Raw genomic sequence first — 144179 nt, 5'->3', positions numbered from 1 at the left:
GTGTATCGATCCCCCCTGGGGCACACTCTCGTTGAGTGGGGTATATACATATTTAGGTTAAAATGAGAAGCTCTGCAAGATCTATCAATTTGCGTTGTTTTTAGATTTATTTATTTTTCAACCAAGAAAAAGATAAACTGATTTGAAGGTTTTCGAATCTAGTGATCAGAACTTTGAGCTGCACGTATGGGCAGGTGATAAGAGTGTGACAAAAATCCTCGTAATGGCTGCTAGAGATACCTCAATCCTTCAAAACTCAGGTTTTTTTTGTTTTTTTATTTGAAAAATATTAAAAAGACATGGAAAGGGTGGGGGGAGGTGGGGTCAAGGATTTCTCCATTAAGTTTGGCCTTGAGTTTGTTTTTGTTTTTTTCCATGAACCAAACTTTGGGTGGCTAATTGGATGGAAAGTAGTGGGCGATAAGCGTTGTACCATTGGAAAGGGAATGAAAAATGTAGTCGATTAACCCTAACTTGTTTTTTTTCCTTTGTTTCGATTTTTAAGGTCTCACTTAAAGTAGTTGATTAAGCTCGTCAGCATGCACTGCAAGTGCATCACAAAAAATGGCATTACATAATTTTTGAATGGCTCCATATTGGGTTCAACAATCCATGACCATGTGACTAATCAGCTCGTTCTGATATAACTGGCGGAGGCTGACATGGATGAGCGGTGTTAAGTTTTAATAGGACATTAAATGTGTTGCATAATCTGCCCTTTACCGGATTTTGTCACTGGTTGTGACAACAATGCGGTCATTCTTGTGCTTTCCACCCTTGCTGCCCCAACCTCCTTTTATTTGTAGTTCCATTGTACTTGGATCCAGTTCCCCCCCCCCCCTTTTTATTTGAGCCTCTTCATCCACAGCTTGAAGTATTGTGTGAGCTTGCACGCAGCTATCTTTCAACCATCCTGCCTTGCTGCTCGTGTTTTCCTGCTTTCTGTGCTTCTCGCCCTTCCACAATCCTCAACTTCTTATTCAACGTAATTGAAATGCGACAGGACTTTTCCTTCTTCACCCCCGCCCCCCCCCAACCCTCCCTCCACCCTTTCTTTCTTTCTAACGTTATCCCAGAATGTATTGCCTTAGCAGGGAGCTGTCATAATAGTCCTTATCGTGAACTTGTCTCAGGGTTGGCCTGAAAAAATGCATGTGTGGCTCCGACAGCAAGAACTTTCAACAGTATTTGGCTGCATTTTCTACCAGATCTACACCAAAGGCTAATCCAGTTGTGGTGCAGCCTAAGCAAGAACTTTCAACACTATTCAACTGCATTTTATACCAAATCTTCACCAGAGGCTAATCCAGTTGTGGCGTAGGCTAAGCAAGAACTTTCAGCACGAATCAACTGCATTTTATATCAGATCTATACCAGAGGCTAATCCAGATGTGGCGCAGGCTAAGCAATAACTTTTAGCACGAATCGACTGCATTTTGTTCCTTGAAGGTTCACATTAACATCGTGTTATTAACTTCACGTTATCCCAATCTTTTTCCAGCACAGTCCATCCTCTACTTTCGCATCAAACGCCTTTTCTTGTTTACGAATCCAATATCATCATGTCCACCTTTTCACGTGCCGCAGATACTGCTCAGCAAGTGTCTGCAGCTACACTGCTATCCACTTCACTGCTCTCCACTTGATTCTGTTGAGGAATTGTTAAGTGCTTCTAATTCGATGCCAGTTCTTTCACTGCCTGTTTAGTCTAGTAGGAAGAGGGGGGTATCATGCACCCCCATAAATATACTTCTAATCAGTGTTTCTAGATTGGAAAAACTGTGTAGAAAATGATGAACTATGTTAAAAAGTTGTCAAAATGTCCCACGTATCATTTTTATGCAAATTGGTGCCGCCATTATCGAAAAATCTAGTTTCACTATATCTCAGGCAATATTGCAGATAACTGAACAAATAAGGTGTCTAGATCCATGTTTTGAAGGTCAAAGATCATAATAAAACTATTCTTAAAGTGATCACATGTGTCTGTGTCATGCTAGTATGCAAATTAGTGCCACCATTACAAAATAATCACATTTTTACCAATTAAGAGACTCCAATATTGCAGATAACTGAACAAATAACGTGTCTAGACAGATGTTGTGTTTTTAACCTGTGTTTATTTATTTTGTGGTACAAGGGTCAAACATCATAATCGAACTCTTCTCTTTCCCATTCCAGATAAACAGTCAGGTAAATGCTTCTCCACTATGAATCACTCATCATTGTTTTCAATGAAATCGTCAGAGTCCAACTCGTCCTCCCCTTCCTCGTCCTCCCCTTCCTCGTCCTCCTCCTCTTCCTGTTCATGCTCTCCAGTGTCCAGGAGATCAACTAGCGAGGTTGGTAGGGCAGGACCATACTGGTTTCAACACTCCTTCATCAGTCCTCATCCATCCTTGCCCCTCATCTTAGGGTTTTGGCTTTTCCAGAATAGCTTCATCAGCTCGCTTGTACAAGGCGACACGGTGGTTCACACGTTGGACGTGCGGCTTCAGAGCAGAGTGGCATGGAGGAAGTCGAGCCAGGTCGACCTTAGACTTGGAAGTGAGTTTTTTGTCTTCCCCAACCATTTTGCGTAGCAACTTGGCACAGACGACGTCCACTGAAGACTCACGACTCTGTCCATACATCACACAGGTGAATTGCTCCAACTGCCTCAGCACCTCAGGCTTGAGAGTCCAGTAGTCACCGAGTTGACTAAACGCCTTGTGAAACCTGGGGTTCTTCTCCAGCTTTTTCAAGGGCCCCACCTCCCCCTTCCCTTTGAAGGACCACATGACTGGCAAATTCATCTGACCAATGCCAGATGATGGGTAGAGCTTTCAAACGGACACCCAGATCAAATGTATTCAGGACCCACCTATGACCCACCTCAGCAGTGGCTATCTCAGAACGCTTCAGGAGCTCACGAACAACTGTGTTGTCAGTGATCGGTTGCTGGATGGGCGTGAAGTAGTCCACTGTTGATTTTCTGGGTGGAGGAGCACCAGTTGCAGAGGTGAAGCCCCCTAGTCCAGGCACGGGCTGCTTGCCGCTGCTTCCGATATACCTGCTGAAGAGCCAGATGTAGTACTCTTGCCTCTTAGTGGCATAGACTACATCATTCTCTGCAGGCGGTGTGAATGATGAGCCATCAGGAAACTTTGGGCCAATGCGAGTGAAGTGCAAGGGTGGGAGAGCTTCTGGTGTGTCGACTTTCAGGCTACGCTGTTGCGACTTGTCAATGATAGGCAGCATTCGGACCTTGTTGCTCTCGAACCCAGGCTTGACTTCCTGCACCATGATTCCCCCAGCACTGTTGACAATGTTGCTGCCGTGCACATTGGTATTGGTTTTGTTCAAGTTGTCCCACTCACAGTGGAATACGAGGTTGCCCTCTCCTGTCACAATTTGGGGTGTCCGATAGGTTAAGACTTCGTCCAGGACCTTGACCAGGGCAGTTTCCAACTCTAAGCCAAAATCGTAGCTCTCAGAGTGGCCAAGCCTGTGTAATATCATGGTGAGCTGCCTGCTTCGGAACGAGTGCCTGACAGTCACACAGAGTAGAATGTGTTTTGGTAACTTCCATTTTCCCTCTGACACTGCACGGCACAGGTCTTGCCCAATGGAGAATACCAGACGCTTCATCTTTTCAGTCTCCATGTCTTCCTTGCCAGCCATAACCGTGCTGAGGAACTGGACAAGGTCTGGGAGTCGGAGATTTTCAGGAGTGAGCTCCATGTCGTCAGCTGTTGGCGGCCAGGGTTGGTCTTTGGACTCTTTGAAAGCCTGTGTAATATTCTGACGCAGTAGGAGAGCAACGTTTTGGTACTTGTCTGTGCTTCCGAGAGTGTAAACTCGTGCAAGAGCATTGTAAATGGTGATATTTGAACTGTACACAAGCCAGAAAGAAATGGCATCAGCTTTGTCATGATCAACCTTCATGAAGTGGATATGCTCCTTGATTGGGTCATTCTGTAGGCGTTTCAGTTGTTTCTCGGAGCGATAATTTGAGTTTTCGTACCCATTCGATTTAAGTTCTTCGATATAGAGCAAGCGCAAGGAAGATAGCTGTAGGACCTCATTTTGTTGGACGACCTGAGTTTGAATGTGTTTCAGTACCGAGACGAATACATTTTCATGGGCGGCTGACATGCAAGCCTGCTTGATATATTTTGCTCCTTCGGCTCTGCAAGTCCAGCGCTCATAGTAACTGAATGCTGTGCGGAAAGATTTAAAACATGACGGATGGTGTTTGGCCTCACAAGCAAAGAGGTCTTTGCTTTTCACCTGTCTATGAAGTCGAACTAGACCCATTTTCTCAGCCCGTGATTCAATTTGCTCCCATGCATTTTCTTTGTTCTTATAAGATGTGAAGTATACAGGTCTCTCAGTTTTGCGATGACCATCTTTGATCTCCACTTTGTCACAGAAAATGCACTCTGGTGGGAAGATGGGTCCTGCAGAACCCCCTGATTTACGAGGGGAGTGATGCCGCTGTGAGGTTGATGGTTCTGGTTCTGTACCATCTCCCAGAAGCTGAAGGTTGCCAGTAAAGCGCTGATAACAGTTGCGGTGATACCCAACACTTTCCAGGTCATCGGGGAGAGTTGTAGGGATCTGGTCACACACTGATTGCATACGATATGGGGACTCATGTGATTGGTGGAGACGTCAATTTCGGATCTTCTGAAGCTGTTGTAGTTTTTCTGTAGCAGTTCCTTTGATTTTAGTGAGGGGTGTAAAATGACCATGATCAGACATGGTTGGCACATGAAGGATGCATGCAGGTGGAGAGCATTTGTGGGCTGCACGATCGACACTCCGTTTTCTTTTGGGCATGCCGACTTAATGTCTACTTCTACCACCACTGTTAGAGAAATGAATGAGAAATCACCATTAATGTTAAAGGTGCCCTGTTATGAAATCTGGACTTCTCAATCTGATAACAGATGTTCTGAATGCAACCATCATGTTCTACAGTAGCCTAATGTTTGATGCTAACAAATGTTTTTGGGATACAAGCAGTGATAACAACAATTAAGCTGGAACCCTACGTAGATTTTAAGAGGCTAGCTTTAGCTAACATGGTGCTAGCTAGCTCAGCTCTGATGCTGCCTGTTTCTGGTTCCATGCAGAAACTGACGTCCACATGTGTGTGTAGCTAATGTTTGGCACTAACAAATGTTTTAGTGATACCAGCAATGATAACAACAATTAAGCAAGAAACCTCCATATATTTTAAGAGGCTAGCTATATCTAACATGGTGCTAGCTAGCTCAGCTGTGATGCTGCTTGTTTCTGATTCCATGCAGAAACTGACATCCACATGTGTGTGTGTGTGTGTGCGTGTGTGTGTGTGTGTGTGTGTGTGTGTGTGTGTGCGTGTGTGTGTGTGTGTGTGTGTGTGTGTGTGTGTGTGTAGCTGAGTTAACTTCTTACTTTGTTGGTTTGGAGGTTGAATATCCAGCAACATCAGTTGGCATCGACGAAGATGCAGAACTATTAACGGAGGTATTGAATACATTTACGAAAATAGGAAATGGCAGTAATGGCAGGACTAATTTGCATAATAGCATACCAGAGATAAATGTGGCCACTTCAGGAATAGTTTTATTATGATCTTTGACCCTCAAAGCATGGGTCTAGACACCTTAATTATTCAGTTATCTGCAATACTGGAGTCTCTTAATTGGTAAAAATGTGATTATTTTGTAATGGCAGCACTAATTTGCATACTAGCATGACACAGACACATGTGATCACTTTAAGAATAGTTTTATGATCTTTGACCCTCAAAACATGGGTCTAGACACCTTATTTGTTCAGTTATCTGCAATATTGCCTGAGATATACTAAAACTAGATTTTTCGATAATGGCGACACTAATTTGCATAAAAATAATGTGGGACATTTTGACAACTTTTTAACACAGTTCATCATTTTCTACACTTTTTCCAATCTTGTAACTGATTAGAAGTATATTTCCGGGGGGTGCATGATACCCCCCTCTTCCTACTAGACTAGTTTTCTTCTGCCATCAACTTCGACTTACACTGCATGGCCAAAAGTATGCGAACACCCCTTATAATTAGTGGATTTGGCTATTTCAGCCACACCCATTGCTGACAGGTATACATAATCAAGCACACAGCCATGCAATCTCCATAGACAAACATTGGCAGGAGAATGAGATGTACTGAAAATATCGGTGACATTCAACGTGACACCGTCATAGGATGCCATTGGAACCAAGTTAGTTCGTCAAATTTATGTCCTGCTGGAGCTGCCCCGGTCAACTGTAAGTGCTGTTATTGTGAAGTGGAAACGTCTCGGAGCAAGAACAGCTCAGCCACGAAGTGGTGGGCCACACAAGCTCACAGAACGGGACCGTCGAGTGCTGAAGTGCCTAGCACGTAAAAATAGTCTGTCCACAGTTGCAACACTCACGACCGAGTTCCAAACTGCCTCTGGAAGCAGCGTCAGCACAACTGTTCATCAGGAGTTTCATGAAATGGGTTTCCATGGCTGAGCAGCCGCACACAAGCCTAAGATCACCTTGTGCAATGCCAAGCGTCAGCTGGAGTGGTGTAAAGCTCGCCGCCATTGGACTCTGGAGCAGTGGAAACGCGTTCTCTGGAGTGATGAATTGTGCTTCACCATCTGCGTTTGGTGGTTGCCAGGAGAATGCTACTTGCCCGAATGCATAGTGAAAAGAGGAATAATGGTCTGGGGCTCTTTTTCGTGGTTCAGACTCGGCCCCTTAGTTCCAGTGAAGCAAAATCTTAACGCGACAGCATACAATGACATTTTAGATGATTGTGTGCTCCAACTTTGTTTGGGGAAGGCCCTTTTCTGTTTCAGCGTGCCCCTGTGCACAAAGTGAAGTCCATACAGAAATGGTTTGTCGAGATCGGTGTGGAAGAACTTGACTGGCCTGCACAGAGCCTTGACCTCCACCCCATCGAACACCTTTGGGATGAATTGGAACGCCGACTGCGAGCCAGGCCTGATCGCCCAACATCAGTGCCCAACCTCACTAATGCTCTTGTGACTGAATGGAAGCAAATCCCCGCAGCAGTGTTCCAACATCTATTGGAAAGCCTTCCCAGAAGAGTGAAGGCTGTTATAGCAGCCAAGGGGGGACTAACTTAATATTAATGCCCATGATTTTGGAAGGAGATGTTTGACGAGCACATACGGGTGTGATGTTCGGGTGTCCACATACTTTTGGCCATGTAGTGTATGTCTAGAAATTGTCAAGTTAATTAAACTTGCTATCCTGTAAATATTAAAATTATTTTAAAAGCTTTTGCAGGGATGGGATGGATCCCACCATTACATTGTATTGACTCTGGTTCTGAGGGATCTGGTTTAGCAATAATCAGCCCTCTCAACAGCAAATTTATTCCACTAGCTTTGTGCGTCGTGTAACAGTTGTTCATACAAAGCAGTGTACATTCAACCAACCTGGCAGGTGTGTGTACTTATGATTCCTGTAAATCGATCAAAATTGCTCCACACTTGCCAATAGCTTCAAATAAAAACGAGAACGCCACTCAGTAGAGCACATACTCCCGCCGTGGGTTAAGTTGGAATAGTACGATTTCACAAAAGTTTGAGGGAGTAGTTCAGTGACAACATAAGACAAGACAAGACAACACAAGACAGACACTGCACGGATATATATTTAGAATATTGTAAGCCAGGAAAACGTTCGTTTCATTCCTTAGGGATACAATATGTAAAACTGGCCCAAACGTGAAAACAAAACTGGTTCATTTTAAGTCGTACAAGCTAATGCGACCACTCATTCTTCTGGGAAGAATCCCGTGCATATGCTGGTCACACTTATAAGTCAACCTAAGTGTTTATAGCCGGCGAAGCCGGTGTTGTCAATAAACGAGTACGTATTATGTTGAAAACCTGATTATGCCTTGGCTCGAGAATTCCGAACGCAGTGGACGCAGCCATGTTGCGGATGCGATAGTATGCATAACAAATTAAAAACGTTCATTAGGAGTTTCTTTCACCCGTCATCGTTTGATTCACAATCTTATGCACCTCCAATGTATTAATAAAATAATTTAAGACCAACATCGGCCCGCACGGGCCTGGTAATCTTCAACAAAACGCGTCACCAAACACCGGACCCAATGAGAGTCGAGCATTTGCAAAAATATTTCTAAAATGAAATCACTCAATGGCGACCGCCATCGACCGGATGCGGAAGTTTGCATAAAACAATTGCGAAAAAGTTAAATAGGAGTTTGTTTCACCCGTCGTTCTTTGATTCACAATCTAATGAAACCTCTAATTAGTAATTAAAATACGTTAAGACCAACCTCATTATCTTCAACGAAAATCGTCATCAAACACCAGAACCAATGAGATTCGAGCATTTGAAAAAATATTATTACGCGTTTCGGAGGGTGAAAACGGCGTCAAATATTCTAACATTGAGGAAGAATTATTTTTTAGAAATATCGCGGCCATATGGGATAGTTTTTCATGGCCAGAAATATGGTATAAGTGGTTTACATATTTAGTTTAGAAATACGGATAGTTTTTCAAGGCCGGAAATATCCGAAGTTGAGACGGAATTCACCGAATTAATCACTGCAAGCTAACGTCTTCTGGTGGAGGAAGCTGCCGTGCCCGGAGAGTCAGAGAACCAGCCCTGGCGCCTGACAGCGACTGAAGTTAGAAGACGACACACATACGGTACTGTGAAAACGTATGTTAAGCCCAGTTAAAATTTCTTAAAATAGGCCCGTAGCTAGCACATCGTATAGTTACTTCCTTAAGCTTCTTGTGACATTTATTGTATGCAGGTATTGCCATTGGGGAGGACTGTCTGCTCTTCTCTTTTACCAAGTCTTACCAGGTACGGTACCTACTACACCTACCTACTACCAACTACCTACTACCAACTACCTACCTACCTACTACCAACTACCTGACCTACTGATGCCATAGTGATGGGTAAAATAGTGGCAAGCGGCTTTGGCTTTGCCGGCTCATTGCGGCTTTGGCTTCGCCGGCTCATTGCGGCTTTGCAGTCGGTACTAGTAAGTTCATCAAATACTGACACAGCGATTGACATTCGCTGAGGTAAATGTTAATATCTCTTCTGAGGTAAAAAAAAAACAAACAAAAAAAAAGCAGTTTTAAAGCATTATACGTATCAAACGATACATTTTATGAAACGGTGAAACCTAATACACACTTTGGTGGTTTTAAAATGACAGAATATGTTTTTATTAGAAAAAAAAGAACCTTGAAGGCGACGTTGCTAACAAAATACACCGCTCTAACGCATAACCACGAGTTTAAACGACATTTACAACAAATATGAAAACTATTTTCATATCACAATGTTAAATATAGAATATATAGAAGATAATGTAAAAAAAAAAAAAATGAGCCCTATCTTCCAATGGTAAAAAAAATTCCTGGATCCGGAATAATATCCTGAGCTTCACCAAAAACTAATCAATTCTTCCTTATCCCAAGTGCAATCATCCCACCAACTTTCATCCAAATCCGTTCAGAACTTTTCCAGATATCGTGTTCACAAACACACGAACACACACACACACACGCACACACGGACACGAGCGAATGCATTATTCCCTGGCGGGAGTAACTAGAACGGCATTCCTCGACGTCACGATTTTGACTGATATGTCTCTGCCTACATTGTCACATCATTATGCATTATTGTACCAAGTTTTATTTAAATCCTTTCAGCTGTTCTCAAGTATCACTTTTTTTTTTTTAACCTGGCATAATTTCTGACCATTGGCATCAAAATCAAATAAGTTAATCTTTTCATCATCATACAAACTTGTTAAACTTTAATCCCTTTAGTCGTTCTTAAGTTATCGTGGTAATGGAAACCTATCACGGACAAACAACCTGAAAAAACAATGCCTCTGACGGCTTTGGTGGAGGCATAAAAATCCGTGTCGGGATACACCGTATAAATTTAATGTAATTAATCTCACCATCCCTCCAATATTTACACCATTTTGCATCATCAGACAAAAATACGCAATTTGGTGTCTGTCTATGATTTTTTTTGATTGTTTTTTAACCGTTTTTTCGCTCATTACTAATTGCAACCAAACTTGATAGAAGACCTATGGTTCGCACGATGGAGGTTTTAGCAATTCATTGTAGCAAAAAACAACCACCCTGAGGGGGTTTTCCTCACCAAGGGGTTACAGACATACTGACAGAAAACCAAATGTTTTGCCCCTCTTTGCACTGGGTGCGTGGGGTAAAGGCAGGGATGCCGGAGAGGTAGAAGGGCAATGGGGGCAGAATTTATTTCAATGCAATAAATGAAAAATCACTTATGGAGCCACACTTGGCAAAACAGAACAATGTAGAATGGCACTCAGAGCATTATTTTGACCTAAAAAATAATTTGTGGTAGAATTCAGTGACCTGATATGCAAATCGTCTTCAAAGTTTAAGTTAATCGGATGAAAATTGGCAATTTTAGAATTTTGGCCTATGTTGACCTTTTGGCCTATGTTGACCTCAATTATAATTGGTGGTTGAATTCAGTAAGCTGATATGACAATCTTATTCAAATTTCAAGTCAATCGGATGAAAATTGAGGATTTTAGAAATTCGAAAAAAGTGGTCGACCTTTGGCCTTTGACCTTTTGGCCGATGTTGCCCTCCATTATAATTGATGGTTGAATTCAATAAGCTGATAAGACAATCTATTTTCAAATTTCAAGTCTATCAGATGAAAATTGAAGATTTTAGCAATTAGAAAAAAATTGATTGACCTTTGGGCTGTGTTGACCTTTTGGCCTACGCTAATCTCAAAATAGTTGGTTGAATTCAGTTAGCTGATGTGTAAATCCTCTTCAAATTTCAAGTCAATTGGATGAAAATTGAGGATTTTAGAAATTCAAAAAAAATAGGTTGACCTTTCATCTATGTTGACCTTTTGGCCGATGCTGATCTCAAAAATAGTTGGTGGTTGAATTAAGTTTGCTGATATGTAAATCCTATTCGAATTTCAATTCAATCGTACATTTTTCAAAATCCAATCTCACCCCTCCCCACCAAATCTTTCCCATCACCCCTTCCCTCCAAAACCTCCCCATCACCCCTTCCCTCAAAAACTTCCCCATCACCCCTCCCCTTCAAAACTTCCCCATCACCCCTCCCCTCCAAATCCACCCCCTTGCCCCTCCCCTCCAAATCTTCCCCATCACCCCTTCCATCCAAAACTTCCCCATCACCCCTTCCCTCAAAAACTTCCCCATCACCCCTCCCCTTCAAAACTTCCCCATCACCCCTTCCCTCCAAAACCTCCCCATCACCCCTTCCCTCCAAAACTTCCCCATCACCCCTCCCCTTCAAAACTTCCCCATCACCCCTCCCCTCCAAATCCACCCCCTTGCCCCTCCCCTCCAAATCTTCCCCATCACCCATCCCTTTCAAATCTTCCCCCTTGCCCCTCCCCTCCAAATCTCCCCCATCACCCCTTCCCTCCAAAACTTCCCCATCAGCCCCCCTCCAAAACTTCCTCATCACCCCTCCCCTCTAAATCTACCCCCTTGCCTCTACCCTCCAAATCATCCCCATCACCCATCTCTTTCAAATCTTCCACCTTGCCCCTCCCCTCCAAATCTTCCCCATCACCCATCCCTTTCAGATCTCCCCCCTTGCCCCTTCCCTCCTAAACTCCCCCCACCCCCTTCCCCTCTGAGACTCTCCCGCCCTCCTCCCCTCCTAGACTCCCCTCTCACCCCACCTCCTCAAAGCGTCCTCCCCGCTTCTTCCCCCTTCCAACTTTCACCTTCATCTCCCTCAACCTTCTGCCTCACTATTCCCCCTCCTCAAATAACACCTCACTGCGCCTCAACCAATCACCATCAAACCTTTTGTCCACCGCATTCTTCCCTTTCTCCAAGCTATTCTGAAATCTCTGACACACCTTCAACAGCTCTCCCTACCTCTTCCTCCTCTTTCACATCTTACCCTACCGCTCCCCCCCCCCCCCCTGTTCTGTATCCGATGCTCCCCCTTCCTCTTCTTTAACAGTATGGACCTCAAACATCCGGGGCCTCCGCTCAAACTTGACTGATCTCTCCATACAGGTTGCTTCTGACAAACCAGATGTGATCTGCTTAACACAAACTTTCCTCCTTCTTGATGTCTCTGATTCCTTGGTATCTCTCCCAGGTTACTCCCTCCTCCGGTATGATAGACCTGAGCCTCGTCCTGGAGGGGGGGTTGCTATCTTTATAAAAAAAACTCTCTTCCTCACTCGCCCTGCACTGCCCTCTCTCCACCTCACCCCCAGGAATACCTTTGGCTACGGCTTCCCCTTCGCTCCCACCTTTTGTTCAAATGAGTGTTGTACCGTCCACCAAACAGTGATGACTCCATCTACATCTCGCTGTCTGATAATATGGACCAACTTCTATCTACCCATCCCAACTCTCTCTTCCTCATATGTAGTTGTTACAGATCGCGGTTTAGATGTTATGATGACCGAGCGGTGGTGTATTTAACCGCGACCTAACAGGATCCCTGACTCACCCGATTCACCCAGAACTTTGGCCGTATCGCACCACAGCTGCCCAATCTGGGAAAAGACTGAAACGACGAAATGCAAGAGGAAAAGGAATAAAACGAATAGACGGACAGAAGAGTAATTTGATTTATTATTTACACAAGCAAAAAGGAGCAATCAAGGTTTATTTACAACACATAAGACGCAGGTGACACAGGGAAAATACTAGCTTACCTACAGACTTAATTAAATACCCAGGGACAGAACAAACAAAACAAACTCACGTATACAAGAAGGGTGGAAAGGCAGGAGGTGGATGGCTGGAGGGAGAGGAAAGGTCCAAGGGGGTCCTGCAGCTCAACCGGCGCGTTTAGCAGCCGCCGTTCCTTTTCGGCCCTGCTCCAAACCGCCGTTCAGGCCCCCTTTGGCTGTTGGGTGTTCTTGCTGCTGCGGCCTCCGTCCGCTGCATTCCCAGGACTTGTCTGACTCGTTGGTCCAAACCCTCAACTCTTTCTTGGTCCCTCACTCTTTACCACCGACTCCTCACCGCAACCAACGCAACCATTTGACCACCACCTCTACTGACTGACTCTTCACGACTTTCTCTTGACGACCAACTCCCTCTGGCAACCGACTCAGACCAACTCACTAGTCACTTCCGTTTGCGCCTTTTATAGCGCCTCCAGCGATTACGCCGCCGGCGTTTTGGACATGCCCATCGGGGTGCTCACCTCGGCCCTGGTTGGTCGCGCGACCCTCGGGCTCCGCCCTGGATGACGACGGGTGGGCACGCCCCTCCTCCCCTCTGACGAGGTGGAGACACGCCTTTCTTCTCCGACTCAAGCACATGGTCAATGGCGGTTATTGGAGGGGAGGTGATTGGGAATCGAGGGCTCAGCAATGACGAGAGGGGATGTAATATGGAAATGGAGGTTTTGGGGATGGGAAGGAAAGGGGATCTATTCTCTTTCACTGGTGCAATGGAGTACTTCAATTAATGGGAGACACAGCCTTACCCTAAAACACAGAATAAGAGATAACTACCAACAGGGGTATTCTATTACTTGGCTGATGTGTATGCTCGTGGACTAATTATGGGATGCCCTTTCACCTTTACACAGCTCCGGAGGTAGGGGGGCGCAGAATAACCAATAATAATAATAGTACAGCACACAATCAAAAAAATATACAGTCCTCATCTCCGCAACACTGCACCCTCCTCCTCTTAGGCACGTCCCGGGCCTACAACTTTTACTTTTAGTGTGACACGTAGGTGTAGTTCCCTCTACTTTTAACCTGACCCTGAGTGCGACAGTTTTAAAACATAAATAAATGTGTCCCGCTGCTCCATTGCACCCTGCCTAACAGACTTACGCCCACAGTTAACCGAATCGCGAAATGGTCTTCATCTATACACTGACGGTGGGGAGCATTATTTACAATGACTCTGCTTTTATTTACAAAACTAACCCAGGACCTGTAATTGTTCTTTCTGGGGGGGAGACAGTCTGATCTGCATCGACGCACCATTAAAGCACCCAAAAACGCACCAATACACACCCAAGCACCAATCGGTGCAGTCACCATAGTTCATCAGTGTTCCATAAAAATAAAATCAACAACCCCTAACCCTGCAGGTGATCTCTTGCTCTTCGGCTCCCTCTGCTGGTTATTATTATTTTCCTGGTGTTGTCATCTTCCCTTGCTGGCGGCCTATTTGCAATAAAAGAATGCACCTAACGTGTCCGTTTTTATTTTATTTATGGCCCACAGGGGCCGACTACGTGTGGTTCACCTGTGGGGCATCGGTGCCCTGTGGCCAAGGTCCGCCAGCAAGATTTTGGGCCCTCATGGCCGGTTCCAGCAGAGGGGCCATGCCCAAACCCATGGGGTCCATAAGTGGTGCTCGGCCACAGACATGTGGTCCATAATGTGGTGCATCGATGCAGACAGCTGGTTCTGGGAATTTCGGGCGCACAATGGCCGACCCACGCACGCTCCCCTCGGCACCCAGTGGCGCACAGGTCATGTGGGAGACAAAAGGGGAAAGACAATTGAGCGAGGGGTAAGGTCACAAGGGTACACATCAATAAGGCAATGCAAGGCGAAATGCGTACGGAGGGCGAAGTGAGAAAGCTCGTCCCTACCGTACGTCACCCCCCTGTCACCTACCCTACCCTTGCCCTTACCCCATATGTACAAAAATCTACACATTTACAAATTCGTCACTACTGTCACGTCTTCCCCATATTTCCCCTATACCAAATTCGTCTCCACAATCCCTCTACTTCAAAATTTGCCATCACCAAATTCATCATCAATCCTCATAAGGAGGCAGAGATGGAACATCAAAGCACAATGTCACACCCACATCATGATGCGTCTCACAATCCAAACATTTGCACAGTAAAAAATAATTAAACATGGCATGGTGCGGAGTACCTGTCACCTCAGGTGAGTGGATGCAGATGGTGCGAGGAGACTTCATCCTAACTACTTTCTAAATGACAATAACACACTTTACACTACCCGGGGTCTCTCCCTGCAAATCCATTGGCCAACTTACACTATGGGTTCTAAAAACCAATTCCCATTGACCAAACTGTGCTGCTTCTCAATTTGGGGTCTCACTCCCCCGATTCATCTCCCGGTGCCTCGCACAATTTCTGGGCTGCGACGTGTAGCTCTCCCAGCAGGTCTACCCACCTGCACACCTCCACCACTGCAGTTGCCACCCGAGCTTACCTAGCTCCTCACCCTAACCTAACTAACTGGGGCAGGCCCTCTCCTGGCTCTGTCACCCCCTGGTGCCCTCTGGCACTGGGCTACCCGGGTCCGTCCTCCGGATCCTCGGGCCCCATCCACAACTACCGGCTCCCAGAGCCCACCTGCGGCCTCACCTGGCCGACATCCTCACAGTGGTGGAGTGCCCAAACCAACTACACACACTAACAGGCTACACGCCCAGCCATTTCCACAACACTAATGCACCCATCCAAATACCATTCTTTCACCTCGCACCACAGATGCCAATATCCAACCACAATTTACCTGTACCCTCTACCTAACACTTACACTACCCGCCCCGGGTATCCGTGATGGGGGTCCACTCTTCCCCCATTCACACCTTCGCACCATCCACTCCACTCCACAATTTCCACCATACTCACTCCACGACCATCCATTCCAATACTCCATACCATTTATTCCATACAGCCACATACACCTGTTGTTGCACACCTGTGCAATCACCTGGTGCCACCTGCACCCTCCTCCTCTTCCTGGACCAGTTGGTCAACACAACACACATCACCATCACTCACTCATACACTGCTCCACACACCTGTTCAGTTGCACACCTGTGCAATCACACCTGTTCAATCCTCAAACACACGGCATCATCTCATCTAACTACTCCCCTCTGAAACTTGCGCTTCCCAGTCGTCCCTTTAAACTATTGCGCTCCCTCGTCATTATCATCCATACTAAACTACCTGCGTCCCCACTACAGGTATCAGTCACTATCTAACCTTACCGTCACCTAATGTCATCTTCGCTAGATCCCTAACAATATAACCTAACCCACCCGGGCTAGTTTCCACTGCCATACACCCCATAATCTATTGCGCATTTGCCCCACTTGTGAGGGATGGTGGATTTGCCATCCCACCACATCGGGGGTCTCTCACTATAAATTTTGCTCGTCCAAATTCCAACCAATTCAAAAATTTTCCATTTACTGCCAATTCTACCCACTATTATAAATTTCGTATCAAATCACGATCACTATCACTATCACCATCATCATCACAGTCCACTATATCCTAGCCTCGGTGCGTCGTGACATCATTAAACTCGGTTCATAAAGCCGAGCAATGAATTCGGGTGGTTTGGTTGCCTGCAGGTTGAATCCGTCCGGCTTTCGGTTCAAGGGAGGTGGTTTGGTTGGGCCGAGATTCCACGCACCGTCTCGGCACGGCACCTTGCGGTCCCGGGCCCGATGGCTCAATCTCCCCTGGTCGGAACCCCGTCCCCACGAGGGGGCACCGTTCCGCTTCCTCCCACTCGCCCTTGAACCGGACTGGTCGCCTGGCCCGACAAGGCCCGGACTCGACCGTGCGGGGCGGGGCCAAGCCCGAATCGGCAACGACGCTTCGAAGAGAAGCGACGCAGCTTCGATCCGCGCCGGGCCCTGCATCCAACAAAGGGCTCCTCGCACCGAGTGCTCGCATCGGCTATCCGTCGCTCTAACCACTAACCCGGTTACCGTCGATGCTTTACTTGCGTGCTTACAATCATACGCTACCCCTTTCACCCTCACAAAACCTGGCGTTCCAACGCCATCCGTACATTCCACCAACGCTCTCCCTGTTACACACCACACCTCTCGCGCACACTCTTGCGCACACTTTGGTCCACACCTCTCCTCTGTTACGTCCTCCGTAACACTCACCCTGGGCATGCACTCTTGCATCCACCCACTAACGCGCTCACATGGGCTCTCCCACACTCGCGCCATGACCAACTCAGGTGTGCTTCCTCGCACACGTTCCACCACCACCTTACTCTCCGTGTCACACTCCGTACACCCCGACGTGCATTCTCGCTCGCACTCGGTTTCACACTCGCGCTCCGATGTGCCCTCTCGCACCTGCGCCATCACCAACTCACTATTCGTGTCACACTCCGTATACCCCGACGTGCATTCTCGCTCGCACTCGGTTTCACACTCGCGCTCCGATGTGCCCTCTCGCACCTGCGCCATCACCAACTCACTATTCGTGTCACACTCCGTACACCCCGACGTGCATTCTCGCTCGCACTCGGTTTCACTCCCACACTTTATAACACACCCACTCGCCGACGCACACTTTTTCGTTACTTCCTCCGTAACACTCACCACACCGCGCTTCCATGTACCCCCTCGCACATGCGCTATGACCGACTCACTCCTGACGGCACACTCGCTCCTCGGCGTGCACTTTTTCCTCACACACCCCATGGTCGGACATTCTCGCACACCTCTTTTTTCGCACACCTGACCTGTCGCACACTTCACCAATGGCCTCTCACGAACACCCGGATCCAAACCAATCCCCAAGCCGACTGAAGCTTTCCTCACATCATATACATTGCCACTCACCTCCGTACCTCGTCTCCGCACCTCCTTTGCCACCTGCAAACTCTTTATTTGGTTAGTGAGCATCACATCATGAGTTGAGCACCGACCTTGTACCAATTCCATTACCTCCTCCTGGATTTCTCTCTTAGTTTCTGTCCGTCTCTTCTTAATTTCACTCACCTCTTCTTCCACTTCCTCTAATTTTTGTTTAACCTCTTTTATTTCTCGGTGCGTCTCCTCAAGTTCGTCCTCTAAGGCTACCGTGACCGTCTCTATGTGCATCCTCACCTCCCAGTCCTTTGTCTCCATTATCTCTGTCACCTCGTCCACCCTCATTGTCAGTTCCTCACGTACCATCTGACATTGCCTCTGTGTCGCTATCAAGTCATTTTTAATTTCTTTTTGTGTCGCCTTTAACCCTCCGAGTACTGCAGTGTTCCTTTGAACCTGCTCCACTAACTTCGTTTGTCCCTCTGTCAGCTGTTCCACCTCCTCCGTCAGATCTTCTATTCCCCCTTGTAACTTTGCTGTATTATTTCTCACCTCTTTCTCCATACGCTTCTCACCTCGCTTTACCTCCTCGCGTAGCCCCGAAACCTCCTCACATACCCCTCGTCGTATTTCCTCCATCTCTTTTGTAGATGCCACCCTCATCTGTCCCAATTCATCCCTCTGAGCATCCAGTTTGGTTTCTACCCCGATTTTCACCTCCTCTGTCTGCTCTCCCATTTGTTTGATTTCCCTGGCAGATTGTTCCCCTATTTCCCGCAATTTGTCCTCCATCCTATTTTCTAACCCCATTAACCCATTTTTCACCCCCTCTAACTGATTCTCCTGGGCAGCCATTCTGTTTTCCACCCCCGTTAACCCATTATTTACCTCTTTTATCCCGTTGTCTAACCCCTCAAAATTATTGTCTAACTTCCCAAATTTCTTGTCTAACTCCCCGATTTGATTTCCTAGTCGCTCCCCCATTCTGTTTTCCATTCCCTCCATTTCCCTGGCTCTTTTTTCGTTGTCGCACTTCGACTGTGCCATGTATTCGCTAAACCGTGCCATGAACTGCTGCATGTTAAAGCCCGCTGATACAGCAGGCTCGACTACCGCGCGCTCGTGCGAGGCGCCTCTTTGTGCGCCTGAAACCTCGTGCGCGAGAGCGCCATTTTGTGCGTCTGATACACCCTCAACCACCTCATTGCTCTCCTCCTCCCTTTCCTCCACATACATTTCCCCGAGGTCCTGGGTCGATTCTACCCCGTCTATCTCTCCCACCGGCATCCCGTCGCCTTGACCAGCCATGGCGCGATTTCAAAATTCGGGTTTTGTAAAACAAAACAAATTTCGGCCGCTCCAAATTTTGACCAAATTTTTTCCTAGATGTTTTAAAAATTTGGTTTGGGCCCCGAATCTCACTCCCAGACACCAATTGTTACAGATCGCGGTTTAGATGTTATGATGACCGAGCGGTGGTGTGTTTAACCGCGACCTAACAGGATCCCTGACTCACCCGATTCACCCAGAACTTTGGCCGTATCGCACCACAGCTGCCCAATCTGGGAAAAGACTGCAACGACGAAATGCAAGAGGAAAAGGAATAAAACGAATAGACGGACAGAAGAGTAATTTGATTTATTATTTACACAAGCAAAAAGGAGCAATCAAGGTTTATTTACAACACATAAGACGCAGGTGACACAGGGAAAATACTAGCTTACCTACAGACTTAATTAAATACCCAGGGACAGAACAAACAAAACAAACTCACGTATACAAGAAGGGTGGAAAGGCAGGAGGTGGATGGCTGGAGGGAGAGGAAAGGTCCAAGGGGGTCCTGCAGCTCAACCGGCGCGTTTAGCAGCCGCCGTTCCTTTTCGGCCCTGCTCCAAACCGCCGTTCAGGCCCCCTTTGGCTGTTGGGTGTTCTTGCTGCTGCGGCCTCCATCCGCTGCGTTCCCAGGACTTGTCTGACTCGTTGGTCCAAACCCTCAACTCTTTCTTGGTCCCTCACTCTTTACCACCGACTCCTCACCGCAACCAACGCAACCACTTGACCACCACCTCTACTGACTGACTCTTCACGACTCTCTCTTGACGACCAACTCCCTCTGGCAACCGACTCAGACCAACTCACTAGTCACTTCCGTTTGCGCCTTTTATAGCGCCTCCAGCGATTACGGCGCCGGCGTTTTGGACACACCCATCGGGGTGCTCACCTCGGCCCTGGTTGGTCGCGCGACCCTCGGGCTCCGCCCTGGATGACGACGGGTGGGCACGCCCCTCCTCCCCTCTGACGAGGTGGAGACACGCCTTTCTTCTCCGACTCAAGCACATGGTCAATGGCGGTTATTGGAGGGGAGGTGATTGGGAATCGAGGGCTCAGCAATGACGAGAGGGGATGTAATATGGAAATGGAGGTTTTGGGGATGGGAAGGAAAGGGGATCTATTCTCTTTCACTGGTGCAATGGAGTACTTCAATTAATGGGAGACACAGCCTTACCCTAAAACACAGAATAAGAGATAACTACCAACAGGGGTATTCTATTACTTGGCTGATGTGTATGCTCGTGGACTAATTATGGGATCCCCTTTCACCTTTACACAGCTCCGGAGGTAGGGGGGCGCAGAATAACCAATAATAATAATAGTACAGCACACAATCAAAAAAATATACAGTCCTCATCTCCGCAACATATTGATTTTAATTGTCACCATGCTAGTTGGCTGGGTGTGGGTACCTCTCTCACCAGCCATGGCTCTTCAGCAAAGGACTTCTGCGACTCACTGGGACTGACACAATCTGTCAATTTCCCGACCCGGATCTCAGTCAACGGAGCACCTTCTCTTCTGGACTTGGTTATGACTAACTTCCCTGAAAATGTCTGCTGCTCTTCTTCTGCTCCAATCGGTTCATCTGATCATGTGCTTGTTAAAGTGGACATCTCTCTGACCATTCTCAGAGAGCCTCCTCAGCGTCGACGAGTCTGGCATTTCAATCAGGCCAACTGGCACGGTCTTCAAGCAGCCATCAATCATCTGGACTGGTCTCCCATCTCTACCGCCTCTGACGTCAACTCATCCTGGGAATTCTTCCAAAGTAAATTGCTCTCTCTCATGCACAGATTTATCCCATCTCGTCTTCAGTTGTCATACCCTTCCTCCTGTCCATGGTACACGGAATCTTGTGGTGAGGCTATTTCACAGAAACAACTTGCTTTCGTCTCCTGGAAAGCAAATCCAACGGAAGGAAATCTCATTTCCTTTCACAAAGCCCGAAACAAGTGTGTGTCCACCCTCAGGAGAGCCAGGAAACAATATCTCTCGGTTCTCAGGACAGAACTCTCTTATCTGTCTCCCTCTTCCAAATCCTGGTGGCGTCTGGTCAAATATGTTTCTGGTGTTTGTTCCCCCTCCATCCCCTCCCTCACCTCAAATGGCCACACGGCTGACTCCGCACGTGAAAAAGCTGAATGCCTCAACTCTGTGTTTGCCTCTAAATCTTGTGTCCCAAACCCATCCCTCTCTGTACCCACCATACCCAGTCGTACCCAGCTGCTCCTGGACTCTGTGTCCTTTCCTCCTGACAAGGTGGAAAAGTTTCTGTCAACCCTCGACTGTGATTCTACAACTGGACCTGACGGCATCAGCCCACGGGTCCTAAAATCCTGTTCTTCCGCTCTTTCACTCCCTCTCTCTGTTATCTTCACCCTCTCTTTTGCTCAAGGTCATCTGTCATCTGCTTGGAAATCTGCCAACATCACCGCTTTGCACAAAAAAGGTGCAAAAACAGATCCCAGCAACTACAGTCCAATCAGCCTTCTCCCAATTATCAGCAAAGTCATGGAATCCATCATTGTTTCAGATAAGAAATCTTTCCTCTTCTCCAATGGCTTGATCTCTGATCATCAATTTGGTTTCAGACCTGCTCACTCTACTCTGGACATGCTGCTTCTGGTTTCTCAACAATGGATGGAGGTCCTCAATGCCAAACAGGAAATTAGAGCTGTCTCCCTTGACATATCACGTGAGTAGTGTAATAATGTTGCTTCTGGGACACCTCCGTTTAACATGGGAAATCCCTATCTAATGTCATTTACCCCCTTGTCTTTTTCAAAAATCATAAACACCTCTATTTCTCCCACCCTCATCTTTATGAACCTTTTGTCTGTAGTACCTATCCTTAATGTTGTTCATTAGACCACTCAAACACTACAAATATTTGTTTTCTCTTATAGACCTATCATCCTTCTTCTACATATCATCTGGCAGATTAATCTTTGACCCATTCACTTCCATATTAATTCTTTCCCTCCCTCATTGACCCTAAACACCTATATTTCTCTCACCCTGTTCTTTACGAACCTTCTAACCTTTTGACATGTTATCCTTATTCATTAGACCACTTAAACAATGGTCCTTCTGTGTGAACCTGTGATCCTTCTGACCTTATGGACCTTTTAACCTTTTACTCTTAATATCATCTGGTGAATATAACCCACTCAAATATCGACCCGACAAATATTTGTTTATGCGTGGGAAATAATTTAATTCTCCTACAACTCTCCTCACCATCTAATACATTAACAAAAAATATGTTTGAGTTTGGTTTTTTATTAAGATATTTTAACTGAGCTAAGATAAAATGGTAAACCTCCCTCAATGTTCTTGTTTGAGCGCCTCCAGTGCCACACACTTTTTGGTAGGCTCTGCCCACTTTTTGTTAAGCTCCGTCCACTTTTTGGTAAGCCACGCCCACTTTTTGTTAAGCCACGCCCACCTTTCTACTAAGCCCCACCCATTTTGTTAGGCCACGCCCATTTTTTTCTAAGCCCCGCACACTTTTGCTAAGCTCCGCCCACTTTTGCTAAGTCCCACCCACTTTATAAACTCTTCAGCATTGTATCATTTCCAGGTAATACATTACATCATTTTCAGGGAATTTCCATCACATCTTTTCCAATTAAGACACGCCCAGGTTTGCCCAGGGAATTTTCACAGGAAATGACACACACCCAGCCCTTCTTATAAAAGGCACCGACCACACAGGCTTTTTCAAACACGCTTTCTGCTTCACTTGAGAATGGACTACTATGCCGAAATGGAATGGGATAACTTTGCTATTCCTTGGAGTCCTACTACCTGTGTAGAACTCAACCTTCAGATTGATGAACTGGACTCGAACCTCTTATCAATGGAGGTAAGTTTGTTTATTTATTTATTTATTTATTTTTTTTTTTTTTTAGATGAGACTCATGTAAGAGTTAACAAAGTTTATTTTAATATTCATAGAGCTTGATTTATACAAATAAAAATATTGTATTAAATTAATACATTGTTATTTTCTTTCACAGGAAATTGTATCTGAGATACGAAATGAAAATTCTGCTTTTAACACAACTTGGGATGAAGTTATTTTTTTGTTTGAAAACATTTTGAACAACCAAGACCCCCAGAACGAGTTCTACCTTGATGACCCAGCCAAAGAGTTATACCTTGGAGATCCACAAAATCCTGAAAAAGAATTTTACCATGATGATACTTGTTGTGAGTTATCAAAACAAAACCCACTGAACAAGTTCTACCTTGATGAGCCAGAATACAAGTCATACATTGGAGACCCACAAATTTCTGAAAATTGGGAAAGGGGAGTTCTCCCTGATGGTCCGCAGTTATACTATGTGAGACACATCATAGAAACCCTAAAAAATTGGGAAAGGGGAGTTCTCCCTGATGGTCCGCAGTTATACTATGTGAGACACATCATAGAAACCCTAAAAAATTGGGCAAGGAGAGTTCTCCCTGATGGTCCGCAGTTATACTATGTGAGACACATCATAGAAACCCTAAAAAATTGGGCAAGGAGAGTTCTCCCTGATGGTCCGCAGTTATACTATGTGAGACACATCATAGAAACCCTAAAAAATTGGGAAAGGGGAGTTCTCCCTGATGGTCCGCAGTTATACTATGTGAGACACATCATAGAAACCCTAAAAAATTGGGAAAGGGAAGTTTTCCCTGATGGTCCGCAGTTATACTATGTGAGACTTATCACGGAAACCCCCAATATTTCTGAAAATTGTGGTTCTACCTTGGGGACTTGGAAAGATGGTTATATTTTTGGAGACTCGGAATGGGGGTTTTGTTTTGATGACTCGGAATGTGATACCTATCTTGGAGGCTCAACAGGAATGTGGTTATACCTTGGGAACTTGGAAAGTTGGTTTTATTTTGGAGACTCTACCTGTGGGGTCCATCTTGGAGACTCTTTGGATTCTAAAGCAATGAACAATGTTCTTTGTTTAATGACGCTTGATTTAAGCAATATCAAGAAAGTTCGAGGAAGAAAATGCTGGAAAATTCTTTCTTCCCATTTCTACTTCTTCAAACTTGAAAGCCTTGAAAGACAGAATTGGAAGAAGAGGAAAAAAAAAAAATGAAATACATATTTTAAAAAAAGAATTAAAAAAAGATTATGTTAGGGTTTGGGTGGGATTTTGAATGTGAGGGTTAGGGTTGGGGTTGGGTTAGGGATGGGATTGGGTTAGGGTTGGGATTTTGAATGTGAGGGTTAGGGATGGGTTGGGTTAGGGATGGGGTTGGGTTAGGGATGGGGTTGGGTTAGGGATGGGGTTGGGTTAGGGATGGGGTTGGGTTAGGGTTGGGATTTTGAATGTGAGGGTTAGGGTTGGGGTTGGGTTAGGGATGGGGTTGGGTTAGGGATGGGGTTGGGTTAGGGATGGGGTTGGGTTAGGGATGGGGTTAGGTTAGGGATGGGGTTGGGTTAGGGTTGGGATTTTGAATGTGAGGGTTAGGGTTAGGGTTGGGGTTGGGTTAGGGATGGGGTTGGGTTAGGGATGGGGTTGGGTTAGGGATGGGGTTGGGTTAGGGATGGGGTTGGGTTAGGGATGGGGTTGGGTTAGGGATGGGTTGGGTTAGGGATGGGGTTGGGTTAGGGATGGGTTTGGGTTAGGGATGGGGTTGGGTTAGGGTTGGGGTTGGGTTAGGGTTTGTATATTATTATGACTCACTCACACATACACACACACACAAAAGTTAAGCCCCAACTAAAAAGTTGTGGGATTCTGTGTTTGGGGTTCACAGATTTAAAAACGTATCCTCATTATACACACACAAAAGTTAAGCCCCAACTAAAAAGTTGTGGGATTCTGTGTTTGGGGTTCACAGATTTAAAAACGTATCCCCATTATACACACACAAAAGTTAAGCCCCAACTAAAAAGTTGTGGGATTCTGTGTTTGGGGTTCACAGATTTAAAAACGTATCCCCATTATACACACACAAAAGTTAAGCCCCAACTAAAAAGTTGTGGGATTCTGTGTTTGGGGTTCACAGATTTAAAAACGTATCCCCATTATACACACACAAAAGTTAAGCCCCAACTAAAAAGTTGTGGGATTCTGTGTTTGGGGTTCACAGATATAAAAACGTATCCCCATTACATTTTATTTATTTATTTATTATTTTCAAGGGTATTATCTGCTTACTTGTGTTTTTTGTAATTCTTGCGAGTAAAATGAACCCAAGATTTCTTCTTCATTTAAATCATATAATTTGTAGGTCCAAGGGACTGCATCCATTACATCAATGATTTTAAATAATTCACGAGTCCATTTTTGTGTATAACCTTTCTCAAAATGGCTTTTCCATTTGTATATCCTTACCATATCACCAACTTTGAACTTGGGCTTTCTCAAATTAATCTCCTTTTCATATTCTAATTTTGTAAATGTTTCTGATGGTTTTGATTGTGTTGATGAATGAACTGTATTGTTGTAATCATCTACAATATCCTGAATTAAATACACCCATTTTTGAGAACCGAGTTCTGTGAATTTTTTATATAATTTCTCTTTCAAAGTACGATTAAAACGCTCAATAACAACTGCCTTTCCTTCATTAAAGGTGCTGTATAATTTAATACCCTTCCCCTTAAGAAATTTCATGAATATTTTGTTATAGAACTCTGTTCCCTCATCAGTCCATAACTTCTTTGGTTTCCTTTTATCCCGATCAAATATTCGCTTAAAGGCTAACATTAAAGTATCACCCCTTTTATTTTTTAAAGGGACAACCCAGGCAAATCTACTCCTCAAATCAATAACGGTTAAAGCATACCTGTATCCCCTGTCATTATTCAATTCAATTAAATCAGCGGACCATATGTGGTCGGTGTATTTAGAATAAACCTTCCTTCTTTTAAACTTTGTGATTATAGGTTTGTGTAATTCTTCAGCCAAAAGCTCCTCAGTCTTGATGACATCATTAGAGCCTAATAGTTTTTTGAGGAATAACCAAGACCAAGTTTCAATTTAGCATTTATCAAATTTCTCACAATAAACCTATCAACTTTCTCTCTCAACGTTGGATTTTGTATCAAAGACAAATTATACAACATTTCGCTGTCGGCTTTATGTTTTTCAGTCAACGTAGTGGTTTTCCCATAAGCAATATCATGCTTCATACACACTTCGTCAACCCTATTTGTAGGTTTAGACCAAGGTTTAGGATTGTCAGCCTCATCTAATCTTTTATCCAAGTTTGTTCCTGGACCACAGAAAGAATACCCTGGAAGGTGTAATTCCCCTGGAATTCCAGTTGTTGTAAATTTACTTCCTGACAGAAACTTTTGTATGTCTCCTCCTCTTTTAGGTGAGATGAATTGGCACTTTTTAGAGCCACACACTTGACATATTCCTTTTTGATAAACTCTATTATTTTTAGCTTTAACATAAGAGATATTTTTAGATTTAGTTTTCTTTTTACATTTGAGACAATAACTCATATTTATTTATCAGAAAAATTCCGACAGAGTATCAAAACCTTTTTGGTTTTCAACATATACATTTCAATCTTTATTTTTAAAACATAAAGAATCCTAAGGAATGCCTTCACTCTCTCCTCCATTTATTTACAAATAAAAACTAACTAAAGTCAATGACACCAACATCATCAATCACATAATCTTTTCCTTCTTCTTCTTCTTCACCACTTTCTCGTTTAAATCTCCTCCCTGAAATTGAAGACATTGACGTTGTTATTTTTGAAACCATTATCTTCATAAGAGTTGTTAATTCTTTAATTTCCTCTTCGGTGCGTTGAGATTGATTTATTTGCTGTAATACACTCAATCTTTTATGAATCTCACTGATTTCCATCTTTTTATATTTTTCCTCCCTCTCTCTTTGCTCCCTTTCCTCCCTCTCCTCCTTCTCCTTTTTCTCCCTCTCCTCCTCCTTTTTCTCCCTTTCCTCCTTCTCCTTTTTCTCTCTTTCCTCCTTCTCTCTTTTCTCTCTTTCCTCCTTCTCTTCTTCAACTCCTTCCTCATCCCTTGCTACCCTTGAGTTTGAACCCCAAAGAATATTATACATATACTCATCTGGATTTTGTGATATTCTTGTATCTATAATTATTTTTCTCATAATAGGATACCAATAAGATTTGTTGACGATTTCTAAAAGAGTTTTATATTTCATAACTTTGAGAAGTTCATTTTTATTTAATATTTTAAACAAGTCTCTATTTGTGGGTTTAACAATATCAGTATAAGGCCAGTTTTTAATGACAAAATTCCCATGTATATGCTCCAAATCATAAGGTATGTAATACCGAGCACCCTTTTCTTGTAGGTATCCTTGAATACAAAAATTATAATTCTCTTGTAGTCTTCTTCCTGCCATTTATGTATCAGAAATATATGTGAGATTAATATTATGACAGGTAATACCACCCCATCTTCCCACTACCAAATCGGTTTGTATTCCTCGGCTTTCTATCCTTATCTCATTACCTTCCTTCTTTGTCATGCGAACCATCGCTATACTATCATATATTTTTCTTTTCTTAAAATCACGTATTTGTTGTTTACTAATTGTACTTCCACATAAATCCTTATCTTCACCAAGTGGATAATATTCTTCTTTACGAGACTGATTTAAATCATGTAGGTCTTCTATGTTTATTGAAAAAGACCAATTATACCCTAAATCAGGCATATCATACCCCCATTTATTAATTCGCATATTAACTAAATGTCCTTCTTTATAAAATTCAATTGTAAGCAGGTAGTTAAATTCAATGAGGAAAGGTGTATGGTCAGTATAACCAGGTGTTGTGGTTGTAAATTTTACTTGTTTAACAAAACGTGCTGTTTTCTTTAAAAAATATATATTGTGATAAATCACTTAATCTAATTAAGTCATTCGCATCTGTAGGGTTTGGATAATTGATTAATTTATAAGTATTCTTCATATTAATATTTTTACTTACACTATATTTTTGTCGTTCAGCCTGTGCCTTTGTATAATAATTTGATAAATCAATATCCTGAGAGGATTTTCCAAAGATAGAACCATCTTTTCCAACATAAGTCATTTATATTAGATTAAAAATGATATCATAAAAATTTTCATTATTGTTGAGTTGAAATAATACATATAAACATAATTGACCACAACATTTAGAATTAATTTCTTGAACTTGAAATGTTTGATAAACACCATTCTGTAAGAATTGTATTACTTCAACAGGTGGTGGCATACCATAACTATCAAAATAATATTTATCCTGACTATTATGAATACAAACCCAATGAGAACCATTCTGTGTGTCTAAATTCATAATAATATTCTTTGTATTCTTATTTATATGTATTAATTCATCTCTCATACAAATAACCACATTATCAATTTTTAGTGTTTTACAATACTTAGCTAGTTCTATATTTGACGTTGTATTCTTTCCAAATTGTTTAAACCATTTATCCATTTATTTATGAGAAAGATACAATCCATTACCCCGTTTAGTTAGTTTAACACCCGCTTGAGCGATAGAGGAAAGCATATCTCCAACCAACAATCTAGCTTTATCAGGTAGACTTTCAAGTTTTTGAGCAAAATCTACAATTACACCACTTCCACTAATTTGTTTCTCCAACTCCTTGTTATGTCTTTCCAATTCTTTTTGAGCTTTTAGTTGTGCCTTCCTTTCGTTAGCAGTTTTTACCACTGCTGAAATACCACCAGTCAATGCTCCCGCCGCACTTAAACCAGCAAATAAAGGAATTAGAAACGGGAGAAATCCTCCTCTTGACTCGTCTATTGAATATTTCTTTAACATAGGTTTCGTCATTTTAATTTTAAGTGATCCAACATCATTTAGTGTTTTTACTTGTGTGTGTGTGAGTAAAACATCAATTCTTACAGCTCCTTTTCTTTGAATTGTATTAACATTAATAATACAAGGCTTTTGATTTTGAATACAAGATGTTAATTTATTAAGATTGATTTGATTAACATATACCCCAACCATTTATTTATGAGAAAAAACCTATGTGATATTAATCATCACACCATTATCTGTATTAATCTGTAATTCTGTTTCCTCCAAAAGCAAACAATATGCATTAACCTCTTCACTCTCCCCTCTTTCAATGTATAGAGAAGTATCCACTCGATTAGACTTTATAGTTTCCTTTTGAGAACTCAGGTCAATTGCGTAGATTGTATAAAGTTTTTGAAATGCAACCATATCCAAAATAGGATCATTATTACCATTACTTTCACACACCTTTTGGTAGGACTTGTAGGCTTCCGCATAATCATTTTTTTCCCAATCAATTTCCAATCTATCTCGCGGATAAAATGTGCCATCAAGAGAAACCCGAAGTTGTTTCACCTTAGCATTATCACTCAGCGCATTGTTCTTATTAGTACCGTCCTCTCCATCTGGTTTTTTAAAAATGAGCCAGAGGTATCGTGGCTTTCCTTGAAGAACACCCAAATTCCAAGTGTAGGTAGTGTGTTCCAGTTTAACGTGTTGACATCTTCTTTTAAGGTATGATACATTTAGCGGTTTCTTTGAGTTAAGTCTTCTATTTAACATCTCTTCCGTTTTAAGATTAGGAGTATATTCACTGATATACCAACACAAATCATTAATAACAAATTTATTATTTTCTCCAAAAGCATTTTCATCCCCAAAAAGCAATCTATTTACATTATCATTCCTTTGTAGTTGAAATCTAATTTTAAGCCCATACAAAACTTTATCATAATCACAAAATCCAAATATACCTTTCAGAGGTACTGCTATGGTAAAACTATTCTCAGCTTTTGCGTCATCATTATACATTGACTTCCTTTGACTATAACCAGGGTCTGCGTTTGTACCCGTTGACATATCAGGAATAAAACCTTCAACAGCTCCCTTACCCATTCTATCACTAAACGAATATAGTGTAAATTTCATCATTTCAGATGTAGCAGAGACATAATCAACCGCTTCAACCTCTTGTGTTCCAATATACAGGCGGACACTGTCAAACATTTTCCAGAAGAAATCATTTACGAGTGTAGCATTAGTATTATTCGCAGCCTTAGTGAATTTAAATTTACACAGCAAGAAACTATCAGCTATATTCAAGTAAGTTTGTTGATTATTTATTTCAAAACTTTTTGTTCCGTTTGAATTCCAGTCTGTTCCTGTTATAGCATTTACCTTAAAATAGTCTTCCTTTTTAGTGGAGTTTGAAATGATAATCGTATCATCCAAATCATAGATACTATCAATCGCTTCCATACTTGTATTTATATAGCATTAAAATTGTTGAAACCCTGACCCAAGTATTTTAATGATTTTTTGTCGTTCTTGTGAAGATAGTTGAGTTTTACCTTTTTTTATTTCTTTGATTGCTTGTAATTTATGAGACTCCTTTTGAGCATCTTTTATACTCTTTATAGCACCCGCAACGGAGCCCACGGCAGAAGCAGTTGAACCAATTAGGTCTTTATGTTTAAGGATGGTTGAACCAATACCCATTAGAGTATCAATTATCCCATCTCCTTTATTTCGAAATTGATGACCTACACCTCGTTGTCTCTTAGGTTTATAGTATCCTCTACCCACATACCTTGTATAGTCTGGTGAAAGGAACATGCCCTCCCCTGTAATTATTTTATATTTTCCCAACTCGTGTTTTCTCACAATAACCATTATTTATTTATTGAAAAACTTCACGTAGGTGAATTCTGATGGATATAATTTCATCATTAAAGGATATCATACGATTATCTTGGTCGGTTATCCTAAAATTTACTCTGTATATGGTTTTTCCTGACACAGGTAAATAGACAAGATTTTTTGGTTCCATATTAAATTTATAACCAATCGGGGTTGAGTATGCACTGAATGAAAATATTGTATTTGTTCTTATTCCATCGTTATAAGCACCATCAATCAAATCACAATGAATTAATACTGAATTTATACCGGAGGATATTTGGATAACATTATCACTGTAAAACGTCCCGTTATTTTCAATCTTTTTTGAAGAGAAGCCCAATAGCTCTCTAAACGAATTTTCAATCGTGAAATCAACTTTATAATTATTTTTAAGTTTAATAGTTGATTTTGAAGTGTGTTTTTGAATATCTATTACAATATTTTTTGGTTCATCACCTTTTTCTTTCATAAGGCGAGAGACTTCTGAAGATATTTGAGAAATCTCGTAAGCTCCAGGTGAAACGGTTATAGTTTTATATCCACTTCCTGGATTATAACTAAACTTGTTGTTTTTCTCTGTGATATTAAAAAGGGTATTGTAAGTTTCCATTGACAACAAAGATGCCTCATATGAGGTAAGGGGGTCAAGTTGTAGTGGGTAAGGGAATGAAGTTGTGTAATCGCTCGTTGTGAAATTAAAACTAAGAATTGTGCTTCTCATCTTATTTAATATCTAATAAAACATCTTTGTATTGACATTTATTAATTATTTTCATATTCATCAACTGATCTAAAATGGCTGAGGATTCATTAAAACAATTGTTGTTTCCAGCCTTCTTACTACCTAACAACAATAATAGCCTATTAACTAATTGTGATGGGTCATTTGGAAGAAAACTAACACCTGAACCAAGTTTACTTAAAGCATCAATAATATGTTTCTCCTTCTCATTCTTCTTACTTTTACCAGCAACAGAAACTCCATAATCAAGTGCATTTAACAACTCAATATATACCCTATCTTCCTCTCTTTCCATATCAAGTGGTTCCTCAAAATATTTTGAACCGCTGAATCCGGGGTTTGTTAGAAGAAACATTAATCTTGGAGTTAATTTAACATTTGGTTGAGTAGAACTCAAGAACATCAATTCATCATTAAATATCAATACCTTTTCTTTCACAAGATGAAACACTGCTGGTTCTTCTGTTGGAATGAGACCTGCTCTGGTTTTTGAACCCGCCGAATATTCATTGTTTTGAAGAGCTTCCACAACATAATTAGGGGGTTGATTTACCTCCTCAAGTTTCCGAAATAATCCCTCGTCATCATATTCTAATTCACCAAGTTCTTGTTTTGTTATCTGACTAAAATCTTTGAGCATTTGAAGTTTTTTCGGAGTAAATTCTACCGTGGGAACTGTAGGTGAGTGTTGAGTTTTCAAAAGTGGTTTAAAGAATTTCTCTTGTTTTCTTTCAAAGGCTTCTTCACCAGTTAGTTTCTGTCTCCGTTTCTTCTTTATCTCTTCCTGTTGTTTTACAACTTTTGAAACCAACTCTTGATGTTCTTTAAACTTTCTTTCTCTTTCTTCGGTATTCATTTTCTGTATTTATTTATTGAAAAATATCATTTAATGAATTGTAAAGGTCAATGTGAAAATTTTCCTTTTCTTCATCATTATAGTAAATGTGTTGAAATAAATATTTTTCTTTAAATATTTCATCAAATTCTTTATTGGTATTAATACGAGTTGTTATTTCTTCTTCACTAATACTTGTATCTCTGCTTTTCATACGTTTGCGTTGAGTCTCCTCATCGATATCAAAACCGAATGATAAAATCTTAACTCCATCACCACACAATTGTTTAATAATTTGTCTCATTCCTTCAGGATTATTTTATAAAATCCCAAGACCATTAGATTTTACTTTATTTAACTCACTCTTACAATGTGAATATTTTGTAGAACCAAGAGAGACCTCCTCAAATATTTGACCTTCGTTCCTCAATCGCATATGTTCCTCCATTGAAATGTAGTAATAATCTTTCCCTTCTACTTCTCCTGGTCGCTTTGCTCTGGTTGTAGTACTCACAAAACGAATCATAGGGTGTTTTTTAAAAAAACTTACAATCTTTTCATTTTTACTATTCAAGAGTTTAGATTTATGAAAGTTCTTTCCAGAAGCAGATTTACCCACAAGGTTAATAATAATTGTTGTCATTTATATATGTAATTATGTTTAAAATAAAAATACATCCTTTAATATCTCATCTTGTTTCACAACAATATATTTATATTTTCCAATCGTGTGTTTCATATAATTTTCAAATTCTTTTTTACTACATAACGTAGAGCAATTATCTCTCCAAAAATTATTTACATCTATTGAATTTAACTTAAATAAAATAAAAGTATTAGCATTGTTTCTTATTGAGCGTCGAGGGAGTTGAAAATATAACTGACTAAGATAAATACAATTACAAGAAGAATGTCTCCCTCTTGTATAGTAGCTATCCATTACTGTTTGGTTTCTCTCATTAACACAATCATCAAAGATGACGAGGTTCTTTTTTGATTTATCTAAATCTTGAGGTGAAGGTATATCATCCGTATTATCACTGAGAATACAAGTTATGGGTTTTGGTTTAGGTTTCTGTGTATCACAAAATAGTTGTATTATATCCTCAATATTATAATCATTTAGTTTGTTTTGAAGTTTAAATAAACCGATAATGTCTTCCTTTTTAAGACCTGCATTAAAACCCTGTGAGAGTAGTTGATACTCGGGTTGAAAACTTGACTTCGTAAAAATTATTAAATTATCATAATCTAAAAAGTTGGGGGTAAGGAGCATCTTTAAAAGCAAACAGGTTTTTCCACATCCGCTTGAACCAACTATTAGACATCTCAATGAATTTGGAATGTTTTTATGGTTATTAAATTTTATTTTATTTTCCCAAACGGGTAAAAAATCATTCATTTATATATTTGGAAAACAAGTCATCCAACTTTTTTTGAGCTATTTTAGAAACTCTATATTTTATCCTGAGTTTGGGTTTAATTTCAAAATAATTCATTATTTTATTTATGTAGTATCTTGTATTAACATTTCCATTAAAATTATTTTGAATAATAAATATCATTAAACCCTTATACATTTTCTCAATACAAAGAGTCTCTTTCCTTGTAAGAAATGGTGTATTATCACCATAATGCTTAACATTCATCTCTCTTATTAATCTTGTAAAGTAATTCATTTTTGGTTCTAATTTAAAAGAGTTATATGTTATTTTATATTTCTTATTATCATTAATTAGAATATAATCACAGAATAAACATTGTTTATATGAATCCTCATCATTAAGCCCCACTCTATCACAAGCCGGACAATTCTCTAATTTATCATATGGAGAGTCTGGAAATTCTAAATATCCTTCAGAACTTATCATATTTATGTGGTAAATTTTTACTTAAACTAAATGTAAGTTTATTCATTAATAAATACAATGTTTCAAAGCACAAAAGACAAATTTCAATCAATCTCTACTTCGGTGAAAGATATAGAAAAATATGTCAAAGATGTTAAATTGAACAAAGATAAATATGGAAATTTTTGGGTAAAACCAGTTATGGAAAATAACATGAGCCCCTCTATTTAATTTAAAGGAAGAGCTCTAACTATACCTGGAAAGACATCCATTAAAGTAAATCTAACAAAAGTTTCTCCTCTACTCCTGGCAATTTATTCAAAGCTTGAAAAAGTGATTGACCACGATACTTTGAAAAAGAATGATAAGACCATCAACAATACTCGTGGAGAAATTTGTATTTACTTTAATAATCCAAAGGGTGTAGATCTAAGTAAAATGAATGATGTTAATATTTCTGGTGAAATGTCATTTCGTTCTATGATAGTTAGAGATTATTTAAAGATAACTTTTGATATTAAAAATGTAGAGATTGAATCCGTTTATGAAAGAAAGTATATTGGTATAGATGGAAAGGTTTTTTCTGCTAATTAAATATGAGTCAATACAACAGTGAAGATTTTACTATTTCATTGAACTCGGACAATAGTGATGATAGTATTTCATTGAACTTGGACGATGGTGATGATAGTATTTCATTGAACACAGATGATAGTTATGATACTAATAGTTTGTGCTCAAATGATAGTTATGAGAGTAGCTTTATTGATGACTCTGAGTATGATTCTGAGTATTCATGTGATAGTTATGACTTAGATGATTCTGAGTGAAAAAGTGTTTTAGTTTAAGCACAGCGATATATATAAAACGGAGCTGTAAAGCCCAAAAGTGTTTTATTTTAAGCACAGTGATATATATAAAACACCACGTTTTCTCACGCTATAAATATGGTTTATTGTGATACTTGCGAGAAGGAAGTAAAATATTATAAACAACATATTCTCACCGCAAAACATACATACAACATTTTTAACAAACTTTCCCCTCTTCCACCTGAAACAAAACACTGTTCTACATGTAATAACAATATCCTCAAGAAAGGCTTCAAAATACATCTTAAAACAAATCTACATTTATCAAATTTTATCACAACTAAAAACTCTGATGGAGCATTCAAAGGACATATTAAAATAAGAGTCTTTAACTTCAAACCTCCTGAACCAGAGTCTATAGTTGATGCTGTAGAAATAGTTAAACCTGCTGTTCAAACGTTGATTGAAAAAACACTAAAGGAAATGAAACCACTTAAATTTTATATGGGAGTAAAATTAGAAATGACAAAGGATGAAGGAGTTATAGATGCACCATACATGAGAACTGAGCCACACTTTATATCTTCATATCAAGATTTTAAAACATCAGGAGTCTATGATGAACTTATTAAACAAGAGCAAGATGTGGATAATTCAATCGTAGGAAGTGGATTCAATATAGGAAAAATTATTTACATAGACATTCATATTCTTAAATCAGATCCTCTAAAAGCCTCTTCTTACATTGATTTACCCAGTGTTATCAAAAATAGAAAAGCAGTTATCAATATCAAAAATAAAGACAATAAATGTTTTCTCTGGTCTATTTTAGCACACTTATATCCTCCACATTTTCATGATGAAAGAGTATCTCATTATAAAAAATATGAGAATACATTAAATACGAAAGATCTAAAGTTTCCGATAACTTTAAATGATATTCCTAAATTTGAAAAGATGAATAATTTATCAGTTAATGTTTATGGTCTAACAGAAACAAACAACATTCAGGTTTTAAAGCTTTCTGACAATTGTAAACAAACTCATATTAATCTTCTATATTTTAATTCAGACGAAAATTCACATTATACATACATCAAAGATATTGCTAAATTAATAAAACCACAAGTCTGTAAGAGAACAAATAAAATATATATTTGTTTGTGTTGTCTTAACTTCTTCAATTCACAAGAAAGATTAGATAAACATTCAAATTATTGTGGCGAACATAAATCAACGGTAATCAATATGCCTAAAGAAGGCTCAAAGATCACATTCAAAGATGAAAATAAAAAGATCAAACATCCATTTGTTATATATGCTGATTTTGAAAGTATTTTAGAAAAAAATGATACTGCTTCTCCAGATCCAAAAGAATCATACACAAATAAATATCAAAAACATACTCCTTGTGGTTTTTGTTATTATATCAAATCATCCGTTGGTGATAAATATAACAAGTTAGAGATGTATAGAGGCTCAAATACCCCAGAGGAGTTTGTGAAACGACTAGAAAAAGACTGTGTTCGATTAACCAAGATAATGAGAGAAACCAATAAACCAATGTCCTTAACAAGTAAAGAAAAAAGGGAATTTATAAAAAACAATGTCTGTCATATTTGTGAGGAGAAAATTGGTAAAGGTCTAAAGGTTAGAGACCATTGTCATCTCACTGGTAAATATAGAGGTCCGGCTCATCAAAGTTGTAATATTAATTATCAACTCCCCTCTTTCATTCCTGTCTTTCTTCATAACAACGCTCATTATGATACACATCTATTTATCAAGGAACTCTCAAAGACTTCTGGAAGTATCTCAGCAATTCCAAACACGGATCAGAAATACATTTCATTCACAAAAACAATTCACACATCTCCTATTACTCATATCAGATTTCTTGATACATTTAAATTCATGGCAAGTCCATTGGCTAACTTGGTTCAAAATCTAAAAGAGTTTCCATGTCTTTCAGAGTATTTTTTAGATAAAGATTTTCTAACACAAAAGGGAATTTACCCCTATGACTATATGGACTCATTTGAGAGATTCAATGAAACACAACTTCCTTCAAAAGAAAATTTCTATAACAAATTAAACAACAGTAATATATCTGATAAAGATTATGTACACGCACAAAATGTTTGGGAAAAATATAACATCAAGAATCTTGGCGAGTATCACGATTTGTATCTCAAAACTGATGTGCTTTTATTGGCCGATGTATTTGAAGCCTTTAGATCTGTTTGTCGCACTGGATATGGATTGGATCCTGCTCACTACTACACAGCACCTGGATTGGCCTGGAGTGCAATGTTAAAAATGACAAAACAAGATTTGGATTTGATAACCGATGTTGATATGCTTTTGATGATTGAAAAGGCAAAAAGAGGTGGAATTTCACAAGTCTGCTCGAGTAGATACGCAAAAGCAAATAACAAATATCTTCCAAATTATGATCCAACGAAAGAGAGTTCTTACTTGATGTACTATGACGCGAACAACCTGTATGGCTGGGCAATGTCTCAGGCTCTTCCTTATGGAAAACTTAGATGGGTAAAGGAAAAAGACTACAAAAACGTTTTACAAGATGTATGTATCTCTACACAAAAAGAATTGGATGAAGAAAAAGTTGGTTATTATTTTGAAATTGATTTAAAATATCCAGAGGAACTCCATAACCTACACAAAGATCTCCCATTTGCTTGTGAGAAAGAAAGTCCAAAGAAAGAATGGTTGAGTGATTATCAACGATCGTTTGATATAGGTGAATCAACAGAAAAATTACTTACTACATTATATAACAAGAAAAATTATGTTCTACACCAAAGAAATTTGCGACAATATTTATCAAAAGGTCTAAGAGTAGAGAAGATCCATAGGGTTCTAAAGTTCAATCAAAGTCATTGGTTAAAGGCGTACATTGATTTTAATACACAAAGAAGAACAGAGTCAAAAACAGATTTTGAGAAAGACTTTTATAAATTGATGAATAATGCGGTCTTTGGTAAGACTATGGAGAATGTGAGGAAAAGACAAAATATCAGACTATCAACATCTTGGGAACAAGCATCAAAATTAATTAATAGACCGAGTTTTACTCGAGCTGAGGTCTTTACTGAGAACTTTTGTGCGATCCATTTGATTAAAGAGAGTATTGAAATGAACAAACCTATTTATATTGGAACAACAATTCTTGATTTATCAAAGTCATTAATGTATGATTACTTTTATAATAACTTGAGGAAGAAATATCAAAATGATGTTAATCTACTTTATATGGATACAGATAGTTTTATTTTGAAAATTAATACCAACGATGTTTATTCAGACATGAAAAGAGACATTAATATCTATGACACGAGTAATTACAGTCCAGAGAGTGAGTTGTTCTCTTCTAAAAATAAAAAGGTGATTGGAAAGTTCAAGGATGAATTAGGAGGAAATGTTATGAGTGAATTTGTGGGATTGAGGTCAAAGGCTTATGCTTATAAATACATTGTGAATAACGTTGAAAAGACTGATAAGAAGTTAAAAGGTGTAAAGAAAAATGTTATTAAAGAAACAATAAACTTTAAGGATTATTATAACTGTTTAACAACAAAGAAAGAAGAGTTTAGAAAGATTAATGGAATAAGAAGTTATAAACATCAATTATATTCAGAAGAGATAAATAAGAAAGCATTGGGGGCTTTTGATGATAAGAGGTTTATTTTAGAAAATGGAATTGATAGTCTCCCTTATGGTTATATAAGTATATAAGTGATAAGATATATATAAGTGATAAGATATATAAGTGATAAGATATATATATATATAAGTGATAAGTTAAAAAGGGGGGGTTGGGGATTTTAACGGGCTACCGCCGCCTTTTTTACTATTATATAAATGATAGAACCAAGTATCAACCAGACTAAAGAGTGGAGGTGTAATCAACCTTGGTATATAAATGGAAAACATAATGAATGTGAAAAATATCAAATAGGTATAATTGAAAAGGCAACTGGTAAAAAAGTTCACAAAACAAATAAGAGAATTAATTTAAATACCGGTGAATTGGGTAAAAAAGATGGAAATATTTTTGAGTGGTCGGAAAACTTTGATGGTTGTCAGGAAAATATATACTTTAATTTAAAAATGGTATGTGGCACTGGAGGCGCTCAAACAAGAACATTGAGGGAGGTTTACCATTTTATCTTAGCTCAGTTAAAATATCTTAATAAAAAACCAAACTCAAACATATTTTTTGTTAATGTATTAGACGGTGAGGAGAGTTGTAGGAGAATTAAATTATTTCCCACGCATAAACAAATATTTGTCGGGTCGATATTTGAGTGGGTTATATTCACCAGATGATATTAAGAGTAAAAGGTTAAAAGGTCCATAAGGTCAGAAGGATCACAGGTTCACACAGAAGGACCATTGTTTAAGTGGTCTAATGAATAAGGATAACATGTCAAAAGGTTAGAAGGTTCGTAAAGAACAGGGTGAGAGAAATATAGGTGTTTAGGGTCAATGAGGGAGGGAAAGAATTAATATGGAAGTGAATGGGTCAAAGATTAATCTGCCAGATGATATGTAGAAGAAGGATGATAGGTCTATAAGAGAAAACAAATATTTGTAGTGTTTGAGTGGTCTAATGAACAACATTAAGGATAGGTACTACAGACAAAAGGTTCATAAAGATGAGGGTGGGAGAAATAGAGGTGTTTATGATTTTTGAAAAAGACAAGGGGGTAAATGACATTAGATAGGGATTTCCCATGTTAAACGGAGGTGTCCCAGAAGCAACATTATTACACTACTCACGTGCCTTCGATACGGTCTGGCACCCCGCTCTGCTCACCAAACTCTCCTCTTATGGTATCCATGGAAATCTCCACGCATGGCTGGCAGACCTCCTCTCTAATCGTAGTCAACGTGTGGCCCTGAATGGGTTTCTCTCAACTCCTCTTCCTGTGCAGGCTGGAGTTTCCCAAGGCAGTGTTCTGGGCCCTGTGCTTTTTCTGGTCTTCATCAATGATCTCTCTGACTCTCTTGAAAATCCTTTGCACTTTGCTGATGACTCTACTCTCTGTCGCTCCATTCTTCATCCCTCAGATCGGCAGTCTGCAGCCTCCTCACTCTCTGCAGACCTGGACAAAATCACAGACTGGGCAAACAAGTGGAACATGTCTTTCAATCCTGACAAATCTCACACTCTTACGATGTATCTCCGAAAAGACCGACTGGACAACCCTCCCATCCACTTTCTGAATAATCCTCTCCAAGAAGTTCTGTCACTCAAGCTTTTGGGTCTCACTATCTGCCATGATCTTTCCTGGGAAAACCACATTTCAAATCTGGCCTCCAAAGCCAGTCGCCGACTGGGCATCCTCCGTCGTTGGAAGTCCTTCCTTGGCACACCTGAGCTCCTCACCACATACAAGGCTTTCATCTGCAGCTCAATGGAATACTGCTCTCCTCTCTGGGCTGGTGCTCCTGCCTCACACCTAGCTCGCCTTCACGCTGTTGAAACCAAAGCATTCAGAATCATTGGAATCTCCCGCGATAAAGCTAACTCCAAGGGCCTCTCACTCACTCACCGCAGGCAGGTTGGTGGTCTTTCCATCTTCTACCGACTCCTCTCTGGCCTTGCCCCCCCAGCTCTCTCTGGGCTCTGTCCCGCAAATATTCCTACAGGTCGCACAAGATCTGCCTGCAACTCTCTTATGGTTAAACTGCCAAAATCAAGACTCTCTGCTCACCTTCACTCCTTCATTCCTCTTTTCTCCCGCCTCTGGAACAAACTCCCTCACTCTCTTCAATCCCACTCCACCCTCCAAGTCTTTAAAACAGCTGTTCACCACCATCTCTTATCTTCCCCCATCCAAAACCTTTATCTTTTCTACCCCCGCTAATTTCACCCCAATTCCACTTTTTTGAAATACCAACTTCTGTCCAGGAAGTCCTTGGTGTCCTTGTGTTTTATACTTCTCCCTCCCTCCCCCCCCCCCCCTTCCCATTCCTCCTCCCCCCGTGCCCTCTCCCTTCCACACATCTCCCTGCTCTCGGATGTTGTGTTTGTGTGCTTCCCCTTCTCTCCCCATCTTGTCTTCCGCTCCCTCTTTTTGGGTATTTTATTTGTCTGGTTGATTTGTTTGTGAAGTAAATGTTAGCTCTTTCATGAGCCTCGATTCAGTATACAAAAAAAAAAAAAAAAAACTGTAAACTCCCTTGTGAAACACATTCCCTGCCCTTGGAGCAGGCCTGGCTTGTATAAGATAAGGGCCTGGGAATGTCACAATAGCTTACTCTCACATTTTAGCCTCAACCTCAGCACTTCCACAGGAAAGGATCTCGACGGGGGCTGTCAAAGCCCATCATTGCCCTTTCCTAAAGTGCACCTCTTTAGCGGAGACTTTCTATTTTTCTGGCTATATAAAGGATTGTGTTTCAGAGTATTTTCAGTGTGGCTCGGACTTGCACTGCTTTACGTGATAAGGCTCTGCATTTCGGTCATGCTCCACAATTGTGTTTGATTGATTCTTATTAAACTACTGTTGCTTCAACTAGCCTCTTCTTTCCTATAAAGTGAATACCGACAATTACACCAAAGAAGCCACCAAGGAATGGTTTTGGGAGAGATTAGCAAACTCCATCAAATGCTAGCAGTAGATGTACTAAATGTGCACAGAAGCTTGAAAATCCGAAGTCATATTTATTCAACCGACTATGTTGTCATGGATTTTTCCAGCTGTGACTTGGATTTTATAGTCGTCATTGTCGTTGTCATGATTGTTGGATTATTTTATTTCACTTGTTCCTGTTCATGTCATCTAACACATCTAATGATCTAAAAATATATATTATTTGCAGAATAGCCATTTAATTATCCTGCTTTTGTAAAAATAATAATAATAATAATTAAACAACTGCTTGAAAAAGTTGTATTTGCTATTCTTAAATTTTTTGAGAAAATGAAGTTTAAGATTTTGATCGATTGTAAGTCCCGATGGTTCAGCATTTTCTTTTTTATTAACGAACTGCTTTATAACTTGTACAAGCATAGAAATAGTGACCTGAAAGTAAAATAGATTTATGACATTTTGCAACATACACACATAATAGATGAGCATGCTTTTATAAGTAACTAGCAGAAGTACCCGGCATTGCCGGGCGGGTGAGGGAAGGGGGAGGGGGAGGGGGAAGGGGAGGGTAGGGGAACGGGGGGGGGAGGGAAACGAGCCCCTTGGCAAAGCGAGCGATTTTTTTTTTCATAGCGTCATAGCGTTCATACCGTCACAGCGTCATAGCATCATAGCGTTCATAGCGTTTCATAGCGTCATAGCGATTTTTTTTTTCATAGCGTCATAGCGGTCATAGCGTCATAGCGTTCAGAGTGTCATAGCGATTTTTTTTTTCATAGCGTTCATAGCGTCATATCGTTCATAGCGTTCATAGCGTCATAGCGTCATCACATGATCGCTCTGAGGGAATCAGCACCCACCTGCTCTGATTCCGTTGATTCCGTGCGCTGAAATGCGCTGAGGTAAATATGAACAAAAAATATGGATCGTCAAATATTTTGAGTTCGGCCATGTTCGTCCCAGGCTCAATGGCCATGTCTATGCCAAATATCAAGCACGTAAGCCTCTCCGTTTAGGAGTCTATCGGTAACATTACACACACACACACACACACACACACACACACACACACACACACACACACACACACACACACACACACACAAACTGTGTTTTATATATATAGACTAGCAGAAGTACCCGGTGTGGTGAAAATGTACCAAAGTTGAACCCAGGTGAGATGCTCACTTAAACCGCTGAGCGGCGTCTATAAGACCTCGGACGTCCACGACTTGAGGCCACTCCTGCGACATTATACAATGACATGTAGAATTGAATGATACATACCCACTTATATTCTAGGCTTGCTTGCATCGACTGATATATTCAATCTTTCTCATATGATGCCTAGATCCTGACATATATATATTGCATGATGTATTTTACAGGATGATGCAAAGATCTGATTGAGATTAAACCTACATATGGGACAAGTTGTGGACTTGGTTGTTTTCACAACACTTAATCTCAATCAATGATCTGCGGATATGGCGGGACATGAGTCTGGCGATGGCCGGATGAACGCAGATTCCAGACGAGCGTTTCCCGACATTCTCCACGCTCCTGCGAGGCCCACCTCAGAGAAGAATGACCAGCGGAGGACCCGTCGAGCTAGCTCCAGCCACGGAGCTCCGACTACTCCGCTGCCGGTCTGCCTCGAAGGGACTGGATGCGTTGGGACCTCGCAAGCATTTTGCGGAACCGCGTCATCAAAGCGCGAACTGCTCTCCTGAGGCCCGAACGCCGGAGCAGGCGTGACGGACTCTGGCAAGACGCCTGGAGAACGATGCTACTGGGCAACGTCCTGTGGCCGAAACCCCGTCGGAACGACGGACCCGCTTGGAGCCGAAGGTACGAGTCTAGCCTCGGTTGCTCGAAACGCTAACGGCTCCGTCCGAGAGAATCATCCTAGATTTACGTGCCTCGGCCCGAGATGAGATTCCCACGCGAGTGTTCACGACTCCCATGTCTGCCATGCCTCACACGGCCGGCCTACCCGACCAATTGATTTGCGTGCCTCGGCCCGAGATGAGATTCCCACGCGAGTGTTCACGACTCCCATGTCTGCCATGCCTCACACAGCCGGCCTACCCGACCAATCGCTGCTCGGTGGAATCACCTCCTACGCGAAGCCGCACGCTGCGCCCATCACAAGCACCACTCTGTGAGGCCGGCGATTCCGATCGCTGCTCGTCGGAATCACCTCCTACGCGCGAATCGCACACTGCACCCATCACGGGCACAACCCGACCAATCGCTGCTCGGTGGAATCACCTCCTATGCACGAATCGCGCGCTGCCCCCATCGCGGGCACAACCCGACCAATCGCTGCTCGGTGGAATCACCTCCTACGCGCGAATCGCGCACTGCGCCCATCGCGGGCACTACTCTGTGGGGCCGGCGATTCTGATGACGGCTCGTCGGAATCACCTCCTACACGCGAATCGTATGCGAATCCCCTCGCAGGCCATACCCTGCGAGGCCGGCGGCCCCGATTGCTGCTGGTCGGAATCCCACCTACGCGTGGCTACTCAACGAGGCCGGCGAACTTCGCTGCCCGGAATCGCCTCAATGCATGAAGCTCGCTTGGCAAGAGGCTCGCTTGATTGCTGCTGGTCGGAATCCCACCTACGCGTGGCTACTCAACGAGGCCGGCGAACTCCGCTGCCCGGAATCGCCTCAATGCATGAAGCTCGCTTGGCAAGAGGCTCGCTTGGCACCATTCGAGGACTCGCCGCAGCACGGATGAGTTTCTAAGGACATCGAGCGGGACCTTCATAGACTTTCACAGCACTCGGGCATTAATAGATGATCATATACTATATGTATTCTATATGACTAACGATGTCTAAAACTCCGGACAAAACACGGCCCGAAAGCTATCAAACGAGACGTTACTTCAGGACGTGATATGTGTTACACGGTCCGAAGGCTATCAAATGAGACACTACTTCAGGACGTGATATGTATAACACGGTCTGAAGGCTATCAAACGAGACGCTACTTCAGGATGTGATATGTATAACACGGTCCGAAGGATATCAAACGAGACGCTACTTCAGGACGTGATATGTAGAACACGGTCCGAAGGCTATCAAACGAGACGCTACTTCAGGACGTGATATGTATTCAATCCTTTGGCCCGAAAGCTATCAAACGAGACGCTACTTCAGGACGTGCAGTTTATCGCTGCCAAGCGTGCTCGCCCACTCGACTCGGCGTGCTCGCCCACTCGACTCGGCGTGCTCACCCACTCGACTTGGCGTGCTCACCCACTCGACTCGGCGTGCCGCACTGGTTCAATGGGCTGAGCTCGACTTTCGGTTTTCCCTCGAACGCAGTGCGCCCTAGATAATACAATTCACTCGTCGGCCGGGTTCGTATTCCGTACACCAATCTCGAGCCCGCTTGAATGCTGGTGCCCAATGGACGCGAGACTATAGATTTCGGTGTGCTACTTTACTCCGTCTGGGGATACCGCTCAGCTGGAACTCGCCGTCAAACCCGCCCGCACGCGCCCGAACCAATTGATGACGTCATCGACTAATCACGCGTTTGCCCTACAGCGCCATTAACTGCTTCCCGCGCTTGCGACATCAGAGTACGTCTACCTGAGTTCGTCTACCTGGGTACCTCTACAGATAGCAGAAATACTCAACCTGACCGCCCCTGCCCAAAAGTGCATGTCATAACGTGGCGGCCTTCGAGGGCGACTAGCCAACATCGAGGACTTATGCCGTTAATCGATAAGGCATGGGGAATTTGGGAGTACACGGTGACCCCATGAGATGGTAACATTGAGCGTTGCGCCCGACTCCCTTGTCTCCTGAGCAAGCCACGCGGGCACCGTCCTGCCTGTTCGCCCTTGACTCTGGGCTTGTTGCTTCTAGGACAGGGCTCTTGGCTCGCCTCCATGACACATTTCGAGACTGCGAGACGCCTCGCCTGGCCGCTGCCTGTTTGCGTTTCCCTCTGACCCAGACTGTGAAGGTCGCTCGACTTCGGTACGCGGCGTGCGGCTGCTATCTCAAAACTAGAAAAACGGGGGGGGGGGGGGGTGGATGAGTGGGGGGTGAGATGATGGACATTCCATCCGGGACGTTCTCTCGCTTTGAGTCCATGGATGGACAATCCATCCGGGACATTCTCTCGGTTTGTCAATAGGACGGGCCATGGATGATGGACAATCCATCCGGGACGTTCTCTCGCTTTGAGTCCATGGATGGACAATCCATCCAGGACATTCTCTCGGTTTGTCAATGGGACAATCCATCCATCCGGGACATCCTCTTGGTATGTCAATAGGACGGGCCATGGATGGACAATCCATCCGGGACGTTCTCTCGGTAGCCAGTATAGCCGATCTTCTCCGATCCTCCGAGCGCTGTACTGCAGGACGGGATTGCCATATGCATTGCGGAGGTTCTGCGCGCTTCGCTGGGGAGGCGCATTTCGGTCGTTTTGTGCGTCGTCAGTTTCGGTCGTTTTGTGCGTCGTCGTAATCTGCCATGCCGGTCGTTCGGGCAGCCTTCGGAGGGCGCTCGTGGCAAACGTATATTTGCCGGAGCTTGTAATTCGTACACGCTGCCGTCAGAGGGCGCTCGGGTCTCGTGAGAAGGATCGCTGCCAACGGTAGTTTCACGTGCCGAAGCAAGAGTTTGTAATTCGTATGAGCTGCCGTCAGAGGGCGCTCGAGTCTCGTGATTTCAAAAAAGGCCGCTGCCGGAATCGACTAACTCTCGTTATGGCTCTCATCGATTCTCTCACTCGGCAATTCCATGACATGGATCTAACATGGATCGACCATGTACCCTTGGGAGCCTAGGCAGGTACAGACTTACTGTAATGGACTTACTGTAATGGCCTCCTGTCATGTAATCTTACTTACTGTTACAGCTTACTGTAAAGAGGCTTACTGATTTACACATCTTCCACATCGACACATCTTCCTGTAATGTGTTGCATTGCGACGAATGGACATTCGCTCTTCGACAAGGTACAACTTATCCTATCTAGCTACTGTGCCGACGACCCCACTGTAAGACTAGACTACTGTGACCCAGGCTATGAGTGCGCCTAGGGAACATCTGCCGTCCCTCCCGTTGCCTGATACACCCCTGCCTGAAGCAGTGAATGCACTGAGGTGCCCCTCCGACACCTGCCTCCAGCGGCTACTCCGAAGCAGGGGACTCCGGGCTTGGGGATGTCGTACCCGGTAGTTCCTGAACCTGTGCTGGCAGGGTAATTCGCCACCTTGACCGCTACGGATGGACCGACTGACCTGTAATAATAATAATGGATTTATTTTATATAGCGCTTTCCAAGAAGCCCTAAAGACGCTTTGACAGAGTGCGAAACATGAAACAATTGCACAAAGACAAGAATCAATAGGGAAATATTTCTTTGACACCCCAATAATGATATAATGACTTCCTCAATCCATTAATGCTGACGCGCGCTCGCTTCCTGCCTAGCGGCAGTATAGTTCTAACGGCGGGGAGAATGTGGTGAAAATGTACCAAAGTTGAACCCAGGTGAGATGCTCACTTAAACCACTGAGCGGCGTCTATAAGACCTCGGACGTCCGCGACTCGAGGCCACTCCTGCGACATTATACAATGACATGTAGAATTGAATGGTACATACCCACATATATTCTAGGCTTGCTTGCATTGACTGATATATTCAATCTTTCTCATATGATGCCTAGATCCTGACATATATATTGCATGATGTATTTTACAGGATGATGCAAAGACCTGATTGAAATTAAACCTACATATGGGACAAGTTGTGGACTTGGTTGATTTTCACAACACCCGGCATTGCCGGGCGGGGGAGGGGAGGGGGAGCGGGAAGGGGAGGGGAACGGGGAGGGGGGGAGCAAGCCCCTTGGCAAAGCGAGCTATTTTTTTTTTCATAGGGTCATAGCGTTCATAGCGTCATAGCGTTCATAGCGTCATAGCGATTTTTTTTTTCATAGCGTCATAGCGTTCATAGCGTCATAGCGTTCATAGCGTCATCGCGTTTCATAGCGTTTCATAGCGTCATAGCGATTTTTTTTTTCATAGCGTCATATCGTTCATAGCGTTCATAGCGTCATAGCGTTCATAGCGTTTCATAGCGTCATAGCGATTTTTTTTTTCATAGCGTCATAGCGTCATAGCGTTCATAGCGTCATAGCGTTCATAGCGTCATATCGTTCATAGCGTTCATAGCGTCATCACGTGATCGCTCTGAGCGAATCAGCGCCCACCTGCTCTGATTCCGTTGATTCCGTGCGCTGAAATGCGCTCAGGTAAATATGAATAAAAAATATGGATTGTCAAATATTTGGAGTTCGGCCATGTTCGTCCCAGGCTCAATGGCGATGTCTATGCCAAATATCAAGCACGTAAGCCTCTCCGTTTAGGAGTCTATCAGTAACATTACACACACACACACACACACACACACACACACAAACTGTGTTTTATATATATAGATGAACGATTCCGAAAAGGGAAATAAAGGACATTCTTACCGAAAGTTCATATGGTGAGTGCTGTATAACAGATATGTCAAAATGAAAACTGAAATAAGTAGGGAGTTCGTAGAACACCTCACTGTGCACAGTTTTGAGGGAAAAGGACATGGGTGGGTCTGCTATCGGCAAATTTGATTGGTCGAGATTACGTGAAATGTTGTCATATTTTGTCCAAGTATTGCTAAACGGAAGAATGAATGAATAAATGATCGTTTTAAGGCCATTTCCCCCGCTTGAGCCGGGGTTAGCCTTGCGGGCCCCATGACAATCATGGTTCCCTGTTTTGAGGCAATGTTTTTATGGCCGTATGCTCCTTCCTGACGCCAACCCTTGGTCGCCTCTTAGGATGCGCAGGGATACGGTGTACCTATTCTAAACCGGGGTACACACCATGATCATTCATCCCAGCAAGCTGGTACTCAATTTGCCGAACTCGGAAGGATGACAGGCTGAGCCAACCCCCTTGGTGTTAATTCAGCGATCGACTGGGATTACGAACCCAGGATCGTAGGACCCCAAGCCAGCACACTAACCGCTAAGCCAACACCAGGCTAAACGGAAAGTTATTGAAAATGCCAAAAATGCGATTTGTGTTCTACAATGTTCAATTATATGATTTAATTGAAATAAAATCGATATTTTAAAAGCCACCGACAAAACAATTGAGAAGTTTACCGCCGTTGAATACACCACCTTATTTAACACGTTACATTCGTTATTCTTGCCTGTTGTCCTTTAGGACGTCGCTAAAAACAGTAAGTTTCATCTTTGGAATGATTTTCAAGCTTGTGTGACAGGCAGAGTAAAAAATATTATCGCACTCATCTCTGCGCATGTGCGATCGGGACAGTTTCAGAGCCAAAGTATGGTAAAACTGCAGGTTTGCATTCCCATCCATGTTCCGATTCGTGCGCAAAATACAACATTCAAATGAAATAAAGTTGTTCCTCGTTTGTAGACAGGACAGATCGATAGACAATGTGAACCAATTGCTTAACCCTGATTTTAACTTCGCACAAGTGGGGTAATAAAAATGAAATTGCATTCCTATTAAGAGTGAGTGTTAAGACTGATCTTTTGAATTACAGAGCAGTCAATGTTCTCATCATCTTGTGTTGGTAATGGTATAATTAATCTATACTCGCAACGGTACCCGCCCTATGGGCGGGGCTTCAATTGGGGGCGGGGCTTCAATTGAGAGGCCCAAATGAAAAGGCAAAATATCAGAAATGTAAGGCTTTTTTTATTTTAAACGATTTATATAAACATCCGTCAAATCATACCACACGCAAATCATCAAAATCTAAACAGTATTTGTAGAATTTCAATAAAAGTCACATCACTGTTCATATCGGTAAATATTATTCCATGGTGTTTGGAAAAACTGGAAAAACGGAAAAATTGGAAATTGGAAAAAATTGGAAAATCAATAAAGCCTGTTTTACTCCAGGTGGTCCCAGGGTTACCCACCCAAAATTTCGTTGCGATCGGTTCAGCCGTTTTTGCGGTACCTGGGAATGGACAGACAGACAGACATTTTGTGAATGATAGTAAGATGCTGATTTAATGTAAATTTGACGTTAGGGTTCAAATTAATTTTGGCCCACAAAACGTCTTTCCTTTAAGTATCTATGAAAAGAAAACTTTTCAATGTACATTTCACGAAAAAAATTAATAAACGCCAAGCTTGAGAATTGTACTGCGCACCACCATGGTCTAGGTATCCAGCTCACCTACATATAAAGAACGGGAATGTCACCTCACCTGAACAATTTTTGCTCCAGGTGACCTAAAAATAGACGGCTCCATCAGTAAATGTTTTGATTAAAAAAATTATTTTCCCGTGTTATGGAATTTTGGCCCACTGTGGAAAATGTGACGCGATCACTGCTTTGCGTGAGTTTGACATTCAAAGCGAACGGCCATGGGAATCAAACGCACGTCAACAAAATCAAAACTTACAAAAAAACATTCTATATACTTAACTCTGTCACAGTTTAAAATGTAATAAAAATAATTGCGTTGGTAATTAAAAATGTGACGTTTATGAGAATGAACCTATCGTTGAGGAGAACGTGAGGAAACGTTATCCAATCAGAATCCGCCGTATGTTTGACGTCAGAATCCGAAGAACGTCCAATCAGCAGTCGTTTTATTGAAATTGGGGTTGTTGGTGTTTTTTGCGCTTGCCTTTGTGTATGTAGGATTCGGGCCTTTTCATTTATTTATTTCATTTAAATCTCGTCTCTTTTGCTTTTATCGTGAGTATGTTGGAAAGTTATGATTTGGTAACGTGTGTTTACTTGGATTTATTGTTGGAACAGTGCATGTTGAGCACTGTATAGTGTATATTACAATACTGTACATTGAGAGAATTTACTTCAGGATAAACGGACACCCCTCATTGGCTTGTGGGGACGGTGACTCTGACTGTGACACCTTGCCCTGACTAAAAACATCACCTGACAAAGGGTGAATGAGTTCCCTTCAGGAGCCAGCAGACATCCAGTAGTCAGTACGGAAATGGTGTCTCCGAAAACAAAACACCCAATGGTGGTAGGAAAGCTTATTTTGCCCGTTTTCGTGTGAAGAGGTTTCCTTCTTTCAGGATGAGGTGAAGGTTTTGCCGGTTTTCCTCTTCTTCTCTGTAGCCCTTCACCTTTTGTGGATGTCAGTCTTGTTTAGGGCGAATTTGACGAAAATAAATGAAAGGTTGTGTGTGTTCTATCAGAACATTAATCATTATGTCGTCGTGTCCAGGTTAGCAGAGAGTAATGTAGCTGCAGTGTCCGCCGAACAGACTAATTCGGAGCTGCTGCGCCACACGATGTGGAGTGATGTGCAAAAAGGAGCAGAGGGTTTTCCAGAACATTGGAGACGTCGTTTATCGTGAAGATGAACATGATTGGGTCCAAGATACTGGCTTTGGGAGAGGGGACGACGAGGTTCCATTGATGGCAACACGTTTACTATTTGGGTGAAGCGACATGTTTACTGTTTGGGTGGAGGGACCTTTACTATTTGGGTGAAGGGACATGTTTACTGTTTGGGTGGAGGGACCTATACTATTTGGGTGGAGGGACATGTTTACTGTTTGGGTGGAGGACGTGTTGACTGTTTGGGCGGAGGGACGTGTTTCCTGTTTGGGCGGAGGGACATGTTTACTGTTTGGGTGAAGGGACCTTTACTATTTGGGCGGAGGGACATGTTTACTATTTGGGTAGAGGGACGTGTTTATTGTTTGGGTGGAGGGACGTGTTGACTGTTTGGGTGGAGGGACCTTTACTATTTGGGTGGAGGGACGTGTTGACTGTTTGGGCGGAGGGACATGTTTACTGTTTGGGTGGAGGGACCTTTACTATTTGGGTGGAGGGACATGTTTACTGTTTGGGTGAAGGGACATGTTTACTGTTTGGGTGGAGGGACAGGTTTACTGTTTGGGTGGAGGGACATGTTTACTGTTTGGGTGGAGGGATATGTTTACTGTTTGGGTGGAGGGATATGTTTACTATTTGGGTGGAGGGTCATGTTTATTTCGGTGAAGGGACATGTTTACTGTTTGGGTGGAGGGACATGTTTACTGTTTGGGTGAAGGGACATGTTTACTATTTGGGTGGAGGGACATGTTTACTATTTGGGCGGAGGGACATGTTTACTGTTTGGGCGGAGGGACATGTTTACTATTTGGGTGGAGGGACGTGTTTATTGTTTGGGTGGGGGGACGAGTTGACTGTTTGGGCGGAGGGACGAGTTGACTGTTTGGGCAGAGGGATGAGTTGACTGTTTGGGCGGAGGGACGAGTTGACTGTTTGGGCGGAGGGACGAGTTGACTGTTTGGGCGGAGGGACGAGTTGACTGTTTGGGCGGAGGGACGAGTTGACTGTTTGGGCGGAGGGACGAGTTGACTGTTTGGGCGGAGGGACGAGTTGACTGTTTGGGCGGAGGGACGAGTTGACTGTTTGGGCGGAGGGACGAGTTGACTGTTTGGGCGGAGGGACGAGTTGACTGTTTGGGCGGAGGGACGTGTTGACTGTTTGGGCGGAGGGACGTGTTGACTGTTTGGGCGGAGGGACGAGTTGACTGTTTGGGCGGAGGGACGCGTTGACTGTTTGGGCGGAGGGACGAGTTGACTGTTTGGGCAGAGGGACGAGTTGACTGTTTGGGCGGAGGGACCTTTATTATTTGGGTGGAGGGACGTGTTGACTGTTTGGGCGGAGGGACCTTTATTATTTGGGCGGAGGGACGTGTTGACTGTTTGGGCGGAGAACGTCAAAAATCCTGTAGTGTGTAAAAATTATACAAAGAGTTACTGATTACATTATGGGGTCAAGAGGTTAAAGGTCAGAGGTCTTATTAGGTAAAAACTGTTAATGCGCTAGCTTGTGAACCAGTAATGGTATTTTGACCAAGCTTGGTACAAGCATATATTATGATGCAAAGATGAACTGATTAGATTTTGCCATCAATAGGTCAAAGGTCATGTGAGGTAAAAATGTGATGCTTCAGAAGTGCTTAAGGGATTTTTAACCAAACTTGGTAGAAGTATTATCAATCATGTATCAGGTAAAAAAAAAAAACACATGGATACTGCTAGGACTTCCAGGAAAGAAGTCGGTATTTCAAAAAAGTGGATCTGGGGTGAATTAACGGGGGTAGCAAAGATCAAGGTTTTGGATGGGGGAAGATAAGAGATGGTGGTGAACAGCTGTTTTAAAGACCTGGAGGGAGGAGTGGGATTGAAGGGAGTGGGGGAGTTTGTTCCAGAGGCGGGAGAAAAGAGGAATGAAAGAGTGAAGGTGAGCAGAGAGCCGAGATTTCGGCAGTTTAACCATCAGAGGGTTGCTGGCAGATCTTGTGCGACCTGTAGGAATATTTGGGGGAAAGAGCACAGAGAGAGCTGGGGGAGCAAGGCCGGAGAGGAGTCGGTAGAAGACAGAAAGACCACCAACCTGCCTGCGGTGAGTGAGTGAGAGGCCCTCGGAGTTAGCTTCATCGCGGGAGATTCCAATGATTCTGAACGCTTTGGCCTCAACAGCGTGAAGCCGAGCTAGGTGTGAGGCAGGAGCACCGGCCCAGAGGGGAGAACAGTATTCCATTGAGCTGCGGATGAAAGCCTTGCATGTGGTAAGGAGCTCAGGTGTGCCAAGGAAGGACTTCGCACGACGGAGGATGCCCAGTCGGCGACTGGCTTTGGAGGCCAGCTTGGAAATGTGGTTTTCCCAGGAAAGATCATGGTTCATATTGTTGCGAATATGGCATTTGGCCTCCATATCCGCTTGTAAATATTCCCCTATTTCCCCAATACTCCCCAACTATCCCCAATCCCCCATTCCCTAGTCCCATTGCCTGTAAATAACACTCTGTAGAACCGACCTTCCCCTTTTTCCCCCATTAAATGTCGTGCCCAGGTCCACCGCATCTCACGTAGACAACTTTCGGACATCTTGCTAGTTATTCTTAGTCTATGTCAGTTAAGGACTCGTTTCCATTAATTCTGACTCTTCGTTGCACCAGAATGTGATTATATGGCACCAGTAGTGAGTTTAGGACCTCCCCTTACCTCCTCCCATCTTCCCCATGAAACAACAACTACAACAACAACAACAACAGAGGGGCGTGGCGCGGCGTGCGGGGAGTGTGCGTCCTCACTCCGGCTCGGTTAGCCGCCATTACCCATGTGCGCCGACGGGGTTACCAAGAAGGGGCTGCCTGTCGGCCCCTCGTCAAGGGCGGAGCCGGTAACCCCCCCCCGCACGCACCCAATGAGAAGCAACGGGCCGATTCCATCTGGGGTGGAGCTAACGAGCCGAGGGCGTGTCACTCCCCGCCAGATATACGCAGCGACTTACCGGACGTGACGTCAGATGCGCCCCCAGCTTGAGAAGACAATCACCACATCCGAGCGCTGCGACCTCCCCGCATCTCTAGACCGGACCGGGTCGATCCTGCCCTGAGCCCAGGTGCACCTGGAGCCATCGATTCTGCCTTTCCTTGCCATCAATCCCCGTGTGAGTCAGTTTTGTCCTGTTTATCTGTCGTCTGTCAGGGAATAAGATAAGTGTGTCTAAGTGCCTGTCTTTCTATGCTGTCCCTCTCATTCCTGTAATCTAACCTTCCGCCCTAATATAACCTCCTCCGGAGGTCTTGAGAACTGAACCCTTGGTGTCGTCTCATTTTAACCCAGCCGTTGTGTCCTTTTCCTCAATTGATTTAGCGTAGCGCGACTCGGCAACGTTCGAGTATAATCGGGTAACTTGTGCGGACACGGCGGCCATTCCGCTCGGCCCACCCTAACATCAAAGTCGTGTCCGTAACAATTGGTGTCTGGGAGTGGGATTCGAGGCCCGACCAAATTTTAAAAAAAAAACGAATAGAGGAAAAAAAAAATTTGGTCAAAATTTGGAGCGGCCGAAATTTGTTTTGTTGTATAAAAACCCGAATTTTGAAAGTCGCGCTATGGCGGATCAAGACAGCTGGGGTCCGGTAGGGGAGAGTGAGGCAGGGTCGGTCCAGGACCAAAATGAGGGACAGGAGGAGAGCGAAGCAGCGAGGGTAGCAGACGCACAAAATAGCGTCGTTGTGCCCGACATTGCGGGAGCGCAAAATGGCGCCTCGCTGGTCACCGCGCCCGCGACCGTGGCAGCGCCCCCGGTGGATTTGAACTTGTTTTTAATACAAATGAAGGCCCTTATGGCCCAGAATAGTGAGCAAATGAGGGCTGATAGTAAGCGATTGGAGGGCCAAATAGGGGTAATAAGGGACGAAGCGAGGGCTCAGAGTGAGCAAATGGGGGTAATGGGAAACCAAATGGGGGTAATGGGAAACCAAATGGGGGTAATGAGGGACGAAGCGAGGGGTACCGGTGAGGGGTTAGACAATAATTTTAAGGGATTAGACGAGAAATTTGGGAAATTAGACAATAGATTAGGGGAAATACAGGAGGGGTTAATGGGGGTAGAAAACAGAATGGCCGCTCAAGAGAATCAAATGGAAGGGATGCAAAAAGGGTTAGAGGGGTTAGAAAACACCATGGAAGGCAAATTGAGGGACATGAGGGACCAAGCGTAAAGGGAAGTTAACCAAATGGGGCAGCAGATAGAGGGGGTCAGAATGGGGGTAGAAACCAAACTGGATGCTCACAGGGAGGAAATGGAGCAGATGAGGGTGGCATCTGGGCAGGAGATGCAAGTGATGGGAGAGCAGATCAGAAGAGGAGTGAGTGAGGAGGTCGGAGGAGTGCGCGAGGAGGTGAGGCACTGTAAGGAGCGCATGGAGAAGGAGGTGAGAAAGGGGACTGTAAAATTGCAAGGTGGTATAGAGGAGTTGACGCTGGGAGTAGAACAACTGACAGTGGGACAAAAGGAGTTGGGGGAACAGGTAAAGAAGAACACAGCGGTAATAGAGGGGTTAAAATCGACACAGAAGGAGATGAAAAAGGACGTAGGGGTAATTAAAAAAGAGTGTCAGACGGTACATGAGGACTTGACGAAAAAAATGAACAAAGTGGTAGAGGTGATGGAGGTTAAAGAGCGGGAGGTGCGGGAGCACATAGAAAAAAATAAAGTGGAGTTAGAGGAAGAACTTAAAGGGGCGCACGAGGAGATGAAGGAGGTGAAGCAGAAATTAGAAGAAGTGGAAGAGGGGGTGAGCGAAATTAAAAAGCGACGGAGAGAGGATAAGAAAGAGATAAAGGAGGAAGTAAAAGAATTGGTCCAAAGTCTGTGTTCGAATCGTGATGATGTGCTCATTAACCGGATGAGGGATTCGCAGGTGATGGAGGAGAAGCTAAACGAAAGAGGACCCGGTGTAAGTGGTGACCAATATGGTCGTGCGTATGATGCGCCAGGTGATTTAATAAGCTTGGGGGTCGAGATAGACCCGGATGTTCGTGAGAGGCCAAGAGTGAGGTGTATGGTTGGTCCGGAGGGTATGGAACGAGAGGTGCGAGGTGTGGGTGAGCAAGGTTGTGGTGGTATGGAATGGGTAGCGGGTTGCGGAGGTGTGACCCATGCATCGACACCAACAGGGGTAGTTGTTGGAGGGACCGGGGAGGCACGAGAGCCCCTTGGGGGTAATGTACTGTGGGGGCCCGGCCGGTTTGGCCCCGCTCTGACCCCGCAAGGGGCGACGCACGGGGTCCGGCAGGCAGGCAACGACTCGCATACGAGGTGGTCCCACAAGGTCCCACTCGCGCCGTATGACGGCAAGAGTGATCTACGCGCGTACCTGGCGCAGTTCGACTGTGTGTGTAAGGGCAACGGTTGGGGTGAGGACGAAGGTGGAGTACACCTGGTGGCCGCATTGCGCGGCGCGGCGGCGGAGGTGCTGACGGCATTACCAGCAGGTGCTCTCACCCTGCCAGCCCTCCGCGACGCCCTAATTAATCGATTCGGCATAGAACAGCAGAGCGAGCTTGTTAAAGCTCAGCTCGCGCTGCGAAAGCGCAAGCCCCAGGAAGCCATCGGGGAACTTGCCCACGACATTCGCCGCGCAGTGGGGATCGCACATGCTAGCATGGCAGCGGATTCCCGGGAAAGCCTGGCGCTGGACCATTTTATCCAGGCCCTCCCGGATATTGAGCTCCGGCAACAGCTCGCCATGTGGCGCCCGCAGACTCTGAGCCAGGCGGCTGACGCTGCGGCCCGTTGGGAAGCAGCGAGGCCCCTGGCCCGGGGGGGCGAGCGTCTCGCAATGGCGGTCCGCCAGGTGGGACCCCCGATGGAGGGCGGACCCCTTAGGGGGCCCGCCCCCGACGTGGGTCCTGACCTGGCGGGCATGGTCCGGAGGCTGGTGGACCAGCGCCTGGCGGGACCTGGACCATGGCAGGCGGCCCCGGAGGTGGCCCGCGGTGGACCACAAGCGGGTAATCCAATTCGGACCTACAGGGGGGGAAATTTGGAATTCCGGAGGCAAGCACCTTATCAGGTGAGGTGCTATACCTGCAACCGTCTGGGTCACCTGGCGCGGCACTGTCGAGCCGCGCGCCGGGATGATCCCCGGCAGTTGAGGTCCTCAACTCCGCCCAGGGGGGAGCGGGTTAGCCAACCCCAGACACCCCCCCGCCAGACCCTGGGAAACTAGAAGGTGTCGGGCACGTAGGGCGGTGTTCGGCAGCAGAGGATGGAGGAGAGCCCTCATTGACGCGACAGGTCATTTATTGTGGCCAAATTGGAACCGGTAGCCTGACAATTAGATGCAAAATTGCCGGCGTGGGGGTAGACGCCGTAGTGGACACAGGAGCTAGCGCCACGATCATCAGCCCTGTGGTCCTTGATTCGAGCGCAGGTGGCTGGGATAAGATCCAGCGCCTGCAAAATTATAGTTTGCAGCTTGCTACCGGGGTAACGGCCCCGATCATAGGGCGTGGTTCTGTGACCCTCAAGTTAGGGTCGGTAAGGAGGGAGATAGATGTTTGGGTGGCGGAGGTGTGCGACCCATGTTTAATAGGGTTGGACCTGTTGACTGCCAGCGGCTGTAAAATCGACTTGTGCCGGGGGATCCTGCAGGTGGGAGTAGAAGAGCTGCCGTTAGGGGGAGTGAGCACAGCCGAGAGGGCGGAGCTGGAGGCTTCCGAGGCCGTGACCATCCCCCCAAGGGCCGAGGCGATAGTACCGGCCCGGTGGGCAGCTCGCCCAACGTGGCAGGAGTCCTGCGGCCTGGTCGAACCGGTGGCAGCGCAGTCCATACCGGGTTTAATCGTGGGCCGCACCCTTGTAAAAACGGACGGACCGGTAGTGGCCGTCCGAGTAATAAATATGAGTACGGAACCACGCACTATAGTAAGGGGCACGAGGGTAGCTGGCTGCACCCCAGTTGAGGAAGTCGCGACAGTGAGGGGCGAGAACGTCCAGCCGAGCCGACCCCGGGGGGAGCCTTCAATAACAAGTAGGAATTGGCCCGATCCCATTTGCGAGATGGTAAATCGTAGTAGCGTAGAGTTGGGAGGTACCCAGAGGGAGGCCTTGCACAAACTGGTTGGGTCCCATTTGGACCTCTTCTCCCTGTCCACCGAGGATATTGGACGTACGGGCCTGGTGAAACATCAGATCCACACCGGTGAGGCCCGGCCTATTCGTCAGGCCGCCCGACGGCTCCCTTGGAGCAAGAGGGCGGAAGCTGACGAGCAGGTTGAAAAAATGCTCGACGCAGGCGTGATCGAGCCCTCGGGAAGTCCTTGGATGTCACCTGTTGTGCTGGTCAAAAAGAAGGATGGGACCACGCGGTTCTGCGTGGACTATCGCCAGCTAAACAACGTGACACTCAAGGACTCATATCCCCTGCCAAGGATTGATGACACCCTCGATGCCGTTGCGGGCTCAAATTGGTTCACAACTTTGGACCTCAAGAGTGGGTATTGGCAGGTGGAGATGGATAGGGCAGGGAAGGAGAAAACGGCATTTTCCACAGGTAAGGGGCTGTATCAGTTTACTGTGATGCCGTTTGGTTTGTGTAACGCCCCCGCCACCTTTGAAAGATTGATGGAGCATGTACTAGGCGGCATGCCATGGCAATCATGCCTGGTGTACCTGGATGACGTCCTGGTACATGCCCAAACGTTCCCCCAGGCAGTAGCTAATTTGGACCAGGTGTTCGGGTGCCTCAGGCAGGCAGGGTTGAAGCTGAACCCGAGTAAGTGCACTTTGTTTGCAAGAGAGGTGGCCTATCTAGGTCACGTGATCGGCTGCGAGGGGGTAAAAACGGACCCAGACAAAATTAAAGCGGTAGAGGAGTGGCCCGCACCACGTACCATCAAAGAGGTGCGGGGATTTTTGGGACTCTGCTCCTACTACCGGCGCTTTGTGGCGAAATTTGCGGAGTTGGCCCGTCCCCTCCACCGGCTTACGGAGAAGGGGACGCAATTTAATTGGACACGGGAGTGCCACGAGGCCTTCCAAAAATTGAAGGGGTGTCTAACATCCGCACCCCTTCTAGCTTACCCCACTAGTGACGGGACATTTACCCTGGACACGGATGCGAGCCAGGAAGGATTGGGCGCAGTTTTGTCTCAGACACAGGAGGGCGTGGAGAGAGTGATTGGTTATTATAGTCGGGCCTTAAGTAGGCCCGAGAGAAATTATTGCGTCACTCGCAAAGAGTTATTGGCTATGCTGGCTGCCATGAACCATTTCCACCCGTACTTGTACGGGCGGAAATTTTTGGTTAGAACTGACCATTCCTCCTAGCAATGGCTCCTTCGGTTCAAGGAACCGGAGGGCCAAATTGCAAGGTGGTTGGAAAAGTTGCAGCAGTACGATTTTGATGTGGCCCATAGGGCCGGGAAGGCCCATGGTAATGCGGACGCACTCTCTCGGCGTCCTTGTCTGGGGGAAAACTGTAAATTTTGTGCGAGACACGAGGAGAGGGAACAATTGGGCGATTCGGACCCGACCCTCGTTGTCCGGGCAACCCGGGTGAGAGGGCCAATTTTGCCACTAACCGCAGATGAGGAATTCGGAACTTTGGCATGGAGCACGGCCCAGCAGGAGGATCCTGTCCTGGGGCCAGTGTTCAATTGGGTCAAATTGTGGCACAGACCAAAGGGGGAAGAGGTCACCCCCCTCGGAGCACAAACAAAGGCATATTGGGCTCAGTGGCAGACCCTGGAATTGAAAGGCAACATCTTGTATCGCAAGTGGGTGGAGGTTCCCTCTGATAGAACTTCCTGGCTGGTGATAGTCCCTGACAAATTCAAGAACGTCATATTGCAACAGGTGCATGGTACCCGCTCCGGCGGCCATTTGGGCAGGACAAAGACAATATCGCGGGTACGCCGGAGGTTTTATTGGGTGAATATGGGGCGCGACATACAGGACTGGTGTCGGAGATGCGACGCCTGTACTGCCAAAAAGGGACCAGCACAGAGGATGAGGGCCCCCCTTCAATTACACCAGGTGGGGGCCCCCCTAGAGCGGGTGGCCATGGATATCTTAGGCCCACTACCCCGCACCCGCCTAGGTAATAAGTACATCCTCGTTGTGATGGACTACTTCACCAAGTGGCCGGAGGCCTACGCCCTCCCCAACCAAGAAGCAGGGGTGGTAGCGCAGGCCTTCGTGGAAGGATTTGTGTGCCGGAATGGGATTCCACAGGAGTTGCACACCGACCAGGGACGAAATTTTGAGAGCAAATTGCTAAAAGATGTGTGCAGTCTCCTGTCAATTCGGAAGACAAGAACCACGCCCTTGCGGCCACAATCTGACGGGATGGTGGAACGGTTCAACAGAACATTGATACAACAACTGGCACTGTTCACCGCCACCCGTCAGGATGACTGGGACGAACATCTCCCTTATTTGCTCATGGCCTACCGAACCAGCCAGCACGGGGCCACCGCATGCAGTCCAGCGTTGCTTATGTATGGGCGGGAGTTACGGGCTCCCGCCGACTTGCTATGCGGTCCCGTGCCAGACACAGTGGTTAACCCGCCGAGGGAGGGGTACGCACGTCACCTAGAGGAAGGCATGGAGCTAGTCCATGCCTTCGCCCGCCGCCAACTCCATCTGGCGGGGGAAAAGATGAAGCGCAGGTACGACGACCGGAGCCAGGGGAGTCAATACGCTCCGGGGATGAAGATTTGGTTCTTTAATCCCCGGAGGCGGAAGGGAAGGTGCCCAAAGCTCACCTCCCCCTGGCAAGGCCCAGGAGTCGTCCTGTCGCAAATCTGTGACGTGGTCATTAAGATCAAAATGGGGCCACGAGCCCTCCCTCGGATCGTCCACGCCGACCGAATAAGGCCTTACACCGGCGAGCAGGCGCCCCTGTGGATTGCCTCGGCTTTAGATGCCGAGGCGGGACCCAGTACCTCTGAATAAGGGGGGCTTATTAGTGCCAGAGGACTGGGGAATTGAGGAGCGATAGGCCCGGTGGGTAAGGGTGGCATCCCTGCCACCCTTCCCAAGTGGGGCAAAGGAGCAATAGCTTATGGGGTGTATGGCAGTGAAAACTAGCCCGGGTGGGTTAGGATATGGTGTGTAGGGATCTAGCGAAGATGACAGTAGGTAACGTTAAGTTTAGTTAGTGACTGATACCTGTAGTGGGGACGCAGGTAGATTAGTATGGATGATAATGACGAGGGAGCGCAATAGTTTAAAGGGACGACTGGGAAGCGCAAGTTTCAGAGGGGAGTAGTTAGATGAGATGATGCTGTGTGAGAATTGAACAGGTGTGATTGCACAGGTGTGCAACTGGACAGGTGTGTGGAGCAGTGTGAGAGTAGTGAGTGTGTGGATCAGCGCGAATGCGCTTGGGGAGAGAAGGGTGCAGGCGGCACCAAGAATGAGAGCACAGGTGTGCAAGTACAGGTGTGTGGAGAGAGTTGGAGTAAGTGGTACGGAGTGGTGTGCATGGTGCGAAGGTGTGAATGGGGGAAGAGTGGACCCCCCTCACGGATACCCGGGGCGGGTAGTGTAAGTGTTAGGTAGAGGGTATAGGTAAATTGTGGTTGGATATTGGCATCTGTGGTGCGGGTGACAGAATGGTGTTGTGAATGGATGCATTAGTGTTGTGGAAATGGCTGGGCGTGTAGCCTGTTAGTGTGTGTAGTTGGTTGGGCACTCCACCACTGTGAGGATGTCGGCCAGGTGAGGCCGCAGGTGGGCTCTGGGAGCCGGTAGTTGTGAGTGGGTGCCTGAGGATCCCGGGTGTGGATCGGGTAGCACAGTGCCAGAGAGGGCACCGAGTGGGGAGAGCACCAGAGGGCCTTCCCCAGGTAGTTAGGTTAGGGTAAGGAGCAGGTAAGCTCGGAGGCAACTGCAGTGGTGGAGGTGTGCAGGTGGGTAGACCCGCTGGGAGAGGTACACGCCACAGCCCAGAAATTGTGCGAGGGCACCGGGAGATGAATCGGGGGAGTGAGACCCCAAATTGAAAAGCACCACAGTTTGGCCAATGGGAATTGGTTTTTAGAACCCATAGTGTAAGAGGGCCAATGGTTTGGCCGGAGAAAGACCCCGGGTAGTGTAAAGTTGTTAAAGTCATTTAGGAAATAGTTAGGATTGATGAACCTGTCGCACCATACGCAGCCACTTACCTGTGGTGATGATGATGACTCCACACCTGTGTTTTCTTTGTTCTGTGTGCAGGAACTGAGAATTGCTGTGTGGATTGGTGAGACGCATCACGACGTGGATGAGACATTGGGGTGATTCCATCTCTCCCTCCTTAGGAGGGACTGATGACGAATTGGTGATGGCAAATTTTGATGTTGAGTTGGAGATGGCAAATTTTGATGAAAGTTGAAAATGGCAAATTTGATTGGTTAGGAGGGAGAGAAGACGAATTTGGTATATGGGAGGAACGGGGAAGACAGTAGGGATGTTTGTTGATTTGTAAAGTAGATGTTTATGGGTAGTGTTGTGTTTTGTGGATACAGTAAGGGGTAAGGGAGGGGCCATGTAGGTTACCTGGTGGGGGGGGGGGGCGTACGGTAGGAACGTACCTGTCTCACCTGGTTCCCATGTGCCCCCAGTGTGCATTACCTTACATTGCATGCACTTTTGCGCCCTTACCACCTTACTCACTTGTCTTCTTCTTTTGTCTCCCACCTCCGAGGATCTGGCTTTGGGGTAGAGAGAGAGGAGAGAGAGGTGCTGGCTACGCAGTTGTGGGCCTGCACTTTCGCTGCTTGCTGCCTGGATCGATACACCATATGGACCGCAATGTTGGTGGCCACCCACAATGGACCGCAGTTCTTTTGCGGCCAAGCACCACCCGTGGATGGACCTATGGGTCAACGTGGCACCTATGCCATACAAGGTGAACCACTAACAGTTGGCCCCCTGACGGCCACAATAAAGAAATGGACGCGGTTGGCGCCTTTCTTTATTTTTCTAAGGAAGTAAGAAGGCCAAGTGCACCACACGAAGGCAAGACCAGCGGCAGAACATCGGCCGGCTGCGACACCACACAATGATCACTAAACATTTTATTGGTGCACCGGATGGTGCTGACTGTGTTATGGGGTGGTGCTTTTCGTGCTGGGAAAGGGTGCTCTGCACGTTATTAAAGGCCGTAGGCCACAGAGCACTCGTGGGTTGGTGTATCGATGCTGGCATGCGTGCTCTCTCTATGCATAACATCTGCATGTGTCCCTCCAAAAACAGGTCCTGGATCGTAGTGTAAATATCAGCGTAGTCTTGTAAATAATGCTCCCTACCGGCTGTATGTTTAGTTTGCGAATTCTTTCCGGATTCGGTTATCCTGTGGGTGTGTTTCTGTGAGGAGAAGGGTGCAACGTCGCAGGGGGACATATTTACTCATTTGTGAATATCTGTAAAACTGTCACACTCAGGGTAGAGTTAATAGTAGAGGGAACTACATCTGCGTGCCACACTAAAGTAGGTAAAAATTTATCGGGTCGGGACGCCCCGAGGGTAGAGAAGGGTGCAATGTTGCGAATATGGCATTTGGCCTCCATATCCGCTTGTAAATATTCCCCTATTTCCCCAATACTCCCCAACTATCCCCAATCCCCCATTCCCTAGTCCCATTGCCTGTAAATAACACTCTGTAGAACCGACCTTCCCCTTTTTCCCCCATTAAATGTCGTGCCCAGGTCCACCGCATCTCACGTAGACAACTTTCGGACATCTTGCTAGTTATTCTTAGTCTATGTCAGTTAAGGACTCGTTTCCATTAATTCTGACTCTTCGTTGCACCAGAATGTGATTATATGGCACCAGTAGTGAGTTTAGGACCTCCCCTTACCTCCTCCCATCTTCCCCATGAAACAACAACTACAACTACAACTACAACAACAACAACAACAACAGAGGGGCGTGGCGCGGCGTGCGGGGAGTGTGCGTCCTCACTCCGGCTCGGTTAGCCGCCATTACCCATGTGCGCCGACGGGGTTACCAAGAAGGGGCTGCCTGTCGGCCCCTTGTCAAGGGTGGAGCCGGTAACCCCCCCCGCACGCACCCAATGAGAAGCAACGGGCCGATTCCATCTGGGGCGGAGCTAACGAGCCGAGGGCGTGTCACTCCCCGCCGGATATACGCAGCGACTTACCGGACGTGACATCAGATGCGCCCCCAGCTTGAGAAGACAATCACCACATCCGAGCGCTGCGACCTCCACGCATCTCTAGACCGGACCGGGTCGATCCTGCCCTGAGCCCAGATGCACCTGGAGCCATCGATTCTGCCTTTCCTTGCCATCAATCCCCGTGTGAGTCAGTTTTGTCCTGTTTATCTGTCGTCTGTCAGGGAATAAGATAAGTGTGTCTAAGTGCCTGTCTTTCTATGCTGTCCCTCTCATTCCTGTAATCTAACCTTCCGCCCTAATATAACCTCCTCCGGAGGTCTTGAGAACTGAACCCTTGGTGTCGTGTCATTTTAACCCAGCCGTTGTGTCCTTTTCCTCAATTGATTTAGCGTAGCGCGACTCGGCAACGTTCGAGCATAATCGGGTAAACGTGCAGGCGCGGTCATACCAAACCGCTCGGTGAACCAACATCCACCACCGCATCTGTAACAATATTATAAATGCCAAACTGACCCACGTCCTTCGGACACGGGTGTGATTTATTTTTTAATTATGGTGATCACCTTGAAATGTTTGTTTCTGAAGATAATTGCATGCTTGCTCTCTTCTAATAACAATCAATGCCCTCATCTCCTGTGTGGGTGCCAGGGGTGGAAGACACGTCCGGCTGAAAGCGGCATGCGAGTTGCTGTGGAGGGTTGCTGTCATGGAGAGCTGGACAAAATCTATGAAACGGTGAGTTTGGTTTGTTGTTACTTGGGCACAAAAAATTTGGGGTATGTTATGTTGTTAGGTCATCTCATCCTGACTCTCAGAGATGAACTTATAAAATGGGTCATGATGTCCGGATGTCTGTCCGTCCATGCGGTCATCCGTCAGTTAACGTTTTGCTATTTTTTCGACTCCTCCCTTGACTCTCTGCCTATTGTTTTGAAACTCGACACATTGATACAAGACAGTGGTCTCACAATCGCCTGGGCTTCGATGTTTATATTTCATATCATAGGGGCGGAGGGGGGGGGGGGGAGGAGGGAGGTGGGGGTATCCACTGAAACTTCAGATCCCTACTCGTCCCTTATTTACCAACCAATTGCTCTGCAATCTGATACAGCCCTTATACGTGATGGTGCACAGGATAGCTCGGTCTTATATATCTCGATTTTGGATCAAGGGGCTTCCTGGTGGGTTCTTCTGAACTACAACCTCAAGAGATGCGACTTGATATGAGCCTCGACTTGGTATCAGCCCACTCGGGGCTATTTAATGATTGTTGCTCAAATTATTTATTTATTTGGACCCATGTTGGGAACACTTTGAGTAACGTTGCACCTTATGGTGGCAGAAATGCAGTAACTATTGAATGTTCACAGCTTTTATTATTCCTTCCCTTTTGTACACAAAGAAAATGTTTTTTAATTGCAGCTGGCAGAGGCGGTACAGCAAGGTGGGCAGCCCGTGGACCTCCTCCTTTGCTGTGGTGACTTTCAAGCTGTTCGTAATGAGAGCGACCTGCTTTGCATGGCTGTACCCCCGAAGTACCGACACATGCAAGACTTCCACAGGTAACCAAACACCTTTTAGCCAGCCATACCATGAGTGTCCAGTCTCTGTCGGGAGATGGAATTCCGTCTTGAGAGATTTCTGCCATTTATTTATTCCATTCATTCGGGCTGACAGGATGGCCTGTAGGTACCTACACTCGTCCCTAAGCTGTCTAGCCTGGATTTGAATCCTGACCCAGCTATAAACTGTCATCCTGGTGTTCCACGGGCAGGGCGAGTTGTCAATGAGTGTGCCATCCCTCGGATTGATGTTAAACTGGGGTCCCGTCTCTCGGCACTAGTTGGTGGACGTTAAAGATCCCACTATGTCATTCACAAAGAGTAGGTGCACTCAGCGCCGACACCATGAACAAATTAGAAATTCTTGCCCTGACCTTAGTCGAGCATCAGGTGTGGCCAGCTGGTTCGTGAAAGACTCTTACACAAGCCTCGACTTGATATACATAAATAAATAATTAAATAAACTTCCCCTTCACCACCGGCATCTGCCTTCCAGCTCTAGTAAGGCATTGGATACAAGTGCTGCTGCCTTTCATGTCTTGCTCCAGCAGGCCTTGGCATGTCTTGGTGCCTTTTGGAGATTGAAGCCATTTCCTTGTCCCCACTTATTTCACTTCCTTGATCAGTTTGTCTGATCTTCCGTAATATTAATCCTATAGTTACTGTTAACTTGGTATAACATAACATCTACATACCTTTAACATCTTTTGGCAGTCTTCCCCTTCTGACCACTCACTAGTCCTTCATTATTGGACCCATATTGAGGGGTTTTGTAAGGGGCGGTGCAGGATGACGGACTTTGATTGTACGTGCCATTACTTGATGTCGCAGGTATTATTCTGGAGAGAAGCAGGCTCCTGTGCTGACGGTGTTTATCGGAGGAAACCACGAGGCATCAAACCATCTGCAGGAGTTACCTTTTGGTGGATGGGTGGCACCAAACGTCTACTACATGGGTGTGTTTTCCATGAGACACCTCACACACAACCTCATTCTATATGAGCTGTGTTCTAGCAGGAACCTGTCTTCTCTTTTGTTTGTTTGCGTGTTGTAAATAAATGGTTCTTGATCTGCGGTTCCTGAGATGATGCGTTTTGCTTGGTGCACTTTGTACCTTCGTCTCCATCCTCAGTCCTTGACTGCTGCCTGCAGGTCAACTACGACCGAGCCAGAGGGTCCTGGTAGGCAGTGGTCATGGGCCGAGGACTGCGGTGGCGATGCAGTCACACAGGACTGAAAACGTGTTCTCTCAAGGACTGCAGGTTTGTTTGTCTTGCTTCTTATTGTTGCTGCTGTTGTTGTTGTTTTAAAATATTAATTTCTGCACATTACGAGGTTGATTTGCCTTTGTGTGACATGTGTGCAGGGTATGCTGGCATGTTGTGTGTTGGTGGGATTCGGATAGCAGGCCTTTCTGGGATCTACAAAGGTCACGATTACCACAAAGGTTTGTTGAAATGCTTGTGCACCTGGATGTAGACAGTGATGGAAACTTTTTGTGTCTCCACACCGCTAGAGTTTTTCGCAAGTTTTAATTCGACCGATCTTGGCAACAGTGGACATTTTCATTTCTCTATTGCAGGCCATTTTGAATGCCCACCATACTCGCAGGATTGCCTGCGGAGCGCCTACCACGTCCGCAGCCTGGATGTGTATCGCCTCATGCAGGTGGGCTTTACCTGTGACCAATGCTTGCATTACCATGGTACTCGAGCCTGCACTGCGATTATTATTTTTTTGATCACAGTTGCCTTCCATTTTCTTTCAACATGAATGAATGAATGAATGATCGTTTTAAGGCCATTTTCCCCGCTAGAGCGGGGGTTAGCCTTGCGGGCCCCATGTCAATCATGGTTCCCTGTTTGAGGCAATGTTTTTATGGCCGGATGCCCTGCCGGAAGCCAACCCTTGGTCACGCTGTTACGATGCGCAGGGATACGGCGTACCTATTCTAAATCGGGGTACACACCGTGATCATTCATCCCAGCAAGCTGGTACTCAATTTGCCGACCTCGGAAGGACGACAGGCTGAGTCAACCCCCCTGGTGTTAATTCCGGGATTCGAACCCAGGATCCTAGGATCCCAAGCCGGCACCCTAACCGCTAAGCCAACACCAGGGCTCAAGCTTTTGCTTTCAACATTCTTTGCATTTCCAAGTCCTCATTATTTTCCTCCTTGTTTCAGCTTTCCAATCCCCCAGATGTTTTCCTCAGTCATGACTGGCCCCTGGGAGTTACGGTGGGAAGCGGCGTTGCAGGGTTGCTCAGAAGGAAGCCGTTCTTTGCTCAAGAAGTGGAAGGGGGCAGGCTTGGTAGTCCTCCAGCTGGAGCATTGCTGAGGAAACTACAACCTGAGGAAACTACAACCGTCTTATTGGTTCTCGGCGCATCTCCATGTTAAATATGCGACCATTGTCCAGCACCAGGTACATTAGAACCAGCTGGGTTACCAGGGGCACCTTGGAAGCAAACCTTCCATTGATTCAAAGGGCTGGGCTGATTAGATGACCACAAGGCCCATCAAATAATCACAGGGACCGCATCCTTTGCTCTTATCATGAATTTCTCAATGTGATTTGTTGCTGTAGCTGGAAGAGGGACAGCAATCTCCACAAGTGACTAAATTCCTCGCTCTGGATAAATGTCTTCCCTGGCGGGAGTTTCTCCAGGTGAGGTTCGTGCAAAATGCTTTCTTTGATCAGAGATTTTTTTTTCCCCTGTATATTTCTTTTGTTGAGTATTTTTTGATATACAAATATAATTAGGTGCTGTTCATGCTGGTGTTTTACCAAGATATCCTTAAACCCATCCGGATTAGGTTCTGGAACTGGGACTCTCGTGGAACTCCCCTCCCAAGCTGGAATATGATGAGTGGCTGGCGATCATGCAAGCCACGGACCATCTGACCTGTGCCTCTCCACGCAACCAGTTACCACCAGACAGGTTAGCATGACCCCCGCACTAATTTGCTAATTTTTTTCATTACTGTACACATTCATCAAGGAACCCCTTCCTCGGTGACATTCAGTTTTGCTCATCTTTCCCTGGGCAGTAATTGAATTTGTCGTGCTTTGGAGGATGGTGTTTTTTTTTGTTTTTTTAACGGTGTCCCTGAATTTCAACGAGAATATTATTGTTGTAGCTGTCGGGTCACCTGGTGCGAATCCCAGTGGACTGTCCACAGCGGCCGTAACTGCCAGCTGAGTCAAAGACCCCGAACCGGATCATGATACCTTACTGATGGGACCTCCAAGTCGGCCGATACGTTATGCTAATTTGTGCCACGCACTTCGCCTCTAAAGGCTGAGCTGGTGAGGAGCACGGCACCGTGTGGATGCATGGCGTTTGTTGCCATTCACAATTGATCAACAATGAATGAATGAATGATCGTTTTGAGGCCATTTCCCCCCGCTAAAGCGGGGCTTAGCCTTGCGGGCCCCATGACAATCATGGTTCCCTGTTTGAGGCAATGTTTTTATGGCCGGATGCCCTTCCTGACGCCAACCCTTGGTCACGCTCTTACGATGCGCAGGGATACGGTGTACCTATTCTAAACCGGGGTACACACCGGGATCATTCATCCCAGCAAGCTGGTACCCAATTTGCCGACCTCAGAAGGATGACAGACTGAGTCAACCCCCCTGGCGTTAATTCAGCGATCGGCCGGGATTCGAACCCAGGATCCTAGGATCCCGAGCCGGCACCCTAACCACTAAGCCAACACCATGGATCAACACCATTGATCAACAATGGACTTTCCTAATTGGAAGGGCGATCACCACGGCTCAAATTCACCCTTCAATCAGGTATATTTAATTGTAGTGATAATGGTGCGTGCCGCGTGGTGGAAGGAAATACAAAAGTAGCAATTCCACTGAATCACCAAGAAACCCCTTAACCCTTACTGATACGTGCCCACGAAGCAACGATGAACAGAAGATCCACAATAACTTAAGCCTTTTGGGGCCCAATCATTTATACAATAGAAAGGCAGAGGGATTCTGGAGACGACAAATACCGGGCGATGGCCGGTAGAACCAGGCAGAATGGTTGAAAGTTACAGATTCCGTCTGCTCTGCTGGGAACGAGTCACTGTGTCCCGGTTGTTCCGGCTCGAGAGGAGAGGGCATGCCTCTGGCTGTCTGGGCATGCTCTGGAATGGCAGCTCAAGCGAATTACGCAATTGAATCCAGGCTTCTGCTCTGCTGCCTCTCGGCGCACCCACCTTTATAGCTCCGGCCTCCGTCACCCATGACTTGTTGCATCCCTCCCCTCCCCTTTCGTTCATCATTGGGCCATGGGGGCATGATGCCCCATCCTGACCTTTCACCCTGGTGGTCTGGTGCACAACAACGGCTACAGCTGTCGAGCTGACTTCTCCCATCCAAACCTGTGCCTAAAGGCCTGGTCTTTCGCTTAAAACAACATAAAACAGGCTCAAAATGATTGCAGTTTTTTTTTTTTGGGACTCACACATTAGGGAGGGTGGACATCATCTATATATCACATAAAACACTGAATATCTAATATCACGATGAATTAGTTTTCAATTCAATTCAAAGAAACCTTCATTTCCATAGTTGCCAAAATAGAGTCAAACAAAAATATACAAAAGTAATACTTTTGTGACACTTGACTTCACTTCACACTTATTCTGTTACATTCACTGCAGAGATGACTAAACTATACTACGGAGATAACTACACACCCTGGCGCTGTCTATTGAGGTCTTTTGTCCGGCACTTCAAGTGTCCTTGGTGACTGACAACAAGGCCTGTCCCTGGCCCAAGCAGCCTCTCCATAACTTGAGGATTAGCAAGGGCCCATGTGATTTTTCTACTGGTGGTGTCTTTCGCCCATGTAGCCCAACACGAGCAAGCAAACGGCACTTGTGGCTCAACAAGAAATAAAAGGCATTTGGCCTTGAAACGAGTTTTGTCTTCTGGCTTTTAAGGCCCAGCAAAATGATGCAGCAGATAAGTGGCAGCAGGTGCCACAGCAGGTGAGCAGCACGACCTGGCAGATGGCATGGCTTACAGGAAGGTAGTGTTGTTGAAGTGGCAAGTCAAGTGAGTGGCCAGTAGATGTCGTGAACCGGCAGATGAATGACGTGATGGTAAGATCATGTGATTGCAGCAGATAGGATGGCTGGCTTATGCCCCAACCTACTCTACCCGAGCTGCCCAGCTATTCCCTCTATCCTATCTCGAACTCCATCCTCTCTAAACCGCTCTTGGCTAATATATCCCTCCTGGGCCCGCTAATTCCGTCAAACTAATCTATCTTCCAAGAGAAGATCAAGGCACGTGTCGTGACTATAACATGATGAAGTGGCATGGCCTTACCTGGATCGCTAGCGGAGCGAGCCCTGCACTAACAATTTGGAATGCAATGGGTCATCACAAAAAAAAATTGCCCACTCAGTTTGTCTCGGTGGCTTGGTAGTCCAAATGGTAGTCTAACATTTACAATGATACGAAGGGGAAGCATCTCCAACTGACGTAACTTTTGCAAAAACACTTTTTCATTTTACTTTAAACCCACTTTACTGTGGTTCTATGTAACCAATTGAGCCGCCATCCCACGTGCTGGTGCCCTAACAAGTGCGTGCGTGCCTGGCTCTAAAATTTTATTTTCTTTGCCAAAGCACAATATCTCTCTTATGGCTCTCTCTGCAGGCTTCTGCCTGCTTCCCAAATGTGTCATCCCTGGGCTGCTGGGGCCATTTCCGAGCTACCTGCTCCACTCCGAGTTCTGGAGAGTTCTCTCTGGCTCTCGCAAGTTCCCTTTCTAGCCCGTGGCACCTCCAGCGCTCTCTTCGGTGTTTGGGCCCACTTCACAAATTTCTGGGTCGCCCCTCTGGACCCAGTGCACACTGAGCACCCAAGATGCCCCTCCCCAAATACCTACACTCAATGAGCCACACCCCCAGCCTGTCAACGAATTATTGCACCCAATAAACAAAACTTTACTTATTCCAGCACCAATAACGGAACAGCATCCACGTTTCAAACCAGCTGAATCCCCTCCACCCATTTTAAATGGGGATTCCCTCTCCACAGCGGTGTGCTTCTTCTTCATGATTCACACCCTATTTACACCATCAACAACAACAACATGCATTTTAAAGGCCATTTTCCCTGCTAGAGCGGGCGTTAGCCTTGCGGTCCCCATGACGATCTTCTCCATCTTGCCCTATTTTCTGCATCTCTCCTTGTTAACCCCCTTGCCCGCATTTCTTCATCAACCATGTTTAGCCAGTCTTTCTCAGTCTTCCCCGTCCTCTACTTCCTTCTACATTCATTTCCATCACTCTTCTCAACCAGTCACTTTCATCCTTCCTCAACACATGACCAAACCATCTCAACCTGATCCTCTTCACAGCATCCATCACAGGCTCTATTCCCATCATCTTTCGCAATTCATCATTTGTCTTCCTCTCTCTCAACGATACTCCGCACATCCGTCGAACCATTCGCATTTCCACCCTTTCCAGCCTTCGTTACCCATGTCTCGCTCCCATAAATCATAACACTTCTCACACATGCAGCATACACCTTTCCCTTCAGCTTCAACGACACTCCCCTCCTCGTCAGCACGCCACTCAGTTCCCGAAACTTCCACTCAGTATGATCCACCTTCTCCATTCAGCATGTCTCCTAGGTAGCAAAATGTTTTCACACTTTCCAGCTTCACGCCGTCTCCAAGATCCAACTCAATACGTACACCATTCGTCCAATATTTATTCCTAAACATTTTAGGTCCACGTACCTCATTCACATTCACCTTATCAACTCCTCACCCATTCATAATCTTGTCAGGATGAGAAGAGGAAGGCATCTACTGTATCCTGTCAACCAATTAAAAATGAAAGTATAAATCATCGGAAAAATACAAAGCCCATCCGCATGCGCTTTGTATTTATGCTTCTTCTTCTTTCTTCGTATACTAAACAAAACGAAAACGGCTAAAAATAAAATAAACTGACGATTTTTATGCAGCCTTGACTTTTGACCTTTTCATCTAAAAAAGAACAATCTGCTTCTAGCTTTTGATTCGTGAACCAATCATGTGAAATTATTACAATTTCAGGTCAATTGGATGAATATTGGCAATTTTATGTGATGCTGACCTTTTGACTAAATTATTTATTTGTCTTCTCCATATTGTCCCCCGTCGCTCAGCGGAGCGAAAGGGGGACTATCGCTTTCCCCTCCGTCCGTGTGTCCGTCCGTCCATCCGTGCGGGCGGGCGTGTGTGCGTGCGTGCGTAAGCGATGGACCGCATTCGAATTTGGTGTGTGGGTGCAACCCACTTCAAAATCCAAGATGGCCACCGCCATGTATGTCTGAACCTTGTAACCTGCATATCTTGAAAAATAAGCGAAGTACCAACTTCTAATCTGGTGTGTGGATGTATCTAGGCATAAGGAAGAACGCTATTGAAAATTGGGTTGCCACGTCAAAATCCAAGATGGCCGCCGCCATGTATGTCTGAACATTGTGAGATGAATATCTTGAAAAATAAGCAAAGTACCAACGTCTAATTTGGTGTGTGGGTGTATCTCGGCATAAGGAAGAACGCTATTGAAAATTGGGTCTCCACGTCAAAATCCAAGATGGCCGCCACCATATATATGTCTGAACCTTGTGAGTGAAATATTTTGAAAAATAAGCGAAGTACCAACTTCTAATTGGGGGGGAGGGGGGGGGTATCTAGGCACAAGCAAGAACGCTGTTTAAAATTGGGTCGCCACGTCAAAATCCAAGATGGCCGCCGCCATGTATGTCTGAACCTTGTAACCTGCATATCTTGAAAAATAAGCGAAGTACCAACTCCTAATCTGTTGTTTGGGTGTATCTAGGCATAAGGAAGAACGCTATTGAAAATTGGGTCGCCACGTCAAAATCCAAGATGGCCCAGCCATGTATGTCTGAACCTTGTGAGATGAATATCTTGAAAAATAAGCGAAGTACCAACTTCTAATTTGGTGTGTGGGTCTATCTCGGCAAAAGGAAGAACGCTATTGAAAATTGGGTCGCCACGTCAAAATCCAAGATGGCCGCCACCATATATATGTCTGAACCTTGTGAGTGAAATATCTTGAAAAATAAGCGAAGTACCAACTTCTAATCTGGTGTGTGGGTGTATCTAGGCACACGCAAGAGCGCTGTTTAAAATTGGGTCGCCAGGTCAAAATCCAAGATGGCCACCGCCATGTAAGTCTGATGCCATGTATGTCTGAACCTTGTAACCTGCATATCTTGAAAAATAAGCGAAGTACCAACTTCTAATCTGGTGCGTGGGTGTATCTAGGCATAAGGAAGAACGCGATTGAAAATTGGGTCGCCACGTCAAAATCCAAGATGGTCGCCGCCATGTATGTCTGAACCTTGTGAGATGAATATCTTGAAAAATAAGCGAAGTACCAACTTCTAATCTGGGGTGTGGGTGTATCTCTGCATAAGGACGAACGCCCCCCCTTCCCACACCTCCTCCCCCCAAGCCCTCTCCCTCACACAGATCTCTCGATGTCCCTGCTCTCAAATGTAGTGTTTGTGTGCTTCCCCCTCTCTCCCCATCTTGTCTCCCGCTCCCTTTATTATATGTTTCATGTGTCTGTTTGATTTTTTTGTGTGATTAATGTTAGCTCTTTCACGAGCCTCGATCCTGTATACAAAGAAAAAAAACGCGATTGAAAATTGGGTCGCCACGTCAAAATCCAAGATGGCCGCCACCATATATATGTCTGAAACTTGTGAGCGAAATATCTCGAACAATAAGTGAAGTACCAACGTCTAATCTGGTGTGTGGGTGTATCTATTGGGTCGCCACGTCAAAATCCAAGATGGCCACCGCCATGTATGTCTGAACCTTGTGAGATGAATATCTTGAAAAATAAGCGAAGTACCAACTTCTAATTTGGTGTGTGGGTGTATCTCGGCATGAGGAAGAATGCTATTGTAAATTGGGTCGCCACGTCAAAATCCAAGATGGCCGCCACCATATATATGTCTGAACCTTGTGAGCGTAATACCTTGAAAAATAAGCAAAGCACCAACTTCTAATCTGGTGTTTGGGTGTATCTAGGCGCAAGGAAGAACGCTATTGAAAATTGGGTCGCCACGTCAAAATCAAATATGGCCACCGCCATGTATGTCTGAACCTTGTGAGCAGAATATCTTGAAAAATAAGCGAAGTACCAACTTCTAATCTGGTGTGTGGGTGCATCTAGGCATAAGGAAGAAGGCTATTGAAAATTGGGTGGCCACGTCAAAATCCAATATAGCCACCTCCATGTAGGTCTGAACCTTGTGAGCGAAATATCATATCATAGCATGTTTTCTGCGTCTTAAACTTTGTCAACTCACATCACTTCACCGACGGGGGACCTAGGCGTAACGCTTTTTCTCATAATAACACTGGTGACAATTTGATAAAAGCTTCTTTTTTTTCTTTTTTTTACCAAAAAATGGTAAAAACGTTATGGCCTGGACAGACAGATGGACAGCCACACACATATGTTCACAGGCAGACACAGAAGTGATTGGAAACCCCAGTTTTCTGCTGCAAGGGCAATGGGCTAATTATTTGAAACCCCGTCGATTTGTGTCGTCATCTAAATCCTGAGAGAACTCGTCCTCGGCCTCCACGCCCAACGCCCTTGCTACGGGACCCCATGCCTTGCGGTCACCATGCCCACTTTCGCTATGCTCTCTGCATGGTCCTCCATGCACGTTGCACGGGCTGCCGTGCACTCACCTAGGGGTCCCTACGTGGCCCATCCCTGACAGTTATGGTTCCTCCACCTTCTTGCCAATACTCATGGGGGGACCATGCAAATTTATCTTTTCGCTTCCCCCTCCATTTCTGCAGGGCTCGTGGGGGATCCGTCCCTTTCTCCGATTTACCTTTCAGCCCCATCCTTCTCTCCAAGGCTTACTGGGGCTAACATGGTGCCATTTCCTTTTTGTACTCTAAGCTTTCCATAAACCATGGAGTGAGCATGCAAGTTAAATTCCAACTACACTCCAGGGGCATGCATACTCCCACATGCGGCCCTCGGCTCACCCTGAGCTGGAGCTGTGCTTGTTAATCCCTCGAGAAGCCACTCTAAAACTGCTGCTATACAGTCTGTCGCCAGAGGTGGCTCTCCCATCTGCGTTCCTCCATTTTTTTCACCTTGCACAGGTGCCCCACATTTGTCGCTCACCACGTACATGCACATGCACACTTTCCCTCTGCAACACCTGGCCCAGTATGCACAGGCCATGTGGTTTCAATCTCTCGGCAAGAAAGGTCGATGTGCACCGAAAAGCATAGTTTGTAAACCGGCCATTCAATGGACCACACAGACCTTCGCTGCGGCTTCGGGTAGTTCATGTGCTGGGCTCCTTCACATCTACATGCACCTTGGGAAGCGTCCCTGTCCAAACTCATGTTATCTGGACCCCTGTTCCCCATTCACACCATTTATCCACATACCTGGTGTCCATTGCCGGATGCCGCCCGCAATCATGTTTCTCCGGCATGGATCCCTGCACGTGCAGAGTCGCACATGCCGCAGACATCTCCACCTAAGTACGTCCACTGACCTCATCTGCCATGGCCTGTTCTAACTCTCCTCTTGACCTCCTGGCTCTGGCTACTAGATCCCCAACTGGCGCTCCCATTCTTTTCTTTCCCTCTAACTCCCGTTCCGATGCTATTCCTAATCTGTCAGTCCTTGCTATGAACTACGCACATCTGCCAGGCTTCCGCCATTCCTCATGGTTGGCCTTGATTTCTTCCGTCCTCTCGACTTGGGCTGCTTCCATGGCAGCCATCAGCTGTTAACATTGGCCATCACTTCCTGGCTATCGCCCTGCTGCTGCAGTAATGCCGGCCTGTTACCCCCCACTGCTGATTCAGTTGGAGGCACCGGGATAGCTATTGGAGTCTATGGGGCTACTGGGTAGTGGGGGCAACACCACAGCACTCGATAACGACCCCTCTGCTTGCATTTTGGCCGAGGCTATAGTGGCATCAGTCCAGTGGGCCCCCTGGTTCGAGCCACTTTGATCGCTCATCGCAATTAATTTGTAGTGCCAATCGCGCTCAGCAATTTCTCCTGAGGTGCGATTTCTCATACTTTCGGTCCATATCTCGCTGACACCAGTATTGTAGCCATCGGGTCGTCCCAGTTGTGGTGCTCTATGATCAGGGCCCATGCCTGCTACGGGGACGTACACCTGCTACGGGGACGTACATGGTTCTCGGTGCCTCTATCCGGGTGGCTGCCTTGCGCCACAAATACCAGTTTTTCACTGTGTCCAGGCCATGTGGAATCTTGCACTGCCATTATTTATTTAAGGAAAACATACCAACACCTCACAATGGGGAAATCCACATAAACACAAAGGTGGGTATATCGTTTTGTAGATATGAGCTGTCTGGGAGGGAAGGTGAAGGAAACTTAAGAAAAACAAATTTGACACTGCCTGGCATACACATGTTACGTACACTTATGCTGAACATGTACTATGGAAATAACTAGTATAAACTAAAAACCAATTACACCTGAGACACATCAGTAGCAATATTTTGTTTTGGTTCACAAGATAATTTCTGTTATCTGAAATTGTTTTGGTGGTGATGATGGTGCTTTCTGTCGCCCATAGCGTTGTGAAGCTTTGTGCTGATGACCTGTCCCGTGTTCGTGACCTCCTGAGCGGTGATCTTGCTGTTCCAACCAGTTTCTCACCCACGGTTCCATTCTACTCCCCGAAGAATATTGTAGGGGGGAAGGTTAAGCCACCTGTTCCTGTACCCAGCCCACAGACGGCCACCTATTGTCGCCGCCTGGGACTTACAGATGTGTTCATCTTGGCAGCAGCTCGGTGAGCCCGGTGGTGACTTTGGGCTGGCACTGCTACCTTCAGTGATCATTGTGTTAAAGCAGACTGGTGCAGACAATATGAGGCATTTTCACATTTATTCAATGCGTTTGCATCAATAGCTCTTCATTTGTCTTCGTTACTTGGAAGCGTGAAAGCTCCGACAGTTTATTTTGACAAAAGCAGGCAGTTGTGTGAAGGTGCCCGGATGTTAGAATCTCTGTGTAACCTCGGGTTTATTTTAGCAATGAATTGCATTTTTTATTTCTTCTTATTATTATTTATTTATTTTGTATACAAGATCGAGGCTCGTGGAAGAACATTAAAACTGTTAAAGCATTAAACTGAATTGCGTCGAAATTTTAATTTGCATTAAAACTGAATTCCATTTACAAAGCCAGACTCGTGGTGTAATTGTTAGACCAATCGTCTGGGAGGTTGGAGGTTCAAACCCCGGCAGTAGGGTAATAATGTTGCTTCTGGGACAGCCCGTTTAACATGGGAAATCCCTATCTAATGTCGTTTACCCCTATTTGGGAAAACACCCCTATTAATCCAAAAGACTCTATGGGCCTTTTGACCTTATGAATCATGAGTCAATTAATCTACTTGGGCTAATACATAATGAATATATTTTAATTAAGCTAGGGATGGGATTGGGTTGGGGGTTGTATATTATTATGACTCACACATACACAAAAGTTTAACCCCAACTTTAGTTGGGGTTTAACTTATGTGTATGTGTGAGGGATAGGGGTTCACAGATCTCTAGTGTGAACCTGTGATCCTTTTGGACCATGAGTCAATTAATCTACTTGGGCTAATACATAATGAATATATTTTAATTGAGCTAGGGATGGGATTCACACATACACACAAGTCCCAACTGGAAAGTTGTGGGATCCTTCTGACCTTATGGACCTTTTAACCTTTTACTCTGGTGAATATAACCCACTCAAACATCGACCCTACAAATATTTGTTCATGCGTGGGAAATAATTTAATTCTCCTACAACTCTCCTCACCGTCTAATACATTAACAAAAAATATGTTTGAGTTTGGTTCTTTATTAAGATATTTTAACTGAGCTAAGATAAAATGGTAAACCTCCCTCAATGTTCTTGTTTGAGCGCCTCCAGTGCCACATACCATTTTTAAATTAAAGTATATATTTTCCTGACAACCATCAAAGTTTTCCGTCCACTCAAAAATATTTCCATCTTTTTTACCCAATTCACCGGTATTTAAATTAATTCTCTTATTTGTTTTGTGAACTTTTTTACCAGTTGCCTTTTCAATTATACCTATTTGATATTTTTCACATTCATTATGTTTTCCATTTATATACCAAGGTTGATTACACCTCCACTCTTTAGTCTGGTTGGTACTTGGTTCTATCATTTATATAATAGTAAAAAAGGAGGCGGTAGCCCTTAAAATCCCTAACCCCATTAACTTATCACTTATGTATATCTTATCACTTATATACTTATATATCCATAAGGGAGACTATCAATTCCATTTTCTAAAATAAACCTCTTATCATCAAAAGCCCCCAATGCTTTCTTATTCATCTCTTCTGAATATAATTGATGTTTATAACTTCTTATTCCATTAATCTTTCTAAACTCTTCTTTCTTTGTTGTTAAACAGTTATAATAATCCTTAAAGTTTATTGTTTCTTTTATGACATTTTTCTTTATGCCTTTTAACTTCTTATCAGTTTTTTCAACGTTATTCACAATATATTTATAAGCATAAGCCTTAGACCTCAATCCCACAAATTCACTCATGACATTTCCTCCTAATTCATCCTTAAACTTTCCAATCACCTTTTTATTTTTGGAGGAGAACAACTCACTCTCTGGGCTGTAATTACTAGTGTCATAGATATTAATGTCCTTTTTCATGTCTGAATAAACATCATCAGTATTAATTTGCAAAATAAAACTATCTGTATCCATATAAAGTAGATTAACATCATTTTGATATTTCTTCCTCAAGTTATTATAAAAGTAATCATACATTAATGACTTTGATAAATCAAGAATTGTTGTTCCAATATAAATAGGTTTGTTCATTTCAATACTCTCTTTAACCAAATGGATCGCACAAAAGTTCTCAGTAAAGACCTCAGCTCTAGTAAAACTCGGTCTATTAATTAATTTTGATGCTTGTTCCCAAGATGTTGATAGTCTGATATTTTGTCTTTTCCTCACATTCTCCATGGTCTTACCAAAGACCGCATTATTCATCAATTTATAAAAGTCTTTCTCAAAATCGGTTTTTGACTCTGTTCTTCTTTGTGTATTGAAATCAATGTACCCCCTTAACCAATGACTTTGATTGAACTTTAGAACCCTATGGATCTTCTCTACTCTTAGACCTTTTGATAAATATTGTCGCAAATTTCTTTGGTGTAGAACATAATTTTTCTTGTTATATAATGTAGTAAGTAATTTTTCTGTTGATTCACCTATATTAAATGATCGCTGATAATCACTTAACCACTCCTTCTTTGGACTTTCTTTCTCACAAGCAAATGGGAGATCTTTGTGTAGGTTATGGAGTTCCTCTGGATATTTTAAATCAATTTCAAAATAATAACCAACCTTTGAATCATCCAATTCTTTTTGTGTTGAGATACATACATCTTGTAAAACGTTTTTGTAGTCTTTTTCCTTTACCCATCTAAGTTTTCCATAAGGAAGAGCCTGAGACATTGCCCAGCCATACAGGTTGTTTGCGTCATAGTACATCAAGTAAGAACTCTCTTTCGTTGATTCATAATTTGGAAGATATTTGTTATTTGCTTTTGCGTATCTCTTTGAACAGACTTGTGAAATTCCTCCTCTCTTTGCCTTTTCAATCATCAAAAGCATATCAACATCGGTTATCAAATCCAAATCTTGTTTTGTCATTTTCAACATCGCACTCCAGGCCAATCCAGGTGCTGTGTAGTAGTGAGCAGGATCCAATCCATATCCAGTGCGACAAACAGATCTAAAGGCTTCAAATACATCGGCCAATAAAAGCACATCAGTTTTGAGATACAAATCGTGATACTCGCCAAGATTCTTGATGTTATATTTTTCCCAAACATTTTGTGCGTGTACATAATCTTTATCAGATATATTACTGTTGTTTAATTTGTTATAGAAATTTTCTTTTGAAGGAAGTTGTGTTTCATTGAATCTCTCAAATGAGTCCATATAGTCATAGGGGTAAATTCCCTTTTGTGTTAGAAAATCTTTATCTAAAAAATACTCTGAAAGACATGGAAACTCTTTTAGATTTTGAACCAAGTTAACCAATGGACTTGCCATGAATTTAAATGTATCAAGAAATCTGATATGAGTAATAGGAGATGTGTGAATTGTTTTTGTGAATGAAATGTATTTCTGATCCGTGTTTGGAATTGCTGAGATACTTCCAGAAGTCTTTGAGAGTTCCTTGATAAATAGATGTGTATCATAATGGGCGTTGTTATGAAGAAAGACAGGAATGAAAGAGGGGAGTTGATAATTAATATTACAACTTTGATGAGCCGGACCTCTATATTTACCAGTGAGATGACAATGATCTCTAACCTTTAGACCTTCACCAATTTTTTCCTCACAAATATGACAGGCAGCCTTTGGTTGTCTAAATTCTCTTTTTTCTTTACTCGTCAAGGACATTGGTTTATTGGTTTCTCTCATTATCTTGGTTAATCGAACACAGTCTTTTTCTAGTCGTTTCACAAACTCCTCTGGGGTATTTGAGCCTCTATACATCTCTAACTTGTTATATTTATCACCAACGGATGATTTGATATAATAACAAAAACCGCAAGGAGTATGTTTTTGATATTTATTTGTGTATGATTCTTTTGGATCTGGAGAAGCAGTATCAATTTTTTCTAAAATACTTTCAAAATCAGCATATATAACAAATGGATGTTTAATCTTTTTCTTTTCATCTTTGAATGTGATCTTTGAGCCTTCTTTAGGCATGTTGATTACCGTTGATTTATGTTCGCCACAATAATTTGAATGTTTATCTAATCTTTCTTGTGAATTGAAGAAGTTAAGACAACGCAAACAAATATATATTTTATTTGTTCTCTTACAGACTTGTGGTTTTATTAATTTAGCAATATTTTTAATGTATGTATAATGTGAATTTTCGTCTGAATTAAAATATAGAAGATTAATATGAGTTTGTTTACAATTGCCAGAAAGCTTTAAAACCTGAATGTTGTTTGTTTCTGTTAGACCATAAACATTAACTGATAAATTATTCATCTTTTCAAATTTAGGAATATCATTTAAAGTCATTGGAAACTTTAGATCTTTCATATTTAATGTATTCTCATATTTTTTATAATGAGATACTCTTTCATCATGAAAATGTGGAGGATGTAAGTGTGCTAAAATAGACCAGAGAAAACATTTATTGTCTTTATTTTTGATATTGATAACTGCTTTTCTATTTTTGATAACACTGGGTAAATCAATGTAAGAAGAAGCTTTTAGAGGATCTGATTTAAGAATATGAATGTCTATGTAAATAATTTCTCCTATAGTGAATCCACTTCCTACGAGTGAATTACCCACACTTTCCTCTTGTTTAATAAGTTCACCATAGACTCCTGATGTTTTAAAATCTTGATATGAAGAAATAAAGTGTGGCTCTGTTCTCATGTATGGTTTAAATATTTCTCCTGTATCCCTTGTCATTTCAAATTTTATTCCCATATAAAATTTAAGTGGTTTCATTTCTTTTAGTGTTTTTTCAATCAACGTTTGAACAGCAGGTTTAACTATTTCTACAGCTTCAACTATAGACTCTGGTGTAGGAGATTTGAATTTAAAGATTCGAATCCTGATATGTCCTTTGAATGCTCCATCAGTATTTTTAATAGTGATTAAATTTGACAAGTGTTTGTTTGTTTTAAGATGGGCTTTGAACCCCTTCTTTAGGATATCTCTATTACAGTGAATACAATTTTTTTTGTTCTTAGGAAATGGTGATAATTGATTTAGAATGTTGTATGTATGTTTTGCGGTGAGAATATGTTGTTTATAATATTTTACTTCCTTCTCGCAAGTATCACAATAAACCATATTTATAGGTGAACAATCTTGTGAGATTTTAACACTCATTTAACTATGAATCTTTCCTTAAAGCCACGCACATTTGGCACCAAGCCAACTTTTAATCTGACTCAGAACTTTGAGATTCAAGGAAGCTTGAGAAATCACTCGTTGTGTCATCATCAATAAAGCTTGACTCATATTCATCATTTGAGTATAAGCTATCAGAATCATACTCAGAGTCATCAATAAAGCTACTCTCATAACTATCATTTGAGCACAAACTATTAGTATCATAACTATCATCTGTGTTCAATGAAATACTATCATCACCATCATCCAAGTTCAATGAAATAGTAAAATCTTCACTGCTGTATTGACTCATATTTATAGGGCAACAAAGAGTTTATTGTATCCAAAATTAGTTTATTTATTTTTTCATTAAGAACTGTTAATTGATCTGGATTTAATATTTCCATTGTTAATTTAAAAAGATCATTATCAAGCTTAGTATATCTTGGTGGCATTCCATCTCGATTATGATCAGAATCTTCAGAGTCATCCGAATCTTCAGAGTCATCCGAATCTTCAGAGTTAGATGAATCCTCTGAGTCAGATGAATCTTCAATTATTGATGGGCATTCTTCTTCAGAGTCATATTTTTTAAAAACACTTAATAATTTAAACCCAAAGATAACTCTTCTTCCATTATGTCTTTTGCAAAGATAATCTATTTTCATTTCACCCTCAAAATCACAACAAATTTTCATAGTATTCAAGTTAACATATGGGAGTATTTTTTCAAAATCAACAGCATTCTCAATATCTCCTCTATAAAACTCGGGAGCAAATTTTTTATAGAATGTTGTTTCACTATATTCTTTTTCTTCATCTTCAAGCAAATCATAAACCTTTTAAAGCTGATCAATAAATTATTGAATCAACACTGATTAATTTATTATTCCTCATCCTAAATTTAATTCTACCATTATTCCAACTAAACGAATCTATTGATTCATCTTCAATGCGGTAATCAAGTAGGGAGTCAGTTTTTCCATGATTACAAAGAACTCCGCTAAGAGATTCAATTGTGTCTTGGATTGTTCGCACCATTTATATATGAAAACTTTACTTAAACTAAATTACATTTCCATCGAGCCCAATAATTTTTCTTTCAATATCCTTTTGGATAATAATATTTTTTACATTAAAAGTTATCTTCAAATAATCTTTAATTATAATTGACCTAAATGTCATCTCCCTGGTTATGATTTTATTATTAACATCAATATCTGTTTTATTAAAAAATATACATACATCTCCTTTACTTGAGTTGATGGTCTTATCATTAAGTTCCAAAGAAGTGGTGTCCAATTTTTCACCAATCTTTTCATAAATAGCCATTAGAAGGGGGGAGACATGATCCAAATGGACTTTTATCGATTTTTTAGCTGGAATAGAAAATCCGCGGCCTTTAAACATAATTGATGGACTAATATTATCATTTAATTCGGGATAAACCCAAAAATTACCATATTTATCTTTGTTCAACTTTACATCTTTGACACAATCAATAGAACCTTCGGTAATAGATTGAAATTGGTCTTTTGTGTTGTGAAACATTGTATTTATTAATGAATAAACTTGCGTTTAGTTTAAGTAAAAATTTACTATATAAATATGATAAGTTCTGAAGGATATTTAGAATTTCCAGACTCTCCATATGATAAATTAGAGAATTGTCCGGCTTGTGATAGAATAGGGCTTAATGATGAGGATTCATATAAACAATGTTTATTCTGTGATTATATTCTAATTAATGATAATAAGAAATATAAAAAAACATATAACTCTTTTAAATTAGAACCAAAAATGAATTACTTTACAAGATTAATAAGAGAGATGAATGTTAAGCATTATGGTGATAATACACCATTTCTTACAAGGAAAGAGACTCTTTGTATTGAGGAAATGTATAAGGGTTTAATGATATTTATTATTCAAAATAATTTTAATGGAAATGTTAATACAAGATACTACATAAATAAAATAATGAATTATTTTGAAATTAAACCAGAACTCAGGATAAAATATAGAGTTTCTAAAATAGCTCAAAAAAAGTTGGATGACTTGTTTTCCAAATATATAAATGAATGATTTTTTACCCGTTTGGGAAAATAAGATAAAATTTAATAACCATAAAAACATTCCAAATTCATTGAGATGTCTAATAGTTGGTTCAAGCGGATGTGGGAAAACCTGTTTACTTTTAAAGATGCTCCTTGGTCCTAATTTTTTAGATTATGATAATTTAATAATTTTTACAAAGTCAAGTTTTCAACCCGAGTATCAACTACTCTCACAGGGTTTTAATGCAGGTCTTAAAAAGGAAGACATTATCGGTTTATTTAAACTTCAAAACAAACTGAATGATTATAATATTGAAGATATAATACAATTATTTTGTGATACACAGAAATCAAAATCGAAACCCATAACTTGTATTCTCAGTGATAATACGGATGATATACCTTCACCTCAAGATTTAGATAAATCAAAAAAGAACCTCGTCATCTTTGATGATTGTGTTAATGAGAGAAACCAAACAGTAATGGATAGCTACTATACAAGAGGGAGACATTCTTCTTGTAATTGTATATATCTTAGTCAATCATATTTTCAACTCCCTCGACGCTCAATAAGAAACAATGCCAATACTTTTATTTTATTTAAGTTAAATTCAATAGATGTAAATAATTTTTGGAGAGATAATTGCTCGACGTTATGTAGTAAAAAAGAATTTGAAAATTATATGAAACACACGATTGGAAAATATAAATATATTGTTGTGAAACAAGATGAGATACTAAATGATATTTTTCAATAAATAAATACAGAAAATGAATACTGAAGAAAGAGAAAGAAAGTTTAAGGAACATCAACAATTAGTTTCAAAAGTTGTTAAACAACAGGAAGAGATAAAGAAGAAACGGAGACAGAAACTAACTGGTGAAGAAGCCTTTGAAAGAAAACAAGAGAAATTCTTTAAACCACTTTTGAAAACTCAACACTCACCTACAGTTCCCACAGTAGAATTTACTCCGAAAAAACTTCAAATGCTCAAAGATTTTAGTCAGATAACAAAACAAGAACTTGGTGAATTAGAATATGATGACGAGGGATTATTTCGGAAACTTGAGGAGGTAAATCAACCCCCTAATTATGTTGTGGAAGCTCTTCAAAACAATGAATATTCGGCGGGTTCAAAAACCAGAGCAGGTCTCATTCCAACAGAAGAACCAGCAGTGTTTCATCTTGTGGAAGAAAAGGTATTGATATTTAATGATGAATTGATGTTCTTGAGTTCTACTCAACCAAATGTTAAATTAACTCCAAGATTAATGTTTCTTCTAACAAACCCCGGATTCAGCGGTTCAAAATATTTTGAGGAACCACTTGATATGGAAAGAGAGGAAGATAGGGTATATATTGAGTTGTTAAATGCACTTGATTATGGAGTTTCTGTTGCTGGTAAAAGTAAGAAGAATGAGAAGGAGAAACATATTATTGATGCTTTAAGTAAGCTTGGTTCGGGTGTTAGTTTTCTTCCAAATGACCCATCACAATTAGTTAATAGGCTATTATTGTTGTTAGGTAGTAAGAAGGCTGGAAACAACAATTGTTTTAATGAATCCTCAGCCATTTTAGATCAGTTGATGAATATGAAAATAATTAATAAATGTCAATACAAAGATATTTTATTAGATATTAAATAAGATGAGAAGCACAATTCTTAGTTTTAATTTCACAACGAGCGATTACACAGCTTCATTCCCTTACCCACTACAACTTGACCCCCTTACCTCATATGAGGCATCTTTATTGTCGATGGAAACTTATAATACCTTGTTTAATATCACAGAGAAAAACAACAAGTTTAGTTATAATCCAGGAAGTGGATATAAAACTATAACCGTTTCACCTGGAGCTTACGAGATTTCTCAAATATCTTCAGAAGTCTCTCGCCTTATGAAAGAAAAAGGTGATGAACCAAAAAATATTGTAATAGATATTCAAAAACACACTTCAAAATCAACTATTAAACTTAAAAATAATTATAAAGTTGATTTCACGATTGAAAATTCGTTTAGAGAGCTATTGGGTTTCTCTTCAAAAAAGATTGAAAATAACGGGACGTTTTACAGTGATAATGTTATCCAAATATCCTCCGGTATAAATTCAGTATTAATTCATTGTGATTTGATTGATGGTGCTTATAACGATGGAATAAGAACAAATACAATATTTTCATTCAGTGCATACTCAACCCCGATTGGTTATAAATTTAATATGGAACCAAAAAATCTTGTCTATTTACCTGTGTCAGGAAAAACCATATACAGAGTAAATTTTAGGATAACCGACCAAGATAATCGTATGATATCCTTTAATGATGAAATTATATCCATCAGAATTCACCTACGTGAAGTTTTTCAATAAATAAATAATGGTTATTGTGAGAAAACACGAGTTGGGAAAATATAAAATAATTACAGGGGAGGGCATGTTCCTTTCACCAGACTATACAAGGTATGTGGGTAGAGGATACTATAAACCTAAGAGACAACGAGGTGTAGGTCATCAATTTCGAAATAAAGGAGATGGGATAATTGATACTCTAATGGGTATTGGTTCAACCATCCTTAAACATAAAGACCTAATTGGTTCAACTGCTTCTGCCGTGGGCTCCGTTGCGGGTGCTATAAAGAGTATAAAAGATGCTCAAAAGGAGTCTCATAAATTACAAGCAATCAAAGAAATAAAAAAAGGTAAAACTCAACTATCTTCACAAGAACGACAAAAAATCATTAAAATACTTGGGTCAGGGTTTCAACAATTTTAATGCTATATAAATACAAGTATGGAAGCGATTGATAGTATCTATGATTTGGATGATACGATTATCATTTCAAACTCCACTAAAAAGGAAGACTATTTTAAGGTAAATGCTATAACAGGAACAGACTGGAATTCAAACGGAACAAAAAGTTTTGAAATAAATAATCAACAAACTTACTTGAATATAGCTGATAGTTTCTTGCTGTGTAAATTTAAATTCACTAAGGCTGCGAATAATACTAATGCTACACTCGTAAATGATTTCTTCTGGAAAATGTTTGACAGTGTCCGCCTGTATATTGGAACACAAGAGGTAGAAGCGGTTGATTATGTCTCTGCTACATCTGAAATGATGAAATTTACACTATATTCGTTTAGTGATAGAATGGGTAAGGGAGCTGTTGAAGGTTTTATTCCTGATATGTCAACGGGTACAAACGCAGACCCTGGTTATAGTCAAAGGAAGTCAATGTATAATGATGACGCAAAAGCTGAGAATAGTTTTACCGTAGCAGTACCTCTGAAAGGTATATTTGGATTTTGTGATTATGATAAAGTTTTGTATGGGCTTAAAATTAGATTTCAACTACAAAGGAATGATAATGTAAATAGATTGCTTTTTGGGGATGAAAATGCTTTTGGAGAAAATAATAAATTTGTTATTAATGATTTGTGTTGGTATATCAGTGAATATACTCCTAATCTTAAAACGGAAGAGATGTTAAATAGAAGACTTAACTCAAAGAAACCGCTAAATGTATCATACCTTAAAAGAAGATGTCAACACGTTAAACTGGAACACACTACCTACACTTGGAATTTGGGTGTTCTTCAAGGAAAGCCACGATACCTCTGGCTCATTTTTAAAAAACCAGATGGAGAGGACGGTACTAATAAGAATAATGCCCTGAGTGATAATGCTAAGGTGAAACAACTTCGGGTTTCTCTTGATGGCACATTTTATCCGCGAGATAGATTGGAAATTGATTGGGAAAAAAATGATTATGCGGAAGCCTACAAGTCCTACCAAAAGGTGTGTGAAAGTAATGGTAATAATGATCCTATTTTGGATATGGTTGCGTTTCAAAAACTTTATACAATCTACGCAATTGACCTGAGTTCTCAAAAGGAAACTATAAAGTCTAATCGAGTGGATACTTCTCTATACATTGAAAGAGGGGAGAGTGAAGAGGTTAATGCATATTGTTTGCTTTTGGAGGAAACAGAATTACAGATTAATACAGATAATGGTGTTATGATTAATATCACATAGGTTTTTTCTCATAAATAAATGGTTGGGGTATATGTTAATCAAATCAATCTTAATAAATTAACATCTTGTATTCAAAATCAAAAGCCTTGTATTATTAATGTTAATACAATTCAAAGAAAAGGAGCTGTAAGAATTGATGTTTTACTCACACACACACAAGTAAAAACACTAAATGATGTTGGATCACTTAAAATTAAAATGACGAAACCTATGTTAAAGAAATATTCAATAGACGAGTCAAGAGGAGGATTTCTCCCGTTTCTAATTCCTTTATTTGCTGGTTTAAGTGCGGCGGGAGCATTGACTGGTGGTATTTCAGCAGCGGTAAAAACTGCTAACGAAAGGAAGGCACAACTAAAAGCTCAAAAAGAATTGGAAAGACATAACAAGGAGTTGGAGAAACAAATTAGTGGAAGTGGTGTAATTGTAGATTTTGCTCAAAAACTTGAAAGTCTACCTGATAAAGCTAGATTGTTGGTTGGAGATATGCTTTCCTCTATCGCTCAAGCGGGTGTTAAACTAACTAAACGGGGTAATGGATTGTATCTTTCTCATAAATAAATGGATAAATGGTTTAAACAATTTGGAAAGAATACAACGTCAAATATAGAACTAGCTAAGTATTGTAAAACACTAAAAATTGATAATGTGGTTATTTGTATGAGAGATGAATTAATACATATAAATAAGAATACAAAGAATATTATTATGAATTTAGACACACAGAATGGTTCTCATTGGGTTTGTATTCATAATAGTCAGGATAAATATTATTTTGATAGTTATGGTATGCCACCACCTGTTGAAGTAATACAATTCTTACAGAATGGTGTTTATCAAACATTTCAAGTTCAAGAAATTAATTCTAAATGTTGTGGTCAATTATGTTTATATGTATTATTTCAACTCAACAATAATGAAAATTTTTATGATATCATTTTTTATCTAATATAAATGACCTATGTTGGAAAAGATGGTTCTATCTTTGGAAAATCCTCTCAGGATATTGATTTATCAAATTATTATACAAAGGCACAGGCTGAACGACAAAAATATAGTGTAAGTAAAAATATTAATATGAAGAATACTTATAAATTAATCAATTATCCAAACCCTACAGATGCGAATGACTTGATTAGATTCAGTGATTTATCACAATATATATCTTTAAAGAAAACAGCACGTTTTGTGAAACAAGTAAAATTTACAACCACAACACCTGGTTATACTGACCATACACCTTTCCTCATTGAATTTAACTACCTGCTTACAATTAAATTTTATAAAGAAGGACATTTAGTTAATATGCGAATTAATAAATGGGGGTATGATATGCCTGATTTAGGGTATAATTGGTCTTTTTCAATAAACATAGAAGACCTACATGATTTAAATCAGTCTCGTAAAGAAGAATATTATCCACTTGGTGAAGATAAGGATTTATGTGGAAGTACAATTAGTAAACAACAAATACGTGATTTTAAGAAAATAAAAATATATGATAGTATAGCGATGGTTCGCATGACAAAGAAGGAAGGTAATGAGATAAGGATAGAAAGCCGAGGAATACAAACCGATTTGGTAGTGGGAAGATGGGGTGGTATTACCTGTCATAATATTAATCTCACATATATTTCTGATACATAAATGGCAGGAAGAAGACTACAAGAGAATTATAATTTTTGTATTCAAGGATACCTACAAGAAAAGGGTGCTCGGTATTACATACCTTATGATTTGGAGCATATACATGGGAATTTTGTCATAAAAAACTGGCCTTATACTGATATTGTTAAACCCACAAATAGAGACTTGTTTAAAATATTAAATAAAAATGAACTTCTCAAAGTTATGAAATATAAAACTCTTTTAGAAATCGTCAACAAATCTTATTGGTATCCTATTATGAGAAAAATAATTATAGATACAAGAATATCTCAAAATCCAGATGAGTATATGTATAATATTCTTTGGGGTTTAAACTCAAGGGTAGCAAGGGATGAGGAAGGAGTTGAAGAAGAGAAGGAGAAAAGAGAGAAAAGAGAGAAGGAGGAGAGGGAACAAAGAGAGAGGGGGGAGAGGGAGATGGAAATCAGAGCGATTCAAAAAAGAGTGGATGTATTACAGCAAGAAGATAAATCTCAACTCACCGAAGAGGAAAATAAAGAAAGAATGAATGCTGTGAAAATATTGATATCAAAAATTGCTAAGATAAATGAGGAAGGAGTTAAAGAAGAGAAGGAGGAAAGAGAGAAAAAGGAGAAGGAGGAAAGGGAGAAAAAGGAGGAGGAGAGGGAGGAAAGGGAGAAAAGAGAGAAAAAGGAGAAGGAGGAAAGGGAGAAAAAGGAGGAGGAGAGGGAGGAAAGGGAGAAAAGAGAGAAGGAGGAAAGGGAGAAAAGAGAGAAGGAGGAGAGGGAGCAAAGAGAGAGGGAGGAAAAATATAAAAAGATGGAAATCAGTGAGATTAATAAAAGATTGAAGGTATTACAGCAAATAAATCAAACTCAACGCACTGAGGAGGAAAATAAAGAAATGAGAAGTCTAATGAAAATATTATTTTCAAGAATAACGACGTCAATGTCTTCAGTTTCAGGGAGGAGATTTAAATGAGAAAGTGGGGATAAAGAAGAAGAAGAAGGAAAAGATTATGTGGTTGATGATGTCGGTGTAATTGACTTTAGTTAGTTTTATTTGTAAATAAATGGAGGAGAGAGTGAAGGCATTCCTTAGGATTCTTTATGTTTTAAAAATCAAGATTGAAATGTATATGTTGAAAACCAAAAAGGTTTTGATACTCTGTCGGAATTTTTCTGATAAATAAATATGAGTTATTGTCTCAAATGTAAAAAGAAAACTAAATCTAAAAATATCTCTTATGTTAAAGCTAAAAATAATAGAGTTTGTCAAAAAGGAATATGTCAAGTGTGTGGCTCTAAAAAGTGCCAATTCATCTCTCCTAAAAGAGGAGGAGACATACAAAAGTTTCTGTCAGGAAGTAAATTTACAACAACTGGAATTCCAGGGGAATTACACCTTCCAGGGTATTCTTTCTGTGGTCCAGGAACAAACTTGGATAAAAGATTAGATGAGGCTAACAATCCTAAACCTTGGTCTAAACCTACAAATAGGGTTGATGAAGTGTGTATGAAGCATGATATTGCTTATGGGGATACCACTACGTTGACTGAAAAACATAAAGCCGACAGCGAAATGTTGTATAATTTGTCTTTGATACAAAATCCAACGTTGAGAGAGAAAGTTGATAGGTTTATTGTGAGAAATTTGATAAATGCTAAATTGAAACTTGGTCTTGGTTATTCCTCAAAAAACTATTAGGCTCTAATGATGTCATCAAGACTGAGGAGCTTTTGGCTGAAGAATTACACAAACCTATAATCACAAAGTTTAAAAGAAGGAAGGTTTATTCTAAATACACCGACCACATATGGTCCGCTGATTTAATTGAATTGAATAATGACAGGGGATACAGGTATGCTTTAACCGTTATTGATTTGAGGAGTAGATTTGCCTGGGTTGTCCCTTTAAAAAATAAAAGGGGTGATACTTTAATGTTAGCCTTTAAGCGAATATTTGATCGGGATAAAAGAAAACCAAAGAAACTGTGGACCGATGAGGGAACAGAGTTCTACAACAAAATATTCATGAAATTTCTTAAGGGGAAGGGTATTAAATTATACAGTACCTTTAATGAAGGAAAGGCAGTTGTTATTGAGCGTTTTAATCGTACTTTGAAAGAGAAATTATATAAAAAATTTACACAACTCGGTTCTCAAAAATGGGTGTATTTAATTCAGGATATTGTAGATAATTACAATAATACAGTTCATTCATCAACAAAATCAAAGCCATCTGAAACATTTACAAAATTAGAATATGAAAAGGAGGTTAATTTGAGAAAGCCCAAGTTCAAAGTTGGTGATATTGTAAGGATATACAAATGGAAAAGCCATTTTGAGAAAGGTTATACACAAAAATGGACTCGTGAATTATTTAAAATCATTGATGTAATGGATACAGTCCCTTGGACCTACAAATTATATGATTTAAATGGAGAAGAAATCTTGGGTTCATTTTACTCGCAAGAATTACAAAAAACAAAGCTAATAATTCATTAAACAACATTTCTATTCACCCCACCCAGATTAACTAATTTAATTCGTGATAAAAAAAAAATAAAAAAAAATCATAAGCCACGCCCACACAGACCACGCCCACACAGACCCCGCCCACACAGACCCCGCCCACACAGACCACACCCATCATCCCCCACCCCCCGTGCGTTCCCCCACCCTTGATCCCCCCTCATCCCACCCCCACCTTCCCCACACACACAAGGGGAGGGGAGGGGTGGGATGGGGGAAATCAAGGGTGGGGGAACGCACCCCCCTCCTTCTAACCTTTATTCTTTTCTTGTAATTAATAATTAAATAATTCTGGACAAAGCATATATATATAAATAATATTTTAAACAAAAGCTTCATATTACAAAAACATTTTCCTTGAGGTATTATACTGTTACAGACACGACTTTGATGTTAAAGTGGGCCGAGCGGAATGGCCGTCGTGTCCGCACAAATTACCACAAATTACCCGACTATACTCGACGTTGACGAGCCGCGCTATGCTGGCTCAATAGGAAAGAGAAGACACCCGGCTGGGTTATAATGACACAATACGACACCAGGGGTTCAGTTCTCAAGTATATTCGTACGGAAAAAGGTTAGATTACAGGGGCTAGAGGTATATTACAGGAAGACAGGCACTTAGACACACTCTTATATTAACCCCGGACAGACGACAGACACACGGGACAAAATGCTGACTCACACGGGGGTTGATGAAAAGGAAAGGCAGGTCGCGATGGCTCAAGGTGCACTCTTGGCTCAAGGCAGAATCGACTCGGTCCGGTCCAGAGATGCGGGGAGGTATCGTCGCGCTGGGGGTGGCGGTGGCTTCTCTCTCCAGTCTCCAAGCTGAGGCGCATCTCACGTCACGTCCGGCAAGCGGCTGCGTATATCCGGCGGGGAGTGACACGCCCTCGGCTCGTTAGCTCCGCCCAGATGGAATCGGTCCGCCCTTCTTATTGGGTGCGGGGGGGGGGGTTTACCAGGCTCCGCCCTTGAGGAGGAGCTGACAGCCAGCCCCTCCGTGGTAACCCCGTGGAGCGCGTGGTCAATGGCGCTAATCGAGCCGGTGTGAGGACGCATCCTCCCCCCCGCGCCGCCGCGCCGCCCCCATCCCCTCCGTTGCTGCAGCCATAGTTGGTTGGGGAAGAAGATGGAAGGAGGTATGGAAAAGGTCCTAAACTCACTACTGATGCCATATAATCACATTCTGGTGCAACGAAGAGTCATAATTAATGGAAACGAGGCCTTAACTGACATAGAATAAGAATAACTAGGAAGATGTCCGAAAGTTGGCTACGTGTGGTGCGGTGGACCTGGGCACGACATTCAATGGGGGAATAAGGGGAAGGTCGGCTCTACTGATTGTTATTTACATGCAATGGGACTAGGGAATGGGGGATCGGGGAAAGTTGGGGAGTATTGGAGAAAATAGGGGAATATTTACAAGCGGATATGGAGGCCAAATTCCATATTCGCAACATTGCACCCTTCTCTACCCTCGGGGCGTCCCGACCCGATAAATTTTTACCTACTTTAGTGTGGCACGCAATGTAGTTCCCTCTACTATTAACTCTACCCTGAGTGCGACAGTTTTACAGATATTCACAAATGAGTAAATATGTCCCCCTGCGACGTTGCACCCTTCTCCTCACAGAAACACACCCACAGGATAACCGAATCCGGAAAGAATTCTCAAACTAAACATACAGCCGGTAGGGAGCATTATTTACAAGACTACGCTGCTATTTACACTACGATCCAGGACCTGTTTTTGGAGGAACACATGCAGATGTTATGCATAGAGAGAGCGCGCTTGCCAACATCGATACACCAACCCACGAGTGCTCTGTGGCCGACGGCCCTTTAATAACGTGCAGAGCACCCTTTCCCAGCATCAAAAGCACCACCCCACCACCAATCGGTGCAGTCACCATTGTTCATTGGAATAAAAATAAATTCGACAACCCCTAACCCTGCAGGTGTCTCTTGCTCTTCTTGTGGTGCACTTGGTGTTTAACTAAAAGTGGTTCACCTGTATGGCATAGGTGCCACGTTGACCCATAGGTCCATCCCCGGGTGGTGCTTGGCCGCAAACGAACTGCGGTCCATTGTGGGTGGCCACAAACATTGCGGTCCATATGGTGTACCGATCCAGGCAGCGAACAGCGAAAGTGCAGGCCCACAACTGCGTCGCCAGCACCTCTCTCTCCTCTCTCTCTACCCCAAAGCCAGATCCTCGGAGGTGGGAGACAACAGAAGAAACAAGTGAGTAAGGTGGTAAGGGCGCAAAAGTGCACGCAATATAAGGTAATGCACACTGGGGGCACATGGGAACCAGGTGAGACAGGTACGTTCCTATCGTACGCCCCCCCCCCCCCCACCAGGTAACCTACATGGCCCCTCCGTTACCCCTTACTGTATCCACAAAACACAACACTACCCATAAACATCTACTTTACAAATCAACAAACATCCCTACTGTCTTCCCCGTTCCTCCCATAAACCAAATTCGTCTTCTCTCCCTCCTAACCAATCAAATTTGCCATTTTCAACTCTCATCAAAATTTGCCATCTCCAACTGCACATCAAAATCTGCCATCACCAATTCATCATCAGTCCCTCCTAGGGAGGGAGAGATGGAATCACCCCAATGTCTCATCCACGTCGTGATGCGTCTCACAAATCCACACAGCGATTCATCTCCTGCAACAAAACAAAGAAAACACAGGTGTGGAGTCATCATCATCACCACAGGTAAGTGGCTGCGTATGGTGCGACAGGTTCATCAATCCTAACTATTTCCTAAATGACTTTAACAACTTTACACTACCCGGGGTCTTCCTCCGGCCAAACCATTGGCCCTCTTACACTATGGGTTCTAAAAACCAATTCCCATTGGCCAAACTGTGGTGCTCTTCAATTTGGGGTCTCACTCCCCCCGATTCATCTCCCGGTGCCCTCGTACAATTTCTGGGCTGCGACGTGTACCTCTCCCAGTGGGTCTACCCACCTGCACACCTCCACCACTGCAGTTGCCTCCGAGCTTACCTGCTCCTTACCCTAACCTAACTACCTGGGGAAGGCCCTTTGGCTCTCTCCCCACTCGGTGCCCTCTCTGGCACTGGGCTGCCCGATCCACACCCGGGACCCTCAGGCACCCACTCACAACTACCGGCTCCCAGAGCCCACCTGCGGCCTCACCTGGCCGACATCCTCACAGTGGTGGAGTGCCCAACCAACTACACACACTAACAGGCTACACGCCCAGCCATTTCCACAACACTAATGCACCCATTCACAACACCATTCTGCAACCGCACCACAAATGCCAATATCCAACCACAATTTACCTGCACCCTCTACCTAACACTTACACTACCCGCCCCGGGTACTCGTGAAAGGGGTCCACTCTTCCCCCATCCACACCTTCGCACCACGCACACCACTCCATACCACTTACTCCAACTCTCTCCACACACCTGTACTTGCACACCTGTGCTCTCACACCTGGTGCCACCTGCACCCTTCTCTCCCCAAGCGCATTCGCGCTGATCCACACACTCACTACTCATACACTGCTCCACACACCTGTCCAGTTGCACACCTGTGCAATCACACCTGTTCAATTCTCACACACACACGGCATCATCTCAGCTAACTACTCCCTTCTGAAACTTGCGCTTCCCAGTCGTCCCTTTAAACTATTGCGCTCCCTCGTCATTATAATCCACACTAATCTACCTGCGTCCCCACTACAGGTATCAGTCACTAACTAACCTTAACGTTACCTACTGTCATCTTCTAGGTCCCTATCAATATAACCTAACCCACCCGGGCTAGTTCTCACTGCCATACACCCCATAAACTATTGCTCCTTTGCCCCCCATGGGAAGGATGGTGGATTTGCCATCCCCCCACATCGGGGGTCTCTCACTACCAATTTTGCACATCAAATTTCAACAAATTAAAAATTTGCCAATCACTGCCCATCATCTGCCAATCACTACTGCCAATCCCTTGCCAATCATCAAATTTTGCTTTTCTCTAATTTTGGGTCCAAAACACTAACCTCATCACCCAGTCGACTCACTAATACCTCTCGGTGCGCCAATCCCTGTCCAAAGCCCGGCTTCGTAAAGCCAAGCAATGGGTGCTGGTTGTTTTGTGCCAGAGGCTGGATGCGTCCCGCATTCGGTGCAGGGACGGGGGCTTACCCGGGCCGAGATCCCACGCATCACCTCGGCGTGGAGCCATCCAATGCCCCGATCTCGACCTGCCGGCACGTCTCACCAAAAAGTGGTCGCCATGACGACCCTTTCTATCGGGCTGCCAGCTCCGCCTAGTGGAGCCTGGACGCGGCCGTTCAAAGCGAGGCCCAGCGTGGGTCGCGCACGGCGGTTCTTTCGAACCCGCCGTGGCTCGGATCCCCGCTGGTTCTCGCGGCACGCGAAGCCCGGCACGCACCGAGGACCCGCTTCGGCTAAAAGTCGACCTGACCTTTAACCCGTGTAACGTCGATGCTTCACCTGCATGCTTACACCCCGCAGCCCGTTCCTTGCTCATACATGCAGCTGTTCCCATTCTCCTTGTACCGTTCCTTACACACCCAGGTACACCCATTCCACTCACAGCCTTGGTCACACACCTGACCACCGAACACTTTGGCACACATTCGTTGGTAGCACACCTCACCAACACACCGCTTCGCGCCCCCTCCTCTGTCACCTCCTCTGTGACAATCACAGGTGTGCCCTCATTCGCACACCCAACCACGTGCCTCACCACCAACTCCAGCGTGCATTCCCACTCACGCTCTACCATTCCAGGTGTGCATCCTTCCATCCCAGGTGTACATCCTCGCTCACCTGTCACAACTAACTCACGCTCCATGTCACTCTCACTACTTTCACCTCCATTCCTGACAGCGCACTCACCCTTACTCTTGACAGCACACTCTTTCCCCATGCACCTGTCCGTCACACACCTTTCTCGCGCACACTCTCCCGTTACACCCTCTGTAACACTCACCACAGGTGGACACTCTTCCTTACTTCTGACAGCGCACTCTTTCCTCATGCACCTGTCCGTCACACACCTTTCTCGCGCACACTCTCCCGTTACACCCTCTGTAACACTCACCACACCGCGCTTCCACGTGCTCCCTCGCACACGCGCTACGACCGACTCACTCTCGCCAGCACACTCACTCCTTGGCACGCACTTTTTCCTCACACACCCCAGAGTCGGATTTTCTCGCACACCTCCTTTTTCGCACACCAGACCTGTCGCACACTTCACCAACGGCCTCTCACGAACACCCGGGTCCATCTCGACCCCCAAGCTCCTTAAATCCCCTGGCGCATCATACGCACGACCATATTGGTCACCACTTACACCGGGTCCTCTTCCTCTTCGCTTCTCCTCCATCACCTGCGAATCCCTCATCCGGTTAATGAGCACATCATCACGATCCAAACACAGACTTTGGACCAATTCTTTTATCTCCTCTTTTATCTCTTTCTTATCCCCTCTCCGTCGCTTCTTAATTTCGCTCATCCCTTCTTCCACTTCTTCTAATTTGTGCTTCACTTCTTTTATTCCCTGGTATGTCTCCTTACAGACACGACTTTGATGTTAAGGTGGGCCGAGCGGAATGGCCGCCGTGTCCGCACAAATTACCCGACTATACTCGAACGTCGACGAAGCCGCGCTACGCTGGCTCAATAGGAAAGAGAAGACACCCGGCTGGGTTATAATGACACAATACGACACCAGGGTTTCGATTCTCAAGTATATTCGTACGGAAAAAGGTTAGATTACAGGGGCTAGAGGTATATTACAGGAAGACAGGCACTTAGACACACTCTTATATTATCCCCGGACAGACGACAGACACACGGGACAAAATGCTGACTCACACGGGGGTTGATGAAAAGGGGAGGCAGGTCGCGATGGCTCAGGTGCACCTGGCTCAGGGACAGAATCACGTACGGTGGTGTCCAGAGATGCGTGAAGGTATCACAGCGCTTGTGGGTCGCGACTTTGGTCTCAAGCTGGGGAGGTCGCTCAGCGCTCGGGAGGGTGGCGTCTTTTCCTTCCAAGCTCGGGGCGCATCTCTCGTCACGTCCGGCGCGGGGCCGCGTATATATCCGGCGGGGAGTGACACGCCCTCGGCTCGTTAGCGCCGCCCCAGATGGCATCGGCCCATGGCTTCTCATTGGGTGCGGGGGTTACCGGCTCCGCCCTTGACGAGGGGCCGACAGGGAGCCCCTTCGTGGTAACCCCGTGGAGCGCGTGGTCAATGGTGGCTAACCGAGCCGGAAGGAGGACGCCCACTCCCCATGCCGTCACCGCGCCGCCCCCCTCTTTTGTTGTTGTTGTTGTAGTTGGCGCTTCTTCATGGGGAAGAGATGCGGAGAGGTATGGGGAGGTCCTAAACTTCCTAACAGGTGCCATATAATCACATTCTGGTGCAACGAAGAGTCATAATTAATGGAAACAAGTCCTTAACTGACATAGATTAAGAATAACTAGCAAGATGTCCTATAATTGTCTACGTGTGGTGCGGGGGACTTGGGCACGACATTTAATGGGGGGATGAAGGGGAAGATCGGCTCTAATGGGTGTTGTTTACAGACAATGGGACTAGGGAATGGGGTAAGGGAGAGTTGGGGAGTATCGGAGAAAATAGGGGAATATTTACAAGCGGATATGGAGGCCAAATTCCATATTCGCAACATTGCACCCTTCTCTACCCTCGGGGCGTCCCGACCCGATAAATTTTTACCTACTTTAGTGTGGCACGCAATGTAGTTCCCTCTACTATTAACTCTACCCTGAGTGCGACAGTTTTACAGATATTCACAAATGAGTAAATATGTCCCCCTGCGACGTTGCACCCTTCTCCTCACAGAAACACACCCACAGGATAACCGAATCCGGAAAGAATCCTCAAACTAAACATACAGCCGGTAGGGAGCATTATTTACACAAGACTACGCTGCTATTTACACTACGATCCAGGACCTGTTTTTGGAGGAACACATGCAGATGTTATGCATAGAGAGAGCGCGCTTGCCAGCATCGATACACCAACCCACGAGTGCTCTGTGGCCGACGGCCTTTAATAACGTGCAGAGCACCCTTTCCCGAGCATCAACAGCACCACCCCACCACCAATCGGTGCAGTCACCATTGTTCATTGGAATAAAAATAACTTCAACAACCCCTAACCCTGCAGGTGTCTCTTGCTCTTCTTGTGGTGCACTTGGTGGTAACTAAAAGTGGTTCACCTGTATGGCATAGGTGCCACGTTGACCCATAGGTCCATCCCCGGGTGGTGCTTGGCCGCAAACGAACTGCGGTCCATTGTGGGTGGCCACAAACATTGCGGTCCATATGGTGTACCGATCCAGGCAGCGAACAGCGAAAGTGCAGGCCCACAACTGCGCAGCCAGCACCTCTCTCTCCTCTCTCTCTACCCCAAAGCCAGATCCTCGGAGGTGGGAGACAAAAGAAGCAGACAAGTGAGTAAGGTGGTAAGGGCGCAAAAGTGCACGCAATGTAAGGTAATGCACACTGGGGGCACATGGGAACCAGGTGAGACAGGTACGTTCCTATCGTACGCCCCCCCCCCCACCAGGTAACCTACATGGCCCCTCCCTTACCCCTTACTGCATCCACACAACACTACACTACTCATAAACATCTACTTTACAAATCAACAAACATCCCTACTGTCTTCCCCGTTCCTCCCATATACCAAATTCGTCTTCTCTCCCTCCTAACCAATCAAATTTGCCATTTTCAACTCTCATCAAAATTTGCCATCTCCAACTCAACATCATAATTTGCCATCTCCAACTCATCATCAGTCCCTCCTAAGGAGGGAGAGATGGAATCACCCCAATGTCTCATCCACGTCGTGATGCGTCTCACCAACCCACACAGCAATTCATCTCCTGCAACAAACAAAGAAAACACAGGTGTGGAGTCATCATCATCACCACAGGTAAGTGGTTGCGTATGGTGCGACAGGTTCATCAATCCTAACTATCTCCTAAATGACTTTAACAACTTTACACTACCCGGGGTCTTTCTCCGGCCAAACCATTGGCCCTCTTACACTATGGGTTCTAAAAACCAATTCCCATTGGCCAAACTGTGGTGCTCTTCAATTTGGGGTCTCACTCCCCCGATTCATCTCCCGGTGCCCTCGCACAATTTCTGGGCTGCGGCGTGTACCTCTCCCAGTGGGTCTACCCACCTGCACACCTCCACCACTGCAGTTGCCTCCGAGCTTACCTGCTCCTTACCCTAACCTAACTACCAGGGGAAGGCCCTCTGGCTCTCTCCCCACTCCGTGCCCTCTCTGGCACTGGGCTGCCCGATCCACACCCGGGATCCTCAGGCACCCACTCACAACTACCGGCTCCCAGAGCCCACCTGCGGCCTCACCTGGCCGACATCCTCACAGTGGTGGAGTGCCCAACCAACTACACACACTAACAGGCTACACGCCCAGCCATTTCCACAACACTAATGCACCCATCCACAACACCATTCTGCAACCGCACCACAGATGCCAATATCCAACCACAATTTACCTGCACCCTCTACCTAACACTTACACTACCCGCCCCGGGTATTCGTGAAAGGGGTCCACTCTTCCCCCATCCACACCTTCGCACCATGCACACCACTCCGTACCACTCACTCCAACTCTCTCCACACACCTGTACCTGCACACCTGTGCTCTCACACCTGGTGCCACCTGCACCCTTCTCTCCCCAAGCGCATTCGCGCTGATCCACACACTCACTACTCATACACTGCTCCACACACCTGTCCAGTTGCACACCTGTGCAATCACACCTGTTCAATCCTCACACACACGGCATCATCTCAGCTAACTACTCCCTTCTGAAACTTGCGCTTCCCAGTCGTCCCTTTAACTATTGCGCTCCCTCGTCATTATCATCCACACTAAACTACCTGCGTCCCCACTACAGGTATCAGTCAGTAACTAAACTTAACGTTACCTAATGTCATCTTCTAGGGCCCTATCAATATAACCTAACCCACCCGGGCTAGTTTTCACTGCCATACACCCCATAAGCTATTGCTCCTTTGCCCCCCCTGTGAGGGATGGTGGATTTGCCATCCCACCACATCGGGGGTCTCTCACTACCAATTTTGCACATCAAATTTCAACAAATCAAAAATTTGGCCAATCACTGCCCATCATCTGCCAATCACTACTGCCAATCCTTTGCCAATCATCAAATTTTGTTTTTCTCTAATTTTGGGTCCAAAACACTAACCTCATCACCCAGTCTACTCACTAATACCTCTCGGTGCGCCAATCCCTGTCCAAAGCCCGGTTTCGTAAAGCCAAGCAATGGATGCTGGTTGTTTTGTGCCTGCGGCTGGATGCGTCCGGCACTCGGTGCAGGGACGGGGGCTTACCCGGGCCGAGATCCCATGCATCACCTCGGCGTGGAGCCATCCAATGTCCCGATCTCGACCTGCCGGCACGTCTCAACAAAACGTGGTCGCCATAACGACCCTTCCTATCGGGCTGCCCGCTCCGCCTAGTGGAGCACGGACGCGGCCGTTCAAAGCGAGGCCCAGCACGCACCGAGGGCCCGATTCGGCTATAAGTCGTTCTAAACTCTACCCCGTCTAACGTCGATGCTTCACCTGCATGCTTACACCCCGCAGCCCGTTCCTTGCTCACACCTCCAGCCGTTTCCATGCTCCTTGTACCGTTCCTTACACACCCAGGCACACCCATTCCACTCACAGCCTTGGTCACACACCTGACCACCGAACACTTTGGCACACATTCGTTGCTCGCACACCTCACCAAAACACCTCTTCGCGCCCCCTCCTCAGTCACCTCCTCTGTGACAATCACAGGTGTGCTCTCATTCGCACACCCAACCACGTGCCTCACCACCAACTCCAGCGTGCATTCCCACTCACGCTCTACCATTCCAGGTGTGCATCCTTCCATCCCAGGTGTACATCCTCGCTCACCTGTCACAACTAACTCACGCTCCATGTCACTCTCACTACTTTCACCTCCATTCCTGACAGCGCACTCACCCTTACTCTTGACAGCACACTCTTTCCCCATGCACCTGTCCGTCACACACCTTTCTCGCGCACACTCTCCCGTTACACCCTCTGTAACACTCACCACAGGTGGACACTCTTCCTTACTTCTGACAGCGCACTCTTTCCTCATGCACCTGTCGGTCACACACCTTTCTCGCGCACACTCTCCCGTTACACCCTCTGTAACACTCACCACACCACGCTTCCATGTGCTCCCTCGCACACGCGCTACGACCGACTCACTCCCGCCAGCACACTCACTCCTTGGCACGCACTTTTTCCTCACACACCCCATGGTCGGACATTCTCGCACACCTCCTTTTTCGCACACCAGACCTTTCGCACACTTCACCAGTGGCCTCTCACGAACACCCGGGTCCATCTCGACCCCCAAGCTCATTAAATCCCCTGGCGCATCATACGCACGACCATATTGGTCACCACTTACACCGGGTCCTCTTCCTCTTCGCTTCTCCTCCATCACCTGCGAATCCCTCATCCGGTTAATGAGCACATCATCACGATCCAAACACAGACTTTGGACCAATTCTTTTACTTCCTCCTTTATCTCTTTGTTATCCTCTCTCCGTCGCTTCTTAATTTCGCTCACCCCTTCTTCCACTTCTTCTAATTTCTGCTTCACCTCTTTTATGTCCCGGTACGTCTCCTCAAGCTCGTCCTCCAAGGCTACCTTGACCGTTTCCATGTGCGTCCTCACCTGCCGGTCCTTCGTCTCCATTACCTCTATCACCTCGTCCAACCTCGTTGTCAGTCCCTCACGTACCATCTGACATTCCCTCTTCGTCGCTACCAAGTCATCTTTTAGTTCTTTCTGTGTCGCCTTTAAACCTCCTAATACCACAGTGTTCCTTTGAACCTGCTCCACTAACTCCGTCTGTCCCACCGTCAGCTGCTCCACCTCCTGCGTCAGGTCCTCTATGCCCCCTTGTAACTTTACAGTCCCCTTTCTCACCTCCTTTTCCATGTGCTCCTCACAGTGCCTCACCTCCTCGCGCACTCCTCCGACCTCCTCACTCACTCCTCTTCTGATCTCCTCTCCCATCACTTGCATCTCCTGCCCAGATGCCACCCTCATCTGCTCCATTTCCTCCCTGTGAGCATCCAGTTTGGTTTCTACCCCCATTCTGACCCCCTCTATCTGCTGCTCCATTTGTTTAACTTCCCTTTCCGCTTGGTCCCTCATGTCCCTCAATTTGCCTTCCATACTGTTTTCTAACCCCTCTAACCCTTTTTGCATCCCTTCCATTTGATTCTCTTGAGCGGCCATTCTGTTTTCTACCCCCGTTAACCCATTCTTTACTTCTTTTATCCCGTTGTCTAACTCCTCAAAATTATTGTCTAACTTCTCAATTTTCTTGTCTAACTCCTCAAAATTATTGTCTAACTTCTCACTGGTACCCCTCGCTTCGTCCCTCATTACCCCCATTTGGCCCTCCAATCGCTCACCCTGAGCATCCATCCGGTTTCCCAACCGCTCACCAAATCGCTCATTATTAGCCCTCGTTTCCTCCCTCATTTTCTCGCTATTCTGGGCCATAAGGGCCTTCATTTGTATGAAAAAAAGGCCCCAATCCATCGGGGGCGCTGCCACGGTCGCTGGCGCGGTGATCAGCGAGGCGCCATTTTGCGCGCCCGCTTCTTCGTGCGTGACGGCGCTATTTTGCGAACCTGCCGCCCTCACTGCTTCGCTCTCCTCCTGTCCCTCATTTTGGTCCTGGATCGACCCTACCTCACTCTCCCCTACCGGACCCCAGCCGTCTTGATCCGCCATAGCGCGACTTGCAAAATTCGAGTTTCGTAAAACAAAACAAATTTCGGCCGCTCTACCAGGGGGTAGAGTTTTTGGGGGTCCGTGCAATGGAGCCGGACCAGGTATTTATTGGGGATATTGATCAAAGCCTGGCGGGGCCAGGAATGATTTGTAATGATGAGGATGATTTGATCCAGCGGCTGGAGACCTGTGACAGTCCCATGGAGGTAGAGCTTGTTCAGGCCCAAAGGAGTCTGGGACATGAGGTGAGTTGGTCCGAGGAGGTGGTTGGAATGACCGAGGGGACGCTCACTGTACACTGCTATTTGGAAACAGAGGCTCCAAAATTGGACAACCAGTTGGGGGAGTGTGTTGGCTCCGGGCTGGATTTGGATCTTGGAGGATCGGGAGATAGAGCTTCTGGAGATTTGGTCCCTGTAGGGAATTTGGATCAACTGCAGGGAGGGGCAGAACAACCGGTGGTAGAGGTTGTTCCCTGCAGCTGCGGTTTGGCAATGGGAATGAAAATTTGTAAAATAAAATTTAAAATAAAATTACAATGGGAACTTGATTTGGAGCAGCCATGGTTGGGATTGGTCCCCGGGCTGCGGGACTTGGACATGGAGAGGTCATGGGTGATGGCCTCGGGCAAAAGTTGCCCCTTTCAAAATTTGGGTATGCCGGCCAGCTGGGGGGCTGTGATGGCGAGATTTGGACGTGGGGTCCAGCCTTGGGTGTCGAGGTACGACCTGGGTCCCACGGGGGGTCTGGTGGAGTGTGGCGTCCCTTGTCCGTCGGGGCGCCGTCCGAGCTGGTGGCTCGGGCCGGCAGGGTCACCGGACCCTGGTGGGGGTTAAGACCTCCAGGGAGGTCCGAGGTGGTTTCTCAAGCCTGGGATGGCAAATATTGAGGACCACTAGGGGGAGGTGTTGTGGGTCGCGCTTTGGTGGTGGCACTGTGGACGGCCAACTTGGGACTGATGTGGTGACCACCCGGGCATGCGGCCTGGCACTCTCCTCCAGGGACTCTGGGACAACCAGCATGTGGTGACCTGGCATGGTGGTTGGTCTATGGACGCGGGTCAAACCGAATGGACAGGGATGGAGATAGCCTGCCGGACAACCATTGGGGCATCTGTGGAACGTGATGGTGTGAGTGACCTTCCACAGATGCTCCGTTGTGATTTATGGACTCTCGGGTTGGGAAGAGAGCCATGGGGATGTGAATCGGGAGATGTGTAACGCGCCGAGCATATGGGCCATGCTCGGCTGGCATGTGTATGGCAAAGCATCCTTCTTTGGTGAGGTGAGTGAAATGTGACAAATAGTTGGCATGGGTAATCTGTGGGTTAGATGGAAATTTAAGGGTGGATTTTGAAATGCCATGGTGGACACTGTACAGTGACGCCATTATTGATCCAGGTGTGTAGACCAAAGTGTTGGAGGCTGTGATGAAATTAATAGGGTAGCAAGACACAGCTTTCAACTGGTTGCGGGGGCAACTGTGCTGATATTTGGGACGCGGGATGATGGGGATGTAGTTGTGTAGCCTGAGGGTCAACGTGGTGCTGTGCGTGTCCGAGGTGTGTGGACCATGTCTTCTGGGTGGGTCTCCTGGTGGAGCATGGCTGTTGACTGGACCTTGGTGTGGTCAAGTGTGGGTGAGCACTGGGGGGGGCTGCAGTTTTGTAGTCGGACTGGGGGATGATGGGGAGGTGCAGGGGACGTGGCTGTAGGGATGCCACGCACTGCGACCGTGCCCCCCAGGGCCGAGGTTGTGTGTGCGGTAGTGTGTGTTGTGGCAGCAAGTGCTCACCACATTGGCCAGCTGGGGCTGCTGCAGCTGTGTTCCTCGCAGGGGGGCCGAAGGATGGATGGTGGGTCGCACCCTTATGGACACTCATGGGCCATGTTGGCGTTTTGACTGCTCACCTTGTCCCGGTGACCCTTGCACGGTAGAGGTGCAGAGCTGTCGTGGCCACAGGTAGTTGTGTAGTGATGATCACCGTTGGATGCGGATCCACATATCTGCCAGTGCAGTGGGGACAAAAGAGAAATTTGGAAGGATTTGGTAGGCCCAATGTGAAATTTTGGGAATTGTATGGGTGGATTGCACTTTGAACCTGACCAACCTGCAACTACCTGCACTTGAGGTGAGTGTTTTGAGGAGTACTGTCCCAGGCTTCAGGATTTGCTTTGGGAAATTGGGGACATGTAAATTGGAGTTGGGAGGCGGGTGAGAGTGATGACATGGCCGGTGAGGGGATGGAATGGGAGCCACAGTGTCTTGTGGGTGGCGTATGTTTTTGTATTGTGGTTAGGTGTTTTGATGTGGTCGTGAGAGTGGAACCTGGAGAGTGAGTGATGATTATTGGAGATAATGAGGGGTGATAATTGTGCTTGTGGAAATGTGCTTTTGGGAAGATGTGATGGTTTAAATGTGAACTGGGGGAATTTCACATGTAGCAGGCCATGGCAAGCCTTGTAACACCTTTTACACCATCTATGGAATTGTACTGAATTGTGCTGAGTTGTGTGGAGAATTGAATGGCAGTGGGGGAGGAAGTGTGTTTTGGGGTCTTGTGGGTGGGGAAGGTGTGTGTGTCCGCAGGTACAGAGCAAGCTCTGAGGAGCGATGCCTGCGGGCCCCCCTCTGCGGCAATTACCCCTGGCAGCCGGTGGTAACTGGAAATTGGAGCTCGTCGGTGGAGGGTCTGGTTGGGCGCCGCGGGGTGAGGAAGTCCCCCGGTGACCCGTGTTGCTGCGCGAAAGCAGGAGGCAAAGGAGCCTGGTGTGTGTGGAGACCCTCACCGGCGAGGTAACGGCGGAAAGGGGCTGTTGGGCTGTCACGGGGCCAAGAGGTAAAGGGGGGGGGGGCAATGAATTTGTAAGTCGGTTGACTTGTTTTTGGGACTGCGGGCACCACAGCCTGATGCGCCCCCACCATCTTTTGTGCGGTACCTCCCCGCTGCCTAGTTGAGGAATGCACACACACGTGAATGACATCAATGCCATGGTCCTGCAGGGGGTGTATTGGGAATAAGTGCTTTGTTGATTTTTGAAATGCCTTGATGACCTATGGAATGAGAATGAGTGGTTAAGGGGTCTGTGTTGCATGAATGTGGGCGAAATCCACCGAGCCGTGTCACTCACCTGTAACATCTGGACAGGGCCCGTGGAAATTTAGGGGGGATGCATTGGGGATGGCCCCGCAGGTAAGGTTGAGTCTTGTGGCATCCACCGGGGGACGCGGTCTGTAGACCGGGGTATGTACAAAGGTTAGAGTTTTGAGTTTTGGAAAGATGGTTAAGTTTTGTGGTTAAGTTAGTGTTGTGTGTTGTTGTTTCCTCCCTCCACAGGAACAACGAAGAAGATGTACATACTTGCATGATGGTTAAGGGGTTCAGCATGTTAAGGAAGTGTAGGTAGGTAGTCCGACTCACTTCCCACAGCCCTTCCTGATTTATTTCGTAGGTTAATTAAGTGTGTGACAGTAAGTGTTAAGGCTGGAATGGTAGCCCTGCGGTGAACCTTGCAGGAGCTACGGTTCCAGGGGGGGGGGCTGTGTTATGAATTTGGTAATGCAACATCTAGAGCTAGGTAGATCTGAATAGGTAGGTATTCGGCTGTCGTGACAGGGACTCTACATGTAATAAGTTATTGATGTTCAGGCGGTTGTCGGGGTAAGATGTATGAGTGTGGATCTACCTGGAGATTCGAGTGTTAAATAGTGAGGGATTAAAGGTAACGCCCCTGTGAGTATCACCTAGTAATCAAACCTTTGTCCTTTATGGCACTGCAAACCACATAAACATTAGTTAGGTCCTTAGCGCAACATTAAATAATCCCACTCCTGACACCAATTGTTACAGACACGACTTTGATGTTAAAGTGGGCCGAGCGGAATGGCCGTCGTGTCCGCACAAATTACCACAAATTACCCGACTATACTCGACGTTGACGAGCCGCGCTATGCTGGCTCAATAGGAAAGAGAAGACACCCGGCTGGGTTATAATGACACAATACGACACCAGGGGTTCAGTTCTCAAGTATATTCGTACGGAAAAAGGTTAGATTACAGGGGCTAGAGGTATATTACAGGAAGACAGGCACTTAGACACACTCTTATATTAACCCCGGACAGACGACAGACACACGGGACAAAATGCTGACTCACACGGGGGTTGATGAAAAGGAAAGGCAGGTCGCGATGGCTCAAGGTGCACTCTTGGCTCAAGGCAGAATCGACTCGGTCCGGTCCAGAGATGCGGGGAGGTATCGTCGCGCTGGGGGTGGCGGTGGCTTCTCTCTCCAGTCTCCAAGCTGAGGCGCATCTCACGTCACGTCCGGCAAGCGGCTGCGTATATCCGGCGGGGAGTGACACGCCCTCGGCTCGTTAGCTCCGCCCAGATGGAATCGGTCCGCCCTTCTTATTGGGTGCGGGGGGGGGTTTACCAGGCTCCGCCCTTGAGGAGGAGCTGACAGCCAGCCCCTCCGTGGTAACCCCGTGGAGCGCGTGGTCAATGGCGCTAATCGAGCCGGTGTGAGGACGCATCCTCCCCCCCGCGCCGCCGCGCCGCCCCCATCCCCTCCGTTGCTGCAGCCATAGTTGGTTGGGGAAGAAGATGGAAGGAGGTATGGAAAAGGTCCTAAACTCACTACTGATGCCATATAATCACATTCTGGTGCAACGAAGAGTCATAATTAATGGAAACGAGGCCTTAACTGACATAGAATAAGAATAACTAGGAAGATGTCCGAAAGTTGGCTACGTGTGGTGCGGTGGACCTGGGCACGACATTCAATGGGGGAATAAGGGGAAGGTCGGCTCTACTGATTGTTATTTACATGCAATGGGACTAGGGAATGGGGGATCGGGGAAAGTTGGGGAGTATTGGAGAAAATAGGGGAATATTTACAAGCGGATATGGAGGCCAAATTCCATATTCGCAACAATACATTCAACTTCTTCCCAGCACAAATCATCAATCTCTTCCCAACATAAGTTAAAGGTAGTTTCAACAGCAGCAGATATCTTCAGGTTTGGAATCTCTTTCTGTCAAAGGCAAGAGGACAAGAGGGGAGAGAAAATATTACACACACACACATACACACTTACACACACACACATATACACACGCACACATACACACACATACCTCTAAAAGATCAAGCCTTCTGTCAATGCAGTCGAGGTGAAAATTAAGGATATCACAGGTTGGCAGGAAATAACCACTCCTTGGGAGATCAAAATCGTCCCACTCAAAATCGTGATCATCGATCACAACAGGTGTTGTATTCTGTTTGAAAAAAGAAAGAAAAACATGCACCGCATTATTATCAATTAATTTGGTATTATCAAACGGGAACGGACATTTATTCATTGACAATCAGAGCGAGAATAATGAATTACCAGGGTTTGATGGAGGTTTTGTATGGTTTCATTCCAACCCATATTTAGTTCGTTTTGCAACTCTTGAGATTCTGCAGTATTTTCATTCCAACCAGTTTGAAGTTCTGCCAGGATATTCGCATTGCTGTAAAGATAAAGGAATATTAAGTCATGTGTTGTATAATTAATCCCATACAAAGCTTTAAACACTTTAATTTTAAATGAAACTTACCCTGGTGAGTATTCTTCTTCTTCATCAGAGTAGAGAGTGAAATAGGACATGTTGATGCTCATGTTCTTCGGTTCGTAATGATAAAAACAGCCCGGCAACACGACCTTTATATATGACCAAAATGTATTTTCGGGAACAGAACACAGCTTTAACATTTCGAGGAAACAGGAAACGAAACAATGAGAAGTTATCCAAGTCAGTGAAACAACGTCATTTCTCAAAAGCGAAGAATTAATTATAAAAAGGTTGGAGGAGAATTAAATTATTTCCCACGCATGAACAAATATTTGTAGGGTCGATGTTTGAGTGGGTTATATTCACCAGAGTAAAAGGTTAAAAGGTCCATAAGGTCAGAAGGATCCCACAACTTTCCAGTTGGGACTTGTGTGTATGTGTGAATCCCATCCCTAGCTCAATTAAAATATATTCATTATGTATTAGCCCAAGTAGATTAATTGACTCATGATTCATAAGGTCAAAAGGCCCATAGAGTCTTTTCGATTAATAGGGGTGTTTTCCCAAATAGGGGTAAACGACATTAGATAGGGATTTCCCATGTTAAACGGGCTGTCCCAGAAGCAACATTATTACCCTACTCCCGGCCCAGTACTACCAAACACTTTCAAAATGGTACCTGCCGCTTCCTTGCTTAACCCTCAGCATTATAAAAGAATACGAGCACGGACAATCCATGGGGAGGAGGGATTCCTCCTTGGGGAATTCCCTGCTCTTAGTGTGTTGAGAAATGTTGTGCCATTGTTGTGGCATCGCTCGTAACCACAATGCCCTGGGAATTCCCGGCTTTGTCGTGTGTGTGTGTGTGTGTGTGTGTGTGTGTGTGTGTGTGTGTGTGTGTGTGTGTGTGTGTGCGTGCGTGCGTGTGCGTGCATGTCTGCGTGCATATGCGTTTATTTCTAGCATTAGATAATGTAAAATTAAAGATTTTTTTTTTTTTGTTTGTGCAATTTTTCTCTCCATTACCTTTTATTGGTAAACATGGTGTTGTATTCCATTTGCCGTAATTTATCATCCATTGTAGAAATGTTGGTTCCATGTGTGCATTTCCATGCAGGGCTGGCCATGGACTTGCTGAAGCATCCAATTCGTCCCTCATTGTAAACCTCAGCAGTGCTGACCTATCAGGGAATTCTTCTTTGAACCCCGATGAGATCCTGCTGGACGATGATGATGTTGACGGAGATGAAATGGCCGCCGATGATGAAATTGACGGCATTTGTCTCGCTGACACGAGTGGTAAGCTGATTCGGCGAGCACTTTGTGATGTCAATGCTTATCTCATCTCCTCGCCTCTCCTCGACTCATTTGAAACAAAAGCCAAACTTATCAAACTGAGAAATACACAGCAATTCCAAGCCGCTTATTACATAACTCCCCTCTTATCCAATTGGAATGTATCCCCACCAAACTTTGTTTCAAAGGTACCGCATTTTTGGAGTAAACATGCCATGAGTTGCTTCATTACCTCCGCCACCGAAAGAGGATGGAGGTTATATTTTCACCCCGGCTTGTTTGTTTGTCTGTCTGAACAAGATATCTCAACGTTGTGACGGAATTTGGTGTGACATTGTGAATTTGGCGTTGACGGATTCGGACGGAATTTGGTAGAGAGGTTGGGTGTGTGACAAAGACGAAATTATTAGATTTTGATGAAGATCCAGATGTGGAACTGAGAATTTTAGTGATTCTTCACCATTGAGCGATCAAAATTACACACTCCCGCTGTGCAATTCAAAATGCCTCATCACACGTCGCCATAGAGACAGCCTTGTTTTAACTGAGGATAACGACTGAGTGAAGATTGATGAAATGCAGTTTGGATTTATGCCAGGAAGAGGAACGACAGACGTGCTTTTTATTGTGAGGCAGTTGCAGGAGAAGTATATGGAGAAGAGGAAGAAGTTGTTTCTTGGGTTTGTTGATCTGGAGAAGCATTCGATTGGGTTGCACGTGAAGTAGTGACATGGGCAATGAGGAAGTTAGGAGTGGAGGAATGGTTGATCAGAGTAGTGATGGCAATGTACAAAAGAGCGCGCACGGCTGTAAGGACGAAGCACGGGAACAGTGGTGAGTTTGAGGTGAATGTGGGAGTGCATCAGGGGTCGGTACTAAGTCCACTACTATTTGTAGCTGTGATGGAGGTGCTGGCTCAGACCGTAAACGAGGGTTTACCGTGGGAGTTGTTGTATGCAGATGATCTGGTGTTGATTGCAGAAAGTATGGATGGACTGAAGGAGAAGATGAACAAGTGGAAGGAATGTATGGAGACAAAAGGTCTGAAGGTGAATATTGGAAAGACGAAGGTGATGGCAAGTGGTAAAGCATGTGGTGAGGTGGAAAGAAGTGGGAAGTGGCCGTGTGCTGTGTGCAGGAAGTGTGTCGGAGTGAATTTCATTCAATGTCCAATGTGCGCTGAGTGGGTTCATCAAAAATGTAGTGGTTTGAGAGGGTCATTAACCAGTGTGGCAGCTACATTCAAATGTAAGGTGTGCACAGAGGGAACTGAGGAAATGTTGAGTTGGATCTTGGAGACGGCGTGAAGCTGGAAGGTGTGAAAACATTTTGCTACCTCGGAGACATGCTGAATGGAGAAGGTGGATCTAACTCGGCAACGGTTGCTAGAGTGAGATGTGCATGGAAGAAGTTTCGGGAACTGAGTGGCGTGCTGATGAGGAGGGGAGTGTCGTTGAAGCTGAAGGGAAAGGTGTATGCTGCATGTGTGAGAAGTGTTATGATTTATGGAACGAGACATGGGTAATGAACGTAGAGCAGCAACGAAGGCTGGAAAGGGTGGAAATGCGAATGGTTTGGTGGGTGTGCGGGGTATTGCTGAGAGAGAAGAAGACAAATGATGAATTGAGAAAGATGTTGGGAATAGAGCCTGTGATTGAATCTGTGAAGAGGAACAGGTTGAGATGGTTTGGTCATGTGTTGAGGAAGGATGAAAGTGACTGGTTGAGAAGAGTGATGGAAATGAATGTAGAAGGAAGTAGAGGATGGGGAAGACTGAGAAAGACTTGGCTAAAGAAGGTCGAAGAAGAAATGCGGGCAAGGGGGTTAACAAGGGGAGATGCAGAAAATAGGGCAAAATGGAGAAGATTGTCATGGGGACCGCAAGGCTATCCCCCGCTCTTGCAGGGAAAATGGCCTTAAAATGCCTGTTGTTGTTGTGTTGTATAACGACTGCACGTGAGTTGCTGTGCTATGATTTACACCAATAATACAAACATTTATTTTGCAGAAATGTATTTGTAATATTCATGTTATTACATTTTTATAAGCAATTGAAGTTGCCATTACATCACCTTCAAAAAAATTTCATGAGTAACTGCTTAGCACTTGCACATGGGAGGGGTACATGCAGACTGGATGTTTGGGAAAATTTCGCAAGAGTTTGAGCGAATAGTTCAGTTATGTGACGGGACGTGACAGACACTGCATTGACGTAAATTAAATATGACCATAAGTATGTTAAATACTTGATCTCACCAGCACGTAATTCAAAACACCTCACACAACCATGTACATGCCACATGATTCAAAACGCCTCACCAACATATAAACGCCAAATTATTAAAAACACCTCACAGCCCCGTTATTAAAATTACCTCACCTCCACGTAATTACCAACTTCTACTGTGCAATTCAAAACACCCAATCAGACGTCGCTATAGAGACGAGCTGCATGTGAGTAGCTGTGTTAGTTTGCTGACACCAATCGTAATACATTTGTTTTGTACATGTATTTGTAATATTCGTGATTTTACATTTTTATAAACAATTGAAGTTGAAGATTTAAGTTAAAAAAAAATTATGAATAAAAACACCCCCCTTGGGACATACACATGGGAGAGGTAGGTGCATACCGGAAGTTTGTTACGATTTCACAAAAGTTTGAGGGAGTAGTTCAGCGACAACACAGGACAGACAATGCATACGTGTATACAGTCACGTGAAAAAGTAAGTCCACCCCATGTAAAGTTTTTGACTTTTTCAACATATTTCAACATACAGCTATTTGATCTTCATTTCAACAATATTGATAGATAAAGGTGATATAATATAACAAACATCATGAAACATTTACATTTTGTAGTCCATTATATAATTTAAATAAACATAAATGCAAATTTCGCATGTGGAAAAAGTAAGTACACCCCTACATTTATCACTACTTCAAATACCTAAAATTAGAATCAGGTGCACCAACTCGGGTGCAAAAGATTAGAACATTGTTGGGGAGGATCTTGGAGGTACCTGTCTTATTTAAACCTCAGACATTTAGTTTGGTTTGCTCTTTGTTGTTGAAGTGTGCGGCGTCACCATGCCTCGATCAAAAGAGCTCTCTGAGGCCTTCAGAAAGAAGGTTATAGATGCCTACGAGTCTGGGAAGGGATTTAAAAAGATCTCCAAACAATTTGAAATCAATCATTCGACTGTCCGGAAAATCATCTACAAGTGGAGAAGATTCCAAACAACTGCAAACTTGTTCAGGCCAGGCCGCCCCAGCAAGAGCAGACCGAAATATGCTGAAAGAAGTCTCGAAGAACCCCAGAATGTCATCACGGGCCCCCAGGTAGCTCTTGCCACTGTTGATGTCAAAGTGCACGAGTCTACCATAAGAAAGAGGCTGCACAAATTTGATCTGCATGAGAGGTGTGCCAGGAGGAAACCTTTGCTGTCCAGAAAGAACATCAAGGCAAGATTAAAGTTTGCCAATGAACACTTAGGCAAAGACCAGCACTTCTGGAACAATATGCTCTGGACAGATGAGTCAAAGGTAGAGCTATTTGGCCACATTACCAGAAGACATGTTTGGCGAAAACCAAAGACAGCATTTGACCACAAGAACCTGATACCAACTGTGAAGCATGGTGGTGGAAATATTATGGTTTGGGGCAGCTTTGCTGCATCAGGGCCTGGGCAGCTCACCATCATATAATTCACTATGAATTCTTCATTGTACCAGAAGGTGCTTGAGGATAATGTGAGGCCATCTGCCGGAGAGTTGAAGCTCAACTGAAGGTGGACCCTTGCAACATGACAATGACCCTAAACATACCAGTAAATCCACCAACGAATAGCTGAAAAGAAAGAAATGGAGGGTTCTGGAATGGCCAAGTCAAAGCCCGGATCTAAATCCCATCGAGATGTGGGGGGATTTGAAACGAGCTGTGCATGCAAGAAACCCCTCAAACATCGCACAGCTGAAAGAATTCTGCATGGAGGAGTGGGCAAAAATTTCTCCCAGTCGATGTCAGAGACTGGTAGACAGTTATAAGAAATGCCTACTTGAGGTTGTTTCTGCCAAAGGGGGCAATACCACCTATTAGAGCCAAGGGTGTACTTACTTTTTCCACATGCGAAATTTGCATTTATGTTTATTTAAATTATACAATGGACTACAAAATGTAAATGTTTCATGATATTTGTTATATTATATCACCTTTATCTATCAATATTGTTGAAATGAAGATCAAATAGCTGTATGTTGAAATATGTTGAAAAAGTCAAAACTTTACATGGGGTGTACTTACTTTCTCACGTGACTGTATGTATATATGTATGTGTATATATGCACACTGACCTTATGACATGACACTGACGTCATGTGCATAAATTATACCAACACATCACCTCAAAATTAGGAGGCATCCACGTGGTACTGAAGTCTTTGCAGACTGAGATTAAAGCTCCATGGTCACAGAAACGAAAGCAGAGATGTCCATCTCTTCAATGCCACTTTTTCGATTGATTTTAATATTCCTGACTAATTTATCAGCAGGGCAGAGACTATGTGTTCGCGTGGCAGGCAACACGTTGCTAGCGGGTCATAGAGCAACCGCTGTGGTGGGACTTGATCTGTGCCTTGCTGCCTCATCAAGTTGGGGGGGGGGGGGGGTTGATCTGTGTATGGTATATATACACATACATGTATACTGTATTTGTATTTGGGTGCATTCAGTATTGATTCGAATTTCATTTTCTTTCTTCTCTTGCAACTCATCTCAGATTCTGCTTTGAACATCCTGCCAAGCCCCGTGCCTTTGCACAATTCCACCCCATCTAAGGTTTTCAGCTCTTTCCTCAGCACAGCCCCGTCCTCTTTCCTCGACGATTCAGTCCAGTCCGGCAATGCCTTTAGCTCGTGCTGCAGTCCTGTCTCGCGCGATTTGGGCGAGACCGAGGACTCCATGGAGTCCGAGGAACCGGATCAGACCAAGAGTTCTGGGGGCTCTGGGGGTAAGCGTGTTGGTGTGAGCGATGAGCGTTCAGGGGAGCGCAAGATCAAGCGCCGAAATCGGGATGTTTATGCCCCGCAAGACTACGACTAGCTCTTAAATACAGAGAACATGAAAATGCTTGCTTTGTAAAATGTTTTTATTACTGTGTTCATTTTATTTTGGACAGTTGAGGCAAAAAAAGAAGAAAAAAAACCATTGTGGATGGAAAGGGTGACCGTGTACATAGCATGATGGTGTTGCTGAGCAAATGACTGCAACAACAACACAATATGCATTTCAGGCCATTTTCCCTGCTAGAGCAGGGGTTAGCCTTGCGGTCCCCATGACAATCTTCTCCATTTTGCCCTATTTTCTGCATCTCTCCTTGTTAACCCCCTTGCCCGCATTTCTTCTTCCACCATCTTTAGCCAAGTCTTTCTCGGTCTTCCCCGTCCTCTACTTCCTTCTGCATTAATTTCCATCACTCTTCTCAACCAGTCACTTTCATCCTTCCTCAACACATGACCAAACCATCTCAACCTGTTCCTCTTCACAGCATCAATCACAGGCAATATTCCCATCATCTTTCGCAATTCATCATTTGTCTTCCTCTCTCTCAATGATACTCCGCACATCAATCGAACCATTCACATTTCCACCCTTTCCAGCCTTCGTTGCTGCTCTACGTTCATTACCCATGTCTCGCTCCCATAAATCATAACACTTCTCACACATGCAGCATACACCTTTCCCTTCAGCTTCAGCGACACTCTCGTCCGCATCAGCACGCCACTCGGTTCCCGAAACTTCTTCCATGCACATCTCACTCGAGCAACCATTGCCGAGTCTGATCCACCGTCTCCATTCAGCATGTCTCCGAGGTAGCAAAATGTTTTCACACCTTCCAGCTTCATGCCATCTCCAAGATCCAACTCAACATTTCCTCCATCTGCAGCTCCCTCTGTGCACACCTTACATTTGAATGTAGCTGCCACACTGGTAAATGACCCTCTCAGACCACGACATTTTTGATGAACCCCCTCAGCGCACATTGTACATTGAATGGAGTTCACTCCGACACCCTTCCTGCACACAGCACACGGCCACTTCCCAGTTCTTTCCACCTCACCACATGCTTTACCACTTGCCATCACCTTCGTCTTTCCGATATTCACCTTCAGACCTTTTGTCTCCATATATTCCTTCCACTTGTTCATCTTTTCCTTCAGTCCATCCATACTTTCCGCAATCAACACCAGATAATCTGCATACAACAACTCCCATGGTAAACCCTCCTTTACGTTCTGAGCCAGCACCTCCATCACAGCTACAAATAGTAGTGGACTTAGTACCGACCCCTGATGCACTCCCACCTTCACCTCAAACTCACCACTGTTCCCATCCTTCGTCCTTACAGCTGTGTGCGCTCTTTTGTACATTGCCATCACTACTCTGATAAACCATTCCTCCACTCCTAACTTCCTCAATGCCCATGTCAATACTTTGCGTGGAACCCTATCGAATGCTTTCTCCAGATCAACAAACCTAAAAAACAACTTCTTCCTCTTCTCCATGTACTTCTCCTGCAACTGCCTCACAATGAAAAGCGCATCTGTCGTTCCTCTTCCTGGCATATATCCAAACTGCATTTCGTCGTTCTTCACTTTCTTCCTTATCCTCCTCTCCAACACCCTTTCCAATACCTTCATTCCATGCTCCAATAACTTTATCGCTCGGTACGAGCCACTCTCCAGAGGGTCACCTTTCCCCTTGTATAGAGGGACGAGGGTACTCAGTTCCCAGTCCACTGGAATGCGGCCCTCTTTCACCACCAGATTACAGATCTCTGTCATTCTCTTCACACCCCAACTTCCTGCTGCCTTCAACATATCTCCCACAACTCCCGTCGGCCCTCCCGCTTTTTCACTCTTCATTGCTTTTATCGCTTCCTCAACTTCCTTCTCAGTTATCGTCTCTGCCGGTCCTAAAACTGGGTTACTCTCTATGTTACCATCCCATTCATTCTCTGTATTCAACAGCATTTCCATATATCTTTTCCATCTTCCTTTCATTCCATCTGGGTCGACAACGATTTGTCCCACTTCATCCTTCAAGCAACTCACCCCCATCACATCACACCTCTTTCGCTATGTGCTTTGCAATCCTGAATACTGCTTTCTGACCCTCTTCCGAATCCAAGCGTTCTCCGAACATTTCCTACATGCCTCCTGCGCCTTTGCTACCTCTTTCTTTGCAGCCTTCCTGGCTGCCTTATAACTTTCATGCTCTGCTGTTTCTGCTCCCGTACCCTTCGCCTTCTGCCACTCCTTGAACTTCTTCCTCTTCTCGTCAATCCTCTTTCCAACTTCATCATCTCACCACCATGTTTCCGAGTGCCTCGATGGTCCTTTTGTCCATCCACATACCTCACCAATGGCTCCCAACAGACTAGCTTTCATTGACATCCAACCACTTTCAAGCTCAACCACATTATCCTCTACCCTACTCAGCCTCTCTTTTAATGCCTCCCTTACTGTCACCTCTTTCAACCTCCACACCTTCATTCTTGGTTGGTACTTCACCCGCCGAGCTCTCCTCGCACCTTTCACCCTTATGTCGCAGACAACCAAGTGGTGCTGTGAAACAGCCTCCTCCCCCGGGATCACCTTTGTGTCCCAGAGGTGCGCCCTATCTCGCCTACGCACCATCAGGTAGTCAACGGTTGTCGTCGACCCACCTGACGTGTATGTAACAAGCTTATTATCCTCTTTCTGGAACTGAGCATTACAAATCAACAAATCAGCTCCATCAGCAAGCTCCAAAATCCTTTCACCTTCTCCATTTCTCACACCATATCTGTAAACCCCATGAACTCCCTCAAAACCATCCATACTCCTTCCCACATGTCCATTCAGGTCTCCTCCCACCACATCAACTTCCTCATCTTTCACGTTTTCCATCAGCTTCTCTATCGCACACCAGAACTTGTCCTTCTCTTCATTGCTTCGACCAACCTGCGGAGCATATCCCGAGATGACGTTCACCAAGAGCTTTCCAATCGTCATTTTCACCATCATCAACCTATCACTCACTCTAGTCACACTCACCACACTGTCTACAAACTCCTCAGAAAACAGGACACCAACACCATTCACGCCCTCCGGGCACCCTTGCCACACAAACTTGTATTTCTGTCCCTGCCTACCCTTCACCATTCTCACACCACTTCCCTTCCATCTCGTCTCTTGCACACAACATATGTCCACTCTTCTTCTGACCAATACTTCCACCACTTCTCCTGATCTCCCTGTCATTGTCCCTACATTCCATGTCCCAAACCTCAGAAACCGATCTCGACTTCGGGCTGCACCCTGCCCTGCCCATATGTAGTTGTAATTGTCATGGTTCTCTTTTTTGAGGCAATATTTTTTATGGCCGGATTCCCTTCCTGACGCCAACCCTCTTAGTCGTCTCTTACGACACGCAGGGATACGGTGTACCTATTCTGACCAGGGTACACACTGGGAAACGTTTAAAACATGGAAATTTGGGGTGGGGGGAGGGCGGAGGGGCGGCGTCAGCATCACGGCTGCGGTTTAAACATATTCCAACAATATCCAAACAGAACCATGAAAACCATGAAAAACAATCTGGGAAAAGTCTCCAAGCGAGAACGTGGATTTGAGAAAGAAGGAGCAGAGGTGGAAGAAAAACGAGATACAGGGGGCGGGGCACCAGTTGAGACGAGGAGGAGAGCGAACAAACATGTCCGGGAGGAGAGAAAGAATCAATATAGAATTATTTGTCTAGGGAGGTGAGGTGAGGGGGAGAAAATAAAATAAAAGAAACGAGCAATACAGTGAAGGAAAGAACCCAAATCGACAAAACACCGACGGGGGGAGGGAAGCCCCAAGTTACCAGGCCGCGCACGAGGTACGACCCAGAAAACGATTAACTACACACAAGTTTGTACGAATTACAAACCAATACCAACCAGAAACACACAATAACACGTACACAGTAAAATAACCAGTGGAAATTTGACAAAGACAAGAATGGGAAAACACTTAAACGTCAATGCCGTGGAGAGCTCGAAGTATGCTTCACTCGCCCGAGGAACCGGACTTCGGCTTCAGCCAGAGGAACCGGCTGAGCAAATGACTGCGTTGCCTCGTATTTTAGAGCATTGTTTATTTTTAGGTTTACTCTCCATGAAATGGAGAGGAAACCTATTTTTACTGCTAGAGTTTTTCTTACTAGGACGTGCCCGTACGTGGGTGCCCGTTCCTTGCCAAAAAAAAAAAAAAAAATGTCTTCGCCCATGCATGCATGGGCGTGCCCATGGGCCCATGGGCGTGCCCGTAAGTGCATGATGTGACCGTACAATGAATGTATCGTCCCGACGCCGCAGCTCGGATGGCGCTGCAGTTAATCGGGCCTGTATCGGCAGAGTTATTATAAACGTGTACTACAATCGATCGTACCTTACAGCGTCTGCTCGCCACGTTCAGCATCAGTACGTCGTCACTATGACTATCCGTAAGTCCGGAAGTGACGTCCTCATTTGACTGTCCGGAAGGTCGCATATCGCAGTTACGATGAATCGCAAATTAGTTTTAATTAGTTTTAAAACATAGTTTAACGCCAACATAGTTTGCCAACGTGAAATAAATGAATACGCTCTCAAATGTGCCGTCCGAGGCAGAGTCTGTTCGCCACGTTCGGCACACGTGATAGCTCGCTGCTCTCTGATTGGTTGAATCGTTTTTTGGACATAGCTCGGTAACTACTTCTCCGATTAATATGAAACCTTGAAAAGGCACATCCTCGGGTCCCCAGCAATATACCTGGCAAGTTTCAATTAGATCGGACCCGTGGTTGTCGAGAAACAGCGGTCACAGACACACACACATACACACACACAGAGATTACTGGAATTATAGATAGATTAGGTTTACTCTCCATGAAATTGAGAGGAAACCTATTAATTACTGCTAGAGTTTTTCTTATTAGGTTTACTCTCCATGAAATCCATGAAATGGGATTTTTTCCCCAGATGCTCAGTTAAAAAAAACTCAGATTGCAAAAAATTTCGAAGTCATACGTCACATGGTTCGGCCGCCATCTTGTTTTTCGTGAAAAAACACAAAAAACCCTTTTTCTCCGCAACGGCTGAACGGATCGAGCCCAAACTTGGCATGCGTATTCGCATACCCATGACGAACAAAAAAGTCAATCAGCACGACGTCATCCGACACATGGTTTCAGAGTTATAACGTTTTAAAGCTCAAACTAGAAATGGTATCACCTCTATAATTTGTGGATATCGAGTGGAAACTTTACACAAATGTTCCTCATGGGGGGATGTTTCAATGTTACTTGAGACGTTTTGATAAGTCATATGGTTTGGCCGCAATAAATAATTGAAGTTAAATTTTAAAAAGCTTGTAACTCTTGAACCACTGCATGGATCGACTTGAATTTTTAAGGCAATGTAGCTCTCATAAAGCGGAAGAAGTGTGCAAAATTTCAAAATGATTGGATGTACGGTCTCGAAGCTATCTATATAATAATAGCGTAAGGACTCGACTTTGTTATCCCTTTTACGCCGCACCCAGTGACCCGATGCCCACGGCACTAATGGATTTACGATCTACGAACCGCGCTCTTTGTTTATCACGTACAGCCATACTCGAAAAATCTGAATTAGCCGACGGTGGGGCCCAAAAGCATCCGATTAACTGCCAATACGACGCCATCTTACGACGCCATCGTATTGGCGTCTGCTGGGCGAAGGCGAAGCAAGCCGTCCGCTGATTGGACAGGCGAAGGCGAAAGCAAGCCGTCCACTGAGTGGACAATCCAGAACATGCATTTGTGCCGGTGTCGGCGATCGTTGTTCATATATGCACTCTTCATTCTCATCTTTCTTCCTAACTCTTACTCGGACAAGCAAATCCCCTATGCCATCCGTAATGGTACACTCTATCCATACACCACATCCTCCCTTCCGTGGATGTTCCACGGGTTTCGGCGAGTAAGTCTTTATTGTTGAAAGAAGAAGAAACACACCGTTTTGTCCTTCCAGAACGTGATCACGATAACGCGATCTCTCGCGGTCATTTCAACCTCAAATCAAATTCCAATTGCAGATTTGTCAATATATATATATATATTTTGTATATTTTTTTTTTTGTATACAAGGTCGAGGCTCGTGAAAGAGCGAACATTAATCACACAGAAAGACAAACCGACACATAAAACATATAACATCGGGAGCGGTAGACAAGATGGGGAGAGAGGGGGAAGGACACAAACACAACATTTGAGAGCAGGGACCAAGAGACATGGAGACATCTGAGATCTGAGAGAGGGCGAGGGCTTTGGGGGTGAGGGGGGCATGGGAAGGGTGCGGTGGGAGAGGTATAAAACATATGGACACTGCCAGGACTTCCAGGAAAGAAGTTGGAATTTCAAACAAGCTGGATCTGGGGTGAATTAGCGGGGGTAGAAAAGATCAAGGTTTTGGATGGGGGAAGATAAGAGATGGTGGTGAACAGCTGTTTTAAAGACCTGGAGGGAGGAGTGGGGTGGGATTGAAGGGAGTGACGGAGTTTGTTCCAGAGGCGGGAGAAAAGAGGAATGAAAGAGTGAAGGTGAGCAGAGAGCCGAGATTTCGGCAGTTTAACCATCAGAGGGTTGCTGGCAGATCTTGTGCGACCTGTAGGAATATTTGGGGGACAGAGCACAGAGAGAGCTGGGGGTGCAAGGCCAGAGAGGAGTCGGTAGAAGACAGAAAGACCACCTACCTGCCTGCGGCGAGGGAGTGAAAGGCCCTCAGAGATAGCTTCATCGCGGGAGATTCCAATAATTCTGAAAGCTTTGGTTTCAACAGCGTGAAGCCGAGCTAGGTGTGAGGCAGGAGCACCGGCCCATAGGGGAGAACAGTATTCCATTGAGCTGCGGATGAAAGCCTTGTATGTGGTGAGGAGCTCAGGTGTGCCGAGGAAGGACTTCGCACGACGGAGGATGCCCAGTCGGCGACTGGCTTTGGAGGCCAGCTTGGAAATGTGGTTTTCCCAAGAAAGATCATGGCAGATAGTGACACCCAAAAGCTTGAGCGACAGAACTTCTTGGAGAGGATTGTTGAGAAAGTAGATGGGAGGGTTGTCCAGTCGATCTTTTCGGAGAGACATAGTAAGAGTGTGAGATTTGTCAGGATTGAAAGACATGTTCCACTTGTTTGACCATTCTGTGATTTTGTCCAAGTCTTCAGAGAGTGAGGAGGCTGCAGACTGCCGATCTGAGGGAAGAGGAATGGAGCGGCAGAGAGTGGAGTCATCAGCAAAGAGATAGAGAGGATTTTCAAGAGAGTCAGAGAGATCATTGATGAAGACCAGAAAAAGCATGTGGCCCAGAACACTGATTGCCTTGGGGAACTCCAGCCTGAACAGGAAGAGGAGATGAGAGAAACCCATTCAGGGCCACACATTGACGACGACTAGAGAGGAAGTCCGCCAGCCATGCGTGGAGATTTCCATGGATACCAAAGGAGGAGAGTTTGGTGAGCAGTGCGGGGTGCCAGACCGTGTCGAAGGCACGTGATATGTCGAGGGAGACAGCTCTAATTTCCTGTTTGGCATTGACGACCTCCATCCATTGTTGAGACAGCAGAAGCAGCATGTCCAGAGTAGAGTGACCTGGTCTGAAACCAAATTGATGATCAGAGATCAAGCCATTGGAGAAGAGGAAAGATTTCATATCCGAAGCAATGATGGATTCCATGACTTTGCTGATAATTGGGAGAAGCCTGATTGGTCTGTAGTTGCTAGGATCTGTTTTTGCACCTTTTTTGTGCAAAGCGGTGATGTTGGCTGATTTCCAAGCAGATGGCAGTTGACCTTGAGCAAAAGAGAGGGTGAAGAGAACAGAGAGAGGGTGAGATAGAGTGGCAGAGCAGGATTTTAGGACCCGTGGGCTGATGCCGTCGGGTCCAGTTGCAGAATCAGAGTCGAGGGTTGACAGAAACTTTTCCACCTTGTCAGGAGGAAAGGACACGGAGTCCAGGAGCAGCAGGGTACGACTGGGTATGGTGGGTACAGAGAGGGATGGGTTTGGGACACAAGATTTAGAGGCAAAGACAGAGTTGAGGCATTCAGCTTTTTCACGTGCGGAGTCAGCTGTGTAGCCGTTTGAGGTAAGGGATGGGATGGAGGGGGAACAAACACCAGAAACAGATTTGACCAGACACCACCAGGATTTGGAAGAGGGAGACAGATGAGAGAGTTCGGTCTTGAGAACGGAGCGATATTGTTTCCTGGCTCTCCTGAGGGTGGACACACACTTGTTTCGGGCTTTGTGAAAGGAAATGAGATTTCCTTCCGTTGGATTTGCTTTCCAGGAGACTAAGGCAAGTTGTTTCTGGGCAACAGCCTCACCACAAGATTCCGTGTACCATGGACGGGAGGAAGGGTATGACAACTGAAGACGAGATGGGATAAATCTGTGCATGAGAGAGAGCAATTTACTTTGGAAGAATTCCCAGGATGAGTTGATGTCAGAGGTGGTAGAGATGGGAGACCAGTCCAGATGATTGATGGCTGCTTGAAGACCGTGCCAGTTGGCCTGAGTGAAATGCCAGACTCGTCGACACTGAGCAGGCTCCCTGAGGATGTTCAGAGAGATGTCCACTTTAACAAGGACATGATCAGATGATCCGATTGGAGCAGAAGAAGAGCAGCAGACATTTTCAGGGAAGTTGGTCATAACCAAGTCCAGAAGAGAAGATGTTCCGTTGACTGAGATCCGGGTCGGGAAATTGACAGATTGTGTCAGTCCCAGTGAGTCGCAGAAGTCCTTTGCTGATGAGCCATGGCTGGTGAGAGAGGTACCCACACCCAGCCAACTGGCATGATGACAGTTGAAATCACCACATATGAGGAAGAGAGAGTTGGGATGAGTAGATAGAAGTTGGTCCATATTATCAGACAGCGAGATGTAGATGGAGTCATCACTGTTTGGTGGACGGTACAACACACATATGAACAAGAGGTGGGAGCGAAGGGGAAGCCGTAGCCAGAGGTATTCCTGGGGGTGAGGTGGAGAGAGTGCAGTGCAGGGCGAGTGAGGAAGAGAGTTTTTGATAAAGATAGCAACCCCACCTCCAGGACGAGGCTCAGGTCTATCATACCGGAGGAGGGAGTAGCCCGGGAGAGATACTAAGGAATCAGAGACATCATAAAGGAGGAAAGTTTCTGTTAAGCAGATCACGTCTGGTTTGACAGAAGCAACCTGTATGGAGAGATAAGTTAAGTTTGAACGAAGGCCCCGGATGTTTGAGGTCCATACCGTTAATGAAGAGGAAGGGGGAGCATCAGATACAGAACAGGGGGTAGGAGGGGTAGGGTAAGATGTGGAAGAGGTGCAAGAGGTAGGGAGAGCTGTTGAAGGTGTGTCAGAGATTGCAGAATAGCTCGGAGAAAGGGAAGGATGGGGCGGACAAAAGGTTTGATGGTGATTGGGTGAGGCACAATGAGGTGTTATTTGAGGAGGGGGAAGAGCAAGGCAGAAGGTTGGGGGAGATGGAGGTGAGAGTTGGAAGGGGGAAGAAGCGGGGAGGACGCTTTGAGGAGGGGGAGTGAGAGGGGGGAAATTGAGAAGCAATGAGGGTGGGGAGATTTGAAGGGGAGGGGCAAGGGGGGAGTTTGGGAGGGAAGTGACAAGGGGAGGGATTTGAAAGGGATGGGATATGGGGGAGATTTGGAGGGGAGGGGTGAGGGAGGAGTCTAGGAGGGGAGGGGCGAGGGGGCATCTTGGCGGGGAGGGGTGAGGGGGTAGTTTAGGAGGGAGGGGGCAAGGGGGGAGATTTGAAAGGGATGGGTGATGGGGAAGATTTGGAGGGGAGGGGTGATGGGGAAGATTTGGAGGGGAGGGGTTATGGGGAAGATTTGGAGGGGAGGGGTGAGATTGGATTTTAGAAAGTGTACGATTTATGGGAAACGAACATTTATTGCAAAATGAGTTTCTTGTGACCTTCGAGTTAAAAATACGTTTAAGGACGCTGGATGGAGGATGGAGTGCAGGAGAGTTTAGGGAATGTAGAAAAAGGGCACTATAGGAGATGGATATTTTTTTGGGGATGAATTGATTTGGTGAGCAAGTCGAAAGCAGCCTTTTAAAGAAGAAGAAAAAGGTGTTATAATATATTACGGAATACATAACTTGAGGGGAAAGTGTAAACATTGAAGGTTAATAACAGTGAAAACTATCTGGGGAAATGGGGGAGAAACACGGGTCGAAGAACGAACGAACGAATAAGAATGAATAAACGAATGAGAACAGAGAAGGAAATGTTTTTTTTTGTTTGTTTTTTTTTTTGAGTTGAGATTTACACAAGGAAGTAGGCTATGGGTGAAAAGACTGCGAATACAGAGAACGAAAGTTATTGGATCACAAACGACGGACCGCTGCGAGAAAAAAACAAAGCCTCAAGGTTGTACAGTGTACACTGTACAAGACCTCAAGACACGACACAAATTAACACGATTTTCAATACAGGCATGAAAGATTTGCACCGAAAAATCTTCGTCGGGACACAATATACGTACAACACCATAAATAAATACAGTTTTAACGAAAATACAAATGGGAACAATCACTTAACTTCGATTTCATATCGTTCGCGACGCGGCAAAGGCCTTGCTCGCGACGCGGCAAACAGACGATCAATTTATGAAAGATAAACACCGAGAAACAACCAAAGTTGCACACAATAACTTCACACACCGAAAGATAAATACAGTTTCGACAAAATACAATTGTGAACAGACTTAACTTCGAAAAACGTGGAGACCGTGTGGAGCTTCGAAAATCCCTGCCCAGATGAGGCATATTAACAAACGAATGAAACAGATTTGGTCAAATTCTGACTTTTTTTCACTTGATGGCATTCGACACAAAGTTTTGAGCTACTAAAGAAGAAGATGTCCTTCGAGGACATGATCACTATCACAAGATCTCCCGCAGTCATTTCAACCTCAAATGAAATTCCAATTGCAGATTTGTCAATAGAAGAGGCATATTAACAAACGAATGAAACAGATTTGGTCAAATTCTGACTTTTTAAAACTTGATCGCATTCGACACAAATTTTTGAGCAACTGAAGAAGAAGATGTCCTTCCAGGACTTGATCACTATCACACGATCTCCCGTGGTCATTTCAACCTCAAATGAAATTCCAATTGCAGATTTGTCAATAGAAGAAGCATATTAATAACCGAATGAAACAGATTTGGTCAAATTCTGACTTTTTTAAACTTGATCGCATTTCACACAAAGTGAGAAACTAAAGAAGAAGAAGAATCCTTTGGCTTCTTAGATAAAATAAATAATTCTGTCTCTGCAATTTCTGGCTAATTTTCTTTTTAAAATAGCTTTTTCTGCAATCAGTGCATGGATTGACATGTGTGGATGTGTATGTGGGTGTGGGGGGGGAGGGATGTGTGTGTGTGTGTGTGTGTGGGGGGGGGGGGTTGGTGTGTGTGTGGTGGGGGGGGGGGGGGTCTGTGGATGTGTGTTTATGTGTGTGTATGTGGGTGGGGGGTAGGGGGAATGTGTGTGTGTGTGGGGGGGGGTGGTGGATATGTGTGTATGTTGGGGGGTGGGGGGGTGTTGGGGTGTGTGTGTGGAGGAGGGGGGAGTTGGATGTGTGTGTGGGTGGAGGGGTTGTGTGTGTGTGTGTTTCTGTGTGTGTTGGGGGTGGGGGTGTGTGTTTCTGTGTGTGTGTGTATATGTGGATATGCGTGTGTGTGGGTGTGGGGATGTGCATGTGTGTGTGTGGGGGGGGGGGGGTGGATATGTGTGTATGTTGGGGGGTGGGTGGGTGTTGGGGTGTGTGTGGAGGAGGGGGGGGTTGGATGTGTGTGTGGAGGAGGGGGGGTTGTCTGTGTGTGTGTGTGTGTGTGTGTGTGTGTGTGTCTCTGTGTGTGTGTGTTTGTGAATGAAAGAGAGGGATAGAATTGTGAGGAACAGAAATGAAAAAACGAGGTGTGTGTGTGTGTGTGTGTGTGTGTGTGTGTGTTGGGGGTGGGGTGTGTGTGTGGGGGTGGAGAGATGTGTCTGTATAGGCGGGGGGGTGGGGGTTGGGGTTGGTGTGTGTGTGTTTGGAGGGGTGTGCATTTGGGGGGAGGGGTGTGGGTTGGGGTAGGGGGGATGTGTGTGTGTGTGTGTGTCGGGGTTGTATCCAAGGGGTTTGTGTCAAAGCATGTCCAATGAAAGTGGGGTTGTATGAAAAGTGGGGTTGTATGAAAAGTAGGTGCGAGTAAACCGGTCATCACTGCCAGCAGTTTTTAAGTGGCAGTTCTAGTTATTATTATTCTTCCACCGTATTTTGCACCTCTGAAAACTTCATAATTAATGTTCTCAGCAACCCTTGGTCGGATTGACAGGAAATTTCATCAAATGATCGTCGCTGCTGGTATAATTTTTTAATGCTAATTATGACGTCATAGGTCACGTGGTATGGGCGCCATCTTGTAAAACACATTCAACTTTGCCCCGCTGTATCTCCGAAACGGCTCAATGGAAAAATTTGAGGAATGGCTCATTCCAAAGAACTCTGCAATGGGAACAAAAGACATGTGTATCGAGTATATTAAAAATGCTAACGTTAAGAGGTTAGAATTCGTCAAACAAAATTTTTTGTCAAGATGATTGGATGTACGGTCTCGAAGCTATAAGTCTTTATTGTTGAAAGAAGAAGAAATGCACCGTTTTGTCCTTCCAGAATGTGATCACTATCACACGATCTCCCGTGGTCATTTCAACCCTAAATGAAATTCCAATTGAAGATTTGTCAATAGGTGAGGAATATTAACAAACGAATGAAACAGATTTGGTCAAATTGGTGTGTGTGTGTGTAGGGGTGTGCATGTGGGGGGAGGGGTGTGTGTGGGGGGATGTGTGTGTGTGTGTCGGGGTTGTATCCAAGGGGGTTGTGTCACAGCATGTCCAATGAAAGTGGTGTTGTATCAAAAGTGGGGTTGTATCAAAAGTGGGGTTGTATCAAAAGTGGGGTTGTATCAAAAGTGGGGTTGTCTCAAAAGTGGGGTTGTATCAAAAGTGGGGTTGTCTCAAAAGTGGGTGCGAGTAAATCGGTCATCACTGCCAGCAGTTTTAAAGTGGCAGTTCTCGTTTATTTTATTTTTACCCGACTTAAATGAGCTTTGCTGCGAAAATGCAGGAGTTTACAGTAATAAGCAGTGCAGTGGAACCTCTTTCACTTTGCTCTAATTGGGTTCGAAACTTACAGTTCAATGTCTTGTGTGTTTCGGAACGCATACCCATTTATGTCCACCTGCGCACACAAGAAGGCCAGCCACTTGATCCAGAACGAGTGGTCGATTTTTGGTAGAGTGTGGTAAACCAGCATTTTATCTTTGAAATTTAAAAATACTCTTAACGAGAGGATTTTTGTCTTTACAAGAGAGATGGGGTGTGTCTGTATGTGCCATCCTCCATCGACTGTTCAACAGGTCTGTAGCGCATGGCACATTCATCGTCGTTTTAAACTTTTATACGTTTTTCTTTCATTTCTGCCCGAATTTTAATCGGCTGCTTTGTGAAATAAAAGCATAAATCTTTCTCGTTTTTTGCTTCCTTCGTACGTCATGTTTCCTTTTGAGGTGAATTGGATTTCTCTGTTACTCTGGATTGGGTTTGGTTTATTGTGTTGTGCCAACCTGGAACCTAGCCTGGTGTGGGCTTAGTGGTTAGGGTGCCCGCTTGGGATCCTTGGGTTTGAATCCCGGTTGATCGCTGAATTAACACCAGGTGGTTGACTCAGCCTGTCATCCTTCCGAGGTCGGCAAATCGAGTACCAGCTCACTGGTAATTCCCTGCGTGTCGTAAGAGGCGACTAACAGGGTTGGCCGCAGGAAGGGCATCAGGCCATAAAACATTGCTTCAAAAAGGGGCACGGTGCCCGAAAAAGACCAACCCCTGCTCTGCGAAGAAAAATGTTCTCTGAAGGCGGTTCTTTCAACCTGGAACCTAAACGGGCACTGGACACGCACCTCAATTACCTGGAATGAGCGAAGCGAAAAGTGGGGGTAAGCAAGTGGTACACTTTGTCTCTCTGTCTGTCTTTCTGTCCACAAACGTCAGTTTATGATGGAGGAACAACTTTATCTCAATTGAATGTTATATTTTGAACACTAGTCGGAACATTGATAGGAAGACAAGTTTGCTGTTTTACCGTACTTCTATACTACAAAAAGAGTTCCAGACCCCTTTATACCTTTTGACACCATGAAGGCTCTGTAGTCGAATTTCTTTATTCTACCACTAAAACTTCAAGAAACTCGTTTTAACAAAATCAATGTTTTATTGACTTTTGAGAGTTTTTGCTGTATAAATAAACGTACTAATTCCAGATCTTAATGACGTCGTTCTGCCGGTCGTAGCTGGAGCTCCTTCTCGTTGTTGACCAGTCTCTCCAGTTGCTTGATCAGTTTAACTGGTCTTCAGTTTTTCACTCCTCTCCAGTCGCTCTCCCAGTTTCACTCTATTTCCAGTTGCTCTCTCTCCGTTATAAAGCAAAAACTCCTTTGATTTTACGAGCATGCAGGGGTCAACCCAGGGATGAATACCCCTGGGACATGAGAGCTTGCAAGCGTCTCTGCTTCTCATCCAAAAGCCTTACTTGGCCCTTTTGGGTTAACTGTCTATATTGGGAACTAAAAAACTACATACTCCCTCCAAGAGGTCACTTTCTTATGACCTGCCTGAGGGGGAATTTGCCCAGGCCTGGGGTTGTCGGAGATGACAAAAACTATTCCAGAGATAGCACATTTCTGTTCTGGCTCCATAAATGGAACAAAGGCTATTTTGACAGACACAGATGCTGTCTTTAATTATATTGGCTCTAGTCCCAAGACTCTGACTCAGTTAACAGTTCAACATATTCCATTTTACACAAGATCACATTAAGATATATTTTAGCAATATTGTCAATAAGAATATTTATTCCACAGTCCCTGATTTTTTCTTTTTGTTTATATTAACCATTAATCTAAACATTACCACATTAAATATTCAAACCACCAATTTGGTAATTCAATTTCCTAAGGCATACACCGTCATTCTGGAAGAATTGTGATCACAAAACATTTCCTTGTTCATTGACTCTTTTCATGCTGATAATTCAATTCAACTCATTTGCATAAAGATCACAAAACATTTCACCTTTACCAAAACACAATAATTTCAGTTCATCATTAAAATAATAAAGCGTCTGCAACATTTGGCAAAACGTTTGCCCTCAATCAAATATTGACTTTCTTTGTTTGAAAAAAAGGGGCTGATCACTTGTGTTTGAAATTCAAGCATGAAACATTTTTCTTCTGATGTCTTCATATGACCTACACTATTTGCGTAGGATTTTCCGCTGTTGTGATAGCTGGGCAGAGTCATAAACTGACCCTGCTCTCCATGCATCATCCTTGCCACTCTTGCTGTGAGCCATAGTAGATTTGAACAAGGCCTCCATCCAGTTGTAGTCGACTTGCCTCCCCACTCATCGTGAGTATGGAGCAAGTGTTGATGTGATGTTGATTGGCCAGCAAGATGTGGAGCAGGGATGCCAGATGCATCCACAATGATGTTGGGACCATGGTGTTCAAGTCGTCCATCGTCCATACCAGGAGCAACCAGCAGAATCGTGCACAGCTGTTGTGAAGGAAAAGGCGCAGCCGTTCACTTGCAGCTCCATGCTGGCTCCCCGGAAGTTGCTGAAGTAATGACACACGTCACCGCATCCCGTAGAAGTTGCAGGTAAAATGTCATCATCCTGCAATTGCTGATGTGATGAATGTTCGAGGTATTCGAACAAAAGTAAGTGATCGCCCTTTTTCATATGTTGCAGTGTGATCCAGACAAATGGTCACATAATTTTCCCTTGGTGAAGGTAAACATCCATCTTACAAAGGAGTATGTCTTCATCATTCTTTGAGAAGGAGGGTGTATGCCAAGATTAACTTCATTTCTTCACAAATTTTCCTTTCTCAAACTTCTTCCCACATGTCGTTATCACTCCATTTGGGATGTGAACTTGTCTTTCCTTTACTCAGCCACATTTATATCTGCTCTCCACACAGATTGAATCAGATGGGGTACATCATAACATGAAATCACTATATATATATATTTTTTAACTCATCATGTATATCTTATAACAACTTCACACGAATAATATTCAAATCAGGTATGTGTTTTATACTACTAAACTAAGAATAGCATCCACAATTGCTTTCAGGTTAATATAATTCACAAATTAAACTCATGCAGGTATTGTAACACAACTCAAAGAAAATAAATGCATTAATAATGAGTATATATGATTGAAATCACAAACAGGAATATCTAATTCCCAACAAGTCTTGCAAACAAGCAAACTATGCATAATGTATTATTATCATAGTCCTCCCCACTTTTTGTTTTTCTTTAACAGTGTAACTTGTGGTGATATGAGTTCATCGATCTTGTAAAACGGACACAATTCACAACATTGTGTTATGCCCTTATTTTAACTCTCCTGTATTCATTTGCAACATCACTTGATTCAATCTTTGAATCTCAGTATTCATGTCGCCATAGAAGTCTTCCTCTTGTGGTTCCACATTTATTTCCTCATTTGTTGCTTCTTTTATTTCCTCTTTTGTGGCTGCTTGCACTATCATAGTGTTGTTTGTTATCTTATTCAAACCCACCATCACGAAGGTTTTCAAGCAAGCCACCATTAAAACTATTGCCAATATAACTACTAATCCAATGAACAAGTATTGGAGTATCTCAGCTGCTACTCCTCCCAATGTGTTTTCCAGCCATGCAAAGGCACCCCCTTTCACATAATCGTGATATTTTGCTCCCTCTCATCTTATTGTATTGGCTATGTTATAAACGTCTCCCGAATTATCAGGTATGTATGTACAACAATCTGTACCAATCACTGCGCATGTACCTCCTTTTTCTGCTAACAGCATATCTAATGCCATACGATTTTGTAATGCCATGGTTCTTGTCGCTGCCAGCTCACTTGTAAGTTGTGTGAATCCACTAGCTGTTTTATTTGCCAATGTTTCTAAAGCCAATGCCATTTGCCGTAGTTCATTTCCTGCCTTCCAGGTTCCATAAAATGGAAATACTACCATTCCAACCCATTCTCCCAAACTAACAGTTCTTTTCTGCCTAGAATGCAGGATACGCATTGGTGACGTTGTTAACAAGCGCATGTGTGGAAGTACAAAACCAAGAAAACATGATCCTGACCATGTCAGTGGGAGATACGCATACGCCTTGTGTCCACATATAAAATATGTATTATTATAGGTCCATGTAGTTAGTATCTGTTGTCCAAGTTCCTTCCCAAAACAAAGATATCATCTTTAAGCTAGTGTCCCTTACTGGGACAAGCAATCTCATATAGTCCAACTCGTAACTATAATGGTGGCAGGTGGAGTTTCCCATAAACTTATCATTCTCTTTGGTTCGATGTCGGCTGAAACATAGGAGCCCTTTTATTTGTTGTTGAATAGTTACGGAGGGGGGCATAACTTCATTGTCATATTTAGGCCTATAAATAAATAAATAAAACACCTTTAGAGGCCATTTTTCCCTGCAAAGCGGGGGTTGGCCTTTTTCGGGAACCATGGTTGTTGTTGTTTTTTGGTCCCCTTTTTGAAGCAATGTGTTACGGCCGGATGCCCTTCCTGACGCCAACCCTTTTTGTCGCCTTTTACGACAAGCAGGGAATTACCAGTGAACTGGTACTCAATTAGCCGACCTCGGAAGGATGACAGGCTGAGTCAACCCCTCTGGTGTTAATTCAGCGATCGACCGGGATTCAAACCCAGGATCCTAGGATCCTAAGCTGGCACCCTAGCCGCTAGCCCAAAACCAGGGTAGGCCTATAACTGTCTGCAAATTCCTCACATTGATATCCCCCTTTTTCCCAACCAACATCCCCTAGCATCATCGCCATTGGTAAATGAGGTTTTGTTGCTACCAACCTCTTTGGGAAGCGACTACATAATTCCTCCCAACCAAAAGGAACTGCCTCCAATGGTACTCCGTTCTCACTAGAATGTGGCATTTGTGTGCATATCTAACAATTACTTTCATTTGCTATATCAGCCCTTGTGTGGGCTAAATGTAAAAAAGTATTAATCCCGTGTAATCCATCGGGTTTTAAAGGTGTGTCCCTATCTTCCATCAAACTTCTCCTTTGTTTATGTCATACCGCATAATCATATATCTGCATGTCGGCCACCAATGTTGCTTGTTGTTCTCTCATTACCCCGAAGTAATGCATGCAACACAGAGTCCCCACTACTAGAGAACTCATTCCTAGGATGAATATCACCATTTTCAAGGAGTATCCGAAGTAGAAGTCTCTGTTTTCCCCTGATTTGTCGGCTTGTCTTGATAAGGTCTTTCCCTTTGTCCCACCTGTATCCATCTGTAAAACATGTGAGCTACCCCTTGTATATGTTCATACCTATAACATAATTATATGTCAATGACATTCAACATTATATACCAAACTAACAAACTTCCTAAAAGGTAAATAAAGAAACATCCCTTAATATCTAACATAAATCTGATTATTTGCCTTATCCTGATCCCCCTATCTCCCGGGGTCCATTTTTTTTTTTTTTTTTTTTTTTTTTTTTTTTTTTTTTTTGTATACTGAATCGAGGCTCGTGAAAGAGCTAACATTTATTTCACAAACAAAACAACCAGACAAACAAAATATACAAAAAGAGGGAGCGGAAGACAAGATGGGGAGACAAGGGGAAGCACACAACCACAACATTTGAGAGCAGGGAGAAGTGTGGGAGGGAGAGGGCTTGGGGGGAGGAGGCATGGGAAGGGGGGGGGGGGGGGAGAGGTATAAAACACAAGGGGACCGAAATTAGTGGGGGTAGAAAAGATCAAGGTTTTGGATGGGGGAGGATAAGAGATGGTGGTGCACAGCTGTTTTAAAGACCTGGAGGGTGGAGTGGGATTGAAGAGAGTGAGGGAGTTTGTTCCAGAGGCGGGAGAAAAGAGGAAAGAAGGAGCGAAGGTGAGCAGAGAGTCTTGATTTTGGCAGTTAGACCATAAGAGGGTTGCAGACAGATCTTGTGCGACCTGTAGGAATATTTGGGGGACAGAGCCCAGAGAGAGCTGGGGGGGCAAGGCCAGAGAGGAGTCAGTAGAAGACGGAAAGACCACCAACCTGCCTGCGGTGAGTGAGTGAAAGGCCCTTGGAGTTAGCTTCATCGCGGGAGATTCCAATGATTCTGAACGCTTTCGTTTAAACAGCGTGAAGACGAGCTAGGTGTGAGGCAGGAGCACCAGACCAGAGGGGAGAGCAGTATTCCATAGAGCTGCGGATGAAAGCCTTGTATGTGGTGAGGAGCTCAGGTGTGCCAAGGAAGGACTTCGCACGACGGACGATGCCCAGTCGGCGACTGGCTTTGGAGGCCAGATTTGAAATGTGGTTTTCCCAGGAAAGATCATGGCAAATAGCGAGACCCAAAAGCTTGAGTGACAGAACTTCTTTGAGAGGATTATTCAGAAAGTGGATGGGAGGGTTGTCCAGTCGGTCTTTTTGGAGAGACATCGTAAGAGTGTGAGATTTATCAGGATGGAAAGACATGTTCCATTTGTTTGCCCAGTCTGTGATTTTGTCCAGGTCTGCAGAGAGTGAGGAGGCTGCAGACTGCCGATCTGAGGGATGAGGAATGGAGCGACAGAGAGTAGAGTTGTCAGCAAAGAGATGGAGAGGATTTTCAAGAGAGTCAGAGAGATCATTGATGAAGACCAGAAAAAGCACAGGGCCCAGAACAATACCTTGGGGAACTCCAGCCTGAACAGGAAGAGGAGATGAGAGAAACCCATTCAGGGCCACACGTTGACTACGACCAGAGAGGAAGTCCGCCAGCCATGCATGGAAATTTCCATGGATACCAAAGGAGGAGAGTTTGGTGAGCAGAGCAGGGTGCCAGACCGCATCAAAGGCATGTGAAATGTCAAGGGAGACAGCTCTAATTTCCTGTTTGGTGTTGAGAAAGCAAAAGCAGCATGTCCAGAGTAGAGTGACCAGGTCTGAAACCAAATTGATGATCAGAGATCAAGCCATTGGAGAAGAGGAAAGATTTCATATCTGAAGCAATGATGGATACCATGACTTTGCTGATAATTGGGAGAAGGCTGATTGGTCTGTCATTGCTAGGATCTGTTTTTGCACCTTTTTTGTGCAAAGCGGTGATGTTGGCTGATTTCCAAGCAGATGACAGATGACCTTGAGCAAAAGAGAGAGTGAAGAGAACAGAGAGAGGGAGTGAAAGAGCGGAAGAACATGATTTTAGGACACGTGGGCTGATGCCGTCAGGACCAGTTGCAGAATCAGAGTCGAGGGTTGACAGAAACTCTTCCACCTTGTCAGGAGGAAAGGACACAGAGTCCAGGAGCAGCTGGGTACGACTGGGTACGGTGGGTACAGAGAGGGATGGGTTTGGGACACAAGATTTAGAGGCAAACACCGAGTTGAGGCATTCAGCTTTTTCACTTGCGGAGTCAGCCGTTAAGCCATTTGAGGTGAGGGAGGGGATGGAGGGGGAACAAACACCAGAAACAGATTTGACCAGACGCCACCAGGATTTGCAAGAGGGAGACAGATAGAGTTCGGTCTTGAGAACGGTGAGATATTGTTTCTTGGCTCTCCTGAGGGTGGACACACACTTGTTTCGGGCTTTGTGAAAGGAAATGAGATTTCCTTCCGTTGGATTTGCTTTCCAGGAGACTAAAGCAAGTTGTTTCAGGGCAACAGCCTCACCACAAGATTCCGTGTACCATGGACGGGAGGAAGGGTATGACAACTGAAGACGAGATGGGATAAATCTGTGCATGAGAGAGAGCAATTTACTTTGGAAGAATTCCCAGGATGAGTTGATGTCAGAGGCGGTAGAGATGGGAGACCAGTCCAGATGATTGATGGCTGCTTGAAGACCGTGCCAGTTGGCCTGAGTGAAATGCAAGACTCGTCGACGCTGAGGAGAGGTGGAGTTCTGGAGAGTTTGGGGAATGTAGAAAAGAGGAACTGTTGGAGATGGTAAATTTATTTTTTTTTTTGGAATGAATAGATTTGGTGAGCAAGACGAAAGCATCCTTTTGTAGGAGAAGAAGAAAAAGGTGTTATAATATATGAGAAAATATTTGTTCAGGGGAGAGATTATACATTTCTAACCACGTGATCCCGAACAACGTGAACGAAGAACGAACGAACAAATAAGAACAACAAATAAACGAATAAGATCTGAGAAGGAAATTTTTTTTTTTTTTTTTTGAGTAGAGATATTAAACAAGGAGGTGTGGGGTGAACGACTGGGACGAAACAGAGAACGAAAATAATTGCAGCGCATTCGACGAACCGCTGAGAGAAAAACAAAACCACAAGGTCGGAGACGGTACAGTAGCCTAAGCCTACGATTACTAGGCCTCAGAATACTCGATACGCATTAACCGACGATTGTGTATACATGTACGAAAAATTAGCACCGAAAATTTTCCTAAAGATACGCTATAGGTACACACACCGAAAGATAGATACAGTCTCGACAAAAACACAATTGTGAAAGATCACTTAGCTTCGAAAGCGTGAGCGCATGGAACAGCTTCGAAAAAACGTGACCTCTTTTCGAAGCTGAATAGAAGAAGATATTTTCGAATAGAAGCGTTTCTATTCTTATCAACTTCCTATGATCTGTGAATTCGTTCCAAAATACCGCAACCAAAGGTTTTAACCAAAGCTCTACCAGACAATTCCCAATTTGAACTCCAAATACTAGTAAAACAATCAATTCAAAGAATTAACTTCAAAGGGTCAGCAAATTCATTTTTTAAACAGATCTAATTTTATTTCTATTGCTATAAGGAAGAACAATAGCTCTTATAAGTCTTTGTAATCCCTCACTTAATTTACCCAGCATTGAAGAATTTATTTACTATCCCTTCCCCTTCTGTTTACCAGTAACTTTGTTTAAACTCCATAACTTAATGTGATAAATCCCATGTGTACAGCTACCACTTATTGAAACCCCTACTTTTGTAGAAAATATCCAAATAAGTGGTTTTACGCCCCCTAACTGTTGCTCATCCATTTCATGCACCCAGTGAATACTACTAACACCTGTATGCCAGTATAGGTGTGGCAGATTAACAAAATATGTTGCAGGTACACGTAACATCGCGTTCTGAGTGTAAAAAAACGTAACAGCGCGTTCATGTCTGCCCCTTGGTTTTAAGATTCACAATGCATTCCGTTTTAAAACTCACAATAGTTCAATTCAGCAAAATTTTCTTTACTATCTGCCCATATCATCTATGCCTAAGACACATCCATACATACAGCACAATTTATATGCTGATAAAAGTCAAGTTTATATATGTCAAAAATCCATGAGCAGAGTACTCTGGGAAGTCAGTGTAAGACCTCTTCCAAATTTGACTAATTTTGTACTCCCTCATTTTTTAAATGAAGCTCATATCCATAAATAGCTTTTATTCTCATATAAATTCTATCAAAAATGGAATCCCAAGATTACTCACAATTTTACTATTAATTAATGGCTGCTCATAACTCAGTACATCAAATCTTTATATTCCATCTCCCTTGACAAAAGAGATAATGTTCATAATCAAATTATATTTCTATTTTATTTTACGAATTCTCTGGACATTCGATCCCATCCACATGAAACTATCTATTTCCAGACAAGCACATTGTCGGTTTCAACAATCTTGTAAGATTGACACACAAAAAACAAAAACACAAACATTGACACACAAACATACACAAACCCAAGCATTATGTATATTTGTTTGCGTTGGAACCATTATTAACAGATCAAGATGGGTGTCAATTTTATTTCAATTTCGTAAAATTTATCCTTTAATTTGAGAAACACTAATACACAAAGACAAAAAGTTTATTTTTAGAAAACCCCTATAATGTCACACTGAAATTACCCTTTCGATTCCCACAATAATTTATCCAAATTTGACAATACATCCATTTACATGTCAGTTGACCACTGACCTATCAATCATGCAAAACAATAGTCCAAAATTCCTACCTGATGATCATGTGACGCTTGTCACTTGGTTTCCAAAAAATTTGCAAAGCAATGCTACACATTAAAAAAAAAAAAAAAAAAATTTGTTTTGCCCAAAATGCTCCCTAAAACCACATTTATAATTGGCAAATATGAGGCTTCCAGAATGAACTCTAATTCTGGATCTTTTAGTTCATGTTCCAAAAATATCCAGTTTTGGCATCTGATCAATTAATTATTAATTTGCTAACAAGCAAAAAGTAAAAGTCATTCCTGCTCCGAAAACTTTTCAGACTTTTCAGACACAAGAAGCGTCAACAGTTTTCATATTGGTCTAATGATTTTAATCTGTTGAATCTGTTGAGGCCATTCATCATTTGGGATCTGCAGCAATGAAGGCCTAACCGGTAAGCCCTTGTACCCTTGATCTTGGTTTGTCCCATGAACTAGTCTTCCTATTTGAATATGGACACCGTCGTTTCCAGTGTCCCATATTTCCACACTTGTAACATCGGTTTCTGTCATTGCCTGATCTGCTCACCTGCTCACTTGTATTGGGCTGCATCTCTGGATCTCTGGGTTGCCACTGCGATCTTCGGTTATCTCCTGAACCATAAAAAAATTATCTGTACTGTACTTTTTGGGGAGACAAATGGGAATCAGATGGGACAACTCACTTTTATTCCTATTTTCGAGGGCAGTTGTGCATTTATCTCCTCCAATGTATCCTGTATTCTTTTTATTTTAAGTTCTCGGTCCATTATCCGTTCTTGCTGTTCCCATTTCCTGGATTCAACATCCCAATAATAGAATGCTAGCCAGTCTACCTTGAACTTCTGTCTCTTCCTGGCTTTCAATTCTTCTCTGAGTGTTTCCAATATGTTCCTGTCAAAGGTGCCATCCTGTGGGAATTCCCTTTTTCGTCCTTTTGTCCACTCATGCCAGGATTCCACATCTGTAAGTGATCCTGCACCATATTTCTGATACATGGAGTTGATACAAGTGTCGGTCTAAGACCTCAAGGGAAGGAAGAAGAAGAAGAATCAGAGCAACAATGTTTAATGGGATCGATTACAAACACACAGTGTGGAGCAAGGCTCGAGAATGCACCGCCTAACACGCAGCGGGCAATTTCTCAAGGCACTCGCTGAAAAATAAGCAAAAAGGCATTTCATATATAGCAAAATATCAGACAAGAATCTGCGCTAAAGACAAAGCAAACCTGGGCCATAAAGACCCACCTTCCCTCGTCCCTTCCTGAAGAAGGCCAAACTTAGACAAAAAGATGTAAGCATAGGATAGGCTGAGCCTTTTTGGCTCTTTATCTAAACATATCAGACCCGAGCGCAGGCCGAAGAAAATATTCTCATACACTAGGCAAAATGGTAGATTAATGATTGGATACACATGCTGAATACAATAACAATCAAGGATATGTAATGTCTATATTTCTCCCGAGGTTGGTTACGTCCTTGATTTAGGAGACATACTGGAAACTACAAAGATATATAATTAATTATTCCCTTCGTGAAGGAGGCGTTTGGCGACATGTTTTCCTTGTACATGGGTCGCGAGCATATTATCTACTGTCTGGCACATACATTGAAGGACTTGTTTACTGGGCTAAGGATCCACCCTGCACCTCGAGCCTCGAAACCACATTTTGTCCACTCGCCTCTGCCTGCAGCTGAGTTCAAATCAGTTTTCAGAAGCACGATATATAATTTCAGATGTTATGATCAATTGAGTCATGGGGTTTAAACCCTAATGGCTAACAGTTCCTTCCTTTGTCTTTACAAGACAACTCCTTGGAAAGACACCGTATACCCCAGTGGTCAGCATCCCAATTAGTCACATGCCAGGCACGACATAGCGTCACGTATGCTTAAAGAGAGATACCGGCCCTAACTGGCCGTCTAACATTCAACGCATAAATTGTTAGCCATAATTCGCGATGACGGCGCCTGGTTAGGAGATTGCTGCCGCCCGGCCAGATTCCGAATCCACCCTCGTCACAGCTTAGGTGCGACCCAGTTGCCAGCCAGATTTGGGGCCCTCCTTATGCAGGCGTGGTCCTCGCGAATCAGGGCAAACAATCGACGTCCAATGCCATCAAGCCTTGTACATGTGATTGCTGGGTGGTGTAAGTGGTGGTGAGGGTGGTTCTCCCGGATACATGTTTGCCATCCGCTCCTTACTGCTGGCATAATAGCAATAGCTTTTAAAAGAACCTACACTTTCTAAATCACAGGTATAATCATCCCAACTAAAATAATCATTATCAGAATCACAAGCATCAATAGGTTCATCGATTACCCCACATACTCCTTCCTTTTCTGCCAACAACATATCCAAAGCCACTTGATTCTGCATCACCATCGTTCGCATATGCACTAATTCGTTTTCCAATTGTAGTTCTGCGATTCGGGTTTCGTTTCCAATTCGTTCCATTACTAATGCGAGACTATCTATTCGCCAATCATTCATAATACATAAGAGGCGTTAGCCAGTACACACAAGGGGTTTACCACACAAGTATCACAGTCATCACAAACATCAATACAGGCATCAGCCAGTTCCCACAAGGGATTTTCAACACAAGTATCACAGTCATCACAAACATTAATACAGGCATCAGCCAGTTCCCACAAGGGATTTTCAACACAAGTATCACAGTCATCACAAAAATCAATACAAAATTCTGAAGCGCCGGTCACATCTGCCTTGTTGAAGGACCCATTCAGGTCGACGGCCTCTGTGGTCAAGATCATGGTCTTCCGACGGCGGTTTCTTCATCGTCCATCCTGAAAAATACTTTCTTACACACACCATGATCAAATTCCTAGCCCCCCGTCCCACCAATTGGCATTTAGTTACCTTATCTCTCAGATGGTTGGCTTATTCATAGCCGCATTTCCTGTGTCGTGTCTGGAAATTCAAATGCCATATTTACTTTCACCAATTTCCGAAAATACCTTCCTTTTAATCATCTTCCCTCTGCCCACCATAACTGGCAGACAGACAATGGCGAGCCATAAGCCCCAAAATGACATTGCACGAACCCTTTCAATACCTGTCTAAACCTACTGCCATTTAACGACGCTTCCCAGATGACGGCTCCCATACACTATTCTGGCACAAAATTGTTGCATCCCACAGATGCCACGATTATTTGAACAAACTCATTTTCCTAATCCACCCTTTCAATTTTCATTTCAATTTAAAGTCAATCCAATGTCCTCTAATACCTCTCTTAGCATCCAATGCACCTGTTGCAGACACCTGTTTTAGCCTCTGGCCCCAGATAACTCTCTGCCGGTAGACCTTAATGGTTTGGTCGCCATATGCATATGTCTCCGTGTTCGCCCATGCCCTCATGTCCCCAGTGCTGGCAAAGCGGTATATTAAACTAAGTGTGATTGCCACCCCTAACAGGCGGTGGTGCAGCATCCTCGATCTGTGGTGGTGCGTTTGAGGTGTCTGTGTTTGTGGGTATGGCCAACTTACAATGTGTGGCATGTACCCAGGACGACTTGCCCTCACAAAACACCGCTGTTGGTGTGATCAGAAGAACTTGGTATGGCCCCGTCCACCTTGGTTCGAGCGCAGTCTTACGGGTGAAATGCTTCACCAGCACGTAATCTCCTGCCTCGAAGGTGTGGATAGGCTTGCTTGCTGGCTCCGGCAGGGCCTCCCGAACACGTTCATGTATGCTGCGCGCCACATGGGAGAGACCTATGCAAAACTTTAAAAGCATGTCATCCATGATAGGTAATTCAAGTGCTGCCATATCCACTGGCGCCGATGCCGTTGACATATAGCGCATGAGCGACAGACCATGGTAACCGCAGCCGAAAGGCCTGGTGCTGCCCAGGTGGAAGTGACCTGCCTCATCACCCCCCTATGGCACACATGGCCATTTTGATGCGCCATGCGTGCCAACCATGGCAATAAAGCTCGCGGTGCCACGGGTTTGTCATTAATCGTCCACATTTGTCCTTCTGCGGGGCGCTGAGCTCCCAATTTAATCCAATCTTGATGTTCTACGTTTGAGGCCGCGGCTTGTAATTGTATTACATCGAACTCTGTAGGTGCGGATGTCGGAACGTCTGTCTGGGCGGTCGCTTTAGCGCCCTGTTTGCGCGTAACTACTGGCATATTATACCCAACCTGTTGGTTTGCCGCTTGTGCTGCTGCTTCGTCGGCTCGGGCGTTTCCACGGGCCACAGCGTCGTCTGTACGCTGGTGACCTCGGCATTTAACTACAGCTATTTCACGTGGAAGCATAATACTATGAAGCAGATTTCGCACTAAGTCCCCATTTTTAATGAGTGCTCCCGCTGAAGTGAGGAACCCTCTCATTTTCCATATGGCCCCTTTGTCG

At 44.3% G+C, this 144179-nt stretch overlaps 1 pseudogene across 1 annotated transcript; it reads left to right on the top strand.

Annotated features, from left to right (window-relative positions):
• The first annotated feature begins 50467 nt into the window (after window positions 1–50467).
• On the top strand, window positions 50468–116832 carry LOC137439386 (uncharacterized; annotated as a pseudogene). Its single transcript, XR_013621507.1, has 12 exons — window positions 50468–50618; window positions 64692–64778; window positions 65466–65605; window positions 66437–66561; window positions 66972–67052; window positions 67188–67273; window positions 67791–68031; window positions 68194–68274; window positions 68424–68548; window positions 77266–77484; window positions 111469–111650; window positions 116427–116832. The product of XR_013621507.1 is annotated as an uncharacterized LOC137439386 (transcript).
• The last annotated feature ends 27347 nt before the right edge of the window (window positions 116833–144179 follow it).

This window comes from Myxine glutinosa, unplaced genomic scaffold, assembly GCF_964187855.1.
Source record: "Myxine glutinosa unplaced genomic scaffold, kmMyxGlut1.1 SCAFFOLD_427, whole genome shotgun sequence".
Classification (NCBI taxonomy): domain Eukaryota; kingdom Metazoa; phylum Chordata; class Myxini; order Myxiniformes; family Myxinidae; genus Myxine; species Myxine glutinosa.
Note: the sequence above shows the minus strand (reverse complement) of the source record. Positions and strands in the feature narration are given on the sequence as shown.